The 144,179-nt window shown below is 39.9% G+C and overlaps 3 protein-coding genes and 1 long non-coding RNA gene across 6 annotated transcripts; 2 read left to right on the top strand and 2 right to left on the bottom strand.

The window, feature by feature from the left end:
* Positions 1-24,028: 24,028 nt before the first annotated feature.
* On the bottom strand, positions 24,029-44,049 carry DIPK1C (divergent protein kinase domain 1C). The gene is made up of 4 exons (XM_083360714.1): positions 43,561-44,049; positions 33,635-34,309; positions 27,269-27,433; positions 24,029-25,235 (listed from the first exon to the last, which is right to left on the bottom strand). Exons 1-4 carry the CDS (start codon positions 43,747-43,749, stop codon positions 24,981-24,983), a joined length of 1,284 nt encoding a protein of 427 aa, XP_083216840.1. The 5' UTR covers positions 43,750-44,049; the 3' UTR covers positions 24,029-24,980.
* Positions 44,050-53,630: 9,581 nt separating this feature from the next.
* CNDP2 (carnosine dipeptidase 2) lies at positions 53,631-74,799 on the top strand. Of its 2 annotated transcripts, none has more exons than XM_083359965.1 (12): positions 53,631-53,733; positions 56,978-57,070; positions 59,153-59,296; positions 61,427-61,589; positions 65,234-65,322; positions 66,726-66,926; positions 67,929-68,013; positions 70,031-70,191; positions 72,112-72,276; positions 72,921-73,062; positions 73,757-73,904; positions 74,074-74,799. In XM_083359965.1, the coding sequence occupies exons 2-12, from the start codon at positions 57,008-57,010 to the stop codon at positions 74,141-74,143; spliced, it is 1,431 nt and encodes a 476-aa protein (XP_083216091.1). In that variant the 5' UTR covers positions 53,631-53,733; positions 56,978-57,007; the 3' UTR covers positions 74,144-74,799. The 2 variants fall into 2 exon arrangements, with proteins under 2 accessions (XP_083216091.1, XP_083216090.1); XM_083359964.1 differs by lacking the exon at positions 53,631-53,733 and adding an exon at positions 54,005-54,119.
* Positions 74,800-77,607: 2,808 nt separating this feature from the next.
* On the top strand, positions 77,608-121,062 carry CNDP1 (carnosine dipeptidase 1). 2 transcript variants are annotated; one of them, XM_083359966.1, is made up of 12 exons: positions 77,608-77,640; positions 87,629-87,751; positions 90,429-90,572; positions 92,756-92,918; positions 100,827-100,915; positions 102,649-102,849; positions 108,093-108,177; positions 110,196-110,356; positions 115,123-115,287; positions 116,306-116,447; positions 117,326-117,473; positions 117,908-121,062. In XM_083359966.1, the coding sequence occupies exons 1-12, from the start codon at positions 77,638-77,640 to the stop codon at positions 117,990-117,992; spliced, it is 1,509 nt and encodes a 502-aa protein (XP_083216092.1). In that variant the 5' UTR covers positions 77,608-77,637; the 3' UTR covers positions 117,993-121,062. The 2 variants fall into 2 exon arrangements, with proteins under 2 accessions (XP_083216092.1, XP_083216093.1); XM_083359967.1 differs by lacking the exon at positions 77,608-77,640 and adding an exon at positions 81,656-81,816.
* Positions 93,125-103,396, bottom strand: LOC310638706. Its single transcript, XR_014492162.1, has 4 exons — positions 103,303-103,396; positions 101,053-101,108; positions 98,161-98,513; positions 93,125-94,382 (listed from the first exon to the last, which is right to left on the bottom strand). It is a non-coding gene; the product is annotated as an uncharacterized lncRNA (long non-coding RNA).
* Positions 121,063-144,179: the final 23,117 nt, after the last annotated feature.

Genomic DNA, 144,179 nt, shown 5'->3' with positions numbered 1-144,179 from the left:
GGAGTGAAATACTTGCCAAAATATCTCAGTCTGGTCAGGACTATCTTAAGCAGACTCACCCTATCCTTAATGTACAAGATAGAATTAGCTTAAACAGGAAATGTGGATGTGCTTTATACCATACTTGCATTAGTTTAAAGGTTATTGGTTCAGACAAATGGAATTAAATTGCACACTGATAAATATTAATGCTTGCTAATGCTCGAAGTATTTATATTCATTACCATCTGACTTGTTCACAATAATTTCGAGTTTTTGTTTTCTGTTTTTCTTTTTGACTATGTATCTTGCTTTCCTCCCTCGTAATCACTTTTGGATATTGCAAAAGAGGCTTCAGCAGCTGAGTGAGCTCATTACTAACAAACCTGGATTCATGATTTTCCATTTTAAGCTCCCCTGGCATTCGTCAGTATTGAAGCAGCACTCAGAAACTGACATGCTTACTCTTCATATGTCCTTTTTCAACCAATCATTCTGTTATAAAGAGAGGTTAGGCCTGTACTTCTGGTTTAAGTGATTATAGACAGCATGAGGTTGAAAATAGATCCACATTTCAACACAGTCCCCACTCCTATGTGAGCTTGCCTGAATATAGGTTTCAAGCAGTGACAGTCAAAATCATTGGGGGAACTGTTGGCAGGACACAGTCCAACGTTTATATTTTCAGGTCTTTTTTTTTTTACTATTTTCAGGTACACATTCCAAAGTATTTCATGAACTAACAATGGCTCTTAAGTATAACCTATACCAGAAATTTTTCAGTCTTGTGAGATTAATATTAGCTCATCAGAGTTGTCCAAAAGAAAAACACAATCAGGAACATAAGCACCATCTGTATTGTGAGGTTACATTAAAGAGCATCTTAGAGAGAAAACATTTTTACTCTCCTCTCTTTTTAGTCTCTAGAAAATTAGGAAAAGTCCCTCCTGCCTATGCTTTTCCTCCACTTGTGGACTGAGCTGCCTCTTATCAAATTGTTGCCTGGGTTGTATATATTCCTCCTGTCTCCCAAGTTCATTCTCACATACCATTACAGTTTGAAGATAAATAACTTGACTTAGTCAAATGTGAGACAATATTCATATTAAACCTTATCCAAACTACAGCTACTGCATTCAGACTGTAAAACTCCAAAGAATCACTAGATGGGGGCCAATAGTTAGAAATTTCTGCACTACCAGCTACCATCTAGTGATTGTCCAGATTTTTGCATTCCAATCTACCCCAATCAACCCCCCACAAACAAAGTGGTGATAAAGTGGCTAAAAAAATCCACCAAGGTCCAGTAGCACAGAAAACACTTCCCAAATACTGATTATACTAAGCTATGCCTCCTGTTGTCAGGAAGAGCAATTGATGCATGCAAGCCTTGTCAATACTCACTTGGTACATGGGCTCATGGGATACCATGCAGTTCCCTAAAAGAAATGATGGGGACTCTGGTTTCTCAAAAACAGTGACTTTTGATTCATTTGTTTTGCTTGTGCACTGGCAGAGCCATTAATAAACAGGTCATTGACAGAGTCAGTGTTCTCAACCTCAGCAACTCTAAGCTGTGTGAATATAATTCTATACTGGAGAATTCTGGGAGTTGAAGTCCACACAGCTTAAAATTGCTAAAGTTGAAAAAACAATGGACTAGGTTGAGCTTATTATTCAGATGGTGCCTTGGAGCTGCTCACTCAGCAAATGGATTCTCATGAGCTTTTTCTTTTTTTCTTTTTTTTAACCTGCAAGAGACATCAAACTACCCCGTTCCTAATTTGCTGGTTTTCTCTGAATTTTTATTAAGAAAAAATGTTACATTCATCAGGTACATAGCAGGCCTTAGACATATCGTTTGTTAGCAGAATTTCACATTTCCTTTCTTTAAGGTCAAATACATGCCATCTAGATGTATTGATTTCTTAATCTCTTAATGTTTAATTGATTCCTTTTCTAATTTAGCATCCTCCAGATAGTTTGCAACTTATTTGGAGGTACTGGTGGAAGTATTTCTTGCCGGGCCCTATAAAGACTGAAGAGCAAAAGGAACAGACAACTTATAGTAACACAAACCACATTTGCCTCTCTTTTTATTTACAACAAGAAATTCTATATTGATTCTGCTAAGGTGTATGGTACCTGAAAGACAGTGTGAAAGATTTGGGGCTTATTAGTGAAAAAAAGTCTTTAAAAATGGCCAGCGTGGGAGCTGTCAGAGTAGATGATTCAAAGACGTGGAAAGGAGCCAGAGAAAACAATGGAAAGAAACTAGAGGAGGTTTTCAGAGATTTATTGCTTCAAAAAGTTCTGCATTCCTTTCATATTGGTGTTTAAAAGTTGTCTTTGGCTTTTATTGCACAGTAATCACATTGCCATTGAAAACTGCTGATATAAAATAAGTAACAGCCTTTGTTAGCATTTAATAGCAAAATCCTTTTTATCATCTTTTTTCCTAATAAACAGTAATGGTTCAGCAAGAACGTTATGGAGAGAAATGCCACAATGAAATCAATGTCTGTTTTATATTAGATTTTGAGGATCAGCACAAGCAAAGCTTGGTTGGCTAGAGGCTTCCCCACAGCAAGGTTTCATCAGTCTGTGCAGAGATTGTGATGGCATCACTTTTCAGCATGGCAAGTAGGCCAAACAGAGGTTTTGCGGTGTCTTGGCAACCATACTTGGCGATGATTTATGGGTCTTTTGTTTGTTTAAAGGCATGAGTTAGAGAAAGCCAGAGAAACAATTGGCTCCTGCTGTGTTTTAGACCACATGATGCTTTCTCCTTTCCCTCTTGTTATTGTTGGGTATAAAAAACAATCACAACAAATACTTTGGAAAATATCACATAGCTTTGGCCATGTAATTTGGAATGTATTTAAAGGTATTAGCAGAAATATGGTAATGAGGAGCACTGGAATTACAGAGGTGGGTAGGTGTAGGAACTGGAAATAAATGTAGCAATATACGTGCCTGCACAGGTCTGCATACAAGGATTTCTTCTCCATCAAAAATAGAGTTAATTTTGGTAGTACATTGGGGGGGGGAAAGACTCTTAATTGTAAGAGTAGTCTACTACTGGTACCAGTGCAGGGTATCGGCTAGAGGCTGTACAGTCATCTTCTGAAGATGTTTTCACTTTGACTCCCCTACATTAGGGGTTGGATCAGGTAGCCTACAAGATTAATTTTACATTTATGAGTCTATGATTTTTAACTCCATAAATCACAGGATTATGGCCTGGCTCAAAAGGTCAAAGAGTGCAGAATAGAGTGAAATTGGAAGGATGCCATTTTCATTTAACTTGGGGGAGAGCATATAACCTTTTTTAGGCCAAGGGGTTTGAGTGACATGCTGAAGAATGCATTCCAAAATGAATGGAATTTGAATATGGAAATGATGGTAATTTAAATAGAATAGAATACTTTATTGGCCAAGTGTGATTGGATTCACGAGGAATTTGTCTCTGGCGCATAAGCTCTCAGTGTACATACAAACAAGAAAGTAATATAATCATAAGATACCAGTAGGAGAAGGTAGTAGAAAAGATGAGAAGGATAATAGTAATACACCATGCTACATTAAATGCAAATAATAGTATTCACATTATGCTTTTTTAATCTTTCTATCATATTAAAAACTGTAATCCAGGAGCCACTTTTGAAAAAATTATTGGGCTATCCAAGTCTTTGAAGAAGCTGCTGTGGCCTGAGGCTGCAAACTGAATACCCCTAAGTTCTTATTTTTTTCTGCAGCTCATGCAAGATATAAAAATGAATTCTGTCTTTATAAAATTGGCAAATGTAAAATGGATTGTCCAAATGTTTCACCATGCCCAGTATTAATGTGTTAATTGGTTCATGCAGATATGTTCAAATGATTCCTTTTTATCTCTAACACTGTAGGCAGCTTACATCTTCACAACAGAATGAATTGTGTAACCAGTGGGCTCCATTTGAGATCCTTTTGAAGCCTGACATTAAATGCATAATGTTCATCTTGTAACTCTGATAAGAATGCACACATTGATGCGCGCACACACACACACACACACGCACACACGGAGATGATCTTGAAATTCTTGTGGTTTCCTACAAAAAGAAATTCCATTACATCCAAATCCCTGGTAAGTTATGAAATAAACCTGGGTGGCCTTGGGCTCCTTCATTTGCCGCAAGTAATAGAGCTACTTAGAGAATACATGCTATAAGTGTTACAGAAGGGCTTTCTACACTATAAAGTACTATTTTGAAATATATATATAACTTTCAAAGAGATATTGTTAATGTCCTCATCCTGAAGAGAGAGAGAAAAAAGCCCTTTGGAGTCCTTTTCAAGTACAAAGTGATCTGGTTATTTCTTTCAAACACTTTTTAAAGAAGCTGGAGGCAGGGATAGGGGAGGGTTAGAAAACTTGAAACCCATTAATTTATGTTTAAGGTTGTCATCCACATACAATTCAATGGAATGGCATTGCTTCAGTTGATTATAAGACTTCTAGATTGCACATGGAGCTACAGTTCAATGCAAAGTCAAAGGCCAATTAACTTCAGTGAGATTAATGGAAATTAATTGTTCTGATTTAAGAAAGCATATTCATGCATGGAAACAATCCAGTGTGCTATATAGGTACAAAAGTTGAAGTGTAGCTTAAGGTTTAAGGCTGCAAACCTAGCCCACTTATCTAGAGGGTTTACACCATTATATTCAGTGGCATTTATTTTTGAGGATTATCCTGTTGGAATCTGATCTATGAAACAGGGATTCCTCGGTGAAATTTCAGCTCTGCCACTACTTGTTAAAAGTAGTAGCAGTATTATCTCACCAAGTAGCACAGATGCCTCTTTTGACAGATAAGTTGGCTAACAATAGGTTTTTTTTAGGTGTGCCACTGAAATCTCAGCAGGTATTAACTGCTGATATTGGGAAAATACTCAGTGTTTGTTTTCACTGAGTTCTTCATTCAAGATTAAATGAATTCTAATTTCCCATGGTTGTGGCCAGCATGACTATACACCGAGGCTCACAGAACTGTTACTTCCCACTGAAATGGTACCTATTTATCTACTCACATCTGTATGCTTTCAAACTGCTAGGTGGGCAGGAGCTGGGGCAAGTAATGGGGGCACACCCCATTGCACGGCACTTGGGTCTCAAACCCAAACTGTCAGTTTCCAGCTGACAAGCTCAGCATCTTTAATCACTGAGTCATCACATCCTCCCTAGCATTCTAATTACATTATTCGTATTTTCATTAACAGTTGTGAGTCCTATGGCATAAAAAGCAATAATAAGTAAATAAACTGTAGATGCACATGTGCTTGCATAGGCAATCAGACACAAATCCTATTCATAGCCACCAACACAACTAGAGAAGTGACAAGACATTGCAGATCCTTGGCCCTTCATGGAACATCTGCAGGAAGAGTTTGATTAAAGATTAGTTAAAAAGAAGGATGTAAAAGTGATATTAGATTTGATCCAGCTATAAGAGCAAAAGATATGTTGGCTAAAGTACATTGAATGGGACATTCTATTTAGCCTCCTAGGCAAGGTTTTAAACCTTTTCTAGATAGTTCTTAAACCTAAACACAATGGACTTGCCATATAACCATTTTTAAGCAACCGAAGTTAGAGAACTATGGATAAATGTACAGCCATTTAATTCACAACAAATTGTGCAGATATTTTCCATGGAAGCATACATTTATGCTAAATCAGTTCTCTTAAATAACTGTTTCTAGAGAGATGCATTTTTCTTTAGCCTAAGGATTTGTCCCAGAAGCTAGGAATTATTCACTTCATAGGAGGAAGATATGAAGAAAACACAGTATGTAACAAAAAAATATTGTCACATTTAGAATGCAGATATTGAATAATACAATATTTTATCCATCAATTTTATTTTATTTTTTTTAAATTTTTTTATTAAATTTATTATTTAAAAACATTGGACACAGTACCAGCGAGCTGACAAACCTTTTTGTCTACAATGTTTAAATATATATATATACATGTATATATGTACATCAAAAATACACTTAAATACACTTAGATTACAAATCGGTGAAATACCACAATATTTAAAACAGTGAGCTAGTCTGTAAAACCTAATAGAGACCTTTCTTTTTATCCATCCAAAGATACAATTTGTTCCAAATTCTATAATAGTCTGATTGATCTTTATTCTTTAATTCCAAAGTTAATTTGTCCATTTCAGCGCAATCCCAAATTTTCCTAATAACCTCTTTTTGTCCTGGGATCTCATTCTTTTCCCATTTTTGCGCAAATGATATTCTAGCTGCTGTGATAATATGGATCGTTAAGTATAGCACATCTTTAGGATATTTCTCTTTCGTGATTCCCAACAAGAAAAGTTCTGGACTAAACTCCAGATCTTGTTTCAATATTTCTTTCAGCCAAATCCAAATCATTCTCCAAAATTTTTGTGTTTTACTGCAAGACCACCACGTGTGGAAGTATGTGCCTATCTCTTCAGAACACTTCCAACATTTGGGAGATGCTGTTGTGTACATTTTTGCTAAGCGGGCTGGGGGAAGATGCCATCGGTAAAACATTTTAAATAAATTTTCTTTATACGATGAGGCCAGTGTTATCCTTTTATTCCTATCCCAAATTGTTTGCCAAGTATCTAGGTCGATGTTATGTCCTAAATTGTTAGCCCAGATCAACATGGGGTCTTTCACTTGCTCTTCAAACAGCTTATATCCCAAAAGTAATTTATAAAAATTCCTTATTTGTTTAGAGTCCGGTCCCAATAATATTTTGTCCAATGCTGTTTCAGAGGTATATATCCCCCATTCATTTTTATCCTTCCTAAATCTCGATTGGATTTGTAAGTAGGCCCACCAATCGAGTTTTATACCTTGTAATTCTAGTTCATTCCTAAGTTTCAATTCCCCCTCCTCATTCAGAATATCCTTGTATGAGATTATGTTACCCAAATCAAACAGATTTGGGTAAACTATCGCTTCAAGGGTGGATAGCCAGACCGGTATTTTGGTGTAATTGTGAGATCTAATTTTTTTCCAAGTATTGAATAGCGCTTGCCTGATCCGGTGTCTTTGAAAATGCGAGAAAAGACCTTGTTTCTCCGTCCATAGGAAAGCATGCCAGCCATATTGCAAATCGTGACCCTCTAAAGTTAATAGTCTTCTATTTCTCAAGATTACCCATTCTCTAATCCAGCTCAGGGCCGCGGCGTGGTAATATAATTCCCAGTCTGGCAATCCAAAACCCCCATTTTCCTTCGTGTCTTGTAAATATTTCAATTTAATTCTTGGTTTTTTCCCCTGCCAAATAAAATTTAGTGATAATTTATCCAAATTTCGAAAAAATTTAGAGTCGAGTTGAATTGGGATATTCTGAAACAGAAACAGGATTTTAGGCAGAATATTCATCTTAATGACAGCGATTCTTCCCAATAATGAGAGTTTTAGGTTTCCCCATCTTTCCAGGTCACCTTTTATTTGATTCACTACACTATCATAATTATCCTTTTTGAGTGAAGTGCATCTAGCCGTAATGTTAATCCCTAAATATTTTATTTTCTTGACTATTTCTATATCCGTGATTTCGGCCAGATTACCTTTTTGTTTATTGGTCATATTTTTAACAATCATCTTGGTCTTATTTCTATTTATTCGCAGTCCGGCAACCTCACCATATTTAGATAATTCTTCCAATAGCTTTGGTCCCGTCTGACATGGATCCTCCATAATAAAAACTAGATCGTCCGCGAAAGCTTGCAATTTAAAGGTTTCCTTTTTAATGGTTAATCCTTTTATCTTTGGGTCGTTTCTTATAGTTCTCGTTAATACTTGAAGAGTCAATATAAACAGCAACGGTGATAAGGGGCAGCCTTGCCGTGTTCCCTTTTGAATTTGAAACTTGCTAGATGCTTCCCCATTAATAATTATTTTTGCTTCCTGATTGTCATAAATTGCCCTAATTATATTTATAAACTTTTCTCCCATATTCATAAAGCTAAGCTGTTGGCACAAAAAAGACCATTTAACATTATCAAATGCCTTTTGGGCGTCTAAGAAAAGTAATGCCATCTGTTGTTCGCTATGTAATTCATAGTACTCCAATGTATCTAATATTATTCTAATGTTGTGCTTAGTGTGTCTTTTAGCGAGAAAACCATTTTGATCTGCGTGTATGAAATCATTCAGAAATCGTTTCAATCGTTCCGCTATAATTGATGTAAATATCTTGTAGTCCGAGTTAAGAAGTGATATGGGTCTGTAATTTTGGATTAATGTATGGTCTGTGTTATCTTTCGGAATAAGGGTTATGTTTGCCTCTAGCCAAGATTTAGGCGTCCTTGCGCCTTCTAATACTGCGTTAAATACCTCCACTAGGGGTTGAGCTAGGATATTTTGTAATTCTTTATAAATCTCTGATGGAAGACCGTCGGGTCCCGATGCTTTATTATTCTTTTGTGCATTAATAGCTTTTATCACCTCAGATAGTCGAATTTCCTCGTTTAACATATTTCTGGTATCTTCTGTGACCTTAGGTAGTTTGGCTCTTTGAAAATATTCCTCCATTTTCTCCACACTTGCCTGGCTATCTTCTTTGTATAAACGTTCATAAAATTCCTGGGCTATAATTTTTTTTTTTCCTCCTGGTGGGCTATTCTCCCTTCCTCATCTCGTAGTTCGTGAATCCAGTTTTTCCCCTTTTGTTTTCCCAATTTGTATGCGAGCCACCGGCCCGGTTTATTTGCATTTTCAAAAAAATTTTGTTTCGTGTTTCTCAATTGTTGTGCCAATTTCTCTTTGTCTAGAATGTTAAGTTTGTGTTTAATCAGATCCATAGATTGCTTGATATTCTCTTTTTGTGGATCTTGTTGGAGTGTAACTTCTAAGCTCTTATATTCCTCTTCTAATCTTTCCCGTTGTTGTCTTTTCCCCTTATTTTTATATACCATATATGCCCTCGCTACCCCTCTCATCATTGCCTTAGCTGTATCCCAATTGTTTTGTACTGAGGTGTCTATAGCTTTATTTTCCTTAAAGAAAAAACTTAGTTCTCTCTCCATCTTAGATTTGAATTCGTCTTCTTTTAAAATTGCTCTTTGAAGCGTCCATCTGGATATTTTTTTGGAACCTTTCCAGATAAGTTTAATAGGATTATGATCTGCCCAAGTACCTGTCGCTATATGTACCTCGTCTATTTCTGAACTAATTTCTTTCGTCATCCATACCATGTCTATTCTAGACCATGAGTTATGTCGGTTGGAGTAATATGTATATTGTCTAGCCTTACGATTTCTTTCCCTCCAGACATCTTGGATATTTAGTTCCTCAGCCAAGTTAAGAAAAGATCTCGGTAGAGTTCTTCTCTTCTTTTTCCTAAGCGTCTTTCCCATATAATCCAAATTTATATCTAGGATAGCATTAAAATCTCCTATTAAACAAATCTCCTCATAATCAATGCTACATATCTTATTGTGAAGTGTTTTGAAAAATTGTTCTTGGTTATGGTTTGGGGCATATATCTCTACCATCATGACCTTCCTGTGATTTATTATAACCTCGACTATCAGTATTCTACCCTCTTTATCGTTATAAATTTGTTTTGCAGTCAATTTTGGGTTTACATATAGTGCCACTCCTCTCTTTTTCTTGTGTCGGTCTAAGGAAACGAATAGGTTCCCTATTCTTGGTTGTACTAACAAATATTTTTGTTGTTCCTTTATATGGACTTCTTGTATTGCCACGATATCCAATTGTTGGTGAATAAGCCTATTAAAAAATTTCCGCCTTTTCACTGGCGAATTCAATCCATTAATATTCACAGACATAATACTACACTCACCTCCCTTCATCTTACTTATTTCTGGTTTTTGTGGATCTCGTGATTCGGGGCTCTCTCTCTTCCTTGTCTCTAGTTCCATGTTTCTCTGTTAACTCACCGGATTTGTTCCTTCTATCCTCTGTAGCTAAGATCTTCCCATCCATTGCCACACGTATTGTATCTCTTTCTCTTACCTCCCTTCCATCTTGATCTTCTAAATCTACTTCCTCTTGGCTATGGAAGTGGCGTTTGTAAAAATCTTCTGCCTTCTCTATCGTGTCCAGTCTATGCCTTCTATCCTGCCACGTAACAAGAATACCCTCTGGAGTTAGCCATCTAAAGTTTACATTTTCTCTTATTAGTTTGGATGTTAAGAATTGATAGCCGCGTCTCAGATCCCTCATCCTTTTAGGTATCTGTTTAAGGATGGTGATTGGTTGGCCCCGAAATTCTAATGGTTCCTCTCTAGATCTATGCAGAAGCTCATCCCGAATTGATTTTTTAACTAACCTTACATGTACTTCTTTTGGGAGGTTGTGCCTTCTCGCATAATTAGTTTGGACCCTGTATGTTTCATCAATTTCCGCCAGCATTTCCTCCTTCCCTACACCGAGTGCCTTTGCCATCAGTTCTGCCATCATGACCAACAGATCTTCCCCTCTTTTTTCTTGAACGTTCTGGAAGCGTAGATAATGAGCAGCCTTTTCTGCTTCCAGAAAAATGACTGTTGTTTCTAATTCCTTATTAGCCTGAAGGAGTGTTTCATTTAAATCATCTACTCTCTTTTCCTCTTTTTCCATTCTAGCTTCCATATCTTGAAGTCTTTGTTCATTTTTGACTAATTGCTGTTGAATCCCTTCAAATTTATCATCTATCGCTTGGATTTTCCCCTTTAATTCACCAGTGTCGTTTCTTATTTGGCCTATTTCTCTCTTCATCTCCTCGTGGTTTTTGGCCATTGCCTCGTGTAGGTTTTGCAAAAGGGCATGTAAATCTTTAAAGGAATTCGAGTTAGATCTTTCCCTTTGCAGCATATCCTCTATAGATTTCTGATTGGAGGGACTTGAGGCCATCCCCTGTCCCTGTGCTGCTGCCTTTTTGCCAGCGCTAGGCTTAGTTGCTCCCGAGATACTTGTCATGTTTCCCCAATTTTAACAGCGTTTTATCAATGTATAATACCCTGAGTCTTATATAAACCTTTTAACTCTATGACAAAAGATATATAAAACAGTTACCACCAGATACTTATTATCAACTAAGCAATTTATATAATAGAATTCTATAGTATGAATATAATCAAAGTCACGTTCTTCTTCTTTCCCCCCCCCCCCCCGTTTCCGGCGCAGAAATTGGCACCTTTTCCGTCTTCCTCTGCTGTCAAAGACCAGTAGGTGTCCCACTAAACAAACCTCCAGTTACTAAATTGCTATATCAAATGGCCGCCCGTGACAAGTAGAGTAGAATTTCAAAAGTTTCAAAAGTTCACAAATTCAAAATTTACCAGGATAGACCAGACTAGACCAAGCTGATCGCTTTCCACGCCCGACAATCCAGAGTTCAGTCTCTAAGGCTCCAAAGCTCAGACTTTGACCTGTTGTAGCTTTTCTCCAGCTAGAATACAGTCATATAGTCTTCGGCTTTCTTTCCCTTGCTGTTTTTGCCAAACGCCTCCCTCAAGACTTCTATCGCCGCTTATTCCCTCTCCGTGAGGCTCCCACTTCGAACCAGTACCTCTTTCACAAGCGCTTCCTATTTAATATTCGGATACACTCTCCGTCAGCTCCGCTCTACCGTTGTCCCGCTGCTTACGTGCTAGCTCCGTCCCTCTGTCAGATCTTCATGTCGGCCATTACTGGCCTCCTTCTCCCCGGTTCGCTCGCATCAGACTTTCTCCGGATCTTCAACACGAACTGCCGCTCATGAAGGTTCTCCGGGCTGCCTGCAACTTCGGATGTCCCTACAGGACCTCCTGAAGCTCCGAAAAGCCCCCGCGAACACTGGGTGAGAGGTTGTGCGAGGAGAGAGCTCCGTTCACACAGCCGCCCGCTCTGACAGTTGGCTCCGCCCCCCATTTTATCCATCAATTTTAGAAGACTCTTTCCGAGGAGGTGATAATGATGAACCACCAAAGTTGGGAGAATTATACAAGCTAATTTCACTGAGAGAAAAGGGCTCTGTAAGGCTATTGCTCTTCATCTTGCAGCATGTGGGATGAGAAATCCACATGACAGTTTTCATGCAAAAAGATCTCTAAGATGCTGTTGGAAAGTGACACCAGCATATCTAGATATATGTAATGTACTGTTATTTGAGCAAACAAGGTTCTTGAGGTCACCAATCAAACTTGCACATTGATATTTGATTCTTCCCTTTTAAGGACACCATTTCCACTACTCTTCTTTGGGAACTTCACAGTAGGCAAGCTGAGCACTATCAAAAGGTGGGAATTTAGTCAGGTTCTGGAAATATATGATATAGATATAAGCAAACATGGCTGGTGCTGCTGTTTTTGCTGTGTCAGCCCAATTTGCCTTGTGATCCACCAACTTAGTTCCCACATGCAAGAAAACAAATACTAGCACTTATATCTATATTTTTTAAGGGCTCCAGTTAGTATCTTGGATTAGAATGTATATTGTAAAGGAGATCTAGCTTCTCTATCTTTCATAATCTTACTTTATGAAAAATGAAATTATATTTCAAATACAAAGTAAGAGCCTTTCCACTGAGGTACAATATCTCTGCCAGATATGTCATAATGCAGCTCTTCAGGCATGTTCTCCACTCTAATTGCATATATTAGCCAGCATGCTGACTGGGGAATTCTGGAAGTTCAATTCCACACATCTGAAAGCTGCCAAGTTTGAGAAACACTGTATTAGGCACATAAATCTTTTGAGAAAGTACCTTTGAAATAATTGGAATTTCACAAATCAGATTTTGCCCCCTATATTCACTCTTATCCTTCCATTTTCATCTCTCTTATTTTCCTCAGCAACTAATTCCCTTCCCCTATTGGCACTTTCAGCATGCCATGTTTTCATTATATCTTTTGTGGACAGATCTGTCTTCCTTTTTCTCTTTTTTCCTTTGCCTACTTACTGTGACTTATCTTGGATCAGGCTATGAATCTGAGAACCAGATTTGAGTTTTGCTTATTAAAAGAGCATAATGATTTTAGAAGTTTGTTTAATTTTATACTTTATAAAACAAGACTATTTTTGTACCCTTACAAATATGTTCACCAAATATCAAAATACATCACCATTAATTGCATGTGAGTTCTGTTTTCTGGCTGGACTTTAAATACTGCTGGTGATGTGCCATGATTGGCTACAGTATTAGTTGGAATATGTTTTCTGTTCTGGCAGAAGCTGTGGGGTTTTCCTGGGGCTTCCACTGAATTAAACAGGAGCGTTTAACTCCGATACCTGTGTAAGGGAATGAACAAGATGTATTGCAGAGACCAATTAAATATAAAGCAGGCAAATCCATGTGTTTTAAATGTGTTACTTGCGGGCTATCTAGGTTAGTGGGCTTAGCTTTAAATGCAGTAAGAAAATACAGCAAAAGCACGCAGAAGAGTGCAAATCAATTCCTGCAGGATTTTCCCCCCCTTCTCAGTAGCATTTTCCCACCAACTAAAAACAATTCTGAAACCTAAATTTGAATGAGAATAAAAGTACTTAGAAGGAACAAATGGCAGAACTATATACTGTAAGTGGGGACAAAGTAGAACATCTCATCTGCTACCAGCCACCCTGATTGGAGGTGTTTGAAAAAAATGACATTTAATACCTTTCCATATCAGCAGCCTTCATTCCCCATAGTGCCCTGATGTAGCATCACCCAGGTTCTTCTGCAAAATTTAAAGTGACAGGGGCATTTCTCATACATAGATCTAGCTGCCAAAGCTGTAGGCAAGCATAAGAAGCATAACTGTCATCACTAGAAAGTTGTATTGGGGAGCTCAGGCAACAGGAGCAGTCTAAAGTTGGCAGATATTGATACCAGCCATACATGTCCACTGGTAGATCCTTTAGCTGTGTAAAAATAGACTCCCATATCTTTTTACATGATTGGGAAAGCTCAGGACTGAATATTCTTGCAATCTTTTTTTTAATGTTTCAGAGCCAAGGAAAAAAAACATTTAACTCTTATAATTGGCACCTAACAGTCTTTGCTTTTCAGTGCATAATTTTCCTGTTGGGCCTGATTTTAAACTTTGAAGTGTCACAGTTTAAATATTTGACCTAAACTAGGATTAAACATTCTTATTTCTGTAACATTATGTATAATAAAGAGTTCTGAAGAAATGCTGTTTTTGTTAGTCCTAATAAAAATACCACCCAATAATCTATATTGAAGAAGAATAAAAGGCTAGGATAAAGTAATATAGTTATACTTGGGTTATGTATTGTTTTGTTCTGGGCTTGGTGGAAGTCATGTGTAGTGTAGGATGATTGTTCTCATTTCAAACCAAAAACCTTAGAAAATAAATGCTGCTTAATCTCATAATTAACTAATATAAGGAAATGCTTCTTAATCCTTGCCAGGAAATAGGCGAAGTATGCTAACTGCAAGATAAGGTAGATTTATCCTCCTTGTCCTTGCCAGACTCCATTGAGATGAAACCATTGAAAACAGGGTGCTTAATCATAGTTCAGAGCCAATCTTAGCTAGTCAGAAACTTCTATGAGTGTCAGTCCTTCAGGGTAAATCAGACTAGGAAATCAATGCCAAAAGTTCAATACTGCTTTTTATTGTAAAAGCTATAGTAATAGAACCTTACAAGTCTGAATGTGTTCACCCCACTTTTTTCCTCATGATATCTAGGGAAGAGCTTGTGTGAACTATTTAGTCACATTACATTTTTGCCCTGGACTCAGCCAGCCCCTTTTATCTGACTGTTGCCTTGGGAGTGGCACTTCCTTTTGTCCCTTAAGGAAACTCCCTCTGTCCTCTACACCAGTGTTTCCCAACCTTAGGAACTTGAAGATGCGTGGACTTCAACTCCCAGAATTCCCCAGCCAGCTATGCTGGCTGGGGAATTCTGGGAGTTGAAGTCCACGCATCTTCAAGTTCCTAAGGTTGGGAAACGCTGCTCTACACCAAAAATTGTTAACATATTTAGTAGCTGGAGCAGTGGGGTGTTGCAGGGAGCCAGAACACACTGTTATACTTGATTGGTTGGAGAGTGTTGGCTCCTGCATGAGGCAATCTGCACTGTGATTGGTTGCTGTGGAAGGGGAGTTTCCTTTTTTCCCTGCCTTTTTCTTCTGTGTGCCCTGTATGCTTTGTAGTTTACCTGATGATGCTCCCATTTGCCTCACTAGCTTATTTGCTGTAATATAGATGTGCAATATATTTTTTATATATAAAACCACAAGTTCATGTCAACGTCTCTGACTTCATTTGGACACCGACTGTGCAATTCCCTGACAGAAATGCATTTCAGTGCACCCTAACCTTTCATTTCATTTCATTTCATTTATTATATTTGTATACCGCCCTTCTCCCGAAGGACTCAGGGCGGTGAACAGGGCACATATAAAACTACAGAATACAAAAATTAAAAAAAGAATTAAATAAGGGCCCGAGCTAAAACAGTAGAATAATATAAAAATCCACAATAAAAACCCCAGCACATCCCCCATCAGGCCAGGCCGGCTTGTTCAAATAGGTAGGTCTTCAGACCGCGTCGGAAGGAGCGAAGGTCAGGTGCCGTCCGGAGCTCAACCGGCAGCTGATTCCATAAAGCCGGGGCGCCCACAGAGAAGGCCCTCCCCCTGGGGGCCACCAGCCGACATTCTCTGACCGGTGGCACCCTGAGGAGGCCCTCTCTGTGGGAACGCACAGGGCGGAGGGAAGTTGACGCCGGCAGCAGGTGATCCCCAAGGTACTCTGGACCCATGCCATGTAGGACCTTGAAAACCATTACCAAAACCTTGAACCTCACCCGGAAGACAACTGGTAGCCAATGAAGCTCGCGGAGCAAAGGTGTAACATATTTTCAATGCATATTTGCTGGCTTTGAGGAGGGTCTACCTGCAATCATTTCTTTGGGGTTTCCTGACTGACAGAAGGGGTGTGAGGTCTTTGTTTTACTCATTGTTTTCTTTAATATTCTTTAATTGCTATTATATATTATTTTCTTTTGCTGCCTTGAAATAAAGCCTTAGGTACTCATACCAGTGCTGTCATTGCTTCTGAATACAAAGGAACCTTTGACCCAAACCTGCTGGGCTGAGGACAGCAATACAGGGTTTGGATGTTCTTTGCATATCTTTGTGTCTTGGTGTCTGTAGTGTCAATCAGATGGAAGCAAACCCATCTTCAACCATCAAATATGAATTGGTTATAACAATCCCATAACAAAGGAAGCTGTGAATTTGCCATATTTAGCTTTCCTTTCAAAGGGAAACAAATCAAAAGCCACTTGAGAGGGAATTAAATTTAGGGAGAATGAATGTCATATTTTATACAGCTGTGTGAGAGCAAGGGAGCATAAGAAATGATTAATCCCAGGGGAATTGCACAAAAGTCTTTCAGCCAATCTTTTGACAGCTTTCATATTAAAAGTGGGCTATTATTCAGAAAGATGTCACATAAGCTCATTTGGAGGACAATAATGATATACATACCCTCTGATCTGAAATTTCTTTTCTTTCGAAAAAGGCTGTTTTCTTCAGCCATGACAATGATCCTTGCTATCAAAAATCACATTAGTTTTGGATGAGCATTGTTTTCTCCTGCCAATCACTCAGAACTTAAATGTCAAGTATGGAACTTCAGCAACCCTGTAATTATGAAAATAATGTGAGTGGGATTTTGCAACAAGATCAGGTTGTGTAATCCTCTTATGTGCATCCAAATGAGCTAAATGTGGGGAGGTTAAAACAAAAGCGCTGTTGGCTGGGAAATTTCTGTTTCAAATCTTTTTTTTCCAGTTAAAAGTTCATAGAGTAGCTTTAGGCAAATACTGTATATTCATTGCCCAACCAGTTTTGCTCCAACATAATAACATCCATAATATCTCATGAGGGTACAATGTGAACATAAAAACATTGCAACAGATTACAGATGTATATAGACTTACCTCTTTAGAGGGTGGCGGATAATATGGGAAGAAGTCAGAAAAGATACCCACACCTAGTTCCAAATCCAGCGTGGATTCAGAGACCTTTTTGACATCAAAACAAAACAAACCTCAGATGTTGGCCATTTTAGCTGATCAAAACAATTATTTAGCATTGTATTTTAAAAAAACTACTCAGAGGGCTTTTGAAAACAATCCTGAAATGTGTTTTGGAAAAAAAAGGGGGGAGTGACTTTTATGTTATCATGGGAACTAGAAAACTGGCAGACAGGATAGAAGGACAGCCAGTCCCACCATGTGAAGCCATTCCGATCATTTGTCCCCCAAAGAAATAGTTGTATTACTACAACTGGTCCACCAATAACACTGTATATATCTGAATGGAACCAACTGTTATGGGAAATAGCCTGGGATTGTTTTTTCTTTTCTGAAATGCAATTGATTTTTTCATGCTTCATCTGAAAAGCCACAGCTGTTGTATTAACAGAGGTAAACATATGCATAGGAAAATGTGAGCGGAGAAGGAAAAAAAAGGCAAGATAGCAGGAACAGAAAACAAGGGAAGGGATAGCTTTGGATGCCAAATTAAAAAACAAATTATGGATACTTCGTTTTTACAGTCGCAGCTTCTATGACCTGGGAAGAAAATCTGGCTATTGCTGGCTCAAGCCCAAGACTTTCTAAGGCAGGGGTGTCAAACTTGCAATGTCACGTGACATGTCGCGACGTATTGCGGCTTTTCCCCCCCATTGCCGGCAATGGGGTGTGCGCGGTTTCGGCATGACGCGCCCAGCCCATGGGCCAGCAGTTTGACACTCCTATTCTAAGGAATTACTTATTAGGGAGTTATAGTACTGTTGGCTTACTTTGATATTAGCTCTATGCCACACAGCTAAAACCAGTTTATTGAATAAATTACAATTGCCTGGGTCTGCACAAAACTTTATACCAGATATAAAGCAGACGTAACACACACTTCTGTGTGAGCTTCATTGGTTACTGATATATTTCTGGGTCTGCTTCAAAGTACTAGTGCTTTCCTTTAAAGCCCTACATGGCTTTAAGACACCTGAGGGATCAACTTTTTCCAAGAGTCTCTACTGATCCAACCAGCTCTAACAGCATGGACATGTTGTAGATCCTCTCAGGCAAAAAGAGTGCAAAGAGTCTTGGCTGGCAGGGACTAGAAGACCTTTTCTGCAGTAGCCCCTGATTTATAGAACATCCTCCCTTGGAAGATTGCAATGGCCCCAACCATGTTAGCTTTTTGTAAGGTCTTAAAAACCTGGTTATGTTCCTGAGCCTAGGCTGGTGAATGTGTTAAGGGCCTGACGCCAAAGGCGCACGGAACGCTGTTACCTTCCCACTGTAGTGGTCCCTCCCAGAGTCATTGACTGAAATGGGTGACTCTAGAAACTGAATGAATGAATGAATGAATGAATGAATGAATGAATGAATGAATGAATGAATGAAGGCATCTTTTCAGAACCCACCTAATGCTTCTGAAAGGGCCAAGGATCACAAATAGGTGAGGTGATGATGCAAAAACCAGGATTTGGAGTTTCTTTTCCTGGAAAAAGATGGGAAAAATTAAAAAGAAATTAGAAACAAAATTAAGATTGGGGGGGTGAACTTATACAACAATTTTTGTGTTTTCCAATTTGAAATGGCAAAAACGGTAACACTGGATTCTATTAACTGCAATGACAGCGTGCTCCAAGTGCAAAGGAGATAAAGCCCTGTAACATTTCAGCCTCTTGAATTACTTTATTATCCTCAGCTTCAGAGTTTAGAGAAGATAAGAGGAAGTTAGGACATTATTTAACGAAGTTGGAACCTCATTCCTATATTATCTGGGATATTTTGGCACATTTTTTTTCTTTAGCAAAGAGAAACTGGAAAGTGTGAATCTGGCTGTCGCCTGGTTCTGGCAGCTATTAAGGCTTTCTTTGCTCAAAAATGTGTGGGGTGCCAGAGAAACTAATTCCATTTCAAGAAATATTTCCAACTGTGTGAAAAGTGTGGTAAATATCCTTTCCTCAGCCAAATGTGTCACGGGGGTGCCTGCAGTTGCTTGTTAATTTTCCATTAGGTAATAGGTTAGCAACAGAAAATTCTGAGTTTTTGTTTTTTCAAATCAAACTGTACACAACCTTTTAAACTTAAGCATGATATTGGAAAATGTAAGGTGTTAACACTCTTATTTCTGAGCTATGATAACATGAAATCCAAAAGCAGAGTAAATATAATTTTTATTTGTTTCCAAATAACTTTGCTGTTGTTGTCATGTCAACTGGGACTCTTGGCAACTGTCTGGACAAAACCCTGCAGTTTCCTTGGCAATAATTTCAGGAGTGGTTTGCCATTGTCACCTTCCTAGAGCTGAGAGAGAATGACTGGCCCAGGGCCATCCATCCAGTTGGCTTTATGACTATGGAGGAACTAGAATTCATGGTTCCTCAGCTTTTAATTCAGCATTTTTAACCTTTGTGTCAAAATGGCTCTCTCACTAACTACACGTTTACTAATCAGGGTTTTTTGAGCTTCAGTGGCTCATCTGTCAACCACATTAAGTATATTTCAGAACGTTATTAATGACTTCCACTCCTTTTGTTTGAAGTGCACATAATTCATTCACTTTACTGTAGACAGTTATCCAAACAAGGTATCCTAAGCTTTTACTTATGATGAAGCAACAAGGAAAACATGTTCCAGTATTTTTATTGCCTATTCCCTTATAAATAAATCTCATTTTCACTTAGAGATAAATCACCTAGGATTGCAGCCTTCTAAGTAAGGGCACAGAATTATAATTTGCTCATTTATAAGTTTGATTTAAAGCCTCAGAACTAGGAAAAAAAGTTTGTTTCATTTAATTTTGATGATTTTATGGAAAGGAAAAAGGGAAGCTCCAGTTGACTTTAGCTTTTTTTTCCAGGCTGCAATCTTGTGCATATTTATCTGGAGCATTTCAAAGTATGATACAAACCTCACCAAACAGGCTAACCTTTTAATTAGATGAAGCATGTTTTGGGAATATAGATGGACCTCGATTTACAACAGTTCATTTAGTAACCAAAGTTACAACGGCACTGTAAAAAGTGACAAGATCATTTTTCACACTTGACCATTGCAGCATCTCCACGTTCATGTGATCAGAATTCAGACACTTGGCAACTAATTCATATTTATGACAGTTGCAGTGTCCTGGGGTCATGTGATCACCTTTTCTTACCTTCTGACAAGCAAAATCAATGGGGAACCAGATTCATTTAACAACCATGTTATTAACTTAGCAACTGCAGTGATTCACTAAACAACTGTGGCAAAGAAAGGTCATAAAATGGGGCAAAACCCATTTAATAAATGTCTTACTTAGCAGCAGAAATTTTGGGCTCAATTGTGTTCGTAAGTTGAGGAGTACCTGTAGAGATAGATCTTCTTACAACCAACAGATTCAAAAGTTACTTATGACCTGTCCTTAAAGTTATGACTGTAACAGCCCCCTCCCCACCATGTGATTACATTTCATGAACTTGGTGACTGACTCGCATTTACAACAGTTGCAGATTTCCAAAGTCACGTAATTATGTTTTGTGACTTTTTGCCACAAAACCCCATTGGATTAATTGGAGTCAGATTTACTACCATGATTTCCTTAATGTTTCTCATAAAAATGGTCATGAAATTGAGTCCAGTCACATGGTGAATCAACTTACAACTGCAATTAAATTACAACCAAACTTCCTGGCTCAATTGTCATGTATTGAGGATTATCTTTATTTCCACTGTAAGATAGTAATCAGAACTCCATTATGCCCTTCCCCCCTATCTTAATAGGACAGTCTATGTTGTAAACAGTTTTTTTAAAGTATGTTGTACTTTCCTGCAGACCTGCTAAATTAAAAGTCCAAGATGGTTCAGGCACAGAGCCATGATGCAATCTTATCATTTATTCATTTATTTATCATATTTATTCATTTATTTATCATATTTGAAATGGACTCTGGGCAATGTACAGCACTTAATTAAAAAATACCTTAAAAACAGTCACAATTTTTTTAAAAAAATAACTATAAAGAAGGCACGAGAGTATGATATTAACCACAGTAAGACAGCCTTCTGGAAATCTCCCTAGTCGACTTATGGACTGTTGACAGGATGGAGTTAATCTTACTTCAGGTAGGTAGAATTCCACAAGGCAGGTGCAGTGGTAGAGAAGGCTTCGTCTCCTTGGCCCGCCAGGTGTTATTCCCTGGCAGATGGGATCCATGGCTTGGCTTCTCTGCCAGATCTGACAGGGTGAGCACATGTACTCAAAGAGAAGTGGTGCCCCTCCAGCCCCATACCATGAAAGGCTTTACAGGTCAAAATGAGCACCTTGAATTGGATGTAGAAGTAGACTGGCAACTAATGCAGCTCGTGAAGCAGAGGTGTAATTTAACTGCTCTGATAATTGCTCCCACTACTGTATTTTGCATCTGCTGAAGCTTCCAGATACTCTTCAAGAGCAGCCCCATGTAGAGTGCATTACAGAAATCCAAAAAGAAAGTGACTAGGGCAGGAGTGATTGTGAGTAGATTTCCCCCAATCCAGGAATGGGTGCAATTGGCAAACAATCTGAAACTGTGCAGAGGCCCTCCTAGCAATAACAACCATCTGCTCTTCAAGCAGGGGTCATAAATCGAAGAGAACCCTCAGATTGTGCCTGGGTTTTTCTGGGATACGTAGTTCCATGCCATTCAGCACCAAAGATGACATAGTCCTAGAATCAGAAGGTCCTCAAACCCAAAGCCACTCAGGGTTCAGCTAAACCCTTTTGTTCCCCAGCCAGACCCTCACAGCCTCCAAGCACCAAAATAAGACATTCACAGCATTGCTTAATTTGCCAGGGACAGAGATGTACAATCACAATGAATGAGCTCATCCAGTGGCCTTACGGGTTAAATAAGAGAAGGGAGAGTACCAAACCCTGCAGCATTTCGTGCAGCAGTAGCTAAGGGTGGGTTCTCTTCTCCCAACCACCATCAATTGGAATTGACCCCGGAGGAAAGAGGCGAACCATCACTACAGTGTGCTGCCCAACACCAGTACTCTGAGCTGACTGAGAAGGATACCATGGTTGATGATACTGAAAGCCACAGAAAAGTCAACTAGGGCAAGGATGGATGCACAACCTCCATCCCTCCATCTCAAAGCACGACCAATGCCGTTTCTATTCTATGCCCAGGTCTGAATCCCAACTGAAAGGGATCTAAATTTTCTGTTCCCTCCAAGGTGTCCGAGACTATTCTACAACCACCTTCTCAATCAACTTCCCCCAAAAGGGGAGACTAGATAGTGGATGAAAATTGTCCAGTATAGTAGGGCTTCTTGAGGAGGGAGAAACCAAAGCCTCATTAGAAGCAACCCCTCACTCAAGGAAACATTAGCCACTGCTAAAACCTACTCACATGACACTTCTACAAGTCCAGTAGGTTTATACCATTCCCAGATTACAGGCCAAGATTTCTCCCAGGGCTTCTCCATCCAATCTGCAACAAACCCAGTGTTGAATTGAAAATGAATCTGAGAGATTTTATCGACAGTGCTGGGAAACATTTTCCACACAGCCCTATAAAAGGTTCTCTGAACCATCCTTACCCAGGAAAGCTTGGGTCACCCAAAACAGGGCCACAAGATGGCTCTCTGTGGACACAATAAGAGGAGTAATGATCTTCCATCCTCATTATCAATACAGTATATATTTGCCATGCCAAAGAAGAAAGTTAGTAGCATACTATGGAGTCTGAGTAGATTTCTCTTCAGCATCTCTTAACAGAGCTATCAGATTAGGGATGCAAAAAGCTAGGCATACATTCTCAATCCTCTCTATTGATCATGAGGACTTTTACAGCTCAGATCTGTGAAAAACTTCTGCAGAAGCAAGAAAGCAGTGAAATTTAGTCTAAAAGATAGATGTCAAGATGCAGATCATTTTACTGATAGAATTTAAAATGCCTCCTCTTTCTCCAATATAATTTTCATTGTCCCTTCTTTTTGTCATCTGCAAACTGAAAACTGCAGATTTTTAGGGCCAAGTTAGCACAACAACATAAGTTAAAATGTGGTTTGCATCGTTGTGGATGATGATAACAACAACAATAACAATAACAATAATAATAATAAAGTTGGAAGAGACCTTGGAGGTCATCTAGTCCAACCCCCTGCTCAGGCAGGAAACCCTATACCGGGGGTGTCAAACTGCCGGCCTGCGGGCTGGATGCATCATCCAGAAGCCGCACCTACCCTATTGCTGGCAATGGCAAAACCGTCCCGATACGTTGCGCAATGTCACGTGACGTCGTGAGTTTGACATGTCTGCCCTATACCATTTCAGACAAATGGCTGTACAGTCTCTTCTTAAAAACTTCCAGTGTTGGAGCATTCACAACTTCTGGAAGCAGATTGTTCCACTGGTTGTTCTAACTGTCAGGAAATTTCGCCTTAGTTCTAGGTCGCTTATCTTTGATTAGTTTCCATCAGTTGCTTCTTGTCCTGCCTTCAGGTGCTTTGGAAAATAGTTTGACCCCCTCTTCTTTGTGGCAGCCCGTGAGATATTGGGACACTGCTATCATGTCCCCCCTAGTCCTTCTCTTCATTAAACTAGACATACCCAATTCCTGCAACCGTTCCTTATATGTTTTAGCCTCCAGTCCCCTAATCATCTTTGTTGCTCTTCTCTGTGCTCTTTCTGGAGTCTCAATGTCTTTCTAGTTACTGTTATTATGGTTTGTAGTTTGCCATTTGAAATTCATTCAGTTCAAATCAGACTGTAATTTAACACATCGTGTGGACCCAAAGGTGCTTTTTCAAGAGGCAACTGGAATTTCTTGTTTTTCTTTGAAGACATTTTGATTCTCATTCAAGACGAGAATCTTGGATGAGAAGTGAAATGTCTTCAAACAAAAACAAGAAAGTCCAGTTGCCTCTTGAAAAAGCACCTTTGGGACAACCATGACCTGGTTGACTGAGAATCTCTACAGATATTGTGTGGACATTGCTTTTGTGTATGTAGTTAGAAGGAATGAATCCAAATAACAGGAAAACTACAGGTGGGAGAATCATGAATGAGGAGGATACAACTTCATCAGAGAGTTTAATTTTAAAAACCACTTGGAAAAGATTTGTCAGATTTCTGCTAAAATTTATTTCACTTATAGCCTGCAAACTGGGAAAGAAAGAGAATGTTAAAGACAATAAGAGATTGGCAGGGATGTTAGAGAGAGAAAAAAACAGTGTTTGATCATTGGGTATTTGACCTTCATAAAGTTGCTAGTTAATTCCATCAGTGTTGCAGCATCATTCAAACAGAGAATAATGTGGTCCAGATATAACAACAAAATGACATGGCATTTACTCTCTACACTTCCATCACTAAACTTTGTCAATCTAAATAATTTGACCTAATTATGAGCATCAAGGAGGCTGTAACTGATATATTTAAAAACTGTTGTTAAAATAGGATACACTTTCTTCACAAAGATCTCTATTGAGCATGTTAATTAAATACTTAGCCATCCTCAACTATTCCATTTTAGAAATAAAATTAAATTACTAAATGATTTGACTCTTGTATTAGTTTGGCTGATATGACTAGTTCCCACATTTCAGAGAGAATTAATACAGCTAAACTTGAATTTTATCGACCGATTGGGGAGAGAAGGGTACATTTTGTTATTCCCAATGCCTGTTAAATACAAAAGTACATCTTCGCAGTGATTGACATCACTTACCTAATGACATCATTATGCAAATGATATAAATTGTTGTATCATAAAATTAAGATAAAATTAGTGTAAATTTAACTCCCTTATACAAACAACTATATGCAATCAACTTCTCTGTTATTTCAGGGGAGCTGTCCAAATAGAAATTTGGTCCACTGTATCCAAAGCCTACTGAATATAGTCTGTTAAATCAGGACTTCATTCCAATATATACGCAGCAAGCTCAGTTGTGGTTTTCAAAGTATAGTAAAATAAAAAAGAAGTAGAAAATAATTTAATTCAGCGACAGCAATAAGAAAAAGCTACGTTTCCTGGGTAACCATGAGTGATGAATCTGCTAGATTAGATTTATGAAGTTCCTTTTGACTGGCTCGGAGCAAATTGTATAGCTGAGAAAAAGAACTTGCAGAATTGCTCTGCATGTTGGAAATATCCTTGCTCCTTGGTTGTGCACAATCATGCACTGCCTGCTGTAACTGCAGCTGCATGGGAAAGGAAACGGCTGATCCTCCAAGGTTTAGAGTGAACCAGGGGCGAAATATTTTATCACAGATGACCTATTGGAAAAGAAGAAGAAACAGAGTCTTGTACTGAAGAATCACATGAGATCACATGAATCGCATGTTCAGTCCTGTTGCACTTTGCAATTTATGGATGTATTTTTTTATTTTTTTATTAAGGCTTCTGTGCTGTTAAATTCCCATTGGCTCTATATGGCTCACGGAGCACCACAATAAGGACTATAAAATAAAAATCTGACACATAAACACCACACAGACCATGACAGGGCCATTCTGTAATGAGATCTTGGTCCAGAGTAGTTTTTATACAAGAGACTCACTCTGCTTGGGCAGAGAAAAATCTATGCACTGTGAGGCAAGGGAAGCAACCTGCAGCCAGCCCCCCAAGGATTTTGGTTGTGGCTCCCAGTCCCATTGGAGGCTAATGTGATCAGTCTCAGGGGTTTTTGCTTTACTGGGGAGTTGGAGGTTTCATAGGCACCTTAAAGGTGTGGAGGTTTAAGGAATTTATTAACTCCCCCTCTCCTAGACCAGGGGTAGGCAACCTTGGTCTTTTATGACTCGTGAACTTCAACTCCCAGAATTCCTGAGGCAGCCATGCTGCCTCAGGAATTCTGGGAGTTGAAGTCCACGAGTCATAAAAGATCCAAGGTTGCCTACCCTTGTCCTAGACCAAAAAATTCAAAATCTGTTGGCTCCACCTACTTCAATGTTGATGTTATGATGCCCCCTGATGAGACCCAAAGACCCAAAATTTTACTCCCAGGCAGAAACGTTCCCCATCCCATTTTTCACTAAATAAATCAATGCAAACACATAAACATTCATCTGGGCACAAAGATGGGCTTCTGGCATCTAAATAAATTGTATTGCTCTGCACTGGAAGCAGGTTATGCTTTAGTTTTTTCTTCTCTTCTGGCTGCTGACAAATTTCCCCACTGTTTTATTTATCATTTATTTTAAAAGACTTATATAGTTGCCCCTATTGTAACTCTAATCCTGGCTGATGCACAAAACAGGAAAAACAGTTCTCCACCCAAGCATAGGAATAAAAACTCAATAAAAATTTATTCTCCCTATTCCTCTCTTGGGTAAACACTTAATACAAACTCGAGAAATTACTCTGAGGAAGGCATAGAAATGGTTTCCAATAAAATGAGTAAGAACACGATTAGATTAAAATGTTTGACCTTTACATCGATTGTTAAATGGGAGACAATGAGAGCCATTTTGACCATCCCCATTCAGAGCAACACCTCCTTATGAAGTGAATCCATTCACAGAAGAAAATATATAGTATAAGAACTGGACATAAGAATAAATGATAATAAATGTGATAATAAATTCCTCTAGCTCTTTTGCAACTGAACATTAAGGGCATAAATTGCTATTGCTTTCCCTATGCAGACACTGTGCATAGGCATAGCAGTAGTAGTAAGTAGTAGTAGTAGTCCATTTTTACCACATACACATAGTTTGACTCCTTAGTGAGAGTGGAGCTGTATGTTGTAATTGTGGAAAGGCTACTAACATCACTCCTCTGGCAAATTCTTCTTCCATATTGTAACATCTGGGACAGTGTTTTTCAACCTTGGCAGCCTTAAGCCATCATGGAATTCTGGGAATTGAAATCCACATATCTTAAAGCTGTCAAGGTTGAGAAACACTGCTTTAGAACAACTTGCCCAATTATGTTATCTCATTATGAAATGCCTTGCTCTGTGTTCATCATTAGCTACCACTGGCACTCAGGTGGAGGGATGCTACATCAGATGTTGACAATACAGATGCTATTGCAGAGATTAGAATAGTAACAGAACCTGTTAATTGTCTTCCCTAAAAAGTATGACATGATATGACATTGCATGATCTGTCTGTGGCTGGTGGCTCTGAGCACACTGATAGCTATATCTTGAAGTGGGACTTCACTCACCTTTTGTTGTGCTGATGTACGTGAACATGCCCAAATGCCAGTCATGGATACATCATTTTAATCAGTGCAGTAATTAGGATGTTAAAGCAGAGGCATGCAGCCACTTAAATAAAAATATTTCTACTTAGCCACTCACTTGAAGGTTAGTATTGGCTCTTTCTGCCCCACATTTTCCATTCTTCAGATCACATTTGGAAAAGCAATCGAAAAAAACACAGTCTTCATCTCCTGAGCAGTTTTGTTCGAGGATGTCTCTCATTTTAGGTTCAAAAAAGGCCATGTCTACGTCAATGGCAACCACCTGCAATCAGAGCAATGTATTTAGGTTGATTTAGTCTGAGCCAAAACTCCGTGCAACTTTAGGGCATTTTGAGTTCTGAGAGAAAACAGTGCAGGATAAATTCAAGAGAAAATGAGAAATTACACATGGGACCCATGTTGCTCACTACCTGTGAAACTCAAACTGACTGCTCTGTAAAAAAAAAACATAAGCTTTCCTTGGAAAGCATGGAGAAAACGTGAGCCTTGAATTTATTACAGTTCTTTGAGGACACCCTGGGCCTCTGCCGCTGGGGAGAAGCAACTGACAAATGTGCAGGATTTCCCCACCTGAATTTGTATAATGACATCCAAGTGCATTTGTTGTCATTTTGTCATAACTTGCTGCAAATGCCACCGAAAGTCATGTCCTTCTTTTATTTCATCAATGAAATAAAAGTACTTTTAAATACTTTTGCAAAAGGACAGAGGTATCCAAGAAAGTGAGCCTTTCTCAGTGATAGAAAACATATTTTCCATCCAGAGATTCTTGGGTACGTTTTTTTTGATATTGCCTCACTATTTTCCAGAACTGGATGAAAATCCAGAGGTACTGAGCATCCTATTGCAGTCATTTTTTTTAAAAAAAGTATTTCTTTATTTAATGGATATACAATAAATGCAATGGTTAGAATGAGTCAAAAGTTGCCGATGAACTCTGGAGGTTTACTCCATTCAATGAGCTTCAGTACTGAAAGAAGCAAAATATTTTGATTTCAGTGAATCCTTGACTTACTACCACAACTGAGCCCCAAATTTCTGTTGCTAAATGACACATTTGTTAAGTGAGTTTTGCCTCATTTTAGAACTTTTTTTGCCACAGTTGTTAAGGGAATCACTGCAGTTGTTAAGTTAGTAACACTGTTGTTAAGTGAATCAGGCTTCCCCATTGACTTTGCTTGCCAGAAGGCCACAAAAGGTGATCACAAGAACCCGCGACACAGCAGCTGTCATAAATATGAGTCAATTGCCAAGCATTTGAATTTTGATCATGTGACCATGAGGATGCTGCAATGGTTGTGTGAAAAATGGTCATAAGTAACCTTTTTCAGTGCCATTGTAACTTTGAATGATCACTGAATGAATTGTTGTAAGACGAGGATTACCTGTACTTCAAAGTGTGTTGGGCTGAAGGTCAGAATTGGAAGCCCAATACCCGTATGGCTGCACATCTAAATCCAATGAGACTTACTTGAGGCTCTGAAGGATGGTCTGGGTTGTGGACCTAATGATAATCTATAGGACACAACCTCGTTTATACAATTACTCAGTTTGAATCTAGCCAGTGATGAATCTAGCTCAGGGGTCTTCAAATTTGGCCCTTTTCTGACTTGTGGACTTCAACTCCCAGAATTCCTCAACCAGTGTGCCTGGCTGAGGAATTCTGGGAGTTGAAGTCCACAAGTCAGAAAAGGGCCAAGTTTCAATCTAGGTTCTAGATTAGAGAATCCTCAAGCTAATTTGAATTTCTTATCCTCAATCCAAAGTATTGCCCTTATACTGGGTTTGTGTGTTCTTCTTAAGTCATGGTTTGATTAAACATGATTTGCTTGTGAGCTATAACAGACTAACCTATAAAATGGAATCACAACTTCTAACGGCTGGTTTCATGAAAAAACTTAACAGGGCTCATACAAAAATCTATCCCTGATTATTCATGCCAGCATTTACAATCGGTGAAGGGAGAGTAATTTATAAGCCAATGTCAGTGGAGAAGGTTCTATAGCATAAGGCTCAGCCCTGCCATAGTTAAAACTAGCAGATTTCCAGGGTAAACGTGTACTTAAAAGACCTGCTCCCAAGATGTCTCCTTTCCTGGTATTATACCCTGGCAGCACATGACCCAGGACATCCATGTCAGTTTTTTGTTAGTTTCCCCCCCCCAAAGAAAACTTGCCTATCTCTTAACACCAATGAAATCATGAGTTTTAGTCATGGCAGGGGAGGTCAAACACATTTATCATTTCAGAGAGTCATGGAATACAGGGTTTGCAGACTACTGCCCTAGAAATTAGCTGATGAGCACATTTAACCAATATGTTCCAACAACATATTGATCCACTTTCTCCACTGATCCAGTTAAGCATAATGTATGAAGAAAGCCAAGGAGACTTTAAAAAATAGCAATGGAGCTGACTGAGCCTGTTCCAAATAATTGCTGGTTTCCCAGATTTATTTATTGTATTTCAATATGTCAGAGGTCACCAACCTTTTCGGCACCAGGGACCGGTTATGTGGAGAGAGTTTTTTCGGCGTACCAAACAGGGCGTAGTTTTGTGTGCTGCCTGCATCCCGCAGATGGGGCTTTGCTTGTTTGTGCGGCCCGGTTGCTGGCATGCCATGGCCCGGGTACCAGTCCACGGACCGGGGGTTGGGGACCCCTGCTCTATGTGATATGCTCTATGAATTTTTGTCTTTCAATGATCCACGTCAAAATGAAAAAGGAAAGACAGCAGATGAAGAAAGCACATCTAAAATCCCATTAGCCCGAGTGACAAGGTGAGAGTCCTGAATTTGAAACTTTCTTCTAATTTTCCTGAACTCCAAGAGAAACTGCACATTCCCGCTCCCTTCCCTTCTTTGAAAACAGCCCTGGGCTTTCCACAGGTTGATGCAGGCACTATCAGGAACATCAGTAATTCTTGACATCTCCTCTTATGTTTGCAACTTCTTTTGAGTGTCTCTTTCATTAAGAAACTTCTAATGGAAAACATTTCCGGTTCATTGCCTTTTGTTTCATGTTTTTTGGAATGCAAGTGAGCAGGCCCCATTGAGATTGTGGTCCAAATATTATGAGAAGGCTAAGCTATAACTCAGAACCTTCATAGAGATTTCTTTCGTATTCAAAAAGCAATTATATGCAGCATTAATAAAATAACCTTTCTCTCCCTTGGTATCATGTGCTGGCCACTTCATTAATTTGTATTAGCAAAACTGGCAGATTGGTCAGGCAAGTCCACTCAGGGCAGCATTTGGAACAAAATTACAGGAAGCCCTCCAGAAAAACATTAACAGGAATTTTAAACACATTCTAGGCTGACTATTCAAAATGCCAGGCAGATTGCCATGTGTTTGTCAGATTCCTCTTCCCCAGTCAAATCCCATGCATTTTCTTATTATTATTTTTAATCTGAAAATGACTTATTTCTCTTCCCTTCCCCAAACGCCAGCACAGGGATTGCTTTTTTATCTCAGTTATTTCATCCACTGCCTCAGTATCTTTTTGACACCAAGAAATTAATAATAACAACAATAAATTAAATTGATATGCTCCCCACCTTCCTGTGAGTCAAAGACATTCCTGTTCTGACATTTCTATAACTTTTCATTTGGTTTAATTTTAACAGAAGGGCATTTTTGGTCTCCTGCACTATTAATTGTATTTTGCGATTACACCACAGTATTCTTTTGCTTGGATTATATGCACAGAATCATTCAATATTTTAACTAGGACTGTAACTTCCTCAGAGAACTCCGGTTACTAAATGGAATTCAAAATACTTTTAATACTAATAGGAATAATAATACAGAGCTCTTCTATTTAATGGAGTAATTTGAGTGAGAGGTGTCTGTCACTTCTAAATGTTCACTACGTCCAACAGCATGTCATTTGTGGTCTACACAAATGTGACCTACATTATTTGCATTATGTCAATATGCAACTGACACAGATTATATCATTTGCATCAACTTACATGAAGATCTCAATAAACAAATAATGTCAGTCAGCACATCTTATATCTTACATATAATACAAATGAAGTGTTCCATCTAGACTAGGGGTAGGCAACCTTGGCTCTTTTATGACTCGTGGACTTCAACTCCCAGAATTCCTGGCTCAGGAATTCTGGGAGTTGAAGTCCACGAGTCATAAAAGAGCCAAGGTTGCCTACCCTGATCTAGACCTCTTTGGATGCAAATAATGTCAATTATTTCCAAGAGATGAAACAGAAAACTTGTCCTTTGCATCTGAGGTCTGCAAAGTAGAAATCTGGTTAAGCTGAAGTTTTACTGAATTTTCTGTTGTTGTTTTTTCCCTCCCACCTCCTGCTGTCATTTTTGAGCTTATCCTGGATACCTCTTTTCTAATTTTTGCAATGAACTGCAACTGTGATCATTTCAAGGTTTGGGGGGACTTCATTCTCCTTGAAGAAAGACACTGTCCCATGATGCGTTGCAGCTGCACGTGTGTTGTTTGGATAGATATGCATGATTAACAAGTGAGATGAATACCAACATTATTGCAGCTGAGTCAGCACTGTGTATCTATGATGTTGAGCAATGGCTAGCCGTACCGACAGTGGCAGGAGCTAATGTCTTCTAGTCACTTGGAAAGAGTCCTGCATGCATAAAAGGGCATTCTGCAATGATTGTGCTGAATTTGAGTAAACATATAAGTATAATTAATCTGGGGGGGGGAATCTGTTCACCACTTAATAATTCAGACTGTCTTATGGTCTAAGAAATGGAAAACTGAATTATTGCTAAGCCTTTAAGTCATGTTAGCATCGGATTTTCCAGTGTGGAATTCTATTCAGCTCAGAATTACAGTGGTAAATTGCTTGAGAGAAGTATCAAGGCATCATGTGACTTGAGCCGATTTTTCAACATTTTTTTCCAATGGTCATGAAGAGAATTAATTTTCCCCAATTGGCATTTTTTTTGCCAGAAACTGGAAGTAAACTAATAAAGGAGAATATAGCTCAGGAGCTTGGTTGTTTTCTTGCAGACATTTCTTTACCCAAACTAGGTAACACCATCAGTGTTGGTCTCCTGGTTTTGCCTCCAAGGTGGCGCTCGGCAAACACCAAACTCCCCTGAACTTTCCTGATTCCTGCTATTTTATTTTCCTTTCCTGGTATGCTGATTGAAAGAGGAGATGTGAACAAAACATTAATGTATGAATGTATAAATCCTGTGTGAGTGTATGAAGGCAAGAAAGCATATATAGGGCAATTGTATTGCGGACAAGGTATTAATTATTATTATATTATAATAAATGGAAAGTGTCAAAATGGAGATAAACTAATGGGTGCGTGATTGTAGGTCTATTTGCCTGATAGATAGAATGGGAAACAGCCCAAGAAAAGAAGCAATTTAAACTATATTGCTGCTTTTCCCCATTAATGGATAGGTTGCTAATGTTTGTACAAATGGATCAGTGCATGTAGAAACATGTGGTGTTACAGAACAGATAAATGAGGTGAAAGAAGAGCCAGTTGCCTTCATCCACTCTTGATTTTGACTTCATCCATTTGTGGAATTAACACTATCCATCACTACTATTCAGGCTTCAGCCACTGTCATCTGTAGGCATGTGACTATAACACACATCCCCCAACTGCCACCCAAGCGATACATTTAAGATTTATAATATCTTTGGAAAATGTTGGAGAATGGGATTTCTGTCTCCAAGGAGATGAAATCTACAAGTGAGAACCTTCAATCTTTTTCACCTTCATAATTACCTGCTTCTGATGTTGGAGCTCCAAGTAATATTACTTACAAAACCAAACCCCTGCCATTTTTTAACAAGTTGACAGATTATGTTCAATTTATGAATTCTTTAAATATATGTGGAAACATATATATAGGTATGACGGGAACCCCAAGTCAGAAAGTTTAATGACTATGTTATGCTGAAAGTGAGCGTGCTTGGTGTGTGCGTGGAAGGGGGAAGAAAGCCCAAGAAAAGAATAAGTGTGGTCTGATATTCAGTAGAAGGCAAGTCTGGTCTGCTGCAATCTGAAACAGAAGCTGATCGATGTTTTTGCATAGCTTCTACTTATTCAAATTGTCATTAATATTTTTGTAAATGGCTTATAGTATATATTCAAGAAAAAACTGTAGAACAGCATAGGAAAAGACACTCTTACGAATACAGAATATTAGAACAGCACAAAGGTAAAGGATGGAGTTTTAAATAGCAAAATTTCATTGTCTGCTCCAATGTATAATGCCGGCAATATCTAGAAAACTGTTGCCTTGCAGTCAACAAAGAGCAAGACTTTTCCTTGTTATGACCTTGTTACTCTGATCATAATAAAGGCAGCATTTATAGGTCAAAGTCTGTGCCACGAATAAGCCTTCATAACGATCCCCAGTCAGCATGCTGGTGCTCACATCTTTCATTATGATACTAATAAATTCTATATTTAGTTATGAAAAGCTGGGTCTAACTTACCGTCAGGTCATTTCGGATGGCAAAATTTTCTGGTTTAATATCACAGAGATGAAGAGGATAAGAAAAGTCGTTGTCAAAATGATTCATCATATCCAAGAAGCTGATTGCAATTTGGATTATGGCTTTGGCCTTGTTTTTAATCCCAGAAAGGGAAGCACCAACAGCATCTTCCACAGAAAAAAGGGTACTGTGCCACGCGTGTCCAGCTGTCAGATATTCCACAGCATAAAAGTGGCCACAAGAACCGATAACCCTTAGAACATGTTTACTGATGTCCTGCAAAACACTAAAATAAATGTACTCTTCCTGTTGGAGTAAAGACCACAAACTAGCCAGCTGTGCTTTCCAATGTGGGCCTCTTTTCATCCACAAAGGTCCCACCATTTTGTTAGGAAGTTCCAAGCCCAATGTGTTCTTGACTTCCAAAGCAACCATCAGAAGCAGCTCGGTTTCTGAAATTCCCTGTGATTCCATTTCTTCCAAAGAGGCAAGGCCTTGGTAGCTAGAGAATATTTCTTTTTTTGATTTTAGGATCACAGGGAGGCCTCTCCAGTCAGCTTGAATGACCTTCTTTCCCTGGTCATAATAAAGGCAGCGTTTATAGGTCAAAGTCTGGGTCACACATAAGTCTTCACAAAGATCCCCAGTCAACATGCCTGTCCTGTAGTCAAAACACTGCAGAAAAATGGAAACAAACAAACAAGGCTAATGGTAGGAAACCAAAATTTTCCAGGCACTTTGAAAATCATTTATTCTTATCTTGAAAATATAGTTTTCATCCTGTAGGAAGTAAAAAGGCAAACAAGATGATGGGCCCAAATGGGACATTTTTTTAATGCTTTCTGTTCACCTTTCCTGAAATAAGCAAGAAAACTATGAAATAACTATAAAAGAAATAAGCATAGAAAGCTATGGTTGCCTCACTTAAGGCTAGTGCTGTGATAACAAGCTTTGCCCATGGTAAATAATAAATTGTTTCTCGTGGTAAATCATAACTGTTGCCTTCTCTCCGTCTCATGGTGACGGCCCAGCTCTAGACCTCTGTAGTTTAGACCTGACCTCTTCGCTAATCACCATGTAGTTAAGAGTTCAAATCCCATAGAAAGAAAGAGCTAAAAACTAATTCTTCAGAAACGTATTTTCATCACATTTAAAATTGTCAAAATGTATGGGTTTTGTGTACATGATGTTGAAAACCAGTGATTAATATATAAATATTAGTATGACAAGGATGAAAATATGGGCAAGATGTGGCCTTCTTGTTGAACCTCCATTAACTCCAAAGAGGTATGTTGCAATCCAACATTCTTCTATCCAGAACAATGGATCCTGGTTACCTACTATTGTGGAATGAAACACTGTGGGATGAAGTTGAAGTCATAAAAGTCATGGAACACAACTCTAATTATTTCATTACATTCAATACAAATTTCACATGATAAAAAGTGAATGTGAACTCCAATTTGTGTTTGTTCCTTACAAAACACAGCATTTGATCTATTATATGTTACAAAGCCTAGTAAATGCAGAAACCAATGATTTAAAAAAAAGATTAGATCACAGCACCGGGCTCTGTCTTTACTGTGTTATTAAACTGACTTCACATCCCTGAACAAAAGGAATGAAAGCTGAATATATTTGTGCGGTTTTTATATTCCATAATTCATGATTGCAAAGCTTAAAAGGAGATTGAAAGTCTGTAGTTATGTGGTCATTACAGAAGAAACAAAGAGGATTTCCCTTGCCAGTCCCTTCTTCCACTCATAATTGTTTCCATCCTTCCCTTTCTAAGATAGGCATAGGCAGTCTATATAGCCACGTCCATTCTGTCCTTCGAGAAGTGCAGCTGCAAAAGTTTATTCTGGGCACATCTCTGAAGGAGACACTCATCAATGTGGATTATTAGAAGATGCCAAAAATGAAACAGTCAGACAGAGACCTTATACCAACTTCCTTCCTGTTTTTCTCTGACCTTCCTTCTTACTTTCAGTCAACAACCTCCCACCTACCACTGCACCAGGCTCCTTCAGAAATGCTTACTGCAGAAAATGCAAGATATTTTTTCAAAGTTCTCCAGGCCATTTCCAGATGGAACTTTCAGTCTGTTGTATTCTTTCCTCAGTTCTTTCACCCTAGCCACGTGTAAAGTTGTATACATCCATCTTAGCTAGGAAATCCTATTTAAGTTTATTTTCCAATGTTTTCAAATTAGAAGACATGACTCCAGATTATTCAAAGAACAAATCCACATACCTCACAACTCTCTAGAGTCAAAGAGGTTAAAAGGTCTAGAAATCATGTAACCAGACCCAAAGGATGTGAATAATGCAATGCACACATTTTTTTTAAAAAAAGGCTTAATAAAGCATAATGCAATAAATGAACATAATGTACATATTAAAGCACTTAAAAGAAAACTTTTCAAAATATCTAAAGTTAAAAAGTTTCATATTTATTTCTATATCAAGGGGTTTTTTTGTATGCAAGCATTCTAAAATTGTATCTATATAATAACCTTGATTTTTCATGAAGATATACTGTACTTTCATGCAAATAAAACCTTAATGAGACCACACCTGGAATACTGCAATCAATTTTGATCACCATACTAAAAAAAGATGTTGAGACCTTGGAAAAAGTTCAGAGAAGAGCAACTAAGATAAGGCCTGGAGACTAAAACATATGAAGAACCACTGCAGGACTTGGGTTTAGCTAGTCTACAGAAAAGAAGAACTAGGGGTAACATGATAGCAGTATTCCAGTATTTGAGAAGCTGCCACAAAGAAGAGGGGGTCAAATTATTCTCCAAAGCATCAGGGAGCAGGACAAGAAACAATGGTTGGAAACTAATCAAAGAGAGAAGCAAAATGGAATTAAGGAGAAAGTTCCTAACAGTGAGGACAATTAACCAATGGAACAACTTGCCTTCCAAAATCGTGGGTGCTCCATCACTGGAGGTTTTTAAGAAGAGACTAGACAGTCATTTGTCTGAGATGGTATAGGTTCTCCTGCTTGAGTGAGGAGCTGGACTATGTTGTGATTCAGCGTCAGCCTGTGATATTGGCAGCTGAGTCTGATGATTCTGAAGAGGAGGAGGAGGAGGGGTTTGGAGAGCCTTTGGTGTCAGAGGGAGGCTCTGATGCACTGCAGGACTCTCAGCCTGGCCCCTCCTGTCATGTTCCTCATCAGACTCAGCTGTGTGAGCATGAGGTATTGGACATAGATGATTCACAGCTGGATCTATTCAGGGATGCTAGGAGAAGGAGGCAATCCAGCAGAGTAGAACAGAGAAAGGCCATGAGGAAACTCGGTGAGAGGAGGAGAAGGCAATGAGAAGCCACACCTTGGGACTGCTGGTAAAAGGGGAAGGTGTGAGAGGTGCTGGTTGCTGAAGGCAACCGTTTGAAGATCTTTTGCTAGAGTCCTGGTCTGTTATTCCTGTTTAACTCTTGTTTGAACTTTTGGTTTAACTCTTGTTTGAACTTTTGATTTCTTTGTAAATAAATTTGGTTGGGTTTTTTCCAGTCTGTTGACTATAAAAAGGGGTTGTCCCTGACATTCAAACAGGGCCAGTCATAGGCTGGAACAGAACAGACTAGAAGACCTCCAAGGTCCCTTCCAGTTCTATTCTATTCTAAATAGTATTATATTAGGAGGAGCTCTGCTAGTATCTTCCCCAGTGCTTATTTAAAGTAAACTAAAGTAATGTATAGGTAAAGGTTCCCTCGTACATGCGTGCTAGTCGTTTCCAACTCTAGGGGCCAGTGCTCATCTCCGTTTCAAAGCCGAAGAGCCAGCGCTTGTCCGAGGACGTCTCCGTGGTCATGTGGCCGGCATGACTAGACACCAAAGGCGCACGGAACGCTGTTACCTTCCCACCGTAGTGGGCCCTATTTTTCTACTTGCATTTTTTTACGTGCTTTCGAACTGCTAGGTGGGCAGAAGCTGGGACGAGTAACAGGCGCTCACTCTGCTACGCGGCACTCGGGATTCGACCCACCAAACTGCCGACCTTCTGATCGACAAGCTCAGTGTCCTAACCCACTGAGCCACCGCGTCCCTTCTTTGTAATGAATAGAAGGTTCTAAAACAACTTTTTCAACTTTGGGGAAGGTGTGTAAAGATTATACTATTAACTGGACAGGTATTCCAGTACTTTTAACCCAAACACATCTACTAAAACAACATAATAGTTTTTCCCAAATATTAAATGTAAGTAACAAACAAATGCAATAATCTTAAATAACTACTTCAAATTACAAGCAATTAAAATCAGCAAACCTTTTCAGGGATTAATCAGAAATTGCTGAAATTACACTGTTCGGTTATAAGACAATTTGGTTTCTTCAAGGGCAATAAAACCACTGGCTTAAACCCAAGCATAGCACTGTCTTATGTGCCTTGTGAATAAGCTGTAAATAACTTTTCTCCTTCTGAAATCAGCGCAGAGGCAGGCTCAAGGATAAATGCAAAATGCAATTCTCAAATCAGGCCCAATGTCTTCAGATCCTTTGGGGGCTATAATTCAGCTCTGTGGGAAATGGGAAATGTCCCATATCTCAGAAGTATCAAAGTTTCCTAGCTGCCTGTCAGAAGAAAAATATTTAGAAGAGAATATTTGTAATTCATGGTTGAACTGGGGGTCTTTCGTGCTCTAGATTGTTTTCTCGCAAACGTTTCATTACCCAGCTAGGTAACATCATCAATATTGTTCCATTTCCACAAAACTGGCAAAGCTGCTGCCACAGCATAGTATTTGCTGTAGTTTGTTATGTATCGCAAAAGGGACATTTATAGTCATCAATTGGTAGTTACCATAATAGAACTATATCTATTAAAGTTACTTTTCCATTGGATAAAGAAAACACGAAACCGAGCTTAATCTGTTATTTGACTTTACACCTTAACACCGTAGTTCTTAAAATTAGGTACAAACCACCTCAGATGAACAACACATGACCGTAGCATATTTTTCCCATGTGTAATGGGCCAATTGTGAAACATATCAGATAACGTTGGCCTATAAAAATGTTTCCAGTGACAAAGGTACATGGTAAATATAGCCTGGTTACTTGAGGGACCACCCATCTCCCATAACATCTGCCTAGGCCCTAGCCAATTCGGTCCTTGGCATATTCCAGGTCCCTTTGATTAAAGAATGTAATCTCTCAGGATCCCAAAAGCACACTTTCTCTTTAGCAATGCCTGCCTCTGAAGTGAAGTTTCCCTCAGGTCTGGATGGCCCCCAATTCTGCCGTTGTTTAAAAGAGCTGTGAAGACCTGACTCTTCACCCAGGTCTCTGGAGAGGGGGACTGAACTCCTCCCACTATTTCATTTGGGCTGTCATGCTTGCCATCTTTTACCTTTTATCGATTTTATTTGTAATTTCTTTGATTGTTGTGAGTTGTCCAGAGTCATCGAGAGTCGGGTGGCATACAAGTTTAAGAAATTATTGTTATATAACCGATCAAGCAAATCCAGTTTAGCATTCATTTTAACACCCTAAACATCTTTTTTAGGAACAAAATAATTCATTGTGGAAAGAAATGGAAATAATGGAATAACTAGCCAGAGAGAAGTTCCCTGAAGAGGGGCTCCAACACAAGTCTGAAAGCTCAGAATACAAAACCTCTGGTTCTGGTGACCGACCCAGATTGGATCCTGCAACATTATCCTGGGACACATATTTTCGCCTTCATTCATAATGGAATAACTGTTTGACTTTATCAATATGTTGCTCTATATTATGTCATGATATATTATAGATAACACAGAACAATCTTGCTACTTTTATCACAACAAAGAAATGGCACCAGCTCCTAAAATCTGTCTCCACAATTGCTAAATTACTCTTTTGCAAAAAAACAAACAAACTCAGATACATCAAATGAAATAGATTACAGATGGGAAAAGCAAAATAAATGCATTGAATGGAATTTACATCCCATTAGGAAATGTAACTTCTTGTATGTTTTGAGTAAGTTTTATCGGAGAGATCCATCAGCTGAGTACTCTGTCTTGTTTAACTGACACTAACAGTTGCCTAGGAGGGGGAAAAATGCCATTGTAATGGCAAACGCTTTTCAGGCACTCTTTTCCTTAATCAGCAGGCTGACTCCTCCCCTTCCTCACCCTTTTTCCTTTCAAAATCTGGGCAAAGTTTCATCAGCATGGACCATAGTACTTGTCTCCTTTCGTGGCAATATATTCACAAGCCTCCTATTCAGAACGTCAAGCGTTGGGGAGATCTTAGCCAGCCCTGCTCAAAAGATTCATTCCTGATCTTATTTGGGTCACCATTTAGCATTGTGAAAAAGTAATCAGTAACATTTGGCAGACTGGAGTTGAAGGGAAGGACCTGCATACCATAAAGCAGAGAAAGTAGATAGTAGAGAGCCATTTATTAGAAACCATTTTTCTTTTGTATTAAGTAGTGCATGCCTTCTTTCTGGCAACACACGTCTCTCTTGCTGTTGTTGTTGTTTTTAAAGGAAGCAGTTTAAAAAAAGGGTCCAGCTCTTTCACTGCCCACAGGGACAGTGCTGAAAGTAGTGAGAGAGCCATTGCATAAGGTTAAGATTTTTAAATTATTAAATTATAAGTCATTATGTAATTACGGTCATGAGTTGTTGCAGTCATTAAGCAGGCCATCACATGAGTGCACCCGATTTTACAACCTTGATTGTGACGGTCATTAAGCGAATGCCATGGTCATTAAAGAATGTTGCACTCATTAAGCAAGCACAGTGGTTGTTAAACAAATCCATTATACCCAATGGACGGTTTTGCAGGAAACCAGAAGTGAATGCTGAAAACCAGCAAAATATGCTGAAAATTGTGGGTCATAGAAAACTTCAAACAGCTGTAAATGAAAGCCAGTTACCAAGCACCCACAATGCGATCATGTGACCATGTAGATGTGTAGCCATCAGAACTTTGTAATCGGGTCATAAGTACCATTTTGGAGGACCATCATAACTGAGCGTTCACTACATGACCAGTTGTTAAGCAAGGACTACCTATCTTACTGACTTATTATCAATATTTTATCTCATTATCAAATCTACAGGCTCCCCTCTAACACAGTTCTTAATGTGACTAACAGAAATGACCATTCTCCAACAGAACAAAAACAATACAAAATTTTAATTGAAGAGATGAAGAATAAGGAAAAGTGAAAAAGAAATAAAGCAAAAGAAATAGAGGAAAAAAATTAGTAAGAAGTGGCTTCCAATCTTCTTAGCAGCAGCTATATTTATATTTTACCCTCTCTCTCTAAGGTTACATCATAATGTCCTTGTTTCCATAAGCAACCCTTAAGCAAAAAGTCCATAAGGGGCTTCCAGTCACTAATAACACAGTTGCTTTTAACATAATTTTTATTAAAAAAAATTGAATAAGAAGATAAAAATTAAGGCAAACTAATATAAAAGAAAAAAGAGAAAGCAAAGAGAAAGCAGAAAGTGCAAGAAAAGATAGAAATATCTTTTCCAATAGTGGCTTCCAATATTCTTCGTATCAGTTGTAAGTATAAATATATTTTAACTTCCCTCTCTCTAAAGTTACTTCATATTGCTTTTATTTTATAATCTACCCTATCTAATCATCAAAACCATAGACCACAAGTTCATTTTTATGCAAAAAAAGGCTTCAATCTTTCTCTAAACAAACAAGTTAATTTTGCCATCTTTGCTAGTTCTGTCATTTTCATTTCTCTTACAATATACATTCCTGCCCACAACTCTTCTTAACAGTAGGAATAACACCTCCCTCTTAGAGTTAATAGCTCTTGGACAGTTTTCCATGGAGCAAACCCACACACGAGCCCCACCCCATTCTTGCCATGTTGCATACCTTATTCTATTCCTAAGATATCCTAGATATTTTTATCTTAGAACAGTCATTTAGACCAGGGTGTCCAATCTTGGCAACTTTTAAGACTCGTGGACTTCAACTCCCAGAATTCATCAGCCAGCCACTTGTGGAATTGAAGTCCACAAGTCTTAAAAGTTGTCAAGATTGGACACCCCTGATTTAGACTATGAAGCGCTCAATTCACGCAACACGTACCATTTATTTAACACATTATCATTTATGTCGTGTCTTATTCGCATGGAAGGACATGTGACTGTAAAGCCATTTTCCTATATCAGTTTCACATCAACCCAGTAAAGTGCTCTGGGTTCAGAGTTAAGGATGGCTGTGCAGAGAATGACCTGTGTGGCCGAATGGAAATTTCAGCCCAGATTTGCCCAATTATACTCCAGCCTATTCCAGCTTGTTACTCTTCCGAAGTGTTGGCTGCAAATTCTGAGGACTGAAAAGGACTATATCTGGATTAGCCCAGCAGGGAAAGTAGACCAGACCAATGCATTTCTATACATTAAGGCAGGGGTAGGCAACCTCGGCTCTTTTATGACTCATGGACTTCAACTCCCAGAATTCCTGAGCCAGCTCAGGAATTCTGGGAGTTGAAGTCCATGAGTCATAAAAGAGCCGAGGTTGCCTACCCCTGCATTAAGGTGATGCTGCTTGTACAGAAATTTACAAAAGGCACCCCTGGCTGTGATTCTTCCCTTTAGACACATCCATAAGGAGAGGGTGATCCAGAAGGGTAATGCCACACTTCTACCTTGTTGCTTTAAGACAGGTCCAGGTCCAGATGTATCTTTCTGGCTTAGAATTTTGGAAATTGTGACACAACACATCTGGAAGATGCCAGGTGCAAGGAGGCCCTCTCAAGGTGATGGCCACAGAAAATGATTCTCCCACCTGATGAGCAATTTCTCACTAAACTCTGGAGGAAAGGAAAGCAGAAGACCCATATAGGGAACGGTTGCTGGAATTGGGTATGTGTAGTTTAACAAAGAGAAGGGTGAGGGGTGACATGATAGCAGTCTTCCAATATCTCAGGGGCTGCCACAAAGAAGAGGGAGTCAAGCTATTCTCCAAAGCACCTGAAAGCAGGACAAGAAGCAACGGATGGAAACTAGTCAAGGAGAGAAGCAACCTAGAACTAAGGAGAAACTTCCTGACAGTTAGAACAGGGGTGTCAAACTCAATTTCATTGAGGGCCGCATCAGCATTGCGGTTGCCCTCAGGGGGCCGGGTGGGTGTGCCCTGAGTGGGCGTGGCCTACTGGGTGGGCTTGGCTAAAGTGCATATGGCCTACTGGGTGGCATGGCCAGCTCTACATCGTTTGCATCAAGGGTGCCTATGGGGGCCTGGACAGGAGTGGGACAGATCTGAGGGTCTCTGGCAGAAGGAGGGTCTCTGGGCCAGGGCCAAGGCAGTGGGGGCCTTTCCCTCACTGTTTCCAGGATGGCTTTGCGGGCCGCATGAAACCACTTCGCGGGCTGGATCCGGCCCCCGGGCCTTGTGTTTGACATGTCTGAGTTAGAACAACTAACCAGTGGAACAACCTGCCTCCAGAAGTGTTTAATGCTCCAAGACTGGAAGTTTTTAAGAAGAGACTGGCCAGCCATTTGTCTGAAATGCTATAGGGTTTCCTGCCTGAGCAGGGGTTTGGACTAGATGACCTCCAAGGTCCCTTCCAACATAATAATAATAATAATAATAATAATAATAATAATAATAATAATAATAATAATAATAATAATAATAACAACAACAACAACAACTATTATTATTATTATTATTAATTATTATTATTATTATTATTATTATTATTATTATTATTATTATTATTATTATTATTATTATTATTATTAATGTAAATGCAAGTCTCTGGGATGATCTTTAGGGCACATCTGGGCGGCCCTGAACAGCTGGAGACAAGGCTTAAGCCTGATCTCGAAGGCGTCCTTTGCCAGGGCAGCCCTGATAGGTCACCGACCCCATTTGGGGGCTGCTGCTGAGGGCAGATCCCACTTCCTGCCCTCTCCATTCCCTTGCTGCCACCTACCAGCTTCGCCAGGATCCGGCGACTCTGCTCGTCCGTGCATCGCCCCGAGAAGACGCCCCCGTGCGCCAGGAAGAAGGCGGCGAAGAGGCCGCCCCCTACCGCCCAGCACACTCCCCAGAAGAGGCACTGCCCGGCGGAGCATCGCCGGCAGCCCAGCCTGGCTCTCAGCAGCCGCTTCAGCCGGAGCATCCTTTGCACCGACGGCCGCCCAGCTTCCCGCTTTTAGCCCGTGCCTCGGCAGCCGCCGCCGCCGCCGCCGCCGGCATCCATCATTGACCTCGGTTGAATTCCGATCCGCTTTCGAAGGCGACCCCCCGGATCACCCGGAGCAAAAGCCAAAGTCTGCGGCTCGGCTCCCTTCAACGCACGTCCAAAGCAGCCGGAGCCGCGGACCGGCAGACGCTCTCTCCTTTCCCGGCCGAGCGAGCGGCCGCCAGCCCCGAGGTCCCGCGCCCCGCTCCGCCTGCCACTCGCCCGCGGCTCCAGGCGCCCGCGGTGGGGGACTCGGCGCTCGGGGGAAAGCGCAGCTTTCTCGAGCCCCAGCCACGTAGTTCCTCCTCCTCCTCCTCCTCCTCCTTCTTCTCCTTCTCCTCCTCCTCCTCCTCCTCCTCCTCCTCCTCCTCCTCCTCCTCCTCCTTCTCCTCCTTCTTCTCCTTCTCCTCCTCCTTCTTCTTCTCCTTCTCCTCCTCCTCCTCCTTCTTCTTCTCCTTCTCCTCCTCCTCCTCCTCCTCCTCCTCCTTCTCCTTCTTCTTCTTCTCCTTCTCCTCCTCCTCCTTCTTCTCCTTCTCCTCCTCCTCCTCCTTCTTCTCCTCCTCCTCCTCCTCCTCCTCCTCCTTCTTTTGTCTGCCGCGGCTCTAGGACAGGTTTTCTTCGGCGGCTCCTCTCGCCCGACAAAGTTTTCACGTGCCGGGGGAATTGGGGCGGGGGGGCGGGAGGTTGGCCTCTGGAAATTCAGACGGGCTGAGTGACACCTTTAAAGAGACGCTGCCCGACCTGCGCGTCTGGAAGGCGGGCGGCCTCCTTTAAATTAAGCGGCCAATGTGCGCCCGGCTTTGATTTCGTTACACACGTCCCGTTGTAGTTTCAAAGAAGCGGGAGCGCTTCTCTGCCTTTTGTAGTACGAGCTAGCTAACGTTCTTCTCGCTGGATCCGGCTGTGTCGACGTGAGAATCCACGCCACTCCGCCCATTGTAGCTTGACCAGTAAAACCAATAAATAGCTTAACAAAGGGGAATTCAGGCAACCAACGCGAGGGGAAAATCATACAAGCGGAATATATTTTAGGATTTCTAATTGGGCTTTCAGTAATTGTCTTGCCTTAAATGATATGTAAGTATTGGTCTGATTACTCAAGCACTAGCCTATACTTTAGCTCAGGGGTATCCAAGCTTGGCAATTTTAAGATTTACGGACTTCAGTTCCCAGAATTTCCCAGTCATCACGGAGAGTAGTTGGATGGGGAAATCTAGGAGTTGAAATCTCCAAGTCTTAAAGTTGCCAAGGTTGGACACCCCTGCTTTAGATGTTGCTTCTTCCATGTATGTGGTCTGGAGCTGTTTTTCCGGTTGCTCCTAATGGCTTCGTAATAAAAAACTTATCTCAAAGCATCCCTAATCTACAAGGCATCACTTGTCTGTATCTTGGGGGTGGGGGTCGAGGAAGGGGGATACTATCTTTAGTACCACAGCTTTCTTATTTGAACAATAAGATTTGGGAAATTCAAATAAATAAGAACTGTGACAAGTTGAATAATTTATTACTCCTGTTTACATCTACTTTTAGGTTTCCTTCAAAGACATGCCACTCAGCCCTTAAGAAATGTCCCATTTGATGAAAACACAACAAAGATTGAAGCGACCTTCACCAAACAGCCACAAAATTGCTAGAACGTATTTGAATATCCCTAGAATAATGGGACTATCAAATTAGATACACGACACATGAGTTAAATTGGTTCTTCTTCAGACACAACTGTTACTATTACATGTAGAGTGCTAGCTTGGTGTAGAGATTAAAGCACCACGTAGAAACTCAGAGACTGAGTTCTAGTCTCCCTTTAGGAACAAAGCTAGCAGGATGACTTTGGGCTAGTCCAGGGTAGGCAACCTTGGCTCTTTTATGACTCGTGGACTTCAACTCCCAGAATTCCTGAGCCAGGCTGGCTCAGGAATTCTGGGAATTGAAGTCCACAAGTCATAAAAGAGCCAAGGTTGCCTACCCCTGGGCTAGTCACTGTCTCTCAGCTCTAGGAATAAGGTGGCGACAGTAAAGTACTTCTGCAATCTTGCCAAGAAAATTGCAGGGACTAGTCCAGGTAGTTCCCAAGAGGCAAGACTAAAACTCAAAGGTGCGCACATGCATGTACAAACACACACTATAATATTTAGTATAACAACAGTTTTCACAGTATATCTCTGTGAGTCTTCCGATTATTGTTATTTTTTTACCTCCCGTCTTTATGGGCTCACCAATTTTACTTTTCTGTTATCTAGTGTTCATCAGTATTCCCGCAGCCCAAATGCAATCCAGACATTCCTCCACTTATGACCACAGTTGAAGCCAAAATTTCCACTGCTGAGCAAGACATTTAAGTAAATTTTGCCCCATTTTATGATCTTTCTTGCCACAGTGATGAAGTGAATCATCGCACTTGTTAAGTTAGTAACACAGCTGTTAATCTGTGAATCTGGCTTTCCCATTGACTTTGCTTGTCAGAAGATCGCAAAAGGTGATCACGTGATCCAGGGACACTGCAACCAGTTGCCAAGTGTCTGACTTTTGATCACGCGGCCATGGGGATGCTGCAAGAATCGTAAGTGTGAAAAAGCGGTCACGAGTTACTTTTTTTCAGTGCTGTTGTAACTTCGAGTCATCACTAAATAACGGGTTGTAAGTTAAGGACTACCTGTAGTCCTATGACTGGGACTCACAAAGTGGGATGTAAAGTTAAAAGCTCACTACCCTCTGCTTTAATAGTACATTTTTCTACTCTCTCTGGACTAACCTATTCAAGCTATTGGGGAAATTGTCATCCGTAAGAGGCCGTTTCTGCCTTACTGCCAGGAGTGAGTTAAAATAGATTTTTTTTTCAAGCCTTTCAAAACCAGCTTTGCTGAAGGTAAACAGGAAAAAGACCAGAGGCTAAATCAAACAAAACTCAATAACTGCAGGTAAGATGAATGTTTTTTAGCAGAGATGAACAGATCGGATCATGAGAATAAGGCCTTGTCCCCGGGTTGCATCCGATCTCAGGGCATTTTTTTTTCTCCCTTTTTGTCAATTGAAATTAATGGGCCAGTAAATAGGAGAGTGAAGATACTCCAAATGCTAAAATCACTCTTGGGAAGCTATTTCAGCTTGCTGCCTTGAAGGAAAATTATTGATCCGTCTCATCATTCAAATGCTGAACCATCATTTAGATGGAGTTTCCTCCAGGAAGACGGCTGACCAAGGCCAGGACTATTAAAACCCAATCACGACTAGAGATGGCAATAAAACAGAAACAGAAAAAACACTCACTTTTTGTTGCCATCAAGCACTCCTCTGAATTTTTACAGATCAGATCCGCCAGACCTTTCGCCTGGGGTAGTGGACATCAGGAGAAAAAGAGAAACAGAGAGAAAAATAAGAAACAATATATATATTTTAAAGACAGACAATAGAAGCCCACTCACACAGCTGAAACCGACTTCCCAACCCACCCATCCACCCACCACAAACTTGGAGTCCCCAAGTAGATCATCCAGATCCAAGCATTTTATTTATATAGCATAAACTAACCATAAACTACAGGGGACGTGGTGGCTCAGTGGGTTAGGACACTGAGCTTGTCGATCAGATGGTCTGCAGTTTGGCGGGTTGAATCCCGAGTGCCGCGTAACAGAGTGAGCGCCTGTTACTCGTCCCAGCTTCTGCCAACCTAGCAGTTCGAAAGCACGTAAAAATGCAAGTAGAAAAATAGGAACCACTACCATGGGAAGGTAACAGTGTTCTATGCGCCTTTGGCGTCTAGTCATGCCGGCCACATGACCACGGAGACGTCCTCGGACAAGCGCTGGCTCTTTGGCTTTGAAACGGAGATGAGCACTGGCCCCTAGAGTTGGAAACGACTCGCACGCATGTGCGGGGGAACCTTTACCTTTACCTTACTAAACATAAACTAAAACAAAACACATTTTTAAAGGATTTTAGAGGCTTTTCTGAATGCAGATGAATCCATTTGTGCTGGTGTCAGAATTCCCTTGCTGCAGGAATTGGAATCTGCTAAAATCTTATGTTGTTCACTGAAGTATTCTACAATTGTCCCTTATGTCTAAGAATTATGGTGGTGGGAGGAAAGCAGGGGGATGAAACCTAAAGAGTAAAAACCATTATGGACGAGGCAAAAGATTTAAAACTTTCCCTTGGCAGGAGAAGCGGAAAACAAAAGCTCCACTATTCACCCTCCATATGCCCTGGAGGCTGAAACAGTCCTATAAATGACTCTTCTCTATTCCCTTCCCCATGGGTAGGGTCTTTTACTAACCTCTTCACCTCCTTTCATTCCTTGTTTTCATTTGCAGTCAGCGCGCTTACTCAGCACCAAAGACTTTCCATCATATCCCTTAACAGAATAGCCTTTAAGGGGGTGAATGAAATAAAAATGCAAATCTTGTAAAATCAATGCAAATCAATGCAAGAACAGATACCTGGGGGGGGGGAGTTCTTTTACCAAACTTTAGCTATATCAGAGTGGGCATACATGTGTCTGTGTGCTGATCAGGATTTTCTTCCCTCTGTTCAGTTTTTTCCCCCCTTCACTTTCTGATTTCTTCCCTCTCCTCTCCTGCTCCTTTTTCTTGCTTCCTGTCTGCTTAGTGGACCGTCAGGACAGACAAATCACCCTTGACAGGAGTTTGAACTAACTTCAGAAACTTCTGAAATTTGGGATCAGGATCACAAGACCTTCGCCAGAGAGCCACAGGCTAGTTGTACTACACAAAATCCAATTGTTGATGTGAGTCAGAAAATCAATTCAGCTTGGACTTAAAACTGAATTGTTGAATTAGGTTGGTTCAATTCAGATTTCCAAATCGACTCTGGAAAGCTGTCTCTTTGCATGTGCCACTCAATTCAGAGGTGTCTGATTCAAACCAGCTACTCAACTGGACTGGCTAGTCGATTAACTTCAGAGACATGGCTGATCCATCTTTGAAAAGAATGGATTGAAAATTTCCTAAGTCTACTTTTCTTTTTCCTCCTGTTCAATTGTGTCCAGTTTTCGGAGACTGCCTGTACAAGTCCCTGAAGTTTTCTTGACAATCTTTTCAGAAGTGATTTGCCATTGCATCCTTCCTAGGGCTGAGAGAATGTGATTGGCCCAAGGTCACCCAGTTTCCTTTTTGCCTGAGGCAAGGCTACAGTCCACGGTCTTCCAGTTCCTAGTCTGATGCCTCAATCACTACACGGAAACTGAATCTTGTCTAACTCTATTGCCCACAGCTAATCTATACTGATCAAGCTGGGCTTAGAATCACCAGGCGTTCCTGAGAAATCTAGTGTATATTGTCCATATTCATTTCACATCTTATTCCTTCACATTCTCCATGCAAATAAACTCTTGTAGTATGTTCGCAATATTTCTTCAGCCAAAATGCTATAGATAACTACTCAAATCATTTTTCATTACTGTATCTAAAGCTATCTAATGGTATAATCTATCGAATGATATATGCAATCTACTTTCTCTTAAGGGAAATATACAGATGTCGTGTCCCCTCAAGTGTGAGGATTTACATGACTTCCATTACCATCCCTTCTCTATTTTTACAGTGTATACATGCTGCCTCCTGGTGGTAATTCATTGTTTGAAGCAATCCCTACTTCTACACACACTGTATAATTTCTCCTTACCCCACATGGTAGCTGAATTCATTAAACAATACATATTAAATTCATGATTTGTTGTATATGCCACAGTTTATACAGCAAACTAAGCCAAAACCAAACCCCTTTATGGTCCAGAACAACATGAATCTAGGAGATATGTAGTTTTTGAATTCCATTCTTCAAAGCTGTCTTTGTCTTCCTGATCAAAGAAGTAGTCTTTTATATTAGCTTCCTCTTGAATTTTGCTGCTTGGCACACATCCTCGTGGCTGAAATGACAGCTGGCATTTGTCATACAAATTAAAAATATCTACTCTCCATCTGTTTTCTGACTGTGTTGTGTTGCACAGTCAACAATCAGCAGTTAATGAAATTGAGATTGTCAGAATTTTACAAATTAATGGCCTTTTGTGTGTGTGTGTGGAGGGACACTCTCTAAAAACTGGCCTTTTCCTGCCATGCAACAAGGCAGCTGGCATTTGGAATGCTATATATTTGGGTCTTTGAAAATTTGTTCTTTCTCTTAACTTGTATTTGGAATAAATTAACCCTTTTTCACACCTAGAGGAAATACAACTTTTACAAATGCACTGGGAGGCAGCTTTTGATGCATTTTACCATCTAAATATTTCTGATTTCTCACAGCCAAATTGAAACATCATAAGGCTGGCACATATGCTTGAACATATCACCTGTGTACTACAAGTTCTATCTTTATTGTGCTAATTTGCCTTCTTCCTGAATAAGAAAGAGCCATTTTCTAGCAATACTGTCTCATAATCACAAATCAAGAATTTATAGCTATTAGTAGTAATGGTGGTAACAGCATTCCTAAATGTTGCCTGTTTGTGTAGAGCGTTCTAAAAATAATTTAAATTGTAATAAACATAGGCATCTTCTTAATTCTTGGGTTCAGAAGTTGGAGAATTTTCAAATGTGTACTTTACTGAACAATCAATGTAAGCAATGTAACCTCTAAAATCAATGTAAAATACACATTTGGATAACTTTGGAATAGGGGATAAATGTGATCATTAGAATGTTTGGAAAAGCAGAATGTTTGGGTTAACAAATGAGCTGAATGGGAACAGATTATCGAAGGCTGAGTGATGATGGTATTAAAGGCCATCTTCCCTACACAACAGAATGACCTTTTGAGTATTTAGGTTTCCATAAAATAATCCATCCAAGCCCTTTTAAAAATCTGGTTGGCTTTTCACAATTCCATCAACCTTCTTCTCCTTTTGCTTGCTCTAGAGGAAAATGTAGCTAATCCTATGGCCCCAAGAGATGGGATTGTAAGGACCAGCCTGTGTGATTAATGTTGATTGGTTTTAAAGCAAGGGCTTTTGTTGGAATAAGTTTAAATACAAACAGTTTAGTTCAAGGAGTAAATTTTAACAATTTTTAGTTAGTTTTCATTGCAGATATAAGAAGCCATCTTCTGGCCTCTTCTAGTTATCACACAATGAAGTTTTGTTTTTTATTTTCAATAATGACCTATTGAAATATATAACTACCGACCCACAACATTTTACACGATAGTATGTCAAAATATTAAGCTGGACATGGAAACCACACTAATGCAATTTGAAAAACACAGTTTCTGGCTTAGTGGAAAAACAAATTCAGTCAGCTAACAATATTAGGCAAATTATTGCACAGCACAGCGGATGAGTCCTTTCTTTGTTTCGAATATTTCTTTTAAGATACAAGATCTGATTGTTGCCATGTTAAACATGACTATAGATTACTGTCTGATTGTTTGAAGTAGGGGAAGAATGGAAAGGCAATTATTGAATTAGAGTTTCCTTAGCCTGGAAACTCCTCCTGCTAAGTCATGTTTCTGTTTTATTTTGATTTATGGTGTTGTGCAAATTCGGTCATTGCAATATGTGAACACATCCCTATTATAAGCAGGACTAATGAGCAGAAAAAAATTAACATGGGATCCTGGTAAATCAGGTCAAAAATCTACTTTGTCCACTCTTTTCTCAGTGCCTTAAAAAAAATCCTCTAAACACTCTTATGTTGCTCTTTTTCTGAAAAGTGTTAGTGTTCTGAAATTAGCCTATGGGAAAGGGTGGACTACATGTCATTCTTAATAGATGTATCTTTTATGAGTCGTCCAATTGTCTTCTGAAGCCACCTAAGCAAACGGCCATCCACACAGTGAAGGCCATTAATTTGTTATTTAATTATACATTAAATATAATAATGCTACAGTCATAATTTTTCATTATTAGGATTCTGGGCAGAGGTGTATCCATTATGTAAAGGGTTGATTTTTTCCCCTCTTGTCCTAAACTTCCTTCATCATCAAAATTGTTGGAAATTGAAGACTGTCAGCCTCAAGAGGCCACTCATTTTATTGAGCTGTTGAACTGACTACACAATAATTCATAGTTACTGTAGTATTAAATCTTGTTCTTTTAGTGTAGCCTCCTACCAGAGGTTGGTGACCATTAGTGCTATTTCAGCCACTGAAGTTTATTTTTTTCTCAACCTGGGAAAATGGTTTTCCCTTACCTTCCAGACTTGCTGTTGCATTCTTGTACTAATGCAGGGGTCTTCAAACTTGGCCCTTTTATGATTTGTGGACTTCAACTCGCAGAATTCCTCAGCCAGCAAAGCTGGCTGGGAGTTTGAAGTCCACAAGTCAATAAAAGGGCCAGGTTTGAAGACCCCTGTACTAATGTATTCCATTCCCATGATAATATGTGGCTAAATAGTTGTTCCACGCTATTTCTACTATTTGTATTTCCAACATGGGGAGATTGCAATCTGTTAAAATAATTTGCCTGACTCTCCCCTGAGTAAAGTAAATAAGTAAATTGTGACCAAAAGCAGTATAATAAATAAAACTGCTGTGATTGGAAGATAGTATTGAGACATGGCTAGATCCAGCAGGTTTAGTCATCTCCCAAAACTCACTTGAGGCTTTGCTCTCAAGATTTGCCCAGATACAAGTCGGAGCTGTTCAGATATTTTATCAGTTTGGTGTGTGCTGATCATCTTCAGGCTCGGCTTCTCATGCTTTACCGGAGTAATCCAAACCTTATATTGCAAACTGGAGGAGTTCTGACAGTGCTCCAGTTGTGAGTAGACAAATCATGGAGGTGAGACTTGCAGAATCAAGAGACTCAGACCCCGGAATCAAAAGAAGTTTGTTTTATTTTGTGCAAAAGGTTCAGAGCAAATAGCAATATCAGTGTCTGAACATGTTTTCAGGGAAAAGCAAGTACATATATAGTCTTCAAAAGTAGCAAAACACGGAAATGTAACTTATGAGCATTGATTGGTTACTTGAATCAAGACTATGGAGGTGAAATGGGAGCATCCCCCAGAACTTACTCTGGATTTTGCTTCCTGTTTTGCCTGAGATAAGTCACTTTTTGAAAGAAAGAGCCCTGTCAAAACTTACTCTAGGGCTCGCATTCATTTTATGATTCTCTTCTGAAGCATCTGGCAACTTTGCAGGGAGTTGTGACCTTCACTAAAACCCCATGCTTAAATTTAAATAATACATTACAATGGTTAAGATATAGTATTATGTGTTGAAAAACACAGAAGTAACAAGGTATAGAGAAGTTTGCATAAACACAGGCAAAAAACCTTCAGTTTTCGAAAGGTCCAGGAGGTCAAAAACAAACCCCAAGCTGTATTCTGAGTCTTCATTTTTCACAGTTTGCTCTGATTTTTAGAATAAGTAGCATACTCTTTAGCTATTTAATATATCTAGAGAACACTAAGCAGCATACATTTACAAGGCTGATGTTTTTCTTTTTAGCGTGAGCCTCTTTTCTGGACAGAGTTTAGCATTTTTCGCCCCGATGGTAACAACGATTAAAAACATTATAAAGTAAACTAAATCAAATGATAGCACTGAAACGCGTTTAGCGCTTTCTATGTTATCTGGGCTGTATTTCTTCAACCGCCAGCGGTAGAAGAGCATCCTAGCTAGCGCAGATGGCTCCTTCCCTTCAAAGGAGAGCCTCGCTTTGAAAGAGGCACAGCTATAATTACAACCCCTTGGTTGGTTGACTCTCAAGTTTCGCCTCTTAGGCTCTCCCTTCATTCATCCACGCCTCCCTTCACTTCCTGGGTTCCTCCGTGCGTGGCGACCAATAGTGCCAAGCCGAGTGGTTTGGAGGCCGCCGATTGGCCTTCGCGCAATTCCAAAGGGGCGGCCTTAGCAAGAGGCTTTAAGCTCCACGCTGGGTGCTCTGTCGCCTTTTCTGATCTTTCCACTAAGACATACCTACTACCGCGAGGGGTTGGTCCGCCTGCGTAGGGGCAGCGCACGGTAAGTAGCAGACCCATCGGCCGCGAATGCCAAGGGCGAAGGAAAAGCAAGGTGGGCGCCGGCCGCAAATGTCGGCGTCCCGTTCCCACCTTGCTTGGCCCCTTCATTGCCAAGTTGGCAAAGTTTGCAGGCATCCCGGCTGCTTCCCGCTCGCTCCCATTTTCCCATAAGGGGAGGCAGCGAGGAGGAGCCGCAGGGGATTTGTACCCGCCAAGCCCCCTCCTCTCTCCCCCCCCCACGCTCGGCCTCCTTCCCACCCCCAGACCTTCTGCATCCGCCGGGCAAGGTCGGCCATGGCTGTAGCGCTCACCTTCTCTAGAGCCTGTAAGGCTTTCCTCGGTCGTGGCTTCTGGCCCCGGCACTGGAAGCCAGCCCTAAACCGCAAGGTGAGTAGGAGGAAGCTGTAATTCGCTTCGTGCATCTTGGCCCTTTAGCTGCAACGGCATCTTTCCTCGCCTCGGTCGTTTCTGCCTTTTGCTTGAGAGTTGCAAGTCAGGAGGGAGGGACCAAACCAGGGCCCTTGTTTTCCTTACGGCTCATGTGGTCATGAGGAAAAAAGGACCTTTTTTATTTCCTGCTGTCAGCTACAGCTCTCTCTCTCTCTCTCTCTCTCTCTCTCTCTCTCTCTCTCTCTCTCTCTCTCTCTCTTCCCCCCCCCCGCCGTTGGATTTAAGATCCCTAAATGCCATGTAATCTGGTTTAAAAATCAGATAGTACTATAAGGGGTCCTTGGTGCTCTCTGAGCTTGCTTGTTTTCTTGCAGATGTTTTATTGCCCTAATTAGGTAACGTCATCAGTGCTAGTAAGCTGTTTTGCTGTCAGTTTGTAGATACAGACTGACAAGCAAAGAGCACTCATCAATAATGAGTTCTTCATCTTGCATAAAAGATAAAATATATATTTTATCTTTAAATCTGTCAGTTGAATGTGTATTAAAAAAAACTAAGCTTCTGTTCTTTAAAGCTAAGAGATCTGAAACCAGGCCACATTTAATATGAAAAAAGACTTTCTTGTTCTATATTGATAATTAAAAAAACTTTTGCTGTTTTTGTTTAAGTGTGCATTTATTAAAGTGAAACCATTACACTGTGCTGTATTGAGTTGATTCATATTTATATGTTAATATTTTCACAGTGTTAGGATGTGCTTGAAAGATGTCCCATTTCTTTTTTTTATTAAAAAGTTTTGTAATACATTTTATGTTTAACAACCCAAAAAAAAGAAAAAAAAATCTCCCAACCCCTTCCCCCCCACCCTCTTCCCCCTCCTGTCCCATTTCTTATCTGAAATGGTGCAGGTTCTCCTGCTTTAGTAGGGGGCTGGACTAGAAGACCTCTAAGGTTCTGTTCTGTTCTATTCTATTCTATTCTATTCTATTCTATTCTATTCTATTCTATTCTATTCTATTCTATTCTATTCTATTCTATTCTATTCTATTCTATTCTATTCTATTCTTCTCTCACACATTGTATTTATGGAAATCTTTGGTTTCTAGAGGACTAGCATATCTGGATCATTTTATTGGTCATCTAGATTTTTGCAGTCCGGATCTGGTAGCACTGGGATTCTAGACAGCATGTTCATCTTAAATGTACTCCACTTTTCTGAAGTGAAAGGAACTGAAAAAGGCAGGCACAGCCACACACCTCTGTGTATTAATGACTCACCTGTGGAGATGGTTAGCAGCACATAAAATTAAATTATATAATATGTGTGTGTGTGTGTGTGTATACACACACAGTTCTTTTTCATAGATTTCCTGCAAGTGCAAATTTATTTCTTTTTCCTCCAGGCAGTTCCTCTTTCTCATTTTTTCATTAAAACAACATTGTGAGGCTGTGAAATAGTAAAGGGCCTAGATTCTGAAGATGTTTTTGTTGTTGTTTCTGCAAAGGCTGAAATATAAATAAAGATAAAGTCCTATTGAATTCAGCAACATTTACTTCTGAACAATTAAAAAGAATGTCTTTCAAATATTTGATACTATGACTATCTTTTCCTGCAACTCATCTGTGTAAAGCATTGCAAACTGATGTAGGTATCAGCCAAGCAGTCAAGGAATGCTAATTGCAGACAATTAGTTTGAAGATGCTCTTATTAAAAACTTATTAAAGTAGATTAAACCTGAAGTGTGGAATATATTTCTTCATTCTGAAATTGTTTCTCTATCAAAAAGTGTGATGTTTTTATATCTGCCAAACATGATGTTGTTACTCTTACTATATTTTACCCCATTTTTTAAATATAAGACCAGGTAGTGAACATACCTAATATACCTGCTTCCAGGGTTCTCCACAACAACCTTGTGGGATAAGTTTAGAGAAAGGCTGGCCCAAATTTACATGGGGAGCTGAAGGAAGGTCTAGATCTCACAGTCTCTGGATGTCTAGGCCAGCACCACCACCACTACACCAAATTGGCTATCACATTTATTTATTTTATTTATTTTAATCCCATTTATATCCCGCCCTTCTCTGAAGACTCAGGGCGGCTTACAATCTAAGCACAAATCAATGTGACTAGCAAAATTCTAGTAATGGAAAATTGGCTACATTTTTACCCTTATCTTATGGATTCCCATCACATTTTTGTGGAACTAGTTTTTCCGTAATTTGAACATGGTACAGGCCTTGGATCTTAATGTTTCTCTTGCATGAATCACCATGACCAAGTTGACTTTACCTGGGAGTGGCAAGGATCACTTAACAGGATCACTTGAGCCTCCAGCCACAATAATGAATCCAGGAGCAAACTGTGAGTCTCTTCCATCAGGATGAGAATATCCTGTCCAGAGCAGACAATTCTCCTAATCAGTGACCTTCATCCAGGTCATCCCAGAGTTCAAGCTCTGGTTAGGTTATGTATAAACTCTTCAGCTGCCAGAGGGAAATAGAGCTGGGTTTTGAGTAGGATCTGTGAAGACAATAAACAGGATGGCCTTTGTGCAAATTCTCTTTTCTACCTCCTCTTGTTATCATTGAAACTGCAGATCTGTAAACCTTTAAAATCAACAGCTAATGACTTTCTTTGTATTGCTTTTTCCTGTCACAAGACTTGTGGCATTACTCACAGGATTCCCCTTTAGTGAGTCCTCATGATTTTGCTAAATCTGCTGAGCTGCAAGATAGAGCTAGGCAGAATATAGAGCATTAAAAAGGAAGAATCCCAAGTGAGACAGCCTGTTGCAAGAGTTTAACATTCTTTTTCCTCTCTCTCATTTTTTTTTAAAAAACCCACTCTCTAGATTTCTCAATCACAGTATTTTAACCAGAAAATGGCATCTGCTCTGGAATCTCTCTTTGAATATGTGGACAACCATCAAGACCTTTATGTGGAGGTATGTAGCCCTTTCCAGGACATAAACTCTTTTCTTTGGGATTGCAAGATTGTGTAACTATACTGTTCCTACCTTGAACAATGGGTATGGAACAGTCATGACAAAGCAGTTCTCAGCTAATCTTAGTTGATAACATAAAAGAAGAGTTACTCTATTTGTTCCAAATCTTTTGTAGGCTTAGAATAAGATTTAACTCTGGACTTTCCTTTGGAGAGCCACTCAATTCTCTCATTGGTTATTATGGTGTAATCTTGTGACTCTGGAGATGTGTTGGAGATGTAATTAGTCCACTCTCAAAGTTAATGGGGCCAAGAACAAATTAAAGCAGCCTTCCCCAACCTTTGCGGTTTGGCAGCCCAGCTGGGATGAAGAGGGGAACAGGGCCACCACTTGCACAAGCTGCACACACGCACACTCCGGCCAACCATTCATGCAGCCCAATTCCGAATAGGCCATGGCCTAGTAGTGGGCCCGGCCCAGGGCTTGGGGGACCCCTGAATTAAAGGACCTGAGTCTTAAGTTTCATGGCAGCATCAATGGTATTAAGCAAAGAATTGAGAAAATGGAGCTTTTTTTAGTTTTGAACTCTTTTATGGGGAGTGAGATGGAAATCTCTAGCCAAAATGGAACATCATTTAGAAAAAAAGACAATAAGATAGCTGACTTCATCTGCTGGAAAAGCTGTTCTTCACCATTCTGTTGGTGAACATTTTCTGAATGGCACCATGCTGCTTCAGATTAATAGTGGATGTGATGTGTTTTACGTAAGAGTTAAGTCAGAGAGTGGAGATCTAAATCCTGAGGGAATGCATTCCATTCCACAACTGGGGAGCAGCACAGAAGGGCCTCTCTTGGGCGCTAGGTAAATTACCACCTAGCACAGGGGTGTCAAACTGCCGTCACATGGAAGCCGTGCCCACCCCATTGCCAGCAATGGCAAAACAGTCCCGATACGTTATGTGACGTCGTGAGTTTGACATGTCTGACCTAGCAGTTGGAACATCTTTAAAAGAATCACTCCTGCAAGTCTTAAGGGTGAACAAGGTAGTCAGCCCTTGGTGTGAACTCAGCTGTAAAAGATTGCTGATGTGTATGGAGGGCTGAAGAATAGGAGGAATAGGATTCTGTATTACGACCATAATGGAAGTCTATTTGGAAGGTTCATTTCTGGAGCTGTAACTTTACTTTGCTAAAAGAACAGAATCTCATTTTGCCTCGGTTGCAAATTTTTTAGACTCATAACTAAGAGTTACAACTATTCTTTTGGTACCACGAAACAACTTTTATTGCATTAAGGTAGGAACAGCCTTTCTCTTGGTCCCCGGAACCAAAATTGTTTGCTAGTTTAGCTAAGGGGACTGTGTTGAAATATGTCATTACTGGGCTCAAGATTAGCTGAGTGTAGAAACCGCTACAATTCTGCTGCAATGTTTATTTATTTATTAAATTTATTTGCCGCCCATCCCATTTTGAAGCGATTCTGGGTGGCTCACAGCGTTAAAAGCATTAAAACCACGAGATAACTATTTCTAGAACGATTAAAAATGGAACTACAATCAAAAGGTAAAATTGTCAGTTAAAAGATTGGTAGGGAGGGAGAAGCATGCACAGGAGAGGAGGTGGGATCTTAAGTTATCAATCACCTCCAGTGTGATGCTCCCTCATCGGGGTTCCAAGCCATCTCACAGAGCCAGGTCTTCAGGCTCTTGCAGAAGGTCCGAAGGGTGGGGGCCAATCTCACCTCAGCAAGTAAGATGTTCCTTCAAAGGGCAGGAGCCACAGCAGAGAAGGCCCTTCTGTCCCCACCATCTGGAATTTCTTGACTGACAGGGCCTGCAGGAAGCCTCCCCTACATTTAACAGTCAGTAGGAATCCTTGCTGATTGTGATTTGTAAACATTAGGCTTTGGTACAATAAACAAAAGAAAATTTTGGCTTTCTGTATTCATTACAGAATATCCGTAATTTTTCTTAACGAATCTTATCTCCACTAAAATAATAGCCAAAGAAGATGACCCTCATTCACTGTTTCCCCCCCTTCTTCCCCATCATGCTTGCTGTTTTCTAAACTGCTTGTGAACAGCGACTAGCTCAATGGGTCGCGATACAGAGCGTGTCGGCATGGCCGGAAAAGAGAGAAGAAATCAGGCGGATGATGGAAGTTGCTGCAAAGGACATTGAACGGCTTGGTGGCACAACTGAACTGATAGATATCGGAGAGCAGATGGTAAGAAGAAGGGTCCTTATCAAGGAAGTGTTGGGAGAGCAGAAAGAGTTACTTCTCATAAGTAAAAAAAATAAAAAGATTCCATCCAATTGAGCTCAACTTGTGGCATGTAATATAGCTCAGTATGAAAATGGTTTGCCTTCGTGTTCTTCCAGCACAAACTTTTGACCTTCCAGTCTAATCTATATCACTAGGATTTCCTGATGGTCTCCATTCAAGAACTATTTAGGACCAAAGTTGCTTAACTTAACATACCGGTAATCTGCCTGTTTGTTTTGGAACTCTGCTGAAATTGTCTAGAGTTGTACTGTTTTTAGATAGTCATATTCAGGTGGCAACTAGCTTGCTTTCTGCTCTTCGTGCCTCTAGATCAGGGGTAGGCAACCTCGGCTCTTTTGTGACTCATGGACTTCAACTCCCAGAATTCCTGAGCCAGCTTGGCTGGCTCAGGAATTCTGGGAGTTGAAGTCCATGAGTCATAAAAGAGCCGAGGTTGCCTACCCCTGCTCTAGATGGAGAAGTGCTCAGTGGGGAAAGGAAGAGGCCTTTGCATTTAGCAGTGAGGGAGAGTTTGTATTTGTGAAAGTGTGAAGAGAAGTCAGCATGCTGGAATTTGCAGTGCAAAAGGGGAAAGTCTCTTTACGTACATACTAAAGAGGGGGAAGACCCCTCTAGCTCAGGACCCAGAATACACAGCGGCTTGTGGGGGCAAAAATACTGCCCTTCCTGGTCTTGTCAATGACAGGGTGTGATCTTCCCTGTCTATCTTTGTGCTGCCATCCTGTCCTCTCTTGAGCCTGAGCTAATTAAGCAGTTTCGGTAGGCAGACAAACAGGTGTGCGCTTGTAGGCAGTTTCTCTTTGAAATGAAGTATCTGATCTCCAGTGTCCCAAGTTCAACCTGTTCTGCTGGGTAAAATCTATCTTTCCCCTCTGAGGACAAGCCCAGTCCTCGTTTCTGCCAGTGTTTGAGTCAGCATATTGGCAGTGGAGCATTATTGTGATGTGGCTAAGGGTGCTCTCTCTTTAGGCTTTTATGGCACAATTCCCTGGCCCTTTGCTCCTGAACAGAGTCTCTAGATTAGACTTCCCTACTCTGGAAGAACTTCAGATGGCTGGGAATTCTTGGAAGCAAAGTCTACACATGTGGAAGACACCAGTTCGGGGAAGGTTTAATGGACTTATAAGTTTTTTTTCCCCGACCACACAAATGATGAAAGAGAAAGAAGGAATTGATGCTCTCTCTCTCTCTCTCTCTCTCTCTCTCTCTCTCTCTCTCTCTCTCTCTCTCTCTCCCTCCCTCCCTCCCTCCCTCCCTCCCTCCCTCTGACATACTATTAGTAAAATGAATCATTGTGTTGTTTAAGAGACAAAAGATTAATTTTTCTAATCTTTTTGTCTCTACAAGATGTAGTTTTCATAGAAATGAGACTTCCCTGTATTTCTTAGTGACTCTGCCTTCAGAAATAATATCTCAATTCCTTGATAACCAGGCTAAGCCAATACTCAGTATCCAAGACAATGATACTGTTAGCATGTTCTGCACTTTTTTCTTGTCTTAAAGAAAGGGAAGCTATAATAATAAAAAAGTGTGGTCTTGACATCATTGGATTGGGAAGGACCAGCCTTTTCTTTATAGTTTGTGTGGATTTGAAGAAATGAAGTCTGCCTGACACATTATTCAGCTTTAAGAAACCCAGTTTTACTCATCCTTAACTCATCCTTCAGGTGAGAAAAATAACATTGAATTTGTAGACATTTTAAAGCAGGGGTGTTAAACTGCCAGCCCACAGTTGGAAGCTGCGCCCAGCCCAGCTCCGGCAAGGGGGGGAAAAGTTGTGATACGTCGTGACATGTCACGTGACCTGGTGAGTTTGACACCCCTGTTTTAAAGAATGTGTGCCAAGATTGATGTGCCTCCTTTTGTCCCTCTTACATATGTGAAAAGACAGCACCCTGAGGTCATGTAAAAAAATTTGGGAAGATGCATGTGTGCTATGAGTTTTACCCCCATGCCAAAACTTTCGCATTTTACTTCTTTTACAGTAAATATTACACAGTACAAAATAGTTTTACAAATAGCTATTTCTCGAATAGCTCTACCCTGACACCTAGTGTTTCTACATTACAGTTGTCTGAGAATAAAACAATTCCTCTACCTCCAATAATTCTGGGCAAACTCGGCTCAGACCCTTCCAAAAAAACTGTTTGTGTCTATGGTCATTTGGATGTGCAACCTGCAGCTTTAGAGGATGGCTGGGACAGCGAACCCTTTGTTTTGACAGAAAGAGAAGGTAAGTCTTGTCCATACCTGGCATGTGCTTCTATAGGTCAAATCTTGGGAGTAAATTTTGAAGCTGCTCTCAGGTTGTTGCTTTCAGTTAGGTTTTTGAATTGAGTTCTCTGTTTACTCTTTGCACATAACCTGTAACCATGCCCAAGTTGTGACCGAAGTTACATAAACCAGAGACAAGGCTGTCTTAATTGTGTTTATTTAAATAATTTATTTCTTTATTTAAATTATTTCTGTAGCCTTAAGGCAATGATTCCTGTCTCTCTGAAAATTGGACGCTGTCAGAATCCATTTATATCCTATTCATAAATCTCTATATGTATGTTCTAAAATCTTACACCCCCACTGGATTCTGCCATTTCTCCAAGGAGGACAGAAGATGTTAATTGGCCATCTCTATCCATTTAATGCAAGGTTGTTTATTCAGTCTGCCTGCAGGTGTCATCAGAGCAGGGGAAGAACTTTTGAACTGAGAAGAACAAAGAAAGGGGGTGGGGAGAGATCTGGTTTGTATCTCCAATTAGAATCTGAAAGGGAGGAAGTAAAAGCATGGAATATTTCTTTTCCCATGGAAGGTTTTGACACCTGAACTTTAATTGATCCAGGACTGACCAAATGGACTGAGGGGAGGGGGGTTTCACTCAGAGACAATTTAAAAGTACCAATCTGTAACACAGTTTCAGATCCTGTCTAGTATTTCCACTAACAATCATGTTTTAGTAAAAGCTCCTTCTTGGACAATCCTGGCTCCAAGAGTTCTTTCTTTCCTAAGACGTGGATTGGGGTGGGTCCTGACAGACACAATGCGCACAGTAGCTGCTTAACTTTTAGAAAGTATAGGTGGTATATTTATGATTATCCAAATGCTGCTAAAGTACAGCATCCAGACTCCTTTATCATTATTTGTGCTCGCTGGAGTTGTTGCACTGGGAGATCCTGGGAGATCCGGAAGGCCATTCCAAGTCCAAATTTTAAAGGTTATGTACTACTGTAAGTCATAATCTTAGAGGTTAAATATCTCTTTAGCACACTGTGACTTCTTTCCAAACAAACTTAGATAAATTTGCTTTGTGGCCTGGCTTATGTAGGCTTGTAATAAATGTTGAGCATGGGCAACCAAAAAGATTTTAGAGCAGTTTTATATAACTGGGTTAATTCTTCTACACGTGTTCAACTTGGGATGAAAAAGGAAAATTCACTCTGCAGAAAATACAAAAGTAATTATAGTCCAATAAGCTGCATCTTTTCATTGGAGTTATAGATTTTTTTTTGTATGATCCTCAGGGATTTCCAGTCTTTATATTCATGTCTGGAGCTTGGAAAGCACGTAAGGGCTGCCATGGTGGTGAATGGGACCTTTCTCATTCATAAAACAGCTGTAATTATGGGTATGAATAATTGTAAAAAAAAACCTACTTGGGTGGGCAAGGGAGGTCACATTGGTATCTGTAGCCCCTCCATATTACGTTCCATGCTGATAACGTGCTACAATTGGGAAAGTCTGCCATATGTCATAACTTGGCAGCCAAATCAACCCTCTCCGGTGGACTAGCTTCTGTAATTCTCAGCCTTCTTAAACTTGCTGGTTGAGAATAACAGAAGTTGAAGTTTTCATTTCCTTCTCCTTTCTTTTGAGATGTGGATGAAAAAATTCTTGCATCCAGTAGGATGAATAAAAAAATATTACAGTTGGTAATGGAAAAATTAGGCATAATCAAGATTTTGCAAGAAACATGTTTTTCCTTTCTGCTATCCACTTTGCGCTCTCAGCTGTCCTCCTTTGGTTATTCCATCCATGCCCTTTTGTCAGGAGAGTAAGTTCTATTGCTGTAGCTGAAATGATCTACCAGCTGGTCAACCTTTTGAGGAAAGCCAAGTCAGCAGACGGACTCCACAAGGACTACTGATGTTCTACTTTATTGTTGCAGAGTAGAACACCAGAATCTTGAAAGTCTGACAAAGATTGTGTGTCCCTGCTCTTATACTAAAAAGAAAATATTTTAAAAAATAAAATAAACTGAAGCGGGTTGTAGGAGCGCAAACTCTCTAGCATAGTGGTGATGTAGCATATTGGGTCAAAAATTAAAATTAGGGAAGGAATAGAGTATTCTGAAGAAGGTCATATTAAGCTAACTGGCATCTTGATCATGTAGGACAGGGGTGTCAAACTCAATTTCATTGAGGGCCGCATCAGCATTGCGGTTGCCCTCATGGGGCCGGGTGGGTATGGCCAGGATGGGCGTGGCCTACTGGGTGGGCGTGGCTAGAGTACGTATGGCCTACTGGGTGGGTGTGGCCAGCTCTACATCGTTTGCATCAAGGGTGCCTATGGGGGCCTGGGCAGGAGTGGGACAGATCTGGGGGTCTCTGGCAAGAGGAGGGTCTCTGGGCCAGGGCCAAGGCAGTGGGGGCCGTTCCCTCACTGTTTCCAGGATGGCTTCACGGGCCACATGAAACCACTTCGCGGGCCGGATCCGGCCCCCGGGCCTTGTGATTGACATGTCTGATGTAGGATAACACTTCAGTTTTCTACCCCATGCCCTTAATTGTTTTTTCCCCAAACTTGATACTTTCAGCAGTGGAGAAATGTATGCACCTTGGCTTTCTTCCTTGTTATCCAAGCTTATCAATTAACTGCAATTTCATTCAACTCTATTTGTTCTAGTAATAGATAAGTTTATGATTTCAGATCAAATGCTGTTGACTAAGCAAATGTTTATCTTTGCAAGCAAGCTAAATAGAAACCTTTCCAACTAATATGCTTTTTTCCCCTTGAGCAGTGAAATGTTACATGGTGGTTTGTCATTAAATTCAAATAAGGCTTTTAAAACTTTAAGAAAGTGGATTGTGGAAAATCCTGTCCTTGAAATTCAGTTTAGATGCATGGTTGCTAAGATGAAGCTCAGTAATCGGTCTCTGATGAAATGTATAGTCCTGTTTTTCTAACTGTTCAAAGGGCTTAGCTCAGGTGTAAGAATCCTTTTCATTAATGGATTTTTTTTAAATTGCAAATGGCCATGGGGGCATTAAACTGGACTTGAAGCTGAACAAAGTTTGTGCACCGGCAGGTCTTTTGATCTTCAAGATGCTGAATGTGTATGTAGCTTTAATAGGAGAAGTAGGAATGTGTAGGTTTTTTAACAATCTTTATATAATTTAGTATCTTGCTTTAAAAGGAGAAGTAGGAATGTGTAGGTTTTTAACAATCTTTACCCCCTTAAAATTAGGACCAGAGAAAAATGAAAATCCTGGTTTCTTTCTGTATATGATGAAATCTTTGCATTACCTCCTTCTGTTGCAGCATTCCCTTCCCTAAATGTTAAGGGCAATTCTCAGACTCCAAAAGACCACTTGTCTTTGGCTTAAAAGTAGGGTGTTGTGACAAAGGGGTTGTTTGTAACCAAGATCTCACTGACCTCATTAATGTGCCATATAGCCATTTGATACTACATGTATGGATATGGATGTCCTGATGCCAAAGCATCCTGGTTTGGGTATCAGAGACAAGATGGTCTAATATCTAAAGCTAAGGTAGAGCTGCAAGATGTTCAGACAGTGCCAGAATGACCTGAGCTTTGCAGGCTGTAGCTTCTCATGGCTGTAGAGATAATTCTGTTTAATTGCAGCTTGCTTTAATGTGTTTAGGGAAGCTGTATGGCCGTGGATCAACAGATGACAAAGGACCAGTGCTAGCTTGGCTGAATGCTCTGGAGGCTTATCAGCAAACCAAACAGGTAAAGCTGAGAGTCCCGTGAAAGATGGTAAAAGCATAAACTCCACATTTGTACCAAATCACAGTAGCCATCAGGAAAGATAACAATATAAAATGGCTGAAATGGTTTTTTAACCAGGTCATAGGAAGGTTTGTGTGGCTGGACAACTTCCTAGTGGCAAGCTTTTTGTGTTGTGGCAGATTTATTTATTTACTGAAATTCTCTCCCTCTCTTCTTTGGAAGCCTAGAGCAGGGGTAGGCAACCTTGTCTCTTTTATGACTCGTGGACTTCAACTCCCAGAATTCCTGAGCCAGCCATGCTGAGGGGAAAGAGAGATGTTTCCAAGCTGAGCCATGCTGCCTCAGGAATTCTGGGAGTTGAAGGCCACAAGTCCTAAAAGAGCCAAGGTTGCCTACCCCTGGCCTAGAACAGGATAAATGCCCAACTTGTTTGCTCCGTTCCTAGTGAAGGAAAAGAACAGTTTTTAGTGACTCCTAGCATTTTTCAAACCCCAAACAAATGAAAGGGGCCAATTGAAAAGGGTTCCATCTTTTGGATTACAGGGCAAAAGATGAAAAGGTAATCAACTGAAGAAGGAAAATTTATTGCCAAGCTTTTTAGTTAAGATATGAGAAGTTTCGAGTTAAGATATGACAGATTAGGAGAAGTAAGTTATCGTTAGTTAAGGTATGACAAATTATAGGGAGCACCCATAAGAGCCTTGGAGGAATCTGCTCTGGCTGAATCTGCTCTGTCTCATTAACCTACAGTGCAATAGAAGGGCTGCAGTTAGTGAGTCCAAGAATATTGAAAACTATTGACTGGTCCCAAGTCATGTGCTTTTTATTTTGCCTTCCAGTTGCAGCCCCCATGGGAGCAGATGAACAACTGCTCTGCAAAAATATTACCAACCCCCAGGCTTTTCCTTTTTCTCCACAATCCTAAAGAAAGAAAGCAGGCAGGCACTATATGCTGGAGCTTTGAAAAAAAAGTGATGCTGGATGAAATTGTTCCTTCCTCCATCATTGCTCAGATCACTATTAACTTGGATTAGAGGCATACATTATTGCATTCAGTGAAAACAATTAGTATTGAGGGGAAACTGCTTCTGACAGAGAAATATGCAAAGGCTGATTTAGTTCACGATCATAGTATAAAAAAATAATAATCTTCCTTTAACTTTTCCTGCATCTCATTTTGAATTGCAATTTCCCCCCACACACATACAATACCTCCCCATGCTGTTTAGAAAACAGTTCATACAAAGTGCCAGTAGCATGACTGAAAAGTTTTAATTTGGCCCTGCAGCAGAGTTCTCCAACATGGAGTCTTCCCAAGATTTTTGGAAGTATTTGATGGGCTCTAACTCTGAAAATCGTAACACTCCCAGCTTCTGTTTCACTGTTATGGTTTTATCCTGTAGGAAATCCCAGTCAATGTCAAGTTTTGCTTAGAAGGTATGGAAGAATCTGGTTCTGAAGGCCTTGATGACTTGATTTTTAAGCAAAAAGATACTTTCTTCAAAGACGTGGACTATGTGTGTATCTCTGACAACTACTGGCTGGGCAAGAAGAAGCCCTGCATCACCTATGGCCTCAGAGGCATCTGCTATTACTTCATTGAGGTAAAGAACTAAGAATAAAACAGCTAGTTAAGATGACAACCGTTATTAGGTTGGCCTTTGTATGCTAAGCTGAAAGACATCCCATTAGTGTGCATATAGGATTGTAGTCTTACTCAACCACTGAGTGCTCAAAGTTTCAAGAACTGTTTTGGCACACTGGTTATCTCTTTGAAAAGGAGGATGCAGAAGGCAACTGAATGAAATCTTGTTTCTTGTCATGGCTTCACAGTGTTATTTATACTGTGTATATATTGCTGCCCATATACCTTTCAAACTTAAGCAAACCTCCTGGAAAGTTCTTATATCAGAGGTGGGAAGCGTTTTGGTGTGTTATGGAGCATTTCTCTTCAAAAGTAATCTGTTGCAGAGGTCCACTCTGATGGGCAGGATCAGAGCCAAAAACAAATGGGCCTGCTCCCCTCTTCTCTTATTCCCTACCCATTGGGCTGTTTTGAAAGGACCAAATAGTTCTTCTCAGAAGAAAATGCCTATGAAAGGCCTGAAATTAAGTTGCAGGTCATATGTAAGTTGATCGAAGCTTGTCTGATTCTAGGGATGTAGGTTGTCCACTCCTGTTTTTAGGTACAGTTAAATTCAGTATTTAGATGCTTGTCGCACTGAAGACCCCAGTTCAAACTACCACCTTGGGGCTTATTTTCATGACATTCTTGCTTATTAATTATATGGCCCAATTATATGTCTGTCTCTCTCTCTCTCTCACACACACACACACACAAGAAATACTTTTGGATGTTTCAATCTTTACTCCAACACTAGCAGCTTTGCAGAAATGTATATTTGACTTGCTCTCATCCTAAAGAAGATACTGAGAATTGGTTGAGTTTTCTGAAGCAATAGTTCCATAATTCAGTTTGCAAGTCTTCCTAAGACTTGCAGCAAAAATCCTTGCTACAGCAGCTTAGCTTAACCTTAAAGATGTACTATAAGTAATGCCTGTCAGTGAGCCTCTTAATGGGCCTTGCTTTTATCTTTTCCTATAAGGTGGAATGCAGTGACAAAGACCTTCATTCTGGTGTATATGGCGGCTCGATCCACGAAGCAATGACAGATCTTATTGCTTTAATGGGTAAGGGCTGTTTTAAGGGAGCCTTGTATATTAAAAAGAACCAGAACTTTTAAAGATCAGTCATCTTCCAGTCCGTCTGCCTTCTGACACATGTGAATATACCTCCCATAGTTTGTAGCCTCCCTCATATTAACTATTGCAGGAGTTAGTAAGGTGGTCATGCTTTAAGGGGAAAAAAGAAATAGCCCTGACTCTCCCTGAAAACTTTTGATAATGCCAGGTTAACAATTGATGGACTAACCAGAATCTTAATGAGAGGGTAAAGATCTCATTGAAGGACAAAGATAACTGCAACATTATTGGACCTAGAAAGCACAGATTTATTAGCCTACTAAATGCTGTTTCAACTTATGAGGTGGTTGAAGGTAAAATTTGAATTCTATTAGCTTTTCCCAACCAAGGTGCTTTCCAAATTTGTGGCTTGTGTCCCAGAATTCCCCAGTCTATATGCCCATTGCCAGATACTTTAAGAATCTTAAGTCCCCATATCAGGGGATGCCCAGATGAGGGAAAAAGACTTGAATAGAGTAATAGTGATGCAGTTATTAGGCATGCTGGCTTCACTGAGCCCGGCAAATCATTTTTCCCTCTATTTGCTAGTGTGGTTCTCTCTTCTCATCTCTGCTGCTTTGTTTCTTTATTGTTTGATGAGCAAGAGAGTGATACTGGCTCTGGTGAGAGCAGATCAGGATTTCAGTGGTTTGCGTCAAACTGTCAGATTCTGTTTCCTAGCATGCAGCGCGATTCCTTTGGATCGACTCCGCATGCACTTTACTTCCCCGTCAAAGGCGTGTCAGCTTATCATAAACGTGTACACCAAAAGCCATGGAACAACCTCCTGTTCCCACTTTACCACACTGCTCTTTCTGAGAAGATGCTATGAGTACATGACCCAAGAGCTGGATTATTCAGTTGCTTAGAGACATTTTGGCTTTAATTGTTACCCCAGTGGTCATCCTTTCCGTCTTCTGGAATGACCCTGAATTGGCCTGGAGGAAGAACTGACACTTAGATTGATTGATGTTTTTGTCAGATATTTCTTACCTTCAAATAATCAAGGCAGAAAGGAGTCGGCTTTGAGGAGGTTTGTGTGTGTGTGTGTGTGTGTGTGTTCTTGTATCTTTTAAAGTTTTTGAAACCAGACGAACCAAGGAAATTTCTGCTATCTGTCTTTGCCCAGAAGAGAACCCTTGATCTTCACCCACAGCAATAAACTCAAGCCTCCTAGAAATTAGTAACTAGAAATATCTGGCTGGGTGACAGCAAGTTAAGCCTTGAAAAAATTGATTCGGCAGAGAGAATTTTGTGAGGCAGCAGTTGCAGCAAAGCTCTGGTGGCTTCCGCCTCTGGACACAATTGACTATATTCTAATATTGGGGGAAAGGAAAAAGAATTATAGTTCCTCTTTCTGTTTAATTAAAATGATGACTTTGTAATAACCTTCGGAGGGTTTGCCAGGAGGAGGCTTGGAGCTAAGAATGCAGCCTGGGATCTAAACTGCATGTTCTTTGGCTTATAAAAGAAGGGTGCTCAAAGGACAGTCTTCCTTGGGTCTAGGCTGAGCCTGACCCAAATCCTTTCCCTGCTTGAATTGGCTATAACAGGGGTCTTCAAACTTAGCCCTTTTACGACTTGTGGACTTCAACTCCCAGAATTCCTCAGCCAGCATGCCTGGCTGAGGAATTCTGGGAGTTGAAGTCCACAAGTCGTAAAAGGGCCAAGTTTGAAGACCCCTGGGCTATAAGATGGATCGCTCGGCAGGCAGGGCAGTTCTGAAGAATTTTAAAATCTAAATCCTAGCTAAAAAGGGAATGTTTGTTTTTATCAGCAGCTTTTGTGTAGATGCCAGTCTGCCTGTGGTGCAGCTCTTCTTCTTTGCCATTTTCTTTCCAGCCGCCATTTCAGGATAATAAGTAGGAATGCAGTAAGGAAATAAAAAGCTTTGAATATCAGCCACTTATCACTAGGAACAAGCTTGTCGGGCTGCCTTTAATAGCATATGGCTCTTTCTTTACAGGCTCCTTGGTGGATAAGACAGGAAAAATCCTCATCCCTGGCATTTATGAGACAGTGGCGCCTCTGACAAATGAGGAAAAGCAACTTTATGACAAAATTGACTTTGACCTAAAAGAATACGCAAAAGATGTTGGAGCCGCAGAACTGCTCCATGACACAAAGGTGGGGTGGATCTTCTTGTCAACTTTGTAAGGAAGGAAAAAAATATGTTGTGATGCATCACTCTCATATAGTGTAACGCTGCAAAATTAAGAGTACTCCGGTTAGTGTTTGTAAGGTATAAGGATGACTAAACTAGGCTTGTCCAACCTGGTAGCCTTTAACTGTGTTGAAATGCATCTTCCATGCATTATCATCCAATTCTGGGAAATTTAGGTTGTGCATCCGAAAGGCCTCTGGTTAGAGGAAGCTTATTCTGTTCTGTGGATAGTGGATCTGGCAAGACTGTCCTCTCCAACTCCCTCCCCTCAAACACCCAGGTTTGTGGAAATGGCTGCTATATTGCGCTCCACATAATTGTTTTGTCAGTTCATTTTGATGATTAATCAGCATGCTTGTCACTTGGGATAAGGTCACTTTCAACTCTGAGGCATGCTTCTGAAGACACATGCATAAGATGGTGTTATTAATCTCAGATTTCCTCTCTTGTATATAATCCATCTTTTAGACATTTGACTCCTCTTTTGATTGGGGAGGGACGTGCATCTGGAAGGCCTTTCTAAATTATTTCTGGCAAGGGTGCTTTTCTCTTTCTGATCTGAAGCAAAAAAGATGTTTTGGTGCAGGCATTCAGCTTAAAGAGGAGGAATGCCTATTTTCCTGGATTTTTGGACCACAGGTAGCCCTCGACTTACATCTACAGCTGGGACCAGAATTTCTATTTGCAAAGCAAGGCGGTTGTTAAGTGAGTCATGGCCTATTTTACAACTTTTTTGCCATGGTTATTAAGTGAATCATGCAGTCATTAAGCAAATCCAGCTTTTCCCATTGACTTGGCTCGTTGGAAGTCAGCTGGAAAGATTGCAGAGCATAATACCATTACCCTGGGATGCTGCAATCATCACAAATGCATGCTGGTTGCCAATTGCCTGAATTTTGATCATGTGACCCTGGGGATACTGTGAGAGTCCTAAGTGTGGTTGCGAGTCACATTTTTCAGTGCTGCTGTATCTAAATGAATGGTTATAAGTTGAGGAGTACCAGTAGATGACCAGTCTCAAGAAAATATGTGTTTGAATTAAACAGGCAACTGGACTTCCTTGTTTTTCTTTGAAAACGTTTCGCTTCTCATCCAAGAAGCTTCTTCAGCTCTGACCCGATGGTGGAGAATGGAAGGATTTATACTCCTTGCAGAAAAGCTGGTCATTTTAGATGCAAGGAATATAAATCCTTCCATTCCCCCACCATCCAGTCAGAGCTCAAGAAGCTTCTTGGATGAGAAAGGAAACCTCTTCAAAGAAAAAACAAAGTCCAGTTGCCTCCTGAAAAAAGCACCTTTGGGACAACCATGACCTGGATGACTGAGACATTTGAATTAAAGAGGTGCCAAGAAGTTATAATAGCATTTTATTGACAGCTTAATTTCACCATGTTATTTCCTAAAATTGCACAGCTACCCTGAGAATCAGAAAAAGATGTAGCTTCTTGAAGAACCCATTGGCAGATGTGGCACGTGCATTTTAATCACTGAAGTTTGACAAACAGTACTACATGTATGATAAATTCAGTAAGAAACTATACATACTTAGTGATTAAAACAGACATAAAAATGGGAGGAAGGAAAAAATGAGGTCCATGTGCATAATCATGTACCAATATACAATCAGTTCAACCCTTAAACTTATTATTAAATTTGGACCATAAAAACACAATTTTGGCACGTTGATCTAAAGAACAGAAGGTAAAAACATGTTCTTTTACTAGATTAATATTAGGCCATCAGAGGGGAATACAAATATTCCAGTTCTATCATTATCCAAGGTAGCTGCATGTTCATGGTTTATAGTTTTGCCTTGAATCATTCTGCTATAAATAGACAATGGATGCCTGACTCTGTCTCTTCTCTTTAATGTTTTTTTATAGGAAAAGATTTTGATGCACAGATGGCGGTACCCATCCTTATCCCTTCATGGAATAGAAGGGGCTTTCTCTGGATCTGGTTGTAAAACTGTGATACCACGAAAAGTGATCGGCAAATTTTCAATCCGACTAGTGCCAAACATGACTCCAGAAGTTGTGACTAAGCTGGTATGTGTCAAGGACAATGAATAAGGAAACTCAAATCACAATTAAGAACACTGTGTGTTAACTACATCAGCAGAAGCCAGGATTAGGGCTATGCTAGAAATCCCTTCATTACGGTGGCAGACTGTTTTTTTGGGGGGGGGTTTCCCAGTTTAGTTGCAGCTTTGCAAATACTTTTTGATGAATGCTGTGTAGCATCCATTATTTGTAAAGTTAACTCAAGCACTAAATCAAAGCCTACATGTGAGAGAAGTAGGCAGAATTGAAAAAGGTCCCATCTCAGCTTGTGATACAGAAATCCCAACTTGAACATTTCCTGCCCCATAAACAGTTTTTGATTTTTAAATCATCTTCCCCCCACCCCACCCCACACAATTACTGCCTTTGGCTGCAAACTGCTGTGAATCTGCAGTTAGTTGCAGGGCCATTTAGCATGTGCCCTGATATTGGTATGGCTGTAATTCAGACTTTGCCCGTATGCAAAAAAGGATTGAAGTACATGAAGTACGTGATTGTGCATGGAACACCTTATTTATTCAGATGCAGGGAATTGATTTGTACTGTAGCCTTAAACAGAGTTTCTGCATAATTGACCAACAATTTTGTTCTAGCTGTTTTAAGTAACCAGTTTTTAATCATTATTAAAGGTTGAAGATTACGTATCTAAAAAGTTTGCTGAGTTGCACAGCCCCAACAAATTCAGCATAAAGCTGGGCCATGGTGGAAAACCTTGGGTGTCAGATTTCAATCACCCCCACTATATGGCTGGCAGAAAAGCCATGAAAACAGGTCAGTACATCTTTCATAGTTTCTGTCAATATCTTAATCAGAATATGATCTAAGATACCTTTTGTGTTTGACCTGTGTCATGATAAAAATGTAGATACTTTAGAGTGGCAAACACTGGTCAGTTTTCATGAAAATCAAGCTGGAAAGTGATCCTTGAAAAAGATAACAGATGATGGGTATTGTGTTACTGCAATGCCAACCAGCTGGAAGATAATAAAGGGTTAGCAGGTACACGAGTGACAATGCTTTTTCCCCCAACCTAGATACCAGGATATACAAATTCTTTTAGTCCTAGGCAGTGTTTTTTTTGTAAAAGAAAAAGGTGCCGGAACTCACACATGTCATACAACCCGCCTTGCCTACCCTACAAGGTTCCATCCAAAAAAGGTGCCGGAACGCCGTTCTGAGCGTTCTATGACAAAAAAAGCCCTGGTCCTAGGTCACAGGGGTGGGGAACCTTGGCTCTTTTATGACTTGTGGCTTATGACCTATGCTGGCTCAGGAATTCTGGGAGTTGAAGTCCACAAGTCATAAAAGAGCCAAGGTTCCCCACCCCTGTGACCTAGGAGCACAGCCAAACTTATTTTGGGTTGTCAGAGTGAAAGCCCCAAACAGCTGGAAGCTACCAAGTATGATAAGGGGGTTGGTAAAGAAAATGAAGATTGCTCTTAACCTTCTCCTTTATTTTTCCTAGTCTTCGGTGTGGAGCCAGATCTGACTCGAGAAGGAGGGAGCATTCCTGTCACACTGACCTTTCAAGAAGCAACAGGCAAGAATGTGATGCTGCTTCCTGTTGGGTCTGCTGATGACGGAGCCCATTCTCAGAATGAGAAACTCAACAGGTAAAGCACATGTATTGTCTGTCATTATGCAAAGTTGCAGCTCTAGATTTAACTCAAAGGCTGGAGATTTTCCACTTGTATTCTAGATTTTGCTGGGATTGCTTGGGTTTGGTTTTGTTGTTGTTGCTGTTGTTTGGCCTCCATTTAATACCAGGTGTTTCCTTTCCAGGTACAACTATATTCAGGGAGTGAAGCTTCTGGGTGCTTACCTTTATGAGGTTGCCAAGTTGAAGGACTGAATCTGAATCGTTTTTGCAAATTGTGCTTTGGAATCTGAAAATTCATCAAAGTATATTACTGCAATCTTGAAAAGTGCACTATTTTGTTTCCCTTTTGCCCAATCTAACTAATGCCAATACGCCTGGTGGAATATTTTGAAACTCAGTACAGAGCACTTTATACAAACATGAAAGTTGCTGCTGATTTTCTTCCTTTTCCAAAAATCATGTGCTCTATTCAGAGCATTATTCCAATACAGCAACTCTCCAATTTACTTGCCTTCCCTTCCAAACAAAGAAAGGTGTGAGTGGAATCTGGAAAACTTCTAATGTAATCTAAGCTAAGAAAGCAGCAGTAAATGATTAGTAATGCCTCACATTGACTTTCCCCCAAAACAGAATCTGAGCCCAATTCTTTGATCTCAGTGGAAGAAAATAATAACTGTCTTACTTGAATTTGCAAAATCAACAAGCCCTTCTCGAAGGATCCAAAAGGAATGGAAATATAGATACGGGTGGTAAAAGAGCAAAGAGCCCCCCCCCCCGTGGACTTGTAGTTGCTTATTTGCAGATTTTTCCAGGCTGTGCAGACATCTCGTGATAATAATAAATTGGTATTTTTCTACAACATTCTTTGTACCCCGTGTGGAAAGGCTGCTAAATAAATTCAACGTTGATCTATCAATTCTGGTAACATTTATTGCTTAGACATTGAAAGTTTAAAGTATTGGTGATTTCCAGCTTTAAGAAAGCGGGAGGAAATAGTCTCAATTTCCACAAGAAATCAAGACTCCAAAACGTCATGGAGTTGGACTAGAACCTTGGTAAATTCAATATGTATGGACCAACTCCCAGATACTGAGAGTTGAAGTCCACACATCTTCACTGGACTACAGGATGCCTCACAATTACACGCTGCCCTCTCCTTTTTGATATGGTTGAAGAGTGATAGCATTTTTTTCAGCTCCCCCTACAATTTATTGCAGTCAACTCCAGCTGTCTCATAAGTCATAATTTGAAATTATTTTAAATTAAATTCCACAGTGGAAGAACATTTAAGCCACCTTTTACAGGCAGCATTCACATGTGCTAAGCCATGGGTTATTGGAACAGGAACCAAGGAAAACATTTTTTAACTTGATGCAATTTATAAACCCAGCTTTATTCATCTACTTTAAAAATCTAAAATAACAAAGTATGGTGTAACTTTTTCCCACAGGGATTTTAAGTGTTCCATTCTTCAGTGTAAGATCAAATCTATTATGGTCATAGACCAGCATAAAGAAAGTGGGTTACAGTAATTAAAAAAGCACAAAGGTTACATTAACAGTAAAAATAAACATCTAACAAATTTTGAAAAACTAGAAAATATAAAATATATATGAATAAAAAAACAAAGTATATATAAAATGATAATATAAAATAAGGTGTAGGAGCATTAGATGGCTGTACGGAAGCATAAAAAGTTAATATGTGAAAGATATCTTTATCTTTTATCTTTATTATATTTGTATACCGCCCTTCTCCCGAAGGACTCAGGGCGGTGAACAGGGCACATAAAAATACAAAATACAAAAATTAAAAAAATTAAATAAGAGCCCGAGCTAAAAACAGTAGAGTAATAAAAATCCCCAATAAAAACCCCAGCACATCCCCCATCAGGCCAGGCCGGCTTGCTCAAATAGGTAGGTCTTCAGGCCGCGTCGGAAGAAGCGAAGGTCGGATGCCATCCGGAGCTCAACCGGCAGCTGATTCCGTAAAGCCAGAGAAGGCCCTCCCCCTGGGGGCCACCAGCCGACATTCTCTGACCGGTGGCACCCTGAGGAGGCCCTCTCTGTGGGAACGCACAGGGCGGAGGGAAGTTGACGCCGGCAGCAGGTGATCCCCGAGGTACTCCGGACCCATGCCATGTAGGGCCTTGAAAACCATTACCAAAACCTTGAACCTCACCCGGAAGACAACTGGTAGCCAATGCAGCTCGTGGAGCAAAGGTGTAACATGGGAGTACCAGGAAACTCCCAAGACAACTCTCGCGGCTGCATTCTGTACCAGCTGGAGCCTCCGAGTGGTCTTCAAGGGAAGGCCCATGTAGAGAGCGTTGCAGTAGTCCAGACGATCGGTCACATATATCAAGTTCCAGAGAATATGTTGAACTAGGTCAGGATTGAAAATAGCTAACTTGACTGCTGGTGTGTCACCACCTCTCCTGGAATAAACCAAGACAATTCTTTATATATATATATATTTTAAAAAAAACCCAGTTCAATTGTGTGATGCTATGTATTACATAAAGAAATGTCAAACAATTACATAAATGAAATATGAGTAAAACAAACTCATTTTTGGAGGCTCCAGAGGCTGTACAAGAACACGACTCTCTCACACAACTTCTGTACAAGAAGAGCACACACCGTTCTCCTACAGCCTCCAAAAATCACACTAGAATGGGGGCTTGTTGGGAATAAATGCTGATGTGTCACCCAAAACATCATGGCATGTCACCTTTGACGTGTCATAGGTTCACCATCACTGAGCAAGGTGCTCATTAAATCTACAGTGCGTTATAGCAGGGTTGGTATCTGAAAGTAGCAAGGAGATATAGAATTGTTCTGTGTATCCTGAGTACTTATGCTCAGTAATAATGATGAGTAATGGTGAGATTTTTTTTTTAAATTCCATTTATATCCCGCCCTTCTCCGAAGACTCAGGGCGGCTTACAAGCTTAGCAGTAGCCTTCATTCTATGTATATGCCTGCTTATTAGGGCTTTCACACACACACACACCCAAGCGGCATTATTACAAAGTCAGCTTAATTGCCCCCAACAATCTGGGTCCTCATTTTACCTACCTCGGAAGGATGGAAGGCTGAGTCAACCTTGAGCCTGGTGGGATGCGAACCTGCACTAATTGCAGGCAGCTGGTGTTACTTAAGGAGGCATTAGTTATATTAGATGAGGCTAATATAACTGTTTCTGCAGTACAGGCACTAGAGAAGCATATGCTGTATTGTTTGTGTGTGTTTCTGTGTGTACAGCAATATGCTGTATTGTTTCTCCAGAGTCTGGGGCATTGGGTCTTGGGGTAAGGAATCTTCCTATATCGGTCTTCAAGGACAGCTGAAGGGTCAGTGTCTATCTCAGTTATTTCATAAGTTTCAGAATAGTTATGAGCAGGCCAATGAAAACATTTTTGAATGCTAGGTTGCTATTTTCCCTGGTTTCCATCCACGTTCAATTATAACAACATAAAACAAGCAATTAAGGAATTTCAAAGCGGTGGCCAGATGGACAATCAAAGGGTCGTTATTTATTTGGAGGCTTGAATCACAGCATTTGGAATAATGAACCTTTGTCCTTAAACTTGCTGTCCATCATATTAAAAACACAAAGATACAGAGGGGGGGGATGTTGCTTTTATAAAAAGAGCTGCAAACTACAGAAAGGAGCTTGAACTAACAGTGTTTCTGAGTTTGATGGGAAAAGAAGAAACCTTATTTGCTGTCAGAATTTTTAGCATGGTAAGCCTTCTTCAAATTTTAAATGTGTCTATTATTGTAATCATACTGCAAAATGTAGATGTACACCTTCAAATGATCTCAGATGGACTAGCTGCTTTAATCAGAAGGCATTCAGTAGCACAGTTTCAAACTAATAGACTTTATTAAAAGTTATTGTGAACTACAGCTCACTTCTAATTTTTGGCTAATGTGGCCTAATACATCTGTCCTATAAGTGTCTACTTAATTCAGAATAGCTATCATTTTGGAAATTTGTACTTATTTTATTCTGTGTGCTTAATGCAAATGATCAATGCCCAAAGTGCAGACAGGATCATGTTAAATTGTAATATGTTAACTTGTAATATGGTATATATTATAATAGCTTGTGTAAATAATAATAATAACAATAACAATAACAATAATAATAATTGATCAATAATAATATTTTGGAAGGGACCTTGGAGGTCATCTAGTCCAACCCCTGCTCAGGCAGCAAACCCTATACCATTTCAGACAAATGGCTGTCCAGTCTCTTCTTAAAAACTTCCAGTGTTGGAGCATTCACAGCTTCTGGAGGCAGATTGTTCCACTGGTTAATTGTTCTAACTATCGGGAAGTTTCTTCTTAGTTCTAGGTTGTTTGTGTCCTTGGTTAGTTTCCATCCGTTGCTTCTTGTCCTGCCTTCGGGCACTTTGGAGAATAGCTTGATTCCCTCTTCTTTGTGGCAGTCCCTAAGATATCCAATGTGATTTGCCAGTTTATTGTTTCGTTTTGCTAGTTTGTTAGATCAGGGATATCAAACTGGCAGGCTGCGGGCCGGATGCATCACGTACAAGCCATGTCCACCCCGGCTCCACAAAGGCAAAAAAATGTCACGATATGTCACGTGACACGATCAAGTTTGGTACCCATGATATAAACAATTCCTATCACTGTAATTTATTAAATCACAATGGTTCAATTTGCCTTTGTACAGATCCAATTAGAAATAATACTGCTTTACCATGTCTTCCTCTGCTTTATATCTGAAGAGAGAAGCAAATCCATCTATACAACTTCATAAGATAAGACAAATTGACAAGCTACCTGAATCCTTTGGTAGAGATTGTAGAGATTTAAATGTTGAGGTAAACCAAATTCAACTTTCCACATTTTCAGCAAGAAAGGGCACCTTTTTTCCAGTATTCCTTTCCTCTCTTCATCTAACTGGGAAATTTCATTTTCTAGTCTCATTTTGAGACATTGTTAGGGAATTACAAAGGCCATATGCTCTGCAACTCATTAGTCGGATATATTAAATGCATTACAGCATTTAATTCATTGCTTCCCAATGCACTTTGGGCTTTTTACTTAGCATATGTGCTTGGACAGTGAAAAGATCATGGTTTGTTTTAGAGCAGCTTTGGCAGTGTGTTAAGTAAATGGAGCATAGTTTGTTAATAGATTTCTTAGCTTATTCCTGATTTGCCTTTGTCAATTCAGAGATATATAAGCTGGAGCGGGTGGGGAGGAAACATGTATACGTATATACATGTAGCCATATTACAATATGGCTTAAATGCTAACTTGCAATGCTCGGGAGATTTTGCTCAGGTATGCTTGTGAAGATGTGACTGCAGTTGATGTTACTCATGGAATCTAACATGCCACAGCTTTGAGGAGTCTTGTGCACAAGAATCACTAATTATCCAGTACTCATAGGAAAACTTTTCTTTTAGAATACTTTTTTATTTAATTTTAAACAAAAATGAAGCTCCTGTTCTGGTGGGAGCAAGTGGAAGCTGAATGCTGTTTTGAATGTTGGTATTAAGTTCACCCTAAACTGAGAGATCAAAACCCAAGATGTAAAGCACGACATGAATAAAACAACAGAGTCACAGTGCCAAGAGCTACAGGACTGCTGATATCAACTGAGGGCAAAGAGAATTATTGATCCCTAGGAGAGCAGGTCATTACCACACTCAGCAAAATACTCACTTTCCTGATTAGCTTTATAGCCTTTTACCGAAGTTTATTACAATAAAGGGGGAAAATAGGTACTTTATCCACACAGCAATGGAGAAGTATATCTTTCCCTCTCCATATCAAATAGTCAAATCAGTTTTGATCCCTAGAATGCAGATAAACCTCAGGATGCAAGGGCAATCCTACCTCTCTCCATGGACCTTTCTTGCAGGGGTGTTGTTTAACAGTTTATCAAATCATTGGGTAAGCAATCATGATGCTAAAAGCTATATCATACTTTTTGTACAGTAACTGGTGGCAAAGAGTCTCTTGCATCCAGCTAAATTCTGGTTAACTACACTTACATGCCTGAGCAACAATGCAAAAATAGTCTGCCATGGAAGTTTCCTGATGGTCTCGCATCCAACTATCAACCAGATCTGACTGCATAGCTTAATTTGAGATTAAAGATATAGGTTTCCTGTCGGTTCTGTCCAACTCTAGGGCACAGTGCTCATCTCTGTTTCTTGGCTGAGGGAGCCAGCATTGTCTGAAGACAAATTTCCTTAGTCATGTAGCCAGCACGGCTATATGCCAACTTCACACGGAATGCTCTTATCTTCCCACCGAAGTGGTACCTATTAATCTACCTGCATTTGCATGCTTTCAAACTGCTAGGTGGGTAGGAGCCAAGGCAAGTAACAGGAGCTCACCACATTGCGCGGAGCTCAGGTCTTGAACCTGGACTGTCAGTCCTCCAGCTAACAAGCTCGGCATCTTTAACCACTAAGCCATCATGCTCCCCAGTTTCAGATTAGCCAATGTTGAATACATGCTTCCACTTGCTATGCCAGTAAATTTTAATGCTTTCCATGAAAAGATCATTTCCTTCCATCGAATATAAGCTTCAAAAAAAGGGCAAAGCTAGATCAGGGTTATGGAGCCAAAATGTGAGAATTCCACTTCCAAACAACTTATCAAAAAGGTAATGGAAGCAACAATTATTCCTGGGCCTCAATGGGTTTGCTGGAATCTTAATCACCACTAATATGGTGGTCATGTCATAAATAGTTAAAACAGTGAAGAGATATGAATGCAATCACAGATATCCATTCTATTCTTGAAGTATATTCCTTTTTCTCTAGCAGAATAATGTCAAGTAATGTGTGTGTTGTGTAGCAACCATGAACAAGGTGACTCCTTGATCTGGCTATATCTCTGCTTTCAGAATATCAGCAAGTGGATAAAGTTTGCTGGCAGTGTCATAGGAGATTTTGTAAAAGTGAGATGGTTAGACTGCTAAATGCAGTCTTCACAAATTACTATAAAACGAGAGATGTGAACTGCATAATTGGATTGCCATTTTGTTTCTCTGGGGGGTGGGAATTACTCCGGGAGGCTTCTCACCCTATGAAACGGGCAGATTTTTGCAAAAGCAGAGAGAACTCGGTTCACCCATTACTCTCAGCTATGGTTTCCCTCCACTTGCCCTGTGGAATAAACTACGATCGGCTTGGTTCGCAATAAGACAAAATTAAACAAAACGCACCCGAATCCAAGTCTAACGGCAAAGCCATCAGGAAACGCTGCCTTTTTTTTTAAATTATTATTCTCAGGGATTCTCCTCATCATTTAGTGAACGGTACAGTCGGGCTCACCCAGAGGTGTTGGGGCAAAATCTCTCCCGACTGCCAGCCAGAGTCCCTAAAGGTCCCGGGACCATGCAGACGGGACGGAGGCGCCCTGGGAAATCGGCCTCGGGGAAGCGCTAGACCAGGGGTCGGCAACCTTGGCTCTTTTATGACTCGCGGACTTCAACTCCCAGAATTCCCGAGCCAGCTATGCTGGCTCGGGAATTCTGGGAGTTGAAGTCCGCGAGTCATAAAAGAGCCAAGGTTGCCGACCCCTGCGCTAGACAAACGCACCGAGACCGCCAAAGGCGCACGCTCTTAATTCCCGCGGAACAGGCGGCGGTGGCCGCCTCGCTCCTCCCTGTCCGCGCCTTGCACCGGCTACTCCTCCCCTCCGCCTACTGCCGCGGAAGGCTCCATAAAGTCAGCCTCCGGCGGGTCCAACTGAAATTGCTCAGCCGGAGACCAGGAGCCAATCGCAGGCGGGCGAGTCGGCGAGCCAGCGCGGAGCCGCCGAAGGGGCTAGCTAGCCGCTCGAAGGTCTTTGGGCGTCGAGGGAGGGCGGAGTGGCCGCCGGGGGATTGCCCTCTTGAGGAGGAAGACCCTCGGCCAGCGCCTTGTGAGTATGCAGCTCCTCCCTCCGAGGATCTCTCTGAGCGGCTTCTTTCGCCTTCTTCCTTGGACATCCCGTTGAGAAATGGCAGCCTGAAGGAGAGACCAGGAGAGGGCTGGAAGTTCGCCCACCTCAGCCCCGCGCTCCAGTTTGGCAGCCAAAGTTCCCCACCCACCCCCCCATTGGCCCCACCCACCCCCCCATTGGCCCCACCCAACCCTTTCTCTCCATCCCTCCATCTTGACCTGGTGATGCCACCTTAAGGGGAGATCCAGTCATGATGGGCCAAAAGGAGCCTCTGTTGGCCTGGCCTCAGACTGCCAGAGTACTGGACCACCGTTTCCATTGTCTTTAGCTGGCACCCTAGCTGAGCTGATGGAAGTGGGCTCTGGTTTCTGCCAGGGAAGGCCAGGTTTGAGGATGGTTGTGTGGAAGCACCTCCGTGGCCTGTGAGGAATTTTTTTTGGGGGGGGGGGGCAATTTATGTCTTGAGCAGCCATCCATTCCTGTAATGCTTCAATGACTGGATTAATTTGGCTTCCTGCAAAGGGGTCAAAACCTGGCTTTGTAGCCTTGCATCGGGGGGCCCACATGGCCATGGGGCTGGTTGGTCCATAACCCCGCCCCCCATTGCCTTTATTAACAACTCCAAATCTTCCCATCTTGGAACTTTCCATTTTTTGTAATTTTATAATGTTTTACATTAAAAAAATCCTAAATTATTTAGTTTTAATCTTATATTAAATTGTATACCACCCAGAGCCCCTCTACAAGGGAGATGTGTGGTTAAGAACTTTGATACATAACATAACATAACATAACATAACATAACATAACATAACATAACATAACATTCCATAACCATAATCCATAATCCATAATCCAGACTACCTACGGGAGCACCTTCTGCCAATGTCAACACCCCACCGTCCTGTGCGCTCCCACAGAGAGGGCCTCCTTAGGGTGCCACCGCTCAAGGAATGTCAGCTGGTGGCCCCCAGGGGGAGGGCATTCTCAGTGGGTGCGCCAGCCCTCTGGAACTGCTTGCCAACTGAAATCCGGATGGCCCCCGACCTCCGCACCTTCCGGCGCGACTTAAAAACTTACCTGTTCCAGCAGTCCGGCCTGGCCTGATAGCTCTAATTGGGGTCCCAGTTTGTTTTGACTATTGTTTTTCAGTATTGTTTCAATATGTATACCTACCTTACTCTGTACACCGCCCCGAGTCCCTCGGGAGAAGGGCGGTTTATAAAAACAAACAAATAAATAAATAAATAAATAATCCATAATCCATAATCCATAATTAAAGAAATGGAACCTGTGAACTGGGCTGATCATTTAAAGAAAGCAACTGAAGGCCAACTTACTTAGTCCCTACAAACATAGTATTGTCATTTACTACTAACATTAGCAACCAATAATTGCCAGATGAATCATTTTTAAATAATTATATTGTATAGATAAAACATATCATAATGAAAACATATAAATAGCAATAGCACTTAGACTTAGATACCGCTTCAAATAAAACATATAGATAAAACAAATACAACTGCATAATAGAAATACATTCTTTTTTTAAAAAAAAAAGAATTAAAAAGTGCAGAAAAAAGAAACTTCTCCCCTTCATCCCCAGCAAGTATAATCAACATGAACAACTTATCGCTATCTCTTAAACATCCAACCAAGCACCTCTTCATTCCATGCCTCCCCCATTCTCTATAAGCCTGTCTCTAAAATCTCATAGCTGCATATTGTGGGAACAATCCAGAGAAAAGAAACATTTTTTGGGAATATTAAAAAGGCAGAATATGTTTCCCCAAAGAAATAATGGAGAAGACCTTTAAAAAGGCAGAAACTTCTCCCTCCCCCCAGCCAGACAACTCAGCAGAAACCAGCTTTTAGAAATGCAGATGTAATAATCCATTCAGGAAGGTTGGAGCCCTCCAGCTAGAAGCTGAAGAGATCAGGAAGTCAAAGACCCTTAAAATCTAACCCAAACTCTAAGATAGGATATAATAGGATTAACCCCCACCATCAGAATACCAGAAAGGCACATTCAGACTCAGGTCAAAGTTCATGACATAGGAACAACTCCAAACAAAAGCCAGAGAAGGTATAAAACCCCACCCCCTACTACATGTACTCTCACTTTTCTTCCAGAGCCATCTTTCTGCCTGGCTCTCCTCTTCAATAAACTACAACCTTCTTTCTAAAGCAGTCGCCATGTTGTTTATTCCCAGCTTGAACTGGACCCTGATGAAGACTTCTTCTTCAACAATATTAAACAGAAAAAGTCCATTAAGATGATCAAAAATAGCACAAATATTGCAAATTGTATATACTATAGCCAGTGGTGGGATTCAAGTATGTGAACAACTGGTTCTCTGTGTGGATGCCTCTTCCAGAAGTCCATTCTGGGCCCGGGCCACAAAAAATTAGCTACTGGTTCTGCCGAAGTGGTGTGAACCAGCTGAATCCCACCACTGACTACAGCCAACTTAATCCTTCCCGTTTCCTCTTTTCAAATAAAGTCTCAATCAGAAAACAAACATTACCAGAAATAACCATCATCATTCATCCCAATCATAAAAGCTCTAGACATCACCAGAAATAACAACCCATTATTTTAATCTTGAGCAAATAAACCAATTTTGTGTTCTTTCTCTCAATAATCTTTAAATTCCTCAAAGAAAATTCTAACATCTGCTTTCTTATTCTTTGTCTCTTCTCTCAGAATTCTTGTCATCTTTTTCAGATCCCTTTTGTAATTCCAGTGTGGCAATTCCAGCCAACCCTTTTTGTAAATCTAATGCAATAAAATTATCCACATTGCTCTTCTGATTTGTTATCTGAATCATCCAAATTCATTTGTAAATCCATTATCCATCTCATTCTTGTAGACTATAATTTTTAAATCCTTCTGCAAGTCAATTTAGTTTTATTCAATGGAGCTTGTTCTTCTTCAGTAACACCTTCTGATTCTGCTATGAAGTTAAATAGCTCAAAGACTTTCATCAAACATTTATTTTAAGCTAGCCATCTGGTGTCCTCTAGTGTTCAACCTTCAAAGTCATCTTATCACTTTCAAAGTAAAAACAAGAAGATTTTCTCTGGAGAAAGAATCCTTTGAATTATCTTCAAAGTCTTAAATCAAATCCATTTGAGCCCTTAATCCATTTAAAACTTTTAAAAGGCAACAATATTCTTCCTTTTGCTGTAAAAAAAAATTACTACAAATCTTTAAACTTGTAGTTGAACAATTTTTAAAGGACTGAAGGGGCCTTGCTAGTGATTTCAATAACATTTGCCCATCTGAAGGTTCTCAGTCTTAAAAAAAAAACAGCCAAAGAGGGGTAAAAGCCAGAATGATTCTGAGATGAGCCTTGGTTGAACATAAAGTCCATATAGAAGACATTAGCAACAATGAAATCCCAGCCAATCTGAAAATGCAGCTCCTGTTGCCTACTGACAAAAAAAGCTTGCAGAATACATAGGGATAAACTTGCAGTCTCTCCTTAGTGATTTTGGCAGCCCAAATCCTGCATTCAAGCACTGTTTTTGGCTGCCGTGTGCCAGTTTGCCATGATGGACAATGCTCCATGTCACATAGGATGAGGTCTGTGGATGCTACTTTCCATTTGTAAACTCCCACCCTTTTCTTGCTATTTCTCATAGCAGCGGGGCTGATGTGTCTGCTACCTGCAAACATCACAAATATAAGCATCAGCTATTATTCTGGGACTCACATTTTGCATTTGCTGATTCTCTTGCCAATTAGGTTAAATTGTTGCTGATGTCCTAACATGCTCTTCACTTCCTCCTAAATATGCCCAATAGCGTCTTTTGTCCCCATAATGTTGCCTTCACCTTGTCTGCAGCCCATGAGTGGGACAGGATTTAATCAGTTTTAACTCTGGCAGGATTAAAACAGTAATTTCCCCATTTTCTGTCACCATCCAAGGGCAGCCTCAAAGTGTGTAAAATTTATTAGGCTTTAATACCTAATACCATTACCTTAGAAGTCAGGACTGGCAGTAATTGCAAACAAAAGTGATAGAGATGGGATAGCAATCAGCAATGGGCATCTGTCATGCCAGTGTTATTTTTTTCCAACTCGGGGATGGGGTGGATAACATTTACGGTAGGTAGCAGTTAATGAACCTTAACTAACTGTTGTAAGAGTGTCTCTGGAGTTGGGTAGTGTGCATTTATGACTTATGGATCAAAAGCTGAGTTGTACAGTTTTGTAATATTATAAGAGACACACACACATACAATATGTATAAGAAAGTGAGTATTTCATCTTCTGCTGGATAAAGAAATTTTTATCACAATTCAGGCCTCTGATCTTTATGCCTGTCTGCTTGCATGCTCCTTCCAGTAAGATGGAAATCTTGTACAATTATCCTCAACTGTAACCAAATGTGCCTTCTGCCAGAAATATGTGGTAAATTTCTTTGTTAACTTCTCCTGTATTTCTATTCTCATTCTTCTCTCTGCATCTAAAGGATGCTAGATAACTCTCACAAATAATGCTGAAACTGATGCTAACCAGATATTGGGTAGTTTTATTTGGTAATAAGCAGTCTTTTATAGCCAAACTTGTATACTTACATCAGGGGTGTCAAACTCAATTTCATTGAGGGCCGCATCAGCATTGCGGTTGCCCTCAAGGGGCCGGGTGGGTACGGCCAGGGTGGGCGTGGCCTACTGGTTGGGCGTGGCTAATGTGGCCAGCTCTACATCATTCGCATCAAGGGTGCCTATGGGGGCCTGGGCAGGAGCGGGACAGATCTGAGGGTCTCTGGCAGAAGGAGGATCTCTGGGCCAGGGCCAAGGCAGTGGGGGCCGTTCCCTCACTGTTTCCAGGATGGCTTCATGGGCCACATGAAACCACTTTGAGGGCCGGATCCGGCCCCCGGGCCTTGTGTTTGACATGTCTGACTTACATTGATCAAAACTGTATCGGAAGAGTATGCAAGTATACTTGTAATTAGGTTGGGATCTGTTGTGACATGAAAACCTTTTTCCCCCCAATTTTTGTTTATTTAGATCTATGCCTCAATAAATGTTGAAATAATCTACCCTGGTCTCACTAGCATGACAGGATCCAGTAGTGAATTCTAGCATACAGACTGATCAGAGAAGCAAAGGGAGGGAGGGTTCAATCTCACCTACTCCAGGGATTTTTAATTAATAGCTGGAGAGCAGAACTTTTAACAAGCCCCTCCCATTGATACCAGTCTGCAGGAGCCAGCATGGGAGCATTGGGCCATGAGGCGATTGCACTGTTCTTCAAGGCTGCTGGACTTAGAGTAACAGCATGAAGTGGCCTCTTTGAGTGGCAGCAGTGGCATTTGGGCTAAAATCAAGGCCTGGGCCTCTGCACCTGACTGAGCCTCAGTGCTTGCCACCGAATGCCACTCAGTAGCCTAGATTGGGGGACAGCTGATAAAGAATTATTTCCCTTTTGTTTGGATGTGTGTGCACGATACCACAGCAAAGTCAAATTAGGCATTTTCTGAATTTTGGACATACTGAGCCCAAAAGGTTCGCCATCACTATTCAAGAGGGAAATTCCAGATCTGGTACATTATTGTTGCAAGATATCATTATGTTTAAATACCGTTAAATCTATTTGGCAGTTTGATTTACTTTTTTATCCCATTTTATGCAAGCATTTCTTTTTCAATTTCTCAGTCTACTTATTACTTACTGTATAAATGATGGGCTATAAAATACTAAGTAATCATTTCATCTTGTATAACTCTAAATATTTTTTAAAGATGCTGAACCATGCCTTTGTAACCTGCAGATATTCTACATCTCTCTTATCATGCTACCCTTTGGAGTGGGCAATTCCTTATTTTCCAGTTCCTTATCCCTGGAGGAGGAGCTTTTCAACTACATTGATGAACATCAGAATGAATTTGTTCAGGTAGAAATGCAGAGATTGTGAGTTTTGCTAACTAAATGCAACCCAAGTCTGTCTGTCTTAACTTGGAGAACTTGCTGTTTTTAGCAAAGATTATTGGCATGTCAAAGGCCACAGCTTGCTAGTTTGAACTACAGTGCAAAGAGTATTAATACTGATTGGGAGATCAAATTCCTGATGCAGTATCTTCTCCACTATCTGGATCAATAAATGAATTTCTGCTTCAATGGGTTTCATACTTTATCCAAAGGTGTTTCATTGATTGCTAGTTCATTCAACTTTTTGCTTGTTTTATAACTTGAGCTGTCAGGGTGGTGTATATACACATTTATTAAATTTATATCCTAAGTTTTTTCCACTGGTAATAGACATGCTAATCTCTTCCAGTTGCACCTTCACTATAACAATGTCATGAGGTTGAGTGGGGTGAGAGACAATGAGTAGTCCAAAGTCACCCAGGTGGGCATGGACTTATGGGAGTCACCCCATTCTTGTTCAAGCCAAGTACAGGTACTGGAGTAGGAAAAAGGGAGACTCCCATAAGTGCTCAAAACATCAAGCAATTATAAGAACAGTACATAATAAAACTCAGAGAAAACTAGAAGCAAAGATTAAAACAACAAACTAAAAGTAAATCCAGGAGCATTATTAAACAGAGTGGCACACATTACATTACCTTGGAGAATCAAAAGATCATTACCTGACCTCAAGAACATTGATCAATGGGGTCTACAAGAGTTTCTCTACACAAAGGGCATGGCAAAGTTGAATGTGGCCAACTATGGGAGAAGACATTTTAAATAAATATTTATTTATTAATTAAATATTTTAAAATAAATTCTGCATCTTAAGCAACATTGCTGGTGGGAAAGCAAAGTAATAGCAATAATAGCAGTGCCAGAACTGTCTCTGCCTGTTTTGCGGACTTGAAATTTAAGGTCTTTCAAAAACAACCTTCAGTAGGTAAGATACTATTAATGATTCCAAATGAGCATAAATAGCTGTTCAAGCAAACAGTTTAGAAGCAGATTAGAAAACATGCTGTAGGCACTGAGGCAGTTTGTGCCTTCATTGACCAAGTTGGGTTGAGTGGCATATCACAATTGTCAATTCAGTTATTTTGATCATGGATGGACAATTTGCAGCCTGTAAGCCATTTATTGTCCCGACAACCCACTAAAGTGAATGGATCTGAAGAGGGGAGGCATTGGAGATTGTTAAGAGGTAAAATGAACATTTTAAGCTTTGCAAAGAACAGTTAAACCTCTCAAAAGCAAAAATATCCTCCCACATTGAAACATTTCCTAGATGCAAAACAAACAGACCTGGACTGAAAACTCTTAACTGCTCTTACTTCAAGGATATCATACTGTCTGCCCACAGAGAGGAAACAAACATTAAGTGTTGCCCGCTATTCAGAAAAAGACTATCATGATTACTCAGAGAAACTAACCCCTCTTATCTGGATGGGACCTCAGTTTGTTGGTTCCCAGGAAATCAGTTTCTAAGTTATGGTTCAGAACTGTATGCCTCCCCAACAATAGAAGAACCAGTCCAAAATATCAGAACATGAGCATATCTTTTGTTATTAATATTAGTTCTTCCCAAGCTCCCAGTAGACAACAAAGCATTTCAGAATTGTGAATAAAGAAACAGAAATAACTTGCTACTTTTATTTTGGCTCTCCAAAGTAAGATAATGGCACTTGTATTATTCATGGTGCTGATGGGCATTTCTGCAAAACCAAGAGAAAAGTTATCTCACAATGCAGAGTGAATGCAATTATCCACTCCAAACAAAATTTCAGGACAAGAAGATTGTGTGGGTGGACATTCTTATAATGTTGCTGTTATTCCTCTCTGATTCTTCTTCTTTTTAAAAAGGGAGATTGCATGCTGACAAGTCCTTTAGAAGTAATTAGAAGGAAATAGAATTTACAAAGATGGATTGCCTGTGTAAAGCCTTCCAAGTGCTGTCATTTTTAATGAGCTTTCCTAGGGAAACCTAATGTATTTCTAAGAGCTGGTGCAGCAGAATGGCTACAACAGTATAATGAAAACTATGAATCAGGAAGGCACACCTTTGATATGAACCCTAGGCAAGATACCTCAACTCTTCTCCTTCAACCCTCAACTCTTCTCCTTCTCAACAGGGAGACTTAATGTTCCTATAAACAGATTCAGATAAGACAACAAAACAAGACTTTTATATTAGTTACATTCTAGATATTTAAAAAGCACAAAACATGATGTGCTAGGGTGCACAGTATGTTCTAATTAAGCAGTGTGTAAGAAAATACACAAAGCATTTGACAAAATTGCATTAAGCTTACCACATTTCTTAGATATTTCATAGATAATGCACAAATTTATATATATATATATATATATATATATATATATATATATATATGCAGAAATTCTCATTTTAGACAATAATTGGATAATATGTTTGATTCACTAGGAGAACTAGAATTATTCAGAAGGTATATAGCTAGGCAAATGTGCTGTAGGAAGAAGCAGGTTCTGCAAGAATCTGTATATAAATAAAATGGAACCATAATCCACATTTTAAACGTAGTTCAGATATTGTCTCTTGATCTGATTTGCATAATGAACATATAGATAACAGTATAACAATTTTATGACAATACGAGTTTTATCTCTGGCTTTCCTTTCAGAAACTTAAGGAATGGGTGGCTATAGAGAGCGATTCTCAACAGCCACGTCTAAGAGCAAAAGTCATAGAAATGATCAAAATAGCTGCAGCCAGTCTTGAAGACTTAGGAGCTACTGTGACACTCAATGATATGGGCATTCAACAGGTACTGGTCTTTGCTTCCATCAAAAGAGTAATGCGCACAAATAGAAGGAATGTCTGTTCATGCAATAGGATCAATGTGGAGTTATCAGATCTGGGTTACAAAAAAATCTAAACAAATTGCAAGATAGCAGCAAAAAAATCTGGTTGGTAGGAGAAAGACGGTACCCCAGATTAGGGAGCCGTAAAGAGAAAGATGCGGGATGATGTAAGGCAAAGTTATTTGAGTCCACATCCATGGTTATTATTATGGTTATTAGTCTTATATTTTTTTTACATTTTACATGTATATTTTACCTGATTACAATTTTGGATGGTATAATTGTTAGGCTAAGAGGCTAGGTTTCTAATTAATTAAAGGGCACCAAAAAGGTAATAGTTTCTTGGAAGTTATTTGTTGCTTTCCTTCCAAATTCTCTCTAATAAAGAGTAAATATAATTTTTGAATATTTCCCCTTCTTCCTCTACTCCAGGGGTCAAACTGCCGGCCTGCGGGCCGGATGCATCATAGCAAAACCGCACCCATCCCATTGCCGGCAATGGAAAAAAAGTTGTGATAGGTCGCGACACCACATGTGACGTTGCGACTTTGACACCCTTGCTCTACTCCAGTTACAAGCCATGTTAGTAGTTTAGATTTAGTGTTCTACTAGACAACTTGAGACCATTGGTTCATTGTTTCAGAGATATTTCCTTACTTAAGCTGAGAAACAGAATGACCATGGGATGGGGGGGAAACAGTGAGAAATGCCGCTTCCTAATTGACTGTCCTTGTAGGAATCTGGCAGGAAGCATTGGAAGTGACAATCATGTGACCACAGCAGTGCAGTAGCACTGAAGTGGACACAACTTTGCCAGATTTTATTCCCATGGGAATCACGGGTCTTGGATTTTGGATGCATTCTGTAAGTTAGCCCATTTGTGATTGATTAAAAAACTATTGCCCTAAAAATCTATTTTACTAAGTTATAAACAATCAAATAGGCACAAGAGTTTTAGTGGTACATAGATTAAAATATTTCTTCATGGAGAACAGATTCATGTGTTCAGATTCATGTATCAGATTGTATCGTATAATTGATGAAAATAATCTTATTTTACCTCTGTTGTTTAATTGTTTGAAGGTTTGGTGACCTTGTTGGTTTTAAGTAAATGTGATTTTGATAAGGGAAAATTATTAAGTGGATTGGGTTGAATTAAGTGGCTCCCCCCGAGTTATTATTTTAATTATCCAGCATTTGTTAATACCTTAATGACCTTATGGTATACTGTAATATACCTTAATATATTATTTGTCACTTCGGGGGGGAAAAACAGGAAAATTTTAGAAGAATGTGTTTTGTCTTTGCCTATTTTCAAGATCAGATAGTAGGTATTTAGGACCTAATTAGAATCTAGTGTAAGGTATATGTGTAGATTCCTCCATAAAGAAAAGAGAGAAAAAAATAAAAGGTTCCAGGTTCAGTGTCCAGATAATGTGGGCAAAGGTCCTTTGAAACTCAGAACTGTTATCAAACAGTGTTGATAGTACAATACAGTAGCCTAAATCAGTAAAATCCCCCCAACTTCAAAACAGTAGCAGGCAATAATCATATGGAGGTGCCATTGTGATAACAGGAGATTTGCATGGTTACTGAACACAGGGATGCTCTCAAGACAAGGAGATGGGCCATGTAAGGGCCCAGGTGAGCAAGACTTAGGGCAGGGGTCTTCAAACCTGGCCCTTCTATGACTTGTAGACTTCAACTCCCAGAATTCCTCAGCCAGTATGCCTGGCTGAGGAATTCTGGGAGTTGAAGTCCACAAGTCATAAACAGGCCAAGTTTGAAGACCCTTGACTTGGGATTTGCAATACACAGACTTCATAAGAACATTGTCTAAAATTGACATGGTGAACTGAGATATTTGTTGCAGAGGTTTGGTGATTTTTATTTCACAAAAACTAAATTTATGAAATAGGTGATAGATAGATAGATAGATAGATAGATAGATAGATAGATAGATAGATAGATAGATAGATAAATTGATCCTTGGTAAATATATAAAAAATCGTCAGCTGGAACTAAATCAACATCTAACAAAATAACATTCTTTCAAGTATATGTCACCAGGAAGAAATTGTTGTTTATTACTTTCCTAAGAAACTCACTGAATTATCATTAACTGTGTTTTAATATATTTCTACAGCTGTCTGATGGTCAGAATATTCCATTACCTCCAGTCATTCTGGCAAAATTTGGAGATGATCCACAGAAGCCAACTGTGTGTTTTTATGGACATGTGGATGTGATGCCAGCTAAAAGTCAAGATGGATGGAAAACCCATCCTTTCAGTTTAACAGAAATTGATGGTATGTGTCTATTGTCCAGTTGGTACAAGAAAAAAAGGGCTATTAAAAAGTTGACTTTTATAGTTTTATATGATAAAAATGGCAAGGATGATAGGTACTATATATGTAGAAAGATATGGCCATATCAATATCAACCTTATTTAAATTAACAGAAAAGAATTTAGACTTTTTAATTGCAAAATCAATATTGCCATTTTCAAATTATATTTTCTATACAATCTCAGTCTCAACAGAAAGGAGCAATAGAAGAGTTGTCATCCCATACTTAGATAGAAACTGAGATTTTTAAATTAGCTTTAACTTTATAAAATAATCACTTTCACAATTTACTCCCAAAAATGTCAAGATACATGCTTCAAATATTATAAACCTTTGGAAAGCTCGTTGAGCAGGGGAGCTGGACATATTGGCAACTAACATATAAAAACTATACAATGTCACACATACTGTTTTGCTTTCTGAAAATAATTACCTACAATAATATTGATCACTTATATAGAAACAAATACAGCCATAAAAAGACATTGAATAAAGTACCAAGTCACTGGAGTGTCTATAGCTAAACAAGACCTACTGTAACCATTCATTGTCATTCTTTTCAGGAAAATATATTTAAGTTTGTTAAATGGAGGAAGAAGAAAATTCTGTTTAAAAGAGGAATCTAATAACTTCTTGTAAGAGGACTTAACCTACACTTCCCGATATATTAGGATTGTTGGAGGCTGTACCATTCTTTCTATAAATATGAAATTTTCCTAAGAGAGGAATCTGACCTGAACAATGATTAGTGAACCAAATATTACAAACTTAACATACTGTAGATCAGAGGTGTCAAACTGCTGGCCCACAGGCTGGATACATCACACGGAAGCTATGCCCACCCCATTGCTGGCAATGGAAAAACAGTACCTGATACATTGCGCGATGTCACGTGACATTGCGAGTTTGACATGTCTGCTGTAGATTTATTTATAGGAAATACTTAGTGGGGAATAGGCAAGACTTCCTCTTCTATGATCAGAGCCCCTTCTATAATCAAAGTCCTGAAGAGGCAAAGGCGCTTGTGTGGGTAAATAAAATTGTCCAGAAGCATCACCCAAGGCAAACAGATCATAATGCATATTCCAGACTAACATCAATCACATCTGCCAACTCGTATTGAACCAGCATGGCAGATTATGGTCTATTCCTTCAACATGTCAATACAACTTCAAAAATGGCCCTCATTCCCTGAAGGCCCTAGGGCAACTACCCAAGGCAGCGGGAAGACCTGCCTGAAGGCAGAGGGTGCTAAGAATCGCCAGGCTAGATCAGACTGTGTTAATTGGAAACATGCGGAAGAGGCCTTCATCCTGCAGTGGATAGACAATGGCTAGAATGATGACGATGAGGCAAGACTTAGCATCTAGCTAGTACATCCAACCAGGAGGAGAATCCAAAAGCATGTGTTCCATGACTGGGTGCCTGGGAAGAAAGGCAGAAGAGATTTCAGATTAGCAATCATTAGTCAAGGATAGTTAGAATGGCTAATCAAGGAGGGGACACTGAGTAAATCTTTAGCTTCCTATCTGTACTTAACTGCCTCTTTCTAGTCAAGAGGTCATGAAATACTGAAAAATCAGTACTTTTGGATTCATAACACTAGATCCCTTCTTATTGGCTTATGCACCAATCCACAACTCCCATTCCCTTTCAAAGCGTTTTGTGTCGATTTCAGGATAAAGCAGGGCTTTTTTTCTAAAAAAAAAAAAAAGGTCCTGGAACTCTCTTCTTGGCGGGTGCAGGAGGTGGGGGGGTGGCGCTGCTCGGGTCACGGGTACGAGGGGTGTTGGCGGCGTGCTGCCCCCCGGGGCAGGAGCCGGTGCAACTGGTGCTATGGGAGCAGTGGGGCCCGCTCTATATGGCGGGACTGCTTGGGGCGGGCAGCGGAGGCAGTGCGGGCCAGGCGATGCAGGGCAGCCACTTAGGTGCGCAGGGCAAGGCGACGGTGGTGCAGGTCCAGCACCGGGTAGGCCACCAGCCTGGCTGACATGTGTGAGCACAAGAAAGGAGTGCACACGGCCTCAGCAGAACCCACTTCCCACTCCTTGTCCTCTCTTACTTACCTAGTTAAGATGGTGTAGTTGGGTAGCAGGGAGGGTGCAAAGTTCCTGCCTTCGCTGAAGACAACTTGCCTGTGCAACATTTGTCAGCCAGGTCTTTTGGCATGCTCAGCAGCAAGCCAATAGGCCAGGCGTAGGCAACCTTGGCTCTTTTATGACTCATGGACTTCAACTCCCAGAAGATGTTACATAATATAACATCAACTGGAAGATGTTAAACTGTCCTTCTGTTTCTTTCCTTCCCAGAAATTGTATGAAATTAATGAGTCCTCCCTAAGCTCAGCTGATTAGTTTGTCCTGGATTGTTTTGCCGCAAAACAGAAGTTTGCAAGTTGCAGTTGAGACATCTCATTTTAGATATATCACATATAATTGAAGATTGTAATTAGTTGTGTGTGCATGTTCAACAAGTGTGATGTATTTGTGCTGGCATTTCTAGGCCTCTTTCCAACCACATCCAGAAAAATTTGTAACAAACATTGGAATTCTCAAGGCCATGTTTGGTATTTCCCAGCAATCTGTTACTGGAAGGAAAAAGCAATCCCTGCTGCGTTTCTGATCCCAGAGAACCACTTGCATGTATGCAGGTATCCTTAGGCTGCCATAGTTATGGATGAGAAATATTGGTTGCAAAGTTGGCATTTCTGGATGTAATATAGAGATTTTGGACTTATTTTTGTTTTTTTGCATGTTTGATATTATTAAAAAGGCATATGCTACTGACTACGCTTATGCACATATGTAACATCTTTTGCTAGGTTGCTTGTCCAGAATGTGAAAAGTGAAAGATTGCGACTAAACAAAATTTTAATGTACAGATAATACCACCAGAAATTATTTTAGCCTTTTTAATAAATGTTGTTACTGATGTTAAGCTCACCATGGAAAACATCATATATTGTTATGTATATACTAGGTTAATTATTTAAAGACTGAAGTGCAACATAACTAGATTCTAAATAATCTATTTTTCAAAACACACAACAGTCCAAACAGTAAAAGTAAAGTCCAAATTAAGAATATTTCATTCTTAAGAAATGTTTAATTTAAAGTGGTTTAGTTGTAATAGAGTATGTACAAAAGATACTATTTTTTTTCTAGGATCAGCTAACATATTACATTGAGAAAAATGTTTCTCATTTCTTTCCTGTTACCTTTAATTGATTTCATTACAGACATGTTAACATAGGAAATAGATTGTTTTGTTATCTAATTTTACCTTCCAAAAGACAGAAGTAGATGAAAAATGTGTTGACTTTTTTGAATTAGCTGTTTTAGATTCTAAAAGTTTAGTTCCTAAAGAAATAACCCTGTAAATAATTTTAATCTCCTCCTCTAGGGCTGGGTAGGCAACCTTGGCTCTTTTATGACTCAAGGACTTCAACTCCCAGAATTCCTGAGCCAGCATGGGTCAGCTTGGAAACCTCTCTCTTTCCCCTGTGTGGCTGGCTCAGGATTTCTGGGAGTTGAAGTCCATGAGTCATAAAAAAGGGCCAAGGTTGCCTAGCCCTATCAGATGGAGCTTTTTTTTTTTTTTGCAAAATAAAGGTGCCGGAACGCCGTTCTGAGCGTTCTATGAGATAAAAAGCCCTGGGATAAAGGCTTAGAAGGTATATCTGGCAGTATTATTTTTTTGTGTGTGGACAGTATTTCAGTCTCATGAAATGAGTTCTGTGGGACATCTCTGATTCTATACTTTGTAGTTTTCTCTTTATAGAAGAATTGAATGCTTCCTTGATTGTTCTCAAAGAACACAGTAGGTTTTGACTCACCTATCCTTAAATCATTAACAGTTTATGTAGCCACATAACCTCCTGGGGTGCTTGTGCTGCAGATATCTATTTACCTTGGTGGAAGATTGGGCAAAATATTCTTGTTTGCTTGCCCAACTGATCATTCCACACTTATAAAGGAGGATGTGTCTGCTTGTAAACTTAATAATCTTCATCTTTTCTCTTCAATATGCATCAATATAGCATATCATAATTAATATATATTATATCAATTTGGTGTTGCTATTGGCCAGAAGTCTGAGATCTAGGTATGCAGAGCCTTTTAGGTAATTGCCCACCCTCTTTACTCATAGGTAATCTCCTTTGCTTAATATATTCACATTTCTGTACAAAATTTCAACTGTTACAGTAGTGTCCATTTTTTCATTATTTATACCTACAGGTAGTCATTCGGTTGCAATAGCTATTGCAATTGGGAACCCTAAGTAACGTGGTCATAAAGCATGATGTCATGTCTCTTGTTGTTGTTGTTAGTTGCGAAGTCGTGTCCGTCCCATCGCGACCCTATGGACAATGTTCCTCCAGGCCTTCCTGTCCTCTACCATCTTCTGGAGTCCATTTAAGCTCACGCCTACTGCTTCAGTGACTCCATCCAGCCACCTCATTCTCTGTCGTCCCCTTCTTCTATTGCCCTCAATCTTTCCCAGCATTAGGCTCTTCTCCAGTGAGTCCTTCCTTCTCATTAGGTGGCCAAAGTATTTTGAGTTTTAGCTTCAGGATCTGGCCTTCTAAAGAGCAGTTAGGGTTGATCTCCTCTAGGACTGACTGGTTTGATCGCCTTGCAGTCCAAGGGACTCGCAGGAGTCTTCTCCAGCACCAGAGTTCAAAGGCTTCAATTCTTTGGCGCTCAGCCTTTCTTATGGTCCAGCTTTCACTGCCATACATTGCAACTGGGAAGACCATAGCCTTGACTATACGCACGCACTTTTGTTGACAGGGTCATGTCTCTTAGCAGTGGAAATTCCATCAGTCCCAGTTGTTACAATTAAATGAGGACTGTGCAGGTTGTTAAGTGAGGACCTTATGTTCCAATTTTCTGTCAGCTTCTCCACTGATTTTACTTACATAAAAAGCTAGCAGGGTACATCGGAAATTGCCCAGATTGCAATTATGTGACTACAGGGATGGCCAGAATTTTGTGGACCCATTGTAAATCCTTCTTCCTTCATCACTGTCATACTTTGAACAGTGGCTGAATAAATAATCATAACCTGAGGACTACCTGAACATGACCTTTCCAATTGCAATCTTTTATTTACAGTCTTCTTCAGGGGCTCATTATTTGCAATCTGTTTGGCAACAGATTATTAAATTATTTACAGAGGCAAATATGTCTGCCAGTCATACCTGAATCTGAAATAAAGACAAGAATATAAGCTTTATCTTGCATGAAGGCTTGCTTGACAAACATCTGGTTGACCTTCTTCAGCTGCTTACTTCTGGCCCTAGACTCTCTTCTGAAGTTTGCACACTAGATCTTTCTGTCCTGGTCCTTCAAATCTGGGTGTCTGTTGTATGTATATCCTCAAAGATCTCTCTCATGGAGAAATGCAGCCTATATCCAATGAGATCTTGTAACTTCGACTGAAAGGAGCTCTGTTTATAGGAAATATATTTTAGGAATAGGCAAGGCCCAGCACTTAGCTAACTCCCTCCTGCCTAAAACAAGGTTCAAGAGAATGTGCTTGATATATGTGTGCCTGGGGAAAAAGGAAGAAGAAAATGAATTCAGATTAACAAGGCAGAGTTATCAATAGAGGATACTGAGTAAATAATTCACTCACTCTATATATACATGAGGGACGTGGTGGCTCAGTGGGTTAGGATGCTGAGCTTGTTGATCAGAAGATCGGCAGTTTGGCGGGTCGAATCCCGAGTGCCGCATAACAGAGTGAGCGCCTGTTACTCGTCCCAGCTTCTGCCAACCTAGCAGTTCGAAAGCACGTAAAAATGCAAGTAGAAAAATAGGGACCACTACGGTGGGAAGGTAACAGCATTCCGTGCGCCTTTGGCGTCTAGTCATGCCGACCACATGACCACGGAGACGTCCTCGGACAAGCACTGGCTTTGAAACGGAGATGAGCACCGGCCCCTAGAGTCGGAAATGACTAGCACGCATGTGCGGGGGAACCTTTACCTTTATATATACATACTATCCTTGAGTTGCTGAAGAGTCCATGCCATTGAATTTACACTTTTGACAAGGACTGGATACGATATGTAATATTTGGTTTATGCTGGGGGAGAAAATAGCTTTCTACAGTTTGGGGGAGATACTGTAGTTATTGCATATTCTGGATTGTCTTTGTGCTTTATAGCTGGGATGGGGTGTGGAGATAGTCTTCATATCAGCAAGGATATGTAGATGGGGCGTCAGCAGCTGTGACAGCTTGCTGCTTTTATCAGGATGATGATGTGAGGGTTGCTATGCTATGCTGCTGCTGTGCCCCTTTTGTATGTGGATCTGATGTCACATAGAACATGCATACGGACCAGGCTTATATCCTAACACACCCAAAAGATTTGGGAGGAAAATTGTAAAGAGAATTACTGAGGCTAAGCTTCATACAGGTATGAAATATTCTTTTTATTTTTCCTACCTTCCACTATGCCCATGATGAAAATAAAAAAGGAACCTTTTGTAATAAGAAATAATATTTTATAGTGACTGAATTTAGAACTATCTAGATGTTTTACTGGATATAAATGAAAGCAAACAAGATTCGGATTAAAGCAGTTGTTCTCATAGTTGAACTTTTTTTAAGATTCTAGAACACGGGTAGGCAACCTTGGCTCTTTTATGACTCGTGGACTTCAGCTGGCTCAGGAATTCTGGGAGTTGAAGTCCATGAGTCATAAAAGAGCCAAGGTTGCCTACCCCTGTTCTAGAAGAACTATGGCAATCTCAACTGAGACTGAACACAAAAGGAGCCCTAATACTTATTGGATGAAAATATCTTAATGGATTATATCAAGCATGAGCAGTTTGTTTTGGCCTGAAGGATATGCATGTCTCTGAGTGGTATGCTGGGAACTATTCTGTTAAAAAATGCATAAAAGCTACACAAAAAGAACCTGAATTGTAATGCATTAAATGTAGAAATATAATTGTGCCTTTAAATTTTTTCCTTGTTCTGTCATATTACATATTACAATTACTCTTCTATAAATTGAAATGTAATATATATATGCATGTAATCTGTGTCTTTAAAATGGCCAGTTTAAATCCATTTCTATTATTTTAAATACTTTTCTTTTTCTACCACATGGAAAAAATGACAGTTTCCCATTTACCATGAATTCCATGTACGTGTTCAAAATGTACAGTTTAAATATATTTCTCTCATGCATTTAGTAAAATCTTAGGTAAAGGTGAAGGTTCCCCAGCACATGCGTGCTAGTCGTTTCCAACTCTAGGGGCCGGTGCTCATCTCCGTTACAAAGCCGAAGAGCCAGCGCTTGTCCGAGGACGTCTCCGTGGTCATGTGGCCGGCATGACTAGACACCAAAGGCGCACGGAACGCTGTTACCTTCCCACTGTAGTGGTCCCTATTTTTCTACTTGCATTTTTACATGCTTTCGAACTGCTAGGTTGGCAGAAGTTGGGATGAGTAACGTGCTCACTCTGCTATGCGGCACGTGGGATTCGACCCGCCAAACTGCCGATCTTCTGATCGACAAGCTCAGTGTCCTAACCCACTGAGCCACCGTGTCCTCGTAAACCACCAAGCCAAAAAGCAGGAACAACTTTTGCTATGGCTTTGGGACCAAAGACACTGAATACACAAACAGTCCTGAGTCTGTAGGTTCTGCACCCTTGTTGCATGTAGTATCATTGCACATGATGGAGAGAAGAAAAAAGTGAAAGAGCGTACTGCAGTGTATGGTGCCGTCCATTAACATCATCTCTATTCCCAGAATGGGAAGGGGGGAGGAGAGAGAGCGAGAGCAATTTTCTGATTTTATCATAATCATAATTTTCAAATTTTAATATCAGTTTCCTTTATCCTAAGGAAATCTGTATGGGCGTGGAGCAACTGATAACAAAGGACCTGTCTTAGCCTGGATAAATGCTGTGAACACATTCAAAGCACTAAACATAGTAAGTAAAAATGTGGTCTTGTAGAAAAAGACATGTTTTAAATAATATTAAAAAAGAGCAATTGGAAAAGGCAGTTTAAATTAGGGAAATATCAAGGAAGAGAGATTCAATACTCACCTAAGAAATTAAAGGCTTACCTGGTCTGGCATTCTTCATCACATAGGAGCCAGCCAAAGGCCTCATGCAATATCATCTGCAAAATAAATTCAGTTGTTCTCTTGTGTGGTTCTTCCCAAGTAAATGGTATTTCATGGACTTATCCTTGGATTCTGAAATGGTTTTATAGTTAGCCATTGGTAGTCCATAGTCTATCATTGTGTCTAGTTGCTATTAGCATTATTGAGATTTGTGATAGCCACTCCACTCCAAAAGATTCTGCATGGCTGACAACACCCAACTTAAAAACATAAGCATAATAGCCCAGACAAAAACAGCTATAATAATTAAAAATATAGGATATGAGGTTTTCTTACAAGCTAACCTCAGGCAGAGCCAAGTCTTAAGGAACGTTTGGGGAGCGGAAACTAGGGCTGCAACAGAAGAAGACATGCTTCCTTCGTCCCATAATAGGACAGCATTTGAGAGAACCTGCAGCACATCTGGTCTGCCTGAATACACTGGATGGGCAAAGACAATTGAGATAGGCAGTCCTTACAATAACCAGGCCCTATGCCATGAAGGGCTTTTTAGATGACCAGCTGAAATTGCACTCAGAAGTCAAGTGTAGCTAATGCAACTCGCCTAGCATGGGGTATAATGAAAAGTGTGTGTTACTTCTAAACTGGTGACCATCAACACATCTGGTGGCAGTGAATTTCATAGTTCAACTACATATTGGATAGAAGTGGATTTTTTTAAAAAAATTCACATCTTAGATTCTGGAGAACATACTTTTCAAAGAGGAACAGTACATAAGGAGAAAAATCATAATGTAGCCTGGCCATCCAATGTTGTATCAAATAGGAAAAGAAACACCAAAGAATAACTCGGAATGAGATGGTCAGTTTCTTATACAGTTAATCAAAAATAGGAGAGTGTGAGTTGGGAGTCATTCTTTCAGTATATTGGCAAACTCAAGAGGATCAGATTCCATTTAAAACAGATGTAGTGGTCTCGTTCATAAATAGTTGATCAGTCAACAAGTCCTAGAGACATATGCAATTGATACAGCATGTGATCATGCATATTCCAGCCTTCTGGTTTCCCTTTCTTTGTGATTTCTCAGAGAGACTAGTCCACAGAGGACTTCCTTTTAGTCAATTACACTCCATTCAAGCTTTGATCTCTCCAATTAAAATGGGTAGGAAATCTGCAGCCTTTAAGAACCTAATTTCTAGGGCTGTGTGAATCAGCCAAGATCTGATTTGCATGTACACTTTGAATAATGAAATCAATTTGATCCCAAATGTTTTTTGATCTTAAAATGTGTGTGTGTGTGTGTGTGTGTGTGTGTGTACATTCGAGAAAGGTTGATTTCAAATTAGTTCAAAGGCACCTGATTTGTTGAGACAAATCATGTTTGTTTTTTACACCAGAGAACAAAAAATGCTTTATCTCAATGCCACAAAGATCTTTATTGAGGCGAATCACTAAGCTCTTTGTTGAGGCTAATCCAAGCCACGTTGCAATGAACTAAACATCAGTTTATACATTATAATTCTGTCTGACATTAAATGGAGAGTTCTTTTTTTAAAAATGGTTGTTTAAAAGGAAATTTATTTATTTTTAACCAGGATTTACCAGTAAACATCAAATTTCTTATTGAAGGCATGGAAGAAGCAGGATCCATTGGACTGGAGAAATTGGTTGGAAAAGAAAATGAAAGTTTTTTTTCCAGTGTTGACTATATTGTGATTTCAGATAATACTTGGCTTTCCAGAACAAAACCAGCTCTTACATATGGAGCTAGGGGAAATGCCTGCTTCTCAGTGGAGGTAAAAAGACAAAACCAGAATTATTTGTGACTAAAATACTCTGATTGTGTTCTGGGGGAGCTTCTTTGAAGCTGATAAGATGCAAATTTTACTGTCTCTATATAACTTTTCCCAATTTGATGCCCAATAGATAAATTGGATTACAACAAATATAATTTCACATTTTGATGGGAATTTTGTGATATGTATGGAGAGCAACAGATTATGGAAGGTTACTATAGAACAAGAATGGATATAATCTGTATTGTGTTTAGAAAATTGAATTAAACCCAGAAAATCTTAGGGGCAACCTGGAAAAGCTCTCAGAAACTCTCAACCAAATTCAGAGTTGTAACTGAGGATACAATAGCAATAGCACTTAAACTTATATACCGCTCTGCAGTACTTTTCACCACTCTTTAAGCTATTTACAATATCAGCATATTGCCCTCCAACAATCTGTATTTTACCTACCTCGGAAGGATGGAAGGCTGAGTTAACCTTGAGCTGACCAGGATTGAACTCTTGGCAGTGAGCAGAGTTAGCTTGCCATACTGCATTCTAACCACTGCACCACCACAGTCCATGACAATTAGGGATGACATCCTTCAACTCTATGGAGAAAAGGAAGGATATAAAAGAAACTAATAAGTAACAGATGAACTACAATTCTAAAATCCACCAATCAGATTAGATGAAAAAGGATACCATATTTTCCGGCGTATAAGATGACTTTTTAACCCATAAAAATCGTCTCAAAAGTTGGGGGGTCGTCTTATACGCCGGGTCGTCTTATACGCCGGAAAATATTATTCACCTCTCTGATTTGCAGTCCCCGGCAACGGGCTCCAAAGCCGCCTCCCAGCCAGCATGTTGCCGCCAAACTTCCCAGCCTACACCGCGTCTAGGCACTGCAGCCTGGATGGGTCCGGTCCCGGTCAAGGACGCCGCGGAGCCCGCTGGCACCAGGCGAGACCTGGCAGAGTTGTCCTGTGCGCGTGCGCGCGCTGGCCAGCTGCCGGGCATCGGTGTGTCAATCACTCATCGGATCGGGGGAGTGGACGGAATGGCTTGGAGCTGAGCCGCCGCTGTCGCCATCGGGGTTCGGACGGGAGGGAGAAGCCTCCTCTTTGTGAGCCTCCCCTGCCTCCGAGCCAGGCCGGCGATCGCTGGAGAGACGGACGCGGCGTCGGATGGTCGGAAGAAGCAGCCGACGCGCGGAAGGCAGGGTCACGACAAGTCGAGGTGGGCCTGCATCTATGGCGTGCAGGGGTGGCTCCCGTAGCGAGGGAGGCGCGTCCATGGGGAGACGGGTGAGGCCCGTGCGGCGTGCTGCGAAGAGGGGCCCTGCTGAATGTCGCGCCCATAGGCCGCGACAGACAGTAGGAAGGGAGCACCTTTGCTCCTGCTGAGGCACCGCCTGACCCACGCCAACCGGAAGAATCACTTGCCTGGTCACAGAGTGCGGAACAGCGGTACTTGGCGCCCCTCTTGCCCGCAGACCATGCAGCGGCTCTCGCCAGCCGGCCTCGGCATGGCCGCCCCAAGCCCGGCTCTCTAGCGCCTCTTCCGGGCCCGCCTGGCCAACCGTCTCCTGGGCGGGGCTTGGCTCCAACGCGGCGGCTGCTCTGTCTGCAAATGCTTTCTCAAAGCCGAATTGCGCTTGCCCGTGCGGCTTCTGGCGTGCTGTTTGCAGAGTCTGACCTGGAAGAGTGCGTGGCTTTGCACCATTTGCATCAGACGGGGCTGAATCTGAATCGGGCTTGTGTCGGACACTTGGCAACTGGCATGTAAGTATTTTCCGGCATATAAGATGAAAAACCTTAAAAATCTTGTCAAAAGTCAGGGGTCGTCTTATACGCCGGGTCGTCTTATACACCGGAAAATACGGTAGTTCACCTGAGCAGAAGAACACTAAAACCCAAAATCTTTAAGAATCTGCTAAGATCAGTTATTTATAAACTATGCCAAGATCAAGTTTAACAGTATTTCAAAGAAATGTTCACTCCTAGTTTTCTTTATTCTTTTTCTGCAACTCAGTTTAGGAGTAAGGTTTATTGCTTTTCAGCTGCAGTCATTGTTAGGTAATTGAGAACCAGAAATCTGCAAAACCTGAGATTTACTATAGATCTTTTTCTCACTGCTTCTATACAGGACATCTTCATTCTCTGCACCTTTTCTGTTCTTCTTCTTAACTAATGTAAGACTATTCCCACAGATTTAATCATCAGCCCTAATCATAATCATACATTTGTATTTCCCTTACTGTTAAGGAAATATATGTGATTATTTATGTGATTATTTATCATGTTTATTTCTTGTGATTATTTATCATGCTTTTTTCCTTCACTCTGTGCAAAGAGATCAGAAGCTTATTGAGCTACCTCATTTTATTTTCAGGGTCTTTTGAAATAGATTAAGTGTAAAAGAATAGTGAATAGCTCAAGATTGCTTTATAATACCTGACAGAAATTTCAAACTGAGCTTCCTTCAATCAGAATCAATGCTTTTTATATACCATTATACACTGGCTACAAAGTAATGGTGGGCAAATGGAATTCTTGGATTGACAGCTACCTGTATTCTTGGCTCATTACAATAGTAGCTTTTAACAGGAATTGCAGCTAGCATCCAATGTATAAACCAGGGCTATTTTCTCACTTTCTGTTCTCACATAAACTAGATATAAGGACTCTCCCATCCAGGATGGTTTTCCATTAGTTCTGTGAAAAACTGAAATCTATTCTAGTCTGAAATATGTTTTGCTGAGGATCTTTAAGCAGGATTTCCAATTCCAAACATTTCTGGATGGATGGTCTCCTTGAGTCAGGAGCTGTGATGGCACAGTGGTTACAATGCAGTACTGCAAGCTACTTCTGCTGACTGCCGGATGCCTTCAGTTTGGCAGTTCGATTCTCACCATCTCAAGGTTGACTCATCCTTCCATCCTTCCAAAGTCAGTAAAATGAGGACCCAGATTGTTGGGGACAATATACTGACTCTGTAAACTGTTTAGAGAGGACTGTGAAGCGGTATATAAGCTATTGTTATCACCTTTCACCAGGTGGATGATCTTCTTGTTAGTGTCTTAATCTCTAGGAATATACTTCAGAATAGTGTTTATTGTGGTTTTTTAAAAGATATTTTATTGATTTTCCAGTTTTACATATAAGTATTTAGAAGGCAATTTATTATTATTTATTATTTAGATTTATATACCGCCCTTTCCCGAAGGACTCAGGGTGGTTTACAGGATATTTAAAAGAAAATCAATACAAAAGTTAAAAACAATTAAAAAAGATTACATCATTCCCTGAGAGAAAAATAAAAACCCCAGTTAAAGTTAAAAAAAAGAGTGTCCTTTATTAGTTCAAATCCATCATCTATATTCTCTGGGCTAGTCAATAATTCAAACCTATTTTATAATAGTTAGTTTACATTTCCCTTGTAAATCTAAATCTTCAATATTACACAGATTAATCCCTTATTTTTTACTATTTTCTGACTATTTTAAATCTAGTAATCAAATTTACTTTTGTCTCAAAATCTCCCTTTTGCCCTCTAGCTGACAGTTTAGGGTTCTCTCTAATAAATCAAAAGGCCCCAGTTTTTCAACCTAATTCTAGCTTTCTTCTTTTGCCAACTAGGCTTCCATACCAATGCTTTTAAATCATCAGATAGATCTCCCTTCATTTTTGTATATATTATTTGAATTAAAGGAGACCATTTCATTGCCAATTTTCTGAAAGATCTGGCCCATTTATAATCATTAGGCTGTCGCCCTGATATCCCAGATCCCCGTGTTTGTTCTGGTATAGTTATCTTCAATTCAATCTGGTCTTTTTCTTTCTCAAATTTCTTCTGGTTTACATAGGAAGTCATTTCCAGTTTTGGAGTTATTGTTTCATTGTCTGGATTTTCAATAAAGTGTGCTTGTTGCTCTGAAGAGCCCTCTGTCTTGGTATCCACTTGTTCCACTCCTGTTGTTTTTTGAATTGGTAGTTTTCTAGCAGCAATCAGGGTTTCGCTTTCTGGGGGTAAGATGGCACCTTTGTCTTTCAGATTAGCTTTGAGTTTTTCAGTATTTGCCAGAATGCTTTCAAGTAAACATTTTAACATATCCAAGGTCTTTTGCTGATCCTCCTCCATTTCTGACATAGTTAGAGATGGTCTTTCTAGTGAAGGCTATTTATTAAACAAGAGTCAGTAAATGTTCACCTCCACTGTTCCCAGAAGCCAATTTCACTGCCTAGCTGCTCTCTCAAAGTTAAGTCTCTCATAGATAATACCAAGGTCAGATCTGGGCTGTGAGCAAGTTTCCATAAAACTGCTGTTCCACGTTTCCCCACAAGATGTCCCTGATGGCATTTAGAGTCTTTTTCAGATCCCGGGTTAGGCTCTTATCTGATTTAAGTTGTTTTTGCAAATAAAGTAGAATATCAGGTTCCAGTAAGAATAGGACCTTTTTGCGTCCCCAAATTCCAAACAGAAAATAAACATACAATTGCGTTAAGTTGATCTTTTCAAAGCTTTGTTTCTCCTGAGTAAGCAGACACTGCCATTTTAGAGGGTAGGGGGAAAGGAGTTCCCTTCCCTCTCTCCTCAGAAGGGGATAAATTTTCAAGAAGCTTTTAACAGGAAAAATACTTAGGGTACAGAGAAGGTAAAATCTCACCGAATTTCTCCATTGTTTTCAAAGTGCTTGCTAGTAAGTTTGGTCTCGGCTGTTAGCAGCTTGATGATGGGCCATGAATGGCCGATCTTTTCCCTGTCAGTTTGAAGAGCTGCCCCGGATCAAACGGGAGGGCTGCCGCCCTTCCACAATCACTCAGGGGTCCTCTTCATGCTTGTCGCCCCTACAGGGCAACTTCCAACCCTCTTCAGGGTCCCCCGGCAGGAGAAAACCAGACGGCGGAGGGAGGGATCGCCCCACATGTCTGCCAGTGCTACAATTGCAAACCGGAAGCCATGTTTATTGTAGTTATTGATTAGTCCAATAAACATAGATAGATAAATGTTTGTTATTTGTATATTCCTTATTTATAGAAATAACCATTTTAAACAACAATTCTAATACAGCAAAGGCAACAGAAAATTTGACTGTTGGAGGAATTTATGCTAACTAATAGACAAAAACCAAATCATTTTTTAATAATTAATCTTGGTGCAAGCCCACATAAAACACCAATACTATAAATTCAAAATTTATATAAATGTTGACCTTATCTATGTGATAGCTAACATGCTGTCTTTATTTAATTTAGGTAGAAGGTGGTGAAAAAGATCTTCATTCAGGAAGTGTGGGTGGCATCATCCATGAGCCCATGTCTGATTTGCTAGCTCTACTTGGTAAAAAAGAAAAGTATACATTGTCTATATGGAATTGTTAGCCAAGGTTTTTATTGATGGGAATGTGTGTAGGGGGGAGTGTCTCCCATTTCATAACACCTTTAGTACCATAAAAGCCAGAAAAGGGGTTGAAAATGCTTAAATGTGTTCTTCTGATGATTTCACAGCATTGCTGAGTAGCCTCCTGCAATCCTCCAGAACTTGGCAACTTTAAGACTTGTGGACTTCAACACCCAGAATCCCTTAGCCAGCTTCATGCTGGCTGGGGAATTCTGGGCGTTGAAGTCCACAAGTCTTAAAGTTTCCTGCTTGAGCAGGGGGTTGGACTAGATGACCTCCAAGGTCCCTTCCAACTTTATTATTATTATTAAGTTGCCAAGTTTGGAGTCCCCTGCTCCAGAAGATAGGGAAGCTGAGTTGTGACCAATACCCTCAACACTGTCACGGGGTACTATAAACCTAAAGATGACTGATGCTGTATGGAAAAATGCAGAAGTCGTAAAAGGCTTCCCACTAATGCCAAATATTACTGTGATATTTAAGATCTTAACCGCAAGGCTAAAACATTGAAGTGCAATGTTAATCGGAACATGTTGTTGTTAGCTGCGAAGTCGTGTCCGACCCATCGCGACCCTATGGACAACATTCCTCCAGGCCTTCCTGTCCTCTACCATCTTCTGGAGTCCATTTAAGCTCACGCCTACTGCTTCAGTGACTCCATCCAGCCACCTCATTCTCTGTCGTCCCCTTCTTCTATTGCCCTCAATCTTTCCCAGCATTAGGCTCTTCTCCAGTGAGTCCTTCCTTCTCATTAGGTGGCCAAAGTATTTGAGTTTTAGCTTCAGGATCTGGCCTTCTAAAGAGCAGTCAGGATTGATCTCCTCTAGGACTGACCGGTTTGATCGCCTTGCAGTCGAAGGGACTCGCAGGAGTCTTCTCCAGCACCATAGTTCAAAGGCCTCAATTTTTTGGCGCTCAGCCTTTCTTATGGTCCAACTTTCACTGCCATACATTGCAACTGGGAAGACCATAGCCTTGACTATAAGCACTTTTGTTGACAGGGTGATGTCTCTGCTTTTTAGTGTGCTGTCTAGATTTGCCATGGCTTTCCTCCCAAGGAGCAAGCGTCTTTTAATTTCTTGGCTACAGTCCCCATCTGCAGTGATCTTGGAGCCCAGGAAAATAAAATCTGTCACTACTTCCATTTCTTCCCCATCTATTTGCCATGAATTGAGAGGGCCAGATGCCATGATCTTGGTTTTCTTAATGTTAAGTTTCAACCCAAGTTTTGCACTCTCCTTCTTCACCCGCAACAAGAGGCTCTTTAGTTCTTCTTCACTTTCTGCCATTAGAGTGGTATCATCTGCATATCTTTGGTTGTTGATATTTCTTCCGGCAATCTTAATTCCAACTTTTGATTCATCTAGCCCTGCCTTTCTCATGATGTGCTCTGCATATAAGTTAAATAGGCAGGGCGACAGTATACAGCCTTGCCGGACTCCTTTCCCAATTTTGAACCAATCAGTGGTTCCGTGTCCAGTTCTCACTGTTGCTTCTTGACCCGCATATAGGTTTCTCAATCGGAACATGACATGAGGCTAACTGATGTTATATTGGCTGGTATAATTTGTATAAAGATTAATCGATACAAAGGCTTAAATTACATAAAATGTAAATTGGTTTTGTTTAAATCAATTTGTAAGGCAGAAGTAAACCTACCAGAATATATTACTTCCTATTTCAAAATGGCCTTTATTTTCCATTTGCACCTATATTCCTTGGTTAGATGGTGTCATTAATGCAACAAACGTGAATTTGGGCAACTCTGGGAGACAGTGGAGGGCAGGGAGGTTTGGTATGCTCTGGTCCATAGGACTGTGAAGAGTTGGACACAACTCTAAATCATTGGTTTCTTCTCTCCCTTATCATATTAAAGTCAGGCAATATCTCAGTTAGGTTTCAATGAACAGTAAATACATACGATAAAATAATGATTACAATTTATTTTGGTTCCATAGACAGTCTCGTAAATTCATTTGGATATATTCTGATCCCTGGAATATATGATGATGTGGCTCCATTTTCAGAAGAGGAGAAAAAGCAGTATGAGTTGATAGAATTTGATGTGGAAGAACATAAATCAAATCTTGGAGTGAAGAAATTCCTTTATGATACCAAGGTACAGTACTTTCAATGCTGAGAAATGGTTACAAAACTCATCATTTGCAGGCCAAGACCTATGGTAGATTCTGCCTTCTTTTTTTCACAAAAGCAGAGAAAGAGTATAGATGCACATCTTTTGATTAGTTTTATTAGGAATTATCCCCTTGGAAGCACTGGGCAAGAAAGAAAACAAAGGCAGGCATAGGAGAATAAATAAAAGTAATAGAAAGATCCAATAATGTTGCCTTCCTTTAAGCGCATCAGCTTCCTTTGTTCCTGGAGGAAACTGATTATCTAGACCCGTACCAATTGGGCTTCAGGCCCGGGTACAGCACGGAGACGGCATTGGTCGCGCTGGTGAATGATCTCTGGCGGGCTCAGGACAGGGGTTGTTCCTCTGTCCAAGTCCTGTTAGATCTCTCAGCGGCTTTTGATACCATCGACCATGGTATCCTACTGCGGCGTCTCAGGGGGTTGGGAGTGGGGGGCACTGTTTTACAGTGATTCTCCTCCTACCTCCTGGGCCACTCGCAGTGGGTGTTGATGGGAGGGCAGAGGTCTGCCCCTAGGCCTCTCATTTGTGGAGTTCCTCAGGGGTCGTTTCTCTCTCCCCTCTTGTTCAACATCTATATGAAGCTGCTGGGTGAGCTCATTCGTGGTTTCGGGGTGAGGTATCATCAGTATGCTGATGATACCCAGCTTTTTCTTTCCAGCCCAAACCAACCCAGTGATGCCCTCGACATGATGTCCCGTTGCTTGGAGGCGGTCCGGGTTTGGATGGGGAGAAACAGGCTTCGACTCAATCCTACCAAGACTGAGTGGCTTTGCATACCGGCATCTCGGGAGAACCAGTTTTGTCCATCGTTAACTATGGGGGGTGAGGTGTTGCCCCCTGTTGATAGGGCTCGCAACGGGTGTTCTGGATTCACGGCTCAGTTTGGAAGATCATATAGGAGCCATGACCAGGGGGGCTTTTGCCCAGGTTCGCCTGGTGCGCCAGTTGCGTCCCTATTTGGACCGAGGTGCCCTACACACAGTCACTCATGCGCTTGTGACCTCCCGGTTAGACTACTGCAACGCTCTCTACATGGGGCTGCCCTTGAGGACCACTCGGAGGCTTCAGCTGGTGCAGAATGCGGCCGCGCGAGTTGTGATGGGAGTCTCCCGATACTCCCGTGTAACACCTCTTCTCCGCGAGCTGCATTGGCTTCCAGTTGCCCTCCGGGTGAGATTCAAGGTGCTGGTGATGACCTATAAAGCCCTAAATGGCTTGGGTCCGGACTATCTAAGGGAACACCTACTGCCGGCATCAACTTCCCATCGTCCTGTGCACTCCCATAGGGAGGGCTTCCTTAGGGTGCCACCGGTCAGGGAATGCCGGCGGGTGATCCCCAGAGGGAGGGCATTCTCTGTGGGTGCGCCTGCCCTTTGGAATGATTTACCTGTTGAACTCCAGACTGCCCCCGACCTGCGCTCGTTTCGCCGGGACCTGAAAACATGGCTTTTTGATCTATCTGGCCTGGACTGAGGGGGTTTTTAGTTTTAAGTTTTAACATTGTTTTATTGTTGGGCTATTATTAATTTAATTCTTTTTAATTCTATTTGTATCTTAATTTATATTGTCTTTTAAATATTGCCCTGTAAACCGCCCTGAGTCCTTCGGGAATAGGGCGGTATAGAAAACTAACTAACTAACTAACTAACTAACTAACTAACTAACTAACTAAATAAGAAAAGTCTGAAGAAAAATCATTTAAAATATATGCTAAAAAGTAAGTAAGTACTAATAGAAAATGAAGCTCAACTTTGTGGCTGTTTTAATGTGCTTTATCGACATAATGCTGGTGTTTGCCTGTTTTTCCCTGTTGAAGCTTTTTGAGTAATTGTTCATTTTGTTTTTGAACTGAGTATTTAATACCTTGATAAAAATGTGGCAATGAATTATTATTAATAGTTTAGATAATTCAATCACAATACAGGGAGTGCAGAATTATTAGGCAAATGAGTATTTTGACCACATCATCCTCTTTATGCATGTTGTCTTACTCCAAGCTGTATAGGTTCGAAAGCCTACTACCAATTAAGCATATTAGGTGATGTGCATCTCTGTAATGAGAAGGGGTGTGGTCTAATGACATCAACACCCTGTATCAGGTGTGCATAATTATTAGGCAACTTCCTTTCCTTTGGCAAAATGGGTCAAAAGAAGGACTTGACAGGCTCAGAAAAGTCAAAAATAGTGAGATATCTTGCAGAGGGATGCAGCACTCTTAAAATTGCAAAGCTTCTGAAGCGTGATCATCGAACAATCAAGCGTTTCATTCAAAATAGTCAACAGGGTCGCAAGAAGCGTGTGGAGAAACCAAGGCACAAAATAACTGCCCATGAACTGAGAAAAGTCAAGCGTGCAGCTGCCAAGATGCCACTTGCCACCAGTTTGGCCATATTTCAGAGCTGCAACATCACTGGAGTGCCCAAAAGCACAAGGTGTGCAATACTCAGAGACATGGCCAAGGTAAGAAAGGCTGAAAGACGACCACCACTGAACAAGACACACAAGCTGAAACGTCAAGACTGGGCCAAGAAATATCTCAAGACTGATTTTTCTAAGGTTTTATGGACTGATGAAATGAGAGTGAGTCTTGATGGGCCAGATGGATGGGCCTGTGGCTGGATTGGTAAAGGGCAGAGAGCTCCAGTCCGACGCAGACGCCAGCAAGGTGGAGGTGGAGTACTGGTTTGGGCTGGTATCATCAAAGATGAGCTTGTGGGGCCTTTTCGGGTTGAGGATGGAGTCAAGCTCAACTCCCAGTCCTACTGCCAGTTTCTGGAAGACACCTTCTTCAAGCAGTGGTACAGGAAGAAGTCTGCATCCTTCAAGAAAAACATGATTTTCATGCAGGACAATGCTCCATCACACGCGTCCAAGTACTCCACAGCGTGGCTGGCAAGAAAGGGTATAAAAGAAGGAAATCTAATGACATGGCCTCCTTGTTCACCTGATCTGAACCCCATTGAGAACCTGTGGTCCATCATCAAATGTGAGATTTACAAGGAGGGAAAACAGTACACCTCTCTGAACAGTGTCTGGGAGGCTGTGGTTGCTGCTGCACGCAATGTTGATGGTGAACAGATCAAAACACTGACAGAATCCATGGATGGCAGGCTTTTGAGTGTCCTTGCAAAGAAAGGTGGCTATATTGGTCACTGATTTGTTTTTGTTATGTTTTTGAATGTCAGAAATGTATATTTGTGAATGTTGAGATGTTATATTGGTTTCACTGGTAAAAATAAATAATTGAAATGGGTATATATTTGTTTTTTGTTAAGTTGCCTAATAATTATGCACAGTAATAGTCACCTGCACACACAGATATCCCCCTAAAATAGCTATAACTAAAAACAAACTAAAAACTACTTCCAAAAATATTCAGCTTTGATATTAATGAGTTTTTTGGGTTCATTGAGAACATGGTTGTTGTTCAATAATAAAATTAATCCTCAAAAATACAACTTGCCTAATAATTCTGCACTCCCTGTAGATCTGTTTCTTCATTATCATTATCATAGATGGTATTTACTATTTTACATTCTCCTAGTTATTTGGGTAGACAAGGAAGACCAGGTCTAGTATCTAAATTCTAGTTCTCTAGTTTTATCCAATATCTGTCTGATTTCTTATTTCCAAGAATGATTTTATATTTTTCAGTATAAATAGGAAATAAATAGAGATCTGCACATTTAGTGCTTTCTGTAATTTTGTAAATCAGTTTGCACAACAAAAGATAGTAAAAGTTTCAACCCATCATGTTATAAAGAAGCAATAAAAACAAGATTCGTTCTCAATACAATTATTTATATTTATCTGCTTTCCAAAGATCTGGGTCGAAATAAGGGGAAAACATCATTTTTATTTCTCTTGTTAAATCAACCAAACAGGTAATTGTTTAGAAACAGCAACTTTAATAACTACAACTATCATAGACCCATTTTCAGGTTGTAAAATTAACATTTAAATGACCTAGACACATAATTTTGGTGTGAGGAAGCAGAAGCTCAACTATAACCCCACTATGATCATAAAAAAAATCCTTCAAACCTAAGATTTACATTGGATGGCCTTGCTCCAATGATAAGTGGAAGTACTGTTCATCCATTCATAACTATCTTTGCATGACATTATGCCCCTTTGCAGATACCTAGCTTGCCCCTCTGCTCATCCCAGTCTCCTTTTAAAGGTGTTGACTCTGGCTTGAGCAAGATAGCCATTCCGTTGTCTCCCAGAACTCTAAATTTGCTGGACACCACTGTCTTGCAGTCATCTTGTGAGCAGCAACTTTCCTTGCCTGGAGAGGAGCTATAAACTGTCTGTCTACTTGATGGCTCTTCATTCCAATGCTATTGTTGGTTCTGTTTTTATCTTATTTTTCCCCTGGGGACTTACCATTCCTATTCTCCAAAGATCAAAGGAGGGACAAGGGAAGCACATTCAGACATGCAGTATTCTATTCCTATAACTTTATAATAAACATAGCATTAACGTCAGTAATTTTGCTTTCCTAGTCTAGTCTATGTTAGGTGGTTAACCTGTGCTTGATATTGTCAACTATCTATGATTGGCTGTTAACCTTGATTTTAGTCATGTGTCAGCAGTCACTGTAAAAGTAGTGGAATTGGAGTAATCTTTAAAAGTATCCTGAAAGCGATATCATTGCTCACTAGCTTTACTGAATACACTCTGACTAAAGTTTTCTATTTGGCTTTGTTCATTCTCTTTTTAAGGAGGAAATACTCTCACATATGTGGCGCCTGCCATCTCTCTCTATTCATGGGATAGAGGGAGCTTTTTATGAACCAGGTATCAAAACGGTTATACCATCAAAAGTCATAGGAAAGTTTTCAATCCGGCAAGTCCCTCATATGGATCTGTCTAAAGTGGAACATCAGGTAGTATTTTCTTGAAACCTCATGACTTTCAACATATCTTAGATGATTACTTTTTGATCTTCAGCAAAATTCTGAGTGGCTTAGTCTGACAGTTTTGGTACTAAGCTTCTTTTTCATAATGAAATATGAAAACTGAGCAGCTAAGCAAAACACTGAATTGTGTGCAAAGATCTTGATATCAGGGCTCTGTCATCCTATCAATTATTCCATTCTCATGTTATAGTATAAGCTCTAAACAGTTTGGTGATAGTAGGCCAAGAAGGCCAAGAAGACTGATGAAAAGCTGACTTCCTAGATCAAATAGGTGAAATTCAGCTGCGTGCCTGGTTGTTTTTGGCTCCTTGCCTACCAAGCATAGCTGGGTTATTATGCTTTGTTGAGCCAGAATTAGGGGAGAAACCAACCAATCCACCAACTGGATCTGTTTTCTTTCAAGAAAGGCTTTTTGTATTGGCTTGCCAGTTTTTAATAGCTTGTTAGGGCCCAGTCTATGGATAACAAGAAGGATGTGAAGAGATTTGGTGTAACTGCAAATTTCACATCCCAATATTGTTTGATCACCAAGGGACACATCTCTTGCCAAAATCACAGCTCTCTCTCTCTCAAGATTGTTCAGTTGTGGTCAGTGGAGGGAACTAAACTGCTTGCAGCCCAGATTCTGGATGCAAAGAATCATGACACTGGCACAGACTGAAGACTGAGAAGAGGTTCTAAATTGAAGGAAATTAAAGAACAGCAGAGAACTCAGAAGGAAATTGAAGATGAGGCATAGAGGGCTACTGTGGCCATCTGTGCATAGTGGTGATAATCAAGGTCCATCTCTTTTTATGTCCATAAATTGGATAGTTGTGACTATCATCTTGATTTGGTTGATATCCCTTCTCCTCCTCCCACCGATCTGCTAATCTAGCTAATTCATTCAGTTAGAGGTTTTCTGTTTTGAGCAACATACAATATAAGTAACATTTTTAAAGATCATATTTTTTTTAGAACTGAAAATAAGTTATTTGTGTTTTAGGTGAAAAAACATTTAGAAGATGTATTCTCTAATCGAAGTAGTCCAAATAAACTGACGGTATCTATGGTAATGGGTGCAGTGCCCTGGATTGCCAATATCAATGATCCTCAGTATACAGCTGCTAAAAGGGCAATCAGGAAAGGTTTGTACTGTTTCAGAAATTGCAGTTTGTTTGGCATGTGGCTTTTCACTGTCTTTATAAGGACCAGCAGCAAAGGCTCATCATTTATATTATAAGGTAAAGGTAAAGGTTCCCCCGCACATGCGTGCTAGTCGTTTCCAACTCTAGGGGCTGGTGCTCATCTCCGTTTCAAAGCTGAAGAGCCAGCGCTTGTCCAAGGATGTCTCTGTGGTCATGTGGCTGGCATGACTAGATGCCAAAGGCGCACAGAACGCTGTTACCTTCCCACCGTAGTGGTCCCTATTTTTCTACTTGCATTTTTACGTGCTTTCAAACTGCTAGGTTGGCAGAAGCTGGGACGAGTAACTCTGTTACGTGGCACTCGGGATTCAACCCGCCAAACTGCCGACCTTCTGATCGACAAGCTCAGAGTCCTAACCCACTGAGCCACCGTGTCCCTATTTATATTATACTTGTGCATTTAAAGTTTTAGAGAACTGGAAATAGAATATTTTCAGATACAGAAAGAAGCTATGGTTCAGTTACACAATACTTTTCTATAAGGACTTTTCAAATATCACATCTGTATATTGTATCATCTGTATATTGTATCTGTATATTGTATCCCTTTTGAAGGGATTTCAAAAGAAATTACGATGATGGTCAGGCAGGACAGGGGATAAAAAGTAATCAAGTTTTTTTTCATGTCTTTTCAAACTTAAGCACAGCAGGGAATTGGAATTCCTCAATTAGTTTCTATGCAATGACTCGTACTTAAGCATCTTCGGATGTCTACCAACACATACTTTACCAGTAATTATACCTTGGTTTATTTTTAAGTTTTGCCACCACAAAAAAAGTTACACCATGTGTATATTTTCTCCTTCCCTATATTTTAGTTTTTCACCAGGATCCAGATATGATCCGGGATGGATCAACAATTCCAGTTGCCAGGGTGTTCCAGAATATAACAAAGAAGAGTGTGATGATGCTTCCAATTGGTGCAATGGATGATGGGGAACATTCCCAGAAAGAGAAAATAAGCAGGTTCAAAATTTAAATTAATTTCATATGCTAGCATAGGATAATATAAGCCATAATCTCCATTTCCTCATTTTATATTTCGATCAGTGGTGTGGATGATTATCAAAGGGGATCATTATTTCTCTTTCTTCCATTTTTGCGTGCATTAGTACCTGTCTCATTTCATAGAGTTTACAGAGGTCTCTGGTTACATAAACTTGGTTCATATTTTGTGTTAAACTAATATTTGTTTTTTTAACTATGATTTGTTGGACGAATGATTCTAATGTCTTTGAGACATAATATTAAGCCAAAAGCTATTATTTATTAAGCAAAATATCTGGGTTCGTATATCAAGCTCAGCATACAGCCCAGCTGTTTAGAACTTCAAGCAACCAAGCACCTATAACTTTTAGATTGCTTGACAATTGTTTTTCTTTCCTTCCTTTCCTGATCAGATTTAACTATATCAATGGAACGAAGATGTTTGCCTCCTTTTTACTGGAGATTTCAAAACTTCAGGCTTCCGATTGGAAACAGTGATGATGATCCATAAAACTATAGCCTTATTATTTTCATTTATGTCTTATGTAGGGGTTGCAGTTCCAAAAGCACATGGTGATGCTGTATGAACTCTTCCAGAAATATATTTTCAGACTTACAAATTCTTATGATACGTAGCTAAGTATTTCTTCCTCAGTTGCTTTTTGCCCCTTAAATGTATGTATTTCAGTAAGAGAAAGGCTGGATTCACACATTATACTATTTGTTGAATGAGGTGCTGGATGAGTTCGTATAAACCCAGGAATGGGCATCCTGCAAGCTCTATATGGTGCCTTGTATTTTATTTGTGTAATCTGTAAGTATCCACCAAATTTGTGGCAAGATGGTTGAAAAATCAGCAGCATTTTTAAAAAATTAAAAATGACAAATAACGTTGGGAATGGGATCACAAAGATTCTAGCAGATGAAACAGCTAGTTTGGTTACCATGTTGTGCCCAATTCTTCTGCTGCTCAATTCTCTATTTGTATTTTTTAAAACACTTATGAATTTAGCACCATGGTAAGGCTAAATCGTAGTGCATATAAACATTATCAATATTATTCAATATTTAGACTACTGTTTTGCTAGCATATTTATCTCCCATGTGGGGAGTACAAGTATTCTCAAGTACAATAGCTTATTAGTTTTTATCTGAAATAATCTATTAGATTATATCCACTGCATTTTTAGTTTGAGCTCAATTATTTTCTAATCAGTATTGCTACCAATAATAGATTTTAATTCTGTCACAATGTTGTGTTGAGTGAACTGTACCAAAAATTATTTCAGCAATACCAACGAAATGCCTTAGTTCCTTGTGGTAGAAACTAAGCCATTTTAGGAGTGCAGTGCTCACATGGTTAGGATGCTGGGTTGATGATCAGCAAGCCCATGCTTGAGACCCAACTGCTGCTGTGTGATGGGGTGAGCTCCTGTCATTTGCTTCAGCTCCTGCCAACCTAACAATTCAAAGTGAGCAATTGTGAGTTGATAGGTACCACTTCGTTGGGCATATTAGGGAGGCATGAAAAAAGCTCCTAACTGGGCATCCCCTGGGCAAGGCTAATCACCAGCTGTCACAGGCTAGTCCTTTCATCCCAGAAGTGCCTTAGGTGCTGCCAACATGAATACAATGACAAGCCATTTTAAGAATTTTGGAGTAGCTTTGAAAAGTAATTATAACATTGAATTTGTTTTAAAAAAGAGAAACTAAAGAGTCTCACACCTCTTTATCTTTAATAAGCCAAGTTGAATGTTACAAAATGGTATGCAAAAATCTGAGCTAATTGAGAATTCTATTATGCAAGAGAGCTGAGCTGATCTTTTTCTGGATTTCAATTTTTAACTTTTTTAGCATATAAAATAATTTTGTACTTTGGCAATACACATACATGCATTTTTCTTTCTCCTATTTTTATTTTGTTGCCTGATAAAAAGGTATACTTTTTAAAAAAAACAAGCCTGATATTATATACGTTTTAGTTATTTTTACAAAATAACAAATGGATGTATACTCTTAAAAAAAGGATCAATCAACAGTGACAATATATTTTTATTTTAAAAGACCTATGCAAATTCCGATGGTCTGCTAGAGATTAAAAACTCATCTCAACATTTGGACCAAAGAGGTCCAGGCACCACTGAGGTAGTTATGTTTTAAAATAATTTATCATTTTCCTGGGATGGTTATTATATTTTGGAGTTTTAATTTACAATAATTATGGGAAAGTAAGTGACTGAAAAATAGGCAGTGGCTTGCAATTCCCAAGTTTTTGAGATAAAAAGCTGGGATTAATATATTCAGTTATTATATATTATTATATGTTCATCTAAATCAAAAGAAAATATATTTTGATATTTACTGTCAAAACCGTTTATTGCTAATTTATGTTTAATTTAAAAAAAATTTGTAAAGTATTTACAAAATTAAAGACGAAAGTAATTTTAATTATTTTTCGCAGTTATTCAGTACATATGTTTTATGGTATAATGCTGTCTCTTTCCTTCAGTTCTTAATTAGTTCTTTTATTGGTACCTTCTTTTTGAATAGTCCTCGAACACTACCCATCATATATATATACGAACAGAAATACATCTAGATACATCAGATTATGTAAATTTCTTCTACAGTATTTGCAAGAGTTCATTGGCACTTTTATATTTGTTCTTCAGGATTTTAGTAGTTAGAATATTAACTGTTTGTGGACTGATACAAAATGAATATGCCGTATTTGGGGTTTTCATTTTGAACATGGAATGCAGGAAACTAATGAAAAGTAGAGGCAGTCCTTGACCTATGCCCTTTTGTTCAATGATAGTTTGGAAATATGATGACCTTGGAAATGGTACTTTATGGCCCATAAAGCATTTCTAGCCATTGCCCCATGATCATGTGATTGTGATCTGGATGTTTGGCAACCTGTTAGTATTTATGATCAGTTGCCAAGCGTCCTGTGATCACATGATTGGCATTTGCAATCTTCTCTGCTGTCTGCTTTAGGAATTTCATGGGGAAGCCGGCAGAGAAAGTTGAAAGCTGCTATGCCTGCCGAGAAGACTCCCTCTCATTTCTCAGGGCTGGCTGAAAGAGCTCCTGCCAAGGGAAGATGAACTCCTTTGGTGGAGTGCAACAATCAATCAGAATCGGCATAGAGCTGGAAGGGACCTTGGTGGTCTTTTAGTCCAACCCCTTGCTCAAGCGGGAGGCCCCATACAATTTGAGACACGTGGCTGCCTAGTCTGTTGTTAAAAACCTCCAGCGATGAAGCAGCCACAACTTCTGAAGGCAAGCTGTTCCACTGGTTAATTATCCTCACTGTTAGGAAGAGGTTTCTCCTTAATTCCAGGTTATTTCTCTCCTTGACTATTTTCCATCCGTTGTTTCTTCTCTTGCCTTCTGGTGCTTTGGAATTTTTTTTTTTTTAATTTTAATTCCATTTATATCCCGCCCTTCTCCGAAGACTCAGGGCGGCTTACAAGCTTAGCAGTAGCCTTCATTCTATGTATATGCCTGCTTATTAGGGCTTTCACACAAACCCCAAGTGGCATTATTACAAAGTCAGCTTATTGCCCCCAACAATCTGGGTCCTCATAAAGTTGATAAGTTGAGCACAGAAAATAAATGGAGCACAGATCCCAAAAATCCAGGCTTATGGAGGAGAGTTAAACTCGGCAGGTAGCTCTTTCACTCCATCCATTTTAAACCTGAGAATGCTGGGATTTTAGCCACTGAGTGAAACAGTCCTGTGGCCATCTCACTTAATGACTATTTCATTCAATGACTCAGATTCTGATTTCAGTTGTGGTCATAAGTCAAGTACTACCTGTATACATTATATAGACAGCCACACACGCAGGTCTTCTTTGAGGACCCTTTTCTACCATGAAAGAAACTTCTTGAAATTCTGCACTTTGAAAGACAAGCTGTGTTAGGCAGTGACTCAGTGCTTCCTGAAAATCTCCTGAAGCATCATATGGCCAAAATAGGAATTGCTTGTAGCATTTTAACAGACTCAACTACTTTGATGCTAATTAAACTGAACACTACTACAACTAAAAACAAAAACAGTATGCGAGGATTTGCTTGTGAGCACTAAAGGAAGCCAAAAGTTTTTATTATTCTACAATAGCGTTCCCCAATCTTTGCGGCTTGGCAGTCCCGCTGGGGGAGGGGAGAGGGGAACTGGGCCGCCTGAGCAGTGACCCTGTGCGCTTGCATGCAGCCCTTAAATGGGTGACGAGCCGGCATGTACGCAGCTCAACTTATGCAAGCCGTGGGCTGGCACGCACACACACAAGTGCCTGCTAGCTTGCTGCTTGAGCAAGTTGAGCTGTGTGTGCACGTGCGTGCTCTCCAACTAGCCACTCATGTGGCCTAGTTCCAAATAGGCCATGGTCTGGTAGTGGGTCACAGCCTGGGAGTTGGGCACCCATTCTAAAATATTCATAATTGCAAGGCTCATGAATAGCCCAATTAGACTTAAATTTCCCATGAAAAATATAGCTTTATACAGCACACAATCTCACATGTATTCCTGGGGCAAAATTACAGGTTTTTTTTTTAAAAATGCCCATTTGTTCATAATTGGCACGTTCCACATTTCTTTCTCTTAGAATACTTGTGGCTGCTATTTAAAGGGAAGCTACCTCTATTCAAGGATTAATGTTTTTGTGACATTAGTGATTTTTTTTATATGTAGGTTTTACATGTAGAAGTAGGAGTCATTTGCAGAGTGAAATACTGTCTGCATCAGCAAAATTTAAGTACCTGATTTGTTTACTTAGGAGCCATAGGAAAGCTAGTTTTCCTAGTTTTTGCAATCACAGATGAGAGCCAGATCTCAGAGTGGAGACATCAGGTGAACAAGTAACAACTACTCAGCTTGTACGCCATGAAGCACAGAGCAAATCATCTGATGACTAGTGGGAAAGGTGGGAGGAAGACTTACACCAAGTGTAAGCTGCTCCAACTGGGCAGCCTTGGAGCCTGAGGCTACACATTGTTTTTTAAAGGACTAGCAACTGCAGTAGTTGGGGAGTAATGCAAGGTGAAGGATCTAAATGACATACGTTGTATTCAGAATTTCATTTTTTCAGTATTTGAAAAGATTATTTTTTTTCTTAAGCTATATTATACATTTGTTAGGTTGTTTATGGTAGTTCTCATGACCTTCCCACTTCAATAAGATGAGACGTTGTTCGCCAGTCTTCTGCAGCTTTAATCAGGAGCTCTAATGGCAAGATGAGAGAATTCTTCTACTGTTTGGATCTGCAGCTATGCTGACATGTCCTTTTATCTTCTTATACGCAATTGTCAAAGATGGATGAGACACGCTTAGAACAGATGGAACATGTTGCTACTCATATCCTTAGCAGTTTGGGAGATTTCTTTAAGTAGAATTAGAGGGCTGTTTCCAGAGGTCTTATTGTGCAATAGGTCTTATTGTGCAATATCAGTGTTGCATTCCTTATAACACTGATCAGCAGCAGGAAAGGCTGTCACTGAACCAGAGGGCTGAAGTTTTTGTATTCTTTCTTGCCATATTGATTTTATTCTTTATTTAAAACTTCATTTCCTTTTAAAAATAAAGGCATTTATTCTGTAACAAAAAACATTGGAATTATTATTTTTTAACAAATATTTCTTTGAAGCTAAGAGGGCAGCACCGAGGCTGTATTAAAACGAGTTTGAACCTATGAGCTGCATTACAACAGGGTGTTTGTTTGTTTTTTTCTTATTTAGAAAGAGGTCAAGGAGGAAAAGTTCAATCTTATCTGCATTGCTTCTCAGTTAGAATAAAGTCACTTGGGTATATTTCTCTGGAAATTTAACAATAATCATGGAGGGATAGGCACATTGCTTAAATAACCCAAGGTAGGATACTGTATATACTTGCAGCTAAGCCAAGAATTTTGAATGCCAAAATACCCCTCCAAATTGGATTCAGTTTATCCGTGAATAGACCCATTTGTCACTAGTTTTTTTCCTTCAGCTTTTTAAAAGTGCATATACAGTATATACTCAATGATAAAATGAACCTCCAAAATCTATCTTGTCCACCTGCTATTTCATATTTTATCAACAGACCCTTGTGACTCTCACTAAGCAGGAATAAGGCTGTTTATTATTTTAAATATATACTGTCTTAAAGTGGATTTTTTTAAAATTCAGGAAGAATATAGAATGTGACATAATACCTTCAAACACATAAGCTACACATATTCCTGTGTTGACATGTTTTCACATAAGCAAAAATGCCTTTTTCAGAAACCAAATCTAATATTTATTTATTAAATTTATATGCTACCCATCTTCTCATCTTGCCCAGCTGACTCTAGGCAACTTACAATGTAATAAAAGTAGAAATATAAAAACTATAAATATAAGAACAATTAAAATGACAAGAATTAAAATAAATAAAAACTAAAGGCTTGAATGGAATACGCGTGGTGCCTTCTCTATCACTGCATCAACCACTTCCAGCCTCAAGTGTTTCCATCTGGGCACCACCCCAACTGGCAGAGCCGAGTTGGTATAACAGGTTATATAACGTACATTACTTTTAAATAACCATAATAAGCTTTCAACATTTCATTATATTATTTAATCTTGATACTCTAATATTTTTGTACTGAATGCACAATGCAATTTTTCCACACTTCAGTGGAATACTTTTACTTATATGTAGTGAATGCTGGAACTTAACTTGTACCAAAAAATACAATCTTAAGGTCTTCTTCAAATTTCCTTATAAAAGATACGATAGATATGTGATCGTATTATTCGGTACCTGCTATTGGGAATGTGTTTTGTTCAATACTACCATATTATGTTGCTAAAGTTTGATTCAACATATAGAGCTTAATGGACTTAACACAAGTAGTTTAGGTTTATACCACAATGCAGGAGTATTAATTGGTTAAATAAATGGAATATTTTCAAACATCAAGAGGGTGAGGACCTATTTTTGAGCATTCGTCATTAAAAGCTACCAGGTCCTGCAGCAGTTCTAGCCCATCCATCTTGACTTGATGGAATGATTTTTTTCCTTGTGATGTTCAGAAACTCAAAACATGATTCAGTTCATGTATAAAAGACTTCATGGGCTACATAGGAATAACACAGAAACATATCCAGTATCTTCACAGATGTGCACCTATTAAATAAAATAGTAAAGAGGCCATTTATATGACAATCTTTATACTGGGATTTATCACTACTATATTGGTATACTAATATACTGCAGAATGGTTAAAGATAATTGTATCATATGAACGATGAAGAAATAATTCCTTATAAGCCTAAATGATAAATGAATTAATCTAATTTAAAAATGTAGCCCAAGAAGGCTAAACATATAAAAATGAAAAGCAAAGCAATCCCAGGTGTTTCGTCCCTATTACCTTGCACTGTAATAAGGAAAAGGAATGAATTTCAGTATTTCCATTTTGTAAACTTGTGATTCTATTAATTTCTCTTATTCTATAATGCTACTTACAAATGACATATAACAATTTAAGAACATTTGCTAGAAACAAATCCTTAAGTTTTGTAAAAAAAAAGAAGCACTGATGAGTTATCTATGTCCACTGTACACCCTCTACTGGCTACATGAGGTTTTACAGAATGTTTTCTTTTTACAGAATTCTAATCCTATATATTTTTATTAGAACTAGTATTGCTATCCAGGTAGTCCTCGACTTACAACCGTTCATTTAGTGACCATTCAAAGTTACAATGCCACTGAAAAAAATGATTAATGACCATTTTTCACAGTTATGACCTTTGCCGCATCCCCATGATTCAGATGATTGGCAACTGGCTCATATTTATGACTGTTGCTGTGTTCCAAAGTCATGTGATCACCTTTTGCGATGACCTGACAAAGTCAATGGGGAAGCCTAATTCACTTAACAACTGGGTTGCTAACTTATCAACTGCAGCGATTCACTTAACAACTGAGGCAAGAAAGGTCGCAAAATGGGGCAAAATTCACTTCACAAATGTTTTATGTAACAAATTTTGGGATCAATTGTGGTCGTAAGTTGAAGACTACCTATAGTTACTTTTAAAATGCTTTCTTTTGCATTAAGGTTTTTGTTGCTTGATTCCAGAAGTAGAGAATTATAATTTTATATCTTTTTGGTTGACCAAGAACTGTACTTTCAGCAGAAAATGCTGTTTTCTGCCCCCCAGATACTGCAATGAAACAAGAACATATAACTGGTCTCTCCATGAGGATGACAAAAATCAATCCCAAGCTCATGTTGCTAAGACTGTTATAAACAAATGAACATATAGTATATTAAAGTTATATTAGGTTGTAGATGTACAAGTAGTCCTGGACTTACGACCACAATTGAGCCAAATTTTCCACTGCTAAGCAAGACAGTTAAATGAGTTTTGTCCAACTTTTATGACCTTTCTTGCCCCAGTTGTTTAAGTGCATTACTGTAGTTAAGTTAGTAACACAGTTATTACATGAACCTGGCTTCCCCACTGACTGCTTGTCAGGTTGATGGAGGTGATCACATGGCCCCAGGATATTGCAACTGACATAAATACATGCCAATTGCCAAGCATCTGAATTTTGAGCACATGACCATGGGGATGCTGCAATGGTTGTAAGTCAAGGACTACCTGTATACTAGAAGCATGCTTTGAATACAATACAGAATAGACTAATATATTCTCATAAATGAATGAAATAGCAGAGACAAGTTACCTTCACCTTATATGTGAATAAATATTCCCACCCAGGTTGTGTAGCACAATCAGGTGCTGTATCTACTATATCAGAGAATCTGTGTACAAAAACTTTTCCCTCACTGATGAGATACCAAATTCATAATTTAACCACATAGTGGTACGTTTCAAAAACATACACAGTGCTAGCCTGCCAGAATATCTCATGCTATTGCATGGTATTCACTTCTAAATTAGGCTGATATTTGCTGTTAACTTTCCTATTAACTGATTTGGATAAATAGACTGAATTAAGATATAGTCATGTGAAAACTCTTTAGAAGGCCAGATCTTGAAGCTAAAACTCAAATACTTTGGCCACCTAATGAGAAGGAAGGACTCACTGGAGAAGAGGCTAATGCTGGGAAAGATTGAGGGCAATAGAAGAAGGGGACGACAGAGAATGAGGTGGCTGGATGGAGTCACTGAAGCAGTAGGCGTGAGCTTAAATGGACTCCAGAAGATGGTAGAGGACAGGAAGGCCTGGAGGAATGTTGTCCATAGGGTCGCGATGGGTCGGATACGACTTCGCAGCTAACAACAACATGTGAAAAAGCAAGCACATACTCTTTGAGTTCTATGGTTTTACACATCTGGACATAGTTAAAATCATCTGGTCCCTAGCAGTTCTTAAAAGTAGGTAAATACAACCTCAGATGTATTTACTCATGACATATTATACCATGTCATCATTTTACAAAAAGAAAACCAGAATGGAGAAGCTGTGTGTGGAAAAACTAAGCATACCTTATGATTCAATAGCTTGTAGAACCTTTTTTAGCACAAATAATTTGAAGTAATTGTTTTTTCTGACAGTCTCTGACATCATTGTGGAGGAATGTTGGCCTATTCTTCATTACATTGTTTCAGTTCATTGAGGTTTGCGGGCATTTGTCCTCCGCCATAGCATTTTAATTGGGTTACGATCTGGACTTTGACTGCACCATTGCAACATCTTCTTTTCTTGTTCAGCCATTTTGTTATAGATTTACTGATGTGCTTGGGGTCATTGTCCTGTTGCATGACCCAATGTCAGCCAAACTTTAGCTGTCAGATGACATCACATTTGATTCTAGAGCAGGGGTCTTCAAACTTGGCCCTTTTATGATTTGTAGACTTCAACTCCCAGAATTCTTCAGCCAGCCCAGGCTCGCTGAGGAATTCTGGGAGTCGAAGACCACAAGTCATAAAAGGGCCAGGTTTGAAGACCCCTGTTCTAGAGTATTTTGGTATGTCAAGGAGTTCATAGTCAACTCAATGACTGCAAGGTGCCCAGGTCCTGTGGCTGCAAAAGAAGCCCAAATCATCATCTCTCCACCACCGTGCTTGGCAACTGGTACATTTGTGCTGATACGCTGTATTTGGTTTTCGGCAAAGGTGGCATTGTGCATTATGGCCATGTGTCTCCACTTTGGTCTCGTCTGTCAGTGTCCCACAAGTCTTATGATTTGTTCAGCTGCAACTTTGCAAGCCTAAGCCCTGCTGCCGCGTTCTTTTTAGAGAGAAGAGGCTTTCTCCTGGCCACCCCTTCGAAACAAGCCATACCTGGTTCAGTCTTTTTCTAATGGTACTGTCATGAACTTTAACATTTAACATGCTAACCAGAGTCTGAGAGGTCAGTCTAGGATTTTTGGCAATTTCTCTTGAGCATTGCACAGTCTGACCTCGGGGTGAATTTGCTGGGACGTCCGCTCCTGGGAAGATTGGCAACTGTCTTTGAGCGTTTTTCCATTTGTGAATAATCTTCTTCACTGATGGACTTTCAGTTCTTTGGAAATGGCCTTATAACCTTTCCCAGACTGATGGGCAGCAACAATGGCTCTTCAAAGTTCACTGCTGATATTTTTCCTCTTCGATATAATAATAATAATAATAATAAAGGTAAAGGTAAAGGTTCCCCCGCACATGCATGCTAGTCGTTTCCGACTCTAGGGGCCGGTGCTCATCTCCGTTTCAAAGCCAAAGAGCCAGCACTTGTCCGAGGACGTCTCCGTGGTCACGTGGCCGGCATGACTAGACGCCAAAGGCGCACGGAATGCTGTTACCTTCCCACCGCAGTGGTCCCTATTTTTCTACTTGCATTTTTACGTGCTTTCGAACTGCTAGGTTGGTAGAAGCTGGGACGAGTAACAGGCACTCACTCTGCTACGCGGCACTCGGGATTCGACCTGCCAAACTGCCAACCTTCTGATCAACAAGCTCAGCGTCCTAACCCACTGAGCCACCACGTCCCTTATAATAATAATAATAATAAACCTTTATTGTCAAAGTACAACATGTGTACAATGAGATTAGCTGAGCCTCCCCCCCCCGTGCTCTCTCCCCCCAACACACAGTGACAACAAACCCTCCATCCCACCACACTATGTGAACCAACTACACCACACACCGGCCTCCCAAGTCAATTCTGCATAAGATTATGTCCCATTTAAAAGCCTAACAGCCCACGGACAAAAGCTATTTTTCAGCCTGTTGGTACGGCTGGCTATATTCCTATATTGTGTTAACACATGCCTCAATGCAGGAGACCAGCAAACCGCCCCTCCCTAACCTCCCCCCCCCAATTTTCGGCTTTTATAAAAAGAGTCACAAGCGGCGAGCCAGCCGTCTGCTTCACTGCCCCAGAGGAAGCCTCGAAGTACCTTTAAATCAGGGGTCTTCAAACTTGGCTCTTTTATGACTTGTGGACTTCAAGTCCCAGAATTCCTCAGCCAGGGTGCCTGGCTGAGAAATTCTGGGAGTTGCAGTCCACAAGCCATAAAAGGGCCAAGTTTGAAGACCCCTGCTTTAAATAATAGAAGAGAATTAGAATGGAGTTATTTATTGCCCCTTATGTATTCTTTATTGGCCAATTCTGTATTGGCCTGTTTTTTAGCGGAACGTTTTTAACGTTAAAAATAAAAAATAAAAAAATCGCACGCCTCCCCATCCAGCTCTTACCACGTTTCCGGTTTTCCCGCCCACACCTGTCGTAGGACGTTACGTGGCACGTTCCGACAGTGACGTCTGACGGCGATTCTACGGCACGCCACTTGTGACCAAGATCATCACAAGCGGAGGAAGACGGCTCCCCCCTCCCGGTAAGCAAAGACCAACGGTTGGCGGTTACCGCGCGTTGCAGGCAGGGCCTCCGCGTGCGACTATTACAGGAGTCAATCTGTGGATCGGATGGTTCCCCCAGACTTTCGCCGGAGCTTTTTCGTTTCCGTAGGGCTTTTTGGGCCTTTCTGCTGCCGTCGTTTCTCCCACCTAGTCCCCCCCCTTTCCTCCTCTCAGTAAAGGGGTTGGGAGGTGAAAAAAAAAACATACAAGTTTTTGGCCAATCAGTACCGGTTGCCGCCACCCGAGGTTGATGAACGAATTTCTGACTGGTTGAGCGAGGAGGGCGGGGATAGAAAAGTGCACATAGCGATTGGCTAAGGCGGCAAGGTTTCTTGCCCATATTTTAAGGGTGGGGAGGGGGGAAAAGGGTTCATGTCTCGAGTGCGCATGCGAGGGAATCGTTACGGCTTCTGTCTGTCGTACTGCGCAGGTGTTAGGTGCCACGGCTCTTCTCCAAAAGTGCGAAAGCGAAATAGCGGAGAAGTTTTGAAATGGTAGTTCTCTGAGACCTGACGGTGCTTTGCGCGACCAAAGTGTGTTGGGCCCAGGCGGCTTGTCCGTTAGGTCTATTAAAGACAGACTGCAAAAATCCGGACCGCAAAAATCTGGGCGACCATGAAGGAAAACACCATTTCTCTGCTGCAACCTAGCAGATTAAATCTGAAAAATATTTTCTAGGCACAAATATAGGCCGTCTTAGTTATCTACTGCACGGGGTCTCCAAACTTGACAATGTTTAAGACGTGGACTTCAACTCCCAGAATTCCTCAGCCAGCCATAGCTGGCTGAGGAATTCTGGGAATTGAAGTCCACAAGTCTTAAAGGTGGCCAAGTTTGGAGGCCCCTGATCTAGAGAATAGTTAGAAATGAAGAGCTTAGAGAAGGGGTCTTCAAACTTGGCTCTTTTCTGACTTGTGGACTTCAACTCCCAGAATTCCTCAGCCAGGCACGCTGGCTGAGGAATTCTAGGAGTTGAAGTCCACAAGTCAGAAAAGAGCCAAGTTTGAAGACCCCTGGCTTAGAGCAATGTTTCTCCATCTTGGCAACTTTTAAGATGTTTTAAGATCTTGGCAGTTTTAAGATTTTGGGAATTGGAAGGCTGCACACCTTAAACATGCCAAGATGGAGCACGATCATACACTATGGCTGGATGGCCATCGTTCTGTCAAGATTTCTGCCAAAGTCTGTTTTATGAGTGGAGACAAAAAAAGTGGAGCCAGATAAAGAATGTTGTGTACTTCTCAACTGAATTAAAAAGTGTGCAGCATTATGGAACATTTGGCTTGTAATAAAGATCCTTTTTCAATATTTTTAAAACATACTCAGGCATGCTCTTTTGACACTAAAAATTTGTGGCAACATTGGATGAGCTCTGGAGCTTGCCTTGAAGTTTGGATGGCTTCAGATTGTGGTTCAGTAATATAGTGCTAAACAATATTCAGGCACTGTGAAACCTAATGAAATTTTAATAATAATGATCAAGGAAAAACAATATTGGTGTCCTACAATTATGTTTGTTTAAAGACCTTGCTTCGGAGTTTGCTCTCTTCAAAACAACCCAAAGCAGTGCTGGTACAGAATATCCCCAGGCTTTTGAAGCAGCAAGATTTTCTATATTTCCTGGGACTAGTATTCTGCTTAGCAATTTTCTTCAATTTGGTTGATACACACACACACACACACACACATACACACACGCACACATACACACAAAAAATTTGGATTGCTGACAAAGAATTAAAGGGAGACTGATACAGCTATTTCAAGCTTCTTTCGCCCATATTTGGGTAGACTATATATATATATATATATATATATATATATATATATATATATATATATATATATATATATATATATATACATACACTTCTACTTCTGTAATTTGCCAGAAGACCTTTCTGTTTGACTATCATTGCAGTGTATTTTAATGGTTTCAGATTGGGGTAGGCTGAAACAGAACAACCAGAGCAATTCCATACCTGGAATAAAAGGTCAAACTGGTTTCAGTAGATTCTTTTGTATTACCATAGCTTTCTGAAACAGAAGAATCTGCATATGTTCTTCAGTTCTTTCATAATTCATATTAAGAATACAATAGTGGTAGTAATAGATAATGATATATGACGGGTGTCAAACTCGCCATGTCATGTGACGTGTCGTGACATATCGTGACTTTTTCCCCATTGCTGGAGCTGGGATGGGTTTGGTTTAAACATGACGCATCCGGCCTGTGGGCTGGCAGTTTGACACCACTGATCTATGAGATTGATGGTAATAATTATCAACATCCAAATAATGAGATGTCACCAATAGTGATTAGGTATTATAATATTAAGGAAAAAGCCTGAATCCTGATAGCTACTTGAATGTAACCGTGTGATCTTCTTGGAAACAGAATATAAATGCTTTGTCATTTATATCATGCAGCATGATTTTTGACTCCCCAATGTGATTAGGGACTAAAAAAAATGCTCGGAAAGAGCTAACAGTTTGATGTCAGTGTACATCTTGAATAAAAATGGTTGTAGTTTTGCACAGTAGAGAATTTATTATGAAATGTGTCATTCAGCTTACCGAGATCCCTCATGTATGTTGCTTGAATTAATGGTAAATATTTGCAGTACTCAATTTTTCTGGGAAAATTAATTCTATGGAGTACATAGGGATGCCCACATAGTACCTACTGGAAACTTCTTACAGCATCTGCACCTTTTCCTGGGGTTCTATGGCTGCAACAAAATATTCTGGGCTTAAGGTAGGTATTGTGTGTGGATTTCAAAACATCTTTTTTTTCTTTGAATCCAAAAGGCTACATAATCCCAATCTGTATTTTAAAAAATAGTAAATAGCCATACATACTGCATTGATACTACTCTAATGGCAGAAAGTGAAGAGGAACTAAAGAGCCTCTTGTTGCAAGTGAAGAAGGAGAGTGCAAAACTTGGGTTGAAGCTAAACATTAAGAAAACCAAGATCATGGCATCCGGCCCTCTCAATTCCTGGCAAATTGATGGGGAAGAAATGGAGGTAGTGACAGATTTTATTTTCCTGGGCTCCAAGATCACTGCAGATGGGGACTGTAGCCAAGAAATTAAAAGACACTTGCTCCTGGGGAGGAAAGCCATGGCAAATCTAGACAGCACACTAAAAAGCAGAGACATCACCCTGTCAACAAAAGTGCGTATAGTCAAAGCTATGGTCTTCCCAGTTGCAAAGTATGGCATTGAAAGCTGGACCATAAGAAAGGCTGAGCGCCAAAGAATTGAAGCCTTTGAACTATGGTGGTGGAGAAGACTCCTGCAAGTCCCTTGGACTGCAAGGCGATCAAACCGGTCAGTCCTAGAGGAGATCAACCCTGACTGCTCTTTAGAAGGCCAGATCCTGAAGCTAAAACTCAAATACTTTGGCCACCTAATGAGAAGGAAGGACTCACTGGAGAAGAGCCTAATGCTGGGAAAGATTGAGGGCAATAGAAGAAGGGGACGACAGAGAATGAGGTGGCTGGATGGAGTCACTGAAGCAGTAGGCGTGAGCTTAAATGGACTCCAGAAGATGGTAGAGGACAGGAAGGCCTGGAGGAACATTGTCCATAGGGTCGCGATGGGTCGGACACGACTTCGCAACTAACAACAACACTGCATTTATTGGCATGATGTAGTTAGAGATAGAACCATCCAACATGCTGCATTATTTTTTTATGCACTCGAAATGATGGCAGCTACTCAGGTGTCTGTGTGAAAATGTGTTTTACTTTAGAGATATTAGTACTTGTGCTTTAAATGCACATGATTTAGGGAAGTTCCGTAGCTATGTAAAATGTATTATAACATTTATATTTTCTGGGGCAGGAAGATCTTGCTGCAGTGACTCATGCTTAGACTACTGCAATGTGTTCCCTATGTGGCTGCTTTTAAAGCTGCAGTTGGCTCCAAATGCAGTGGCCCTTGTGCTGAGTGAAGTTAGCTGGTGAAGCACATTACGCCAGTGCTACAGGCCTTGCAGTGGTTGCCAACAACTTGCTTCCTGGTGAAGCGTAAAGTGCTGGAACTAAGCCCTAAAGTGCTACATGGCGTGGCACCTAGTCATGTACAGGATGCCATCCTCTCATTGGAATTGGCCTGGCCTGTTTGGGAGAAACTATTAGCAGTGCCAAACTTCAAGGAGGTGAGGGGGACTGAGACTAAACAATGCTGCTTTTAAGTGGCTATGCCTATTATTTGGAGTGATGCTTATACAAAGATAACCTTAGTGAAGGAGTGCAAGAACTGTTAAGAAAATTAAATGGCAACTTATCCTGGGAGAAATTCAAACCAACTTTGCTTAGATTTTGCTTAGTACGCTAGGAGGTAGAGGGATATTCTGGCAGGCTTTTGAGTGCCTGTAATTATCCCTAGTCAGTAAAGTGACATTCTCAAAATCCTTGCTCTTCTCTTTCCTGACTTGGCCTACCTCAAAGAGTTGACAGCTACCTAAAATAGAACTCTGCATTTGCCTTGATTCCATCTTGGTTTGTTTGTAATTTGGTTTGGTTAAATTTATTTTACTCGGTGTTGATTAGTTTGCAGATCTCTTTATTTGTATACTTTATTGTATAATTTTTAATGTACCTTGCCTATAAACTGCTGAAAAAAATCTTTGGCATTCTGTAAATGTAATAATAATAATGGTTGTAGTTTCAAGTAATCGTATAGTTCAAGTAACAAACAATATCAAGCTTTTAGTGCTATATTGAGGCAATCTTATTTTAAAGCAGTTACAAATGTAATTACAGTACTTTAACTTGGCTATCTTTTATGCATTGTTAAATCTTAGTGATACACATTGCACAAGGACAAACATAATGAAAGTTTTAGGCGATTTAATGAAACAAACTAGGTTCTCCAACTTGGGCATAACCCAGTGCGGGATTTTAATACTCAGAATTCCTCAGCCAGCATGACTTTGGTGGCAGATCAGAATCAAAGCCAGTACTCTTGCAGGTTGTTTACATTGTAAAAAGTTTGTACAGTTTTAAAGCATACATATTTTGCTTGAATAAAGTGGGTGACATTTAACTCAGTTTAAGGGCGTCTTTGAACAGATACAGTGCCTTTTAGAACATTTTTTTTAAAAAAGACATGGTGTCATGCAAACTATATGAAAAATTAATTTCAAATGTATTTATTTAATAACTAACATATATTATATGTCCATGTAGTTCTCTTGGCAACAGTGCAGAAGTGGTTTGCCTTTGCCTTCTGGAAACTGTTTATTTACTGACTTCCCAAACTAGACTATGACCCTGTATTTCCTGGCGGTAATCCCATCCAAGCGTTCAGTTTACTGAGGCTTAAATTGAGCGAGCAGGTTTAGTTGCTACATCTTTGTTTTCTTTCTCATACTTATGAAGGAATTAGGTGAGCGACCTTCTATACAGTTTTCTGCTACAAATTCATTAGGAATAAAAGTGACTTCCGGGTGGCGCTTCAGCGGCGAGGACGGTCGGATTCGACCGCCTGCCCTTCGATCCTGTTGAAGCGGCGGAATAGCCGACGATCAGCTGTTCCGCCGCTCAAAAACCCTTCTCAGGCAAAGAGGGGAGGGGGAGCTTCCAGGTAGGGGTAGAGCTCCCCTAGAGCCCCAGAACATTTGTTCTGGGGCATGAAGGGTGAGAGCCCCCCCGAAGCCTGGGAATGCTCCAGACGAAGGACTCTTCTGCTTTAGCAGAACAAGACACTGAATCCACTCCTGCCGGATCTGATTGACATCTTGAGTGACAGTAGCAGCATAGCTGATGCAGGAGCAAGATAAATATCAAGTACAAAGCTTTAACTCTGAAACTCAAACTCTCTTCCTGCTCCAATGATCGTTTTGAAAGAAGGGGAAGATGGCGCCTGACTGATTTTTTTTAACAAGAAGTGAAAGTGTTTTTCTTTAAAGTAAAGTGACTGTTTGAACTGAGTTGGAATATGTAAAATGGACTTTTAAACCTTAAAAGAGCTACTTATAATTTGGAGGTGCTAAAAAGTTATTTTTAAAATTTGGTTATTTCACAGTTAAACTATAAAGTAATAAATGGACTAGAAAGTGAAAGTGTGTATTGAAAGTCATTAGTTACAAAGATGGCTCCCAAACCGCATACACTTGTTTTTAAAAGTGCGGAGGCATTGTTTGTTCAGCAATCTGGAACGCAGTCTTTGAAGTTACCTCCCGAAGCTGCTGCATCTGTATTGACTTTAAAAGATTTACAATATGCTCTAAACGATGCCTTAAAAATTCAATCTGAAAAAATATTTGAGAAGGTGGCAGAATTTATTGGAAAGGAGTGCAAGAAAATAAGGGAGGATACTTTGATGGCACTTCAAGTGTTTTCAGGCTGTATTGAGAATCTGGATGAATGTGTGGAAGAAGTGAAACAAAATCTGATGCTGGAGGCTAAAATGGGTGAAGTGGAGAATAAAATGGAAAAACTTGAAGATGAAATGATGATGATACAATATAGAGATATGGAATTCGCCCTGAGGATTAGAGGTTTGAAAGAAAATCCACAGGATAATCTGGAAGAGACGGTGGATGCCCTGGAGCCTATTTTGGGGTTTCAACTTGAGGATTTTTTTGGGAAGATAAAGTATTTCGTGTTAATTCTTGGATTACTAAACAAAGGAAACTGCCAAGGGATGTGGTTGTATATTTTACAAAGAGAAAGATTAGAAATGAGATCATTCAAATCTCTTATAATAAAAGACTTAAAGTGGCTAATCAGGAGGTTTTGATTATGAAAGAGATTCCTCCAAGAATTTTGAGAAAAAGGAAATATTTTTTTCTTTCTGACAGATGAATTAAAGAAACAACAGCTTCGGTTTAGGTGGGAGATACCAGTGGGGATTGTGGTGAATTATTCTGGAAAAAGATATTGTCTTAATACAGTAGAGAAGGCACGTGAGTTTTATTCTAATGTATTGAAAGCAGGTTTACCGTCATCCTCAGAAGAAAAAAAAAAGGAAAGGAAGAAGGAGAGCGACAGTTACAAGAAATAGTTTCGGAGGCTGTGCAATCCTTGGCTTTAAAAGATCTTAAGATTCAAAGAATGACACGGGCTGCATTTAGATTTAAGTAATGATAATAATAGAGATTAATGGAGGACTTTGATAGAAATAAGATTTAGAAATGGAACTTGTTAAAGATTGTAGGATAATCAAGATCTAATAATGGTGGATATTTGGGGATGGTATTTACAGTAGATCTTAAAAATTAGTATGTATGTATTTAAACTGTTAGTCTAAATGCTGAAGATGTGGCTGTGATGATGCAATGTATTATGTATGGTTGAATTGTAAAAGATTACAATTTTAAAAGTTAAAGTATTTAGTGGAATATGTAAGATTTTTAAGAAAAAGATATTTATAACTAAACTATTGTAGAATTTTTGGTACTGTTATATTGGAAGAAGGCTGATTTGTTTATTATAGAAGAATGGATTTTGAAAGTTTTGAATTAGATAGAAATGGTAGAATTTGGAATATGTGAAGAATATTTGTAATGGAGATATATTATGATGTTTAAGGAGAGTTAAAGCGTGACTGGATTTAAAGTGTAATTATAGTTAGTATACTTTAGATTAAGATTGTGAAAATAATACCCTGTATTCTGCTTTGGGAAGTCGGGTGGGGGGTTGGGGGAGGAAGGGGTATTGGGTGGGTTAGGGTATGGGTTAGGGGTAGGGGGGATGGGGTTTATGTTCAAAAATGTACTTTAAAACTTTTTAATAAAAAAAAAGTGTACCTAGAGTTGGATTGCAACAGGAGGAGGCATTTAGTCTATAAATAAAGTATGGCAGTTGCTGTGGATGTTGTTCTCTTGGAAAGAAGCAGTTAATTAAAAATAGTCTGAAAATTGTTTAATTCAGAATGTATTTTTCTGAATGGAAAGGACATGGGTATATGGTTACCAAACATCCAGCCAAAGGAGAACATGCCACTCCTTTTTGTCCTCATCCCTGCATCCAAATAATATCTGATCTTTTGAGTAGCTACAAACTCTCTCTTCCTGAACAGCTTTTTTCCAGAGCTGGTCCAACCACAGAAATACGTAACAACAACAACAATAACAAACAGCAGTTAAAAATTACAGGAAAAGAATAAAATCAGCTTATACCATAATATATTTACAATTGTAATGAAGGTAATGTTATCCTATTATAAAAGCCTAAACATATGTCATCTTAATTTTATACATATAATTTACTGTCTCCAAGAGTTCAAAGTGGATTATATGGGAGTCTCTTTTCACTTTATCCTTAAAAAATAATCCTTTGAAGTAGATTGGTCCACAGCTACTTTCAAGGGTAAGACTTAGGTATGGATGAAGCCAATCTTCCAATGAAGGAGAAAGGTAAAGAGTTGGTAGAACTGCTAGTAAGAACTGTTAAAAGGATTAAAGGCCAAAATGAATATTAAGCCTTAACTCCTTCCACTCTAAAGGATTCAGGTCAATCTCTCAATTTTTGGAGGATTTAAAGAGAGAGATATATACCTGGTATTCCTACAACATAAGGCTTCCCCTTTTCATAGGGAATCCCCAAAATGCACAAAGTAAAAGAAAAGTCTCAAATGTTGCCCACACAAAGGTCAGGAAGGCCTGTTAGCTTTTTAAGGTAAAGGTAAAGTTTCCAACTCTAGGGGCCGGTGCTCATCTCCGTTTCAAAGCTGAAGAGCCAGCACTTTTCTGAGGATGTCTCTGTGGTCATGTGGCCGACATGACTAGACACCAAAGGTGTACGGAATGTTGTTGCCTTCCCACCGTAGTGGTCCCTATTTTTCTACTTGCATTTTTATGTGCTTTCGAACTGCTAGGTTGGCAGAAGCTGGGACGAGTAACAGGCGCTCACTCTGTTACACGGCACTCAGGATTTGACCCGCCAAACTGCTGACCTTCTGATCGACAAGCTCAGTGTCCTAACCCACTGAACCACCGTGTCCCGTTAGCTTTTTGTAAGGCTCTAAAGACCTGGCTGCCTGCATGAAGCTGGGGTCCTAAAAGTGTTAGGAGCTCTGTTACCTAGAGAATTACTGTAAACCTTGCTTACCTATATGTACAATGCTTTTGTAGATTTAATTGTTATCATCAGGGCTTTTTTTGTCATAGAACGCTCAAAACGGAGTTCCGGCACCTTTTTTGGATGAAACCTTGTAGGCTAGTTGTATGACATGTGTGAGCTCCAGCACCTTTTTCTTTTACAAAAAACAAAAAAAACAAAAACCACTGGTTGTAATATTGTTTGTTGCCCAAAGTCAATTGGATTGAGATGGGAAATTATAGAAATTGAATGAATGAATGAATGAATGAATGAATTAACGAACAAACGAATGAACGAACAAATAAGGTCATACTGGGCTAAAATTTAGTTCCAAGGTTGCTTTTTGCATATAACATTTCTGTTTGTTGAGATTGTCAATGGAATTCCTGTTCCATGATAAGGAAATGTAAGGTCACTCGCCTTTACTTAAATTTGAGATACCATTAAAAGTCTAATCAGGCAACTCAAATGGAGGCTTTTTGAGGAAATAGTGCTTTAATTGATTTAGTAAAACAGTTGGGTGGCAAATGATCTGGAATGCTGGCAGAGTTACATCCAGAAGTGCCACACCTTAGAAAGTTAGTAGCCTTGCTTTATAAACTTTGTTAGCCAATCAAAATCAGACAACAGCCATTACATTATAAGGAAGACATCAATCATTCCTGTACACTCCCTTATTCCCTCCTTCAGTACCTCCCATTCATGTACATGTTTCCCAGGCTTGCATGAAATTTGTCCCTGACGCAAATGCTGATTACAGAATCGAGATAGCAATAGATAGGCTAAACAATTTCTTTTTGTTCCAGTTACAGGACCCTTCACTACTAAAAGAGATGCCTTTAGTGGTAACTCCAGTTTTTTTTTATACAGTAAGCAGTAGTGCCCTGACTAGAGCTAATCTGAATGGCAGGAAAGAGGTTCAAAAACCTCTAATAATGAATCCACTAATTGTCTGGCGTTTTGCAGCCTGGGGCTTTGACATTTTCCCCCCCACATGGTTTATGTGATCTTACCTTATGGATCATCCTATGATCATGCTGTCATTTTTATCGTATATTGTTTTGAATGATTTGCGCACAAAATATTAGGTATTTCTAAGAATGAAATCTTAAACAAAACTGGGATTTTTATATGAGGATTGTAGAGGACAAGGCTTATGGATACAGGGTATTGATTTTGGCAAGTTTCACTTTATTTTTCTGACCACAAGTTCAAGGGAAAAATGCTACTTTCTTCCCCCTTTCCCAATTTGGCTGGGAATCTAAAGAAGGAAGGATTTGGCAACCATACATACATGTCTTCCATTGGTTGGTTCAGTTGCCCTCTATCTTGAAGTATAGGTCCATAGTGCAAGTGCATAATAATCCATATTAAGAGGTAAGCATCTTTACTAATAGTTTTCTATTGCAGTTGAACAGGCAAGTAGCTTAGATTTATGGTAAATCTTCTACTGAGGACAACATATCACCACTTCTGATGCTTATTTGAAGATTGCTTTTTGAATTTGCTGTGTGTGCACATGTTGCGCTCATGTAGTTAACAGCACTACGGAAAGGATCCAAATAGAAAATGACAGTTTGGTAACAAACCTCCCAAGGTTCATGAATTTTATTATTACACACGTGAAACTTTTGAATTTTTGACAACTTGTTTTCTTTCAAGAGGAGGAATATTATAGGATAAGCATGAATTGCACCGTAGAATTCTAGAATTTAGATGAAGGGAAAACTACAGTGCCTAGAATGTTATTCTTCTCAGCTAAGCTGTTTGGCATTCCCGGTGAACGTTCACTCATATAGTTCTTTTTAGGGACCGGATGATTTCAGAGATTGGTTGCTAATGATGGGGGCAGGGTCGTTTTCCGTTTTTCTTCTTTCCACAGAACATGTAATATTAACCTGATGGTATGATGTCAGCAAGTGATGGGATTTTAGTTTTGCTTTTCTGCATTGCTATCTGGCTTTCAGTTCAGGAAAAAAATGTATTTTTGCATAGATTGGCAAAGAGGAAGCATCCATGGCTAAGAATAAATTTGAAGCTGGGTCACCACAGACCTAGTCCAACATGTTAACTATGAAACATCAGTGGTTTTGTAATTTGGGTTGCTTTAGTGCCTCTATATTAGTTATTCAACTTATATATTTGTAAATAAAAGGCATTGTTAAAAACAGAGTCTCTGCTTTCCAAACAAATGAGATCTTTGAACTGTCCCTATACTTTGTGTAGATAGGCGTAACATAAAGTTTCATGAGTAAGTTTAAGAGTAAATGAAAAGTACGTAGATCCAGTTGGATTAAATTCTCTACCCACTGTATATATATATATATATATTAAGTTTCATTGAACTTGGAGAAATAATCTCCTGTACCTGGAAATTGTGTTTAGGACTATACTTTTTAACTAATTCAACAATTTTAGATTTATATCTGTTGAAAAAGATCCACATTTTACAGAAGGCCCATTTTTCTAATGTTATTCTACAGCAGAGATGTCAAACTGCCAGCCCGCTGGCCAGTTGCATCATGCAGAGCCCCCCCCCCCAGCTACGGCAATGCAAAAAAAGTCGCAATACGTCATGATACGTCACGTGACGCGACGAGTTTGACACTCTTGTTCTACAGTACATGTGTTTCCATTTCTTGGCAACGTCCTTTGATTTTACCTGATAGACTGCAATAAAACACTAGGATAGTATTTGTACGCTATTTAGTTTTTTTATATAGGATTGAAAGCACATTATAAATGAATAAATGAATCATACAGTAAAAACGCTTGAGATGGAGTAGACTTACATGAAGTGAATTTTTATTTTTCCCCCAGGAAAATGGGGTATGTGCTCCAGTTTCCAATAAATATGTATAAGTGGAAGTAATACTGCCAAGTAATCATGATGAAACCATGGTGGAAGGCAAAGGGCTTTCTAAAACAAGGCCACATACACAGTCTTGATTTATAAAACAAGATGTTCAGTGTACTTTAATTTGTCTGCTCCATCAGAATTGTTCAGTACTGCAGAGGTAATTTTCAGTAAAGCCAGATTTGAAGATTTAAAGATTTAAAGCCTGTTTCTGTTTGTGCATGGACAAACTGAATCAGTATATCTGTACTCCTTCCTTTTGGAGTGATTGTGGTCTGAGTGAAGATACTGCCATTCACAATTTTTTGAGACATTGACATTTCAGTTGTTTAAATACTTTGCTGTTCGACTTTTAGCTAGCATACTTTTTTTTTTTGCTGATGTCAGGTTTTCTCAGTATCTTGGCTCTTGCTGTCTTTCATTACACTTCATTTTTTCATATTTATTTTTTCTTCTTTGTTGTAATTTCTTCCCTCTAGCTTTCTCTTAGACCTTTAAACAAAAAAGATATGGTAATATATATCCTAATAGGAAAAAGGCACTGTTTAACTCAGTTGGGGTGCCACTAATTCAACTTCCAAACACAGCATGACTTTTAATTTTTAAATAAAATGGAAACTTTGCATTCTAAATTTAGGGCTTTATAACATTTATATAAGAGAGCAGTATTTTTCCATGGTTGCAACTCATAATAATTTACAGAACAGTATGGGTTTGATGATAAATAATATCTATTTATCTAGATTTATCTATCTATTTTAATGTTATATCCCTCTCTTCACTCAAAGCTGGCTACATAAAAAATAATTAAAAACAACCAATAGAATAATTTAAAGAATTGGACTTATAACAGTTTGTTAGAAGTAAATTGCCCTAAACTAAAGTTTAAAGATCTAGGCAAATAAAAAAGATACTTAAAAGGCAAAACAAAACAGACAAAGAACACAATTGACGAACTTTTAATTTATTTGTGTATCACTTTTAAAACAACACTTTGAGTATATGTGATGACAGGTAGAGAAGCTAATAATGTCCTCTGTCATGAATTTTCCATGAAGGTAACCAGGCTTCTTTTATGTCTAAATCAGTCTTAAAGCTGGATGGAAATGGATTGAAATATCATCCAACAGTGTTTGCAATTGTTTGTCAACCTCTAGAAACCGTCATGCTTGCTTGGATATATGTATGTATGTATGTATGTATGTATGTATGTATGTAGGATGGATGGATTCTATCTAAGGCCAGTGTTTAGAGTGAAAAAACCCTTAGTTTAGAAATGACTTCAAAATAGCTGAAGTCATAATCATCTATTACCTAGATTAGGGGGCTCAATGGCTCAGTGCTTAAAGATGCTGTACTTGTCAGCTGGAAAGCTGACAGTCTGGGTTGGAGACCCAAGCACTTTGTGACAGGCTGAGCTCCTGTTACTTGTCCCAGCTCTTGCCAAACTTGCAGCTTGAAAGCATGACATGCAAGTAGATAAATAGGTACCACTTCAGTGGGAAGATAACCGTGTTCTGTGCACCTTGGTGCATAGTCATGCTGGCCACATGACCACAGAAGCATCTTTGGACAATGCAGGCTCCCTCGGCTAGGAAATGGAGATTAACACTGCCCATTTACCTTTATCTAGAATAATTCAGCCAGTGAGTCTATTGCCATTTTAGATGTTACAAGCAAGAACTACTTATATAGATGCTAAATTGTGAGGTTGTGGTCTCATCAACAGAATCTGCTCATAAAAAGAGCACCTTCTGGATGTACGTACTCATTCAAGCAAGTAGCATCCATGTCATTGTGGATTGAAATAGCTCTAGCTTCAAAGTGGGAAATATGCTTAAATATTCTTTTAAGGACAAAGATGGAATTGTCTGTGATGGGCCTTAAATCCTTGAACAGGAAAATCATGATAGGCTTACAGCACCTCCTGTATATTCATAGTCTGCACACTGCAGTTTGTGTGCTACCAGCCGTACCAACAGGCTGAAGAACAGCTTCTATCCATGGGCTGTTAGGCTCTTGAATGGGAAATAACTTTATGTATGATTGACTTGAGAGGCCCGTGTGTTGTGCAATTAGCTCACATGGTGTAACAGGATGGTGGGTTTGTTGTCACTGTGAGTTGTGGGGAGGGCACGAAGGGAAGCTCAACCAATCTCAATGTATACATGTTGTACTTTGATAATAAAGCTTCATTCATTAGTCTTCTTGGCTTCTCAGCATAAAAGGACCTCTGATGATGCATTACTCCTGCATTGTGTGAATCAACATTGTGTATTGTATGAATAAACATTTCCAACATCATTTGAAAAGAATAAGGACAGTGAAGCAAGCAGAAATGAGTAAGGAATAGTTTTTAGCCGCAGGCTTGCAAACTATTTCAGTTTCATAAATGCCTTTTCACAAATTTGCAAGGATGCATCAATGCAGTTTCTTGACTTTGAGGTACAGTTCTTTCCAGCAAAAGTAAGCCATGTACAGATGCTTATTTTTGGATAGAAGGGACTGTAAAAGTAGGCAGTCCTTGTTGGTGTAATTAAGATGTATGAACTATTACTTTGATGACTGGTGGTGTGAAAACTGGGAAATACACTAAATTGCAGTGTGGGACTGTCCACAGAATAAGACATAGTTGCTTGCTTGGATACACTGAGTTGTTTCTTACTGGAAAGAATAAATTCCATGTTACCTTCCTGGCAACACTAGTTAAACCATATGCTTGGTCTTACTCGATATCATGGTATAGAAATGGTGCAGATTAATTCTTAAATGTATATTCAATGCTTGGACTTATTAAAACAAGCAAATATTGTGATAAAGATAAATTAGAGTTTGCCTCTAATTATCATTAAACCATGTTACCACCGCAGTGACTCTTTCTATAATATACCCACGGTATGATTTGCTATCAATGAAAGCGTGT

This window comes from Vipera ursinii (assembly GCF_947247035.1).
Source record: "Vipera ursinii genome assembly, chromosome: 3".
In the NCBI taxonomy this organism is placed as follows: Eukaryota; Metazoa; Chordata; class Lepidosauria; order Squamata; family Viperidae; genus Vipera; species Vipera ursinii.
Note: the sequence above shows the minus strand (reverse complement) of the source record. Positions and strands in the feature narration are given on the sequence as shown.

What these genes read in the sequence shown, in the direction of transcription:
- CNDP1 (XM_083359966.1), top strand. An exon ending in AATTCCTTTATGATACCAAG is followed by an intron (nt 110,357 to 115,122) that starts GTACAGTACTTT and finishes TCTCTTTTTAAG; the next exon opens with GAGGAAATACTCTCACATAT. An exon ending in TGTCTAAAGTGGAACATCAG is followed by an intron (nt 115,288 to 116,305) that starts GTAGTATTTTCT and finishes TTTGTGTTTTAG; the next exon opens with GTGAAAAAACATTTAGAAGA.
- DIPK1C (XM_083360714.1), bottom strand. Translation starts at nt 43,749, where the DNA reads ATGCTCCGGCTGAAGCGGCTGCTGAGAGCCAGGCTGGGCTGCCGGCGA. An exon ending in CCATCCGAAATGACCTGACG is followed by an intron (nt 27,434 to 33,634) that starts GTAAGTTAGACC and finishes CTCTGATTGCAG; the next exon opens with GTGGTTGCCATTGACGTAGA. An exon ending in GAGCCAATACTAACCTTCAA is followed by an intron (nt 25,236 to 27,268) that starts GTGAGTGGCTAA and finishes CTTTTCCAATAG; the next exon opens with GTCATCTGTGATAAAATATT.
- CNDP2 (XM_083359964.1), top strand. Translation starts at nt 54,027, where the DNA reads ATGGCTGTAGCGCTCACCTTCTCTAGAGCCTGTAAGGCTTTCCTCGGT. An exon ending in CTTATCAGCAAACCAAACAG is followed by an intron (nt 65,323 to 66,725) that starts GTAAAGCTGAGA and finishes TTTATCCTGTAG; the next exon opens with GAAATCCCAGTCAATGTCAA. An exon ending in AGATCTTATTGCTTTAATGG is followed by an intron (nt 68,014 to 70,030) that starts GTAAGGGCTGTT and finishes CTTTCTTTACAG; the next exon opens with GCTCCTTGGTGGATAAGACA.